The sequence below is a fragment of the Gigantopelta aegis genome, chromosome 8, assembly GCF_016097555.1.
Source record: "Gigantopelta aegis isolate Gae_Host chromosome 8, Gae_host_genome, whole genome shotgun sequence".
Taxonomy (NCBI): domain Eukaryota; kingdom Metazoa; phylum Mollusca; class Gastropoda; order Neomphalida; family Peltospiridae; genus Gigantopelta; species Gigantopelta aegis.
The window spans coordinates 64,156,183-64,300,361 of NC_054706.1; the positions used below are offsets into that span (position 1 = coordinate 64,156,183).

At 36.9% G+C, this 144,179-nt stretch overlaps 3 protein-coding genes across 5 annotated transcripts in view; 2 read left to right on the forward strand and 1 right to left on the reverse strand.

The window, feature by feature from the left end:
- Positions 1–325: 325 nt before the first annotated feature.
- LOC121380144 (TBC1 domain family member 16-like) lies at positions 326–55,012 on the reverse strand. Of its 2 annotated transcripts, none has more exons than XM_041508930.1 (11): positions 54,904–55,012; positions 27,742–28,016; positions 21,957–23,310; positions 19,189–19,361; positions 14,920–15,087; positions 14,386–14,534; positions 13,839–13,973; positions 9,195–9,381; positions 7,205–7,302; positions 5,889–6,117; positions 326–5,071 (listed from the first exon to the last, which is right to left on the reverse strand). In XM_041508930.1, the coding sequence occupies exons 2-11, from the start codon at positions 27,958–27,960 to the stop codon at positions 4,886–4,888; spliced, it is 2,898 nt and encodes a 965-aa protein (XP_041364864.1). In that variant the 5' UTR covers positions 27,961–28,016; positions 54,904–55,012; the 3' UTR covers positions 326–4,885. The 2 variants fall into 2 exon arrangements, with proteins under 2 accessions (XP_041364864.1, XP_041364865.1); XM_041508931.1 differs by lacking the exon at positions 54,904–55,012 and adding an exon at positions 25,690–25,786 and having other exon boundaries at positions 27,742–27,962.
- Positions 55,013–57,838: 2,826 nt separating this feature from the next.
- Positions 57,839–77,975, forward strand: LOC121378838 (coiled-coil domain-containing protein 40-like). Its single transcript, XM_041507176.1, has 17 exons — positions 57,839–57,931; positions 59,174–59,432; positions 60,320–60,519; positions 61,131–61,214; positions 61,815–62,034; positions 62,657–62,814; positions 63,771–63,911; positions 66,409–66,512; positions 67,691–67,934; positions 69,591–69,773; positions 70,450–70,695; positions 71,349–71,562; positions 71,950–72,211; positions 73,094–73,282; positions 74,050–74,170; positions 74,914–75,072; positions 75,867–77,975. Exons 2-17 carry the CDS (start codon positions 59,192–59,194, stop codon positions 76,116–76,118), a joined length of 3,018 nt encoding a protein of 1,005 aa, XP_041363110.1. The 5' UTR covers positions 57,839–57,931; positions 59,174–59,191; the 3' UTR covers positions 76,119–77,975.
- Positions 77,976–83,162: 5,187 nt separating this feature from the next.
- Positions 83,163–144,179, forward strand: part of LOC121378414 (cytochrome c oxidase assembly protein COX11, mitochondrial-like) — a 76,471-nt gene continuing 15,454 nt past the window's right edge. Inside the window, exons 1-5 of one of the 2 annotated variants that reach the window (XM_041506576.1) lie at positions 83,163–83,331; positions 85,104–85,569; positions 88,318–88,473; positions 90,161–90,286; positions 93,287–93,328. In XM_041506576.1, the coding sequence (XP_041362510.1) occupies positions 85,117–85,569; positions 88,318–88,473; positions 90,161–90,286; positions 93,287–93,328 (777 nt within the window). In that variant the 5' untranslated portion in view covers positions 83,163–83,331; positions 85,104–85,116. The remainder of the gene's footprint in view (positions 83,332–85,103; positions 85,570–88,317; positions 88,474–90,160; positions 90,287–93,286; positions 93,329–144,179) is intronic. The other variant, XM_041506577.1, reaches the window with a different exon arrangement.

Here is a 144,179-nt window from a genome sequence, read left to right on the forward strand (position 1 = left end):
CCCCAGCAAACAAATACATACATTGGCTGTTGGGTGTCAAACAAAGGTTAATGGAGATGGAACACCGTAAAGGCGAAGACCCTAGTTTTAACCTGTAAAATATGGACACTAAGTTTAATTAATTTACAAACCTGTAACTCACTTAGATAAAGTTACAATAAAGTGAAAGAAGAGTCTGTGGCGTTAAAACAGGAAATATCCTTAAAAATAGACTACAACTCGAATCAATAAACCGCTATTTTACAGACACACATGCGTTTATAAAATATGAAAAATGACATTTTTGTTATTAAAAACACCAGTATGACCAGAAACACTTCGGTTCTACGGAAATGGATAATATAAACAATAAAATAAAAGTAATGTTTGATTTCAGTGATCATAAATGGCTCTAATAGCGAAAAATATGCCGTAGTGTTTAAAACCTAGGGTCTGTTCCTTTAAGACTTCAATACTTAATGTAACAGATACTTTGAGACTTCATGCAACAGTTAAAAACAATCTTGTCATGCTTGTTAAAATTTATCATGTTCATAGACTTCATAAAGTTCCTCACCCAGCCATCGTTATTCAACCAAGACTTACGAAAATGAAATTACTTTCACGAATAATCCAGGATCATAATTGACAGGCAATAAATGCCACTTAAAATGCACAATACACTTTTTGATAATCAGTTTTTAGAAGCAGATTTTTCTTTCCTTTTTATTGTTGACAGAATTCCAGATATATTGAGAATTTTTTATTTGCTGGAGTGGTAATATAAATCTTGTGATTTTATCGACGTTTGTCTCAAGTCTGTCTCATTGCTGTTAAAAAAGTTACATTACAAGTCTAATTTACAAGTTTAATTTACAAGTGTAATTTACAAGTTTAATTTTGAGACTAATTTCTAGACCTACTTTCACTTTCTAGCATTTGCTTCTCTTGAAATTTGAGAAGCAAAAATTATTTCCCATTTAACAAAATCAATTTCGAGCTTTGAATAATTATAAAAACAAAACTAGAAATGTTTCATATTAGCATTATAGTGTAAATCCAATACAAAACGCAAAATGAATATTTACAGAGAATATCAATTGAATGGTGACTTTCTCTGTTTTAAGAAGTGTTACATCTACATTACACGTACTAGGTTTGTGTGGTTCTTATGTAAATTATTGTCATGGCATGAATTTAAAAAAACTACAAATTAATTGTCTCAAATATATGGCATTCTCTGTAGAAACAAATTATAAAAAACTGAAGGAAAAAAGTATATCAATGTTACCCGCACTTAAATTGGGCAATTGGCAACTTTAACTAATAGTAAAACACCGATGAAAAAACAGACTTCTTAAACAGTTGTAGAAACACTGATGCAAGGGTAAAATGTCTATCAGAATTATGAACACTGAGGTAGGCATAACAAATTACGGTTTTAGAAATTTAAAGCCATGGGAGTTGACTTGCTCAAGGTATACATGCATATATGCATTTCCCAGACAGGACAGCACATACTATGGCCTTTGAAAGACCAGTCATCGTGCATTGGTAAGAATGGGAATAAAACCCCAGTCAGACAATGCAACCCCTGCAACTGCCCACAGCAATCGGCAATGCCGTGAAGTTTTTAATACTCCACGACACCTCTTTGCCTTGGACTGTATTCAGAGATTTTTCAATGGCATGTTTTTTTGCCGTTAACATTTTTTTAATTGCAGGGGTTGCAATAGGTCCTCTGGAGGGTTTTGATCCTACAACCAAAGCACTTGATGAACATTCTACTGACTGAGCTAGATCCTGCCCCTGTTGGGACCTTTAGTAGGTCAACCACTGTGCTATACTGCCTGTAACGTGGAAGCTCCTGTTGAAAATACTAACTTAATTTTTTATTTATTTTTAAACTACTTTAACTCAAAATCATCCAAACTTTAAACCTATTTTTAGATAAAAGATCACAAATAGCTGGCCACAAAACTTATTGATTAGAAAGTTAACAATAATTAATACATTATTCAATGAGAAACATTGTAACATGACCAATGCTATTTTGATTCTGATTCACCTGCAAATCCTGTGGACTTTAGTTAACTGTGCCAACACCGCTATCTTTGAAAAAAAAAAAAAAATTGTATTTGCTGAAAGTAACACAGTGCACCCATTTTAGCAGTGGATCAATCAGTCAGTATTTGATTACATACCCATTAAATCTTATTTTATTTTATTACATACCCATTAAATCTTATTTTATTATATATCCATTAAATCCTACTTAATTAATTTTATTACATACCAATTACATTGTACTTATTTTATTACATACCCATGAAATCCTACTTATTTTATTACATACCCATGAAATCCTACTTATTTTGTTGCATACTTATTAAAAATGACTTATTTTATATATTACACACCCATTAAATCTACTTTTATTTATTACAAACCCATTAAACTATATTGAAATTTATAGCTCAACATCACTGGCAATACCCTAAAATATGTGGAAAGGATAAAAAGAAAAAGAAATTACTACTGAAATAAGAAATTTGATGAATTGGTTGGGTTAAAACACAAAGTGTTGTTAATTTTTATTTTGACCTTGATGACATGATTTTCATACTATTACCGGATACCTATATACAAAATGAAATTCTGATAATTTGTAAATATGTACAGATCTACATGTATGTTTTAAATAATTAAAACATTTAATATTACTATTTTTTTTAAGAATAAGATTTTTCATGGGGCCCTGCACCACACAACATCCAGTGTTATTAAATATAACTCTTATCTATTTGTATCTATTAAATTATATATACCAAAACTTTAAAATACATGATTTTAATATTCAATAAATAAACAGTTACTACTAACATAAACAAGGGCCAGATTTTAACAGTAATGTAATACATATATTTTAAACACAACCATATAATACAATACAACAGCAGCTGTGTAATTGTTAATACCTGATTGTAACTTATTTTATCAATATGTAACAAATCTGCTACTAATACATTATTGTAATATACAACAGATCTGTAATGTAATATAACATTCAACAGATCTGTAATGTAATAAAACATTCAATAGATCTGTAATATAATATAACATTCGACAGATCTGTAATGTAATATACAGATCTGTAATGTAATATCAGAACATAAAACAGATCTACAGTATTACTGACATGAACAGACTGTAACTAACAGATACTATGAAATACGTGATTATAACCTACATTCTAATATGTAACAGTCATGTAATACAATGTTAATATGTTCAGATCAGTAATTAGTACCAACATCTAAACCACTACAGCTGCCATTAACCATGACTAGTCATAGAGGTCATTTAATACTAAGGAAGAACAGTTGCAAATTAATTTCTGTCATGTTATGTCTACCATAAACTTTGACGGTTATGTACATTATAAGACATTCAAATACGACATAATCCACCTCCATGACAAACATACATATGTACACTAATGTAACAATGAAAGAGAACATTCAACATACTTGTTCTGTAAATAAAGCTAAAGAGTGTAGATAATGAAGAAGTGTTTCTAATATACAAATGGACATGACGAATGTTTGTAATATACAAACTGAAACACGTACACATGATGAAATAACTGGTATGAAGTGGCAGCTATTCCTAGAAACTTTAAAACACAACCAGAACTTCCATTGCGTCAGCTCAACAAGTAATTGTTCACAGAAACCAATTGCACAGCTAGGAACGGAATATCCATTGACAAACATTTCATTAATGACTAAGGCCCCATTCCATGAAGCGATCTTAGTCCTAAGATCTCCTTAAGTGTATAGCTACCTTATGCACTTAAACTGATCTTAACGCTAAGATCAACTGGTGGAATGGGGCCCAGGGCCCAGATTTTCGAAGCTATCTTAGCACTATGATATCATAAAACTATTGTAGGCAATGGCATGCTTCACAGTGATGTCATAGCTTAAGATAGTTTAATGATGTCGTAGCGTTAAGATACCTTAGAAAATCTGTAGCCTGTCCTCAAATCGTCCTCATATTAAAGTCCAGAGTTGCATCTTGAACTTGGGATGTTACCAACAATGCTTACTGTCATGCGAGTGCACAGAATCCAGCTGAATTTAATTAACCTCGAAACAACAGGTCACCTGCTGTCTGAAATGATTTTACATCCACAAATCTTAGTTATCTTTTTTTCAACACAACTGAAATGAGATTGTAAAGATATCAAAAATTATTAACAATTTTAACAATTTCAAAAATGTTAACAGAGAAAAACTAATAACTCTGAAATTTAGTGCAAAATGGTGTTTCCAATGAGCGAAGTGACGAATATGACCACACAAAAAATATATTAATTTGGTAATCAGCTAGTCTGCAAAAGACAGACATCTCAGCAACCTATGTCAGCCCACACCCTCACTTGTGATTAATTATTCTGGAATGAATACATCCATATGTATATCCAAATCAACAAGTAAATATACATTCGTAACTAAGAGATTTTGGCAACTAGAAAGTGTCTTGTTGAGAAACCCCAAAGTCCCTGCCATGACTTTACTTCTGTTATTACTCAAAGGAGGAAGTAGTTACCATGTCATCGGAACAACAAGCCCTTGGCTCGTTGGAAGATGTTGGCCATTTGTTTGGCTGTTTAGACCAGTCTTTAGGACTCAAGGGGAAATGTCATAGGTCAGATTGTCAAGTTATGTACCAAAATAATGTACACAAGTTCTATATCTCAAAGGTAAAAACAGCACGGGGGGGTGGGGGTGTTTGGAAATCATTAAACTTTGAAGGGTCTTGAAAATATATGGTATTAGAGTTGGCTTTTAATCAAACAGACAAGGACACAATCATCAGAGTTCTCATCTGTGGTATTAGTTTACTGAGCTGCCGGTGAGCTGGGCTGGCTGTTGTGAGGACAGACCTCGTCGTCGCTGTGGCCGACGCAATACACTGTGGGGACGTGGCCGCTGTCCCACATGCCGGAGCCGCAGTGGATGCAGAGGCCACTCAGACTACACGGAATCTTTCTCTTCTTGCGGAACTGGTGCAGCAAACCTCGCGCCTGCAACACAAACACAAAGTAAATGAAAATGAAGTGAAAGGAATGATCTAAAAATCTCTTTGCTTGCTGTTGTTTAGAGAATAAAGGAAGGAAGGAAGGGAGGGAGGGAGGGAGGGAGGAAGGAAGGATGGAAGGAAGGAATGTTTTATTTAATGATGCCATCAGCACAATTTTATTATGCTTATATGCTGTCAGAGAATGAATGAATGAGGAAATGAATGGTTTAATGACAACCCCAGCACTAAAAAACAACATCAGCTATCTAAAGAGAGACAAGAGTTAAGGTTCAAGTTTATTTATTTTTACGACACCACTAGAGTACAAGTATTACATTTTTCCGTTCGCAGCAAGATATTGTATATGCAAATTCCCACAGACAGGACAACACATATCACAGCCTTTGATATACCAGTTGTGGGAGACTGGTTCGGATGGAGAAAACATCCCAGTCAGACTTTCGTATTGCATGAAAGTGTATGTAATAATCTGTATATTTCACCTTTCTGAGTACAATATCACTGTTCACGTGTATGTAATAATCTGTATATCTCACCTTTCTGAGTATGATATCCCCGTTCAGGTGTGTAATAATCTGTATATCTCACCTTTCTGAGTACGATGTCCCCGTTCATGTGTATGTAATAATCTGTACATTTCACCTTTCTGAGTACGATATCCCCGTTCATGTGTCTGTAATAATCTGTGTATCTCACCTTTCTGAGTACGATATCCCCGTTCATGTGTGTGTAACAATCTGTATATTTCACCTGAGTACGATATCCCCGTTCATGTGCATGTAATAATCTCTACATCTCACCTTTCTGAGTACGATATCCCCGTTCATGTGCAGGGCCAGACTGCTGAAGTGTAGCAGCATCTCGTCGGCAGCCAGCCCCTGCTCCACAATGTCCTCGCCGTAAATAGCGACGATGGCGACACAGATGAACAGGTGGAAGTAGTCCGTCTGGTAGTGCGCCCAGCATGTCTCCCAGATACGCAGGGCTGATGCTTCGGGGAACTCACGCTTGAAACACAGCAAGATCCACCTGAAGGATAAACCAAATAAAGAATTTTATCATATAATATCTTACATTTTCAATGCAATCAAAGTATGTGATATTTTTCAGATCAAATACTTTAAGAATTTGATAACTTTGCAAATTATATGTAAATTAGTTGAGGTCTCGGCACTAGGTTTATTGACATTTAAGCAAACGTATCTGGGTGACACTCCATGATTGACATATGCATTCATAGTCATCCAATAAAAACATTTCAATGGCAATTTGACACTGAAAGCTGTCCATCGTTCAGAAAACAAAAAATGTTAGGCAGAACTTTATTTTGATGTAAGGACATCCAAAATGACGTCATTCGAGTTTGACGTCATTTCCATTCAAAAATACATGGCGCCACATATTCTTACGTCATTTGAATATCTAGTAATGGCAGACTGGAATTAAAGTTGCGTGTACAGTTTACAAAAAAATGTTGTATTAAGCTTGAGCTTATATGATAAAGAGATTATTACCCTCGTGTATTTCGGTATCGTCAATATCATATATTAGGAGTAAAAATAATGTATTCCTAATATATGATATTGACGATACCGAAAAACACTCTGGTAATAACCTCTATATCTATGTATTACATGCATGTGAGAATGAAAAATGAAACAAGGATGGGGAGGGGGTGGAGAGAGACGAGTGGTAGACAGACTGAACAGAACAGCAAGACAAAGAAAGACAGGCAGAATGAGTGACATACAGAGGGACGAATAGAGGAAGGATGTGGTCTTATTAGAGTGCGCCTTACGGCCCAATATCTCGTGACTTCAGCACTCGAGGTTCCTGTTAGGAATAAGATAATCCCAGATAAGAGAGAGAAAAAGACAGAAGGAAGAGAAGAAGTTACTGAGAGAGACAGAGAGGAAGGTTGTATGGATTGATGGATGGATGCACTGTTTCTATGCATATATTACTCTTTGATGTTAGTCACAAAGGGTAGCTATGTTGGGGCAGAAAGTTTCATCTCAAGCACTAAGTTAAACCTGTTAACCTCTGTCCTAATCAAACAGCGCAATCATAACTTTGAAAAACAAAATTTATTTATCTATCAATCCATCTTGTTTACCTGTGACAGAACAGCAGCTCCATGGCATCATCAGTCAGCTTCTCGAGGTGTGCGAAGAACTTGGGCTGCATCAGACGAATCAGCTCTCGCAGGTAACTCTAAACAAGAAAACAAATACAAATAATTGAACAGCAAAGGTGCGACCAAGGATTCACCAAATGCAAGTAATTTCAGAAAACTAAACATTAAAGGTAGATACAAATAATTGCCAATATTTGCCATAGAAAAGTTCATCACATTACACAGAACAAAAAAAGATGTAAAAAAGCAACAAAAAACTAAATTGTTTAGAAATTGTGTCATTAAAGTACTAATCAAAATTATACCCAGGTGATTTTCCAGTCTTATATATTAGTTATAAAAATCCGTGGAATAAAAAACATAAAAATGCATCAGTATTATCATGACCTGTTACTGTATTCAAACAACCGATACAAAAAATGACAATAAATGACCTGTTATAGATAGAAATATGAGATGTATTTACAATTTTACTGCTAAACATATGTAATTTGAAACAGACTATAACATCCAGGTTGATATTGATTATACCTGACAGGTGAAATCACAAGTACTAAGTTTAGCAGAGGGGTGGTATCAGGTGTAGTCAATATCTACTTGGGTGTTATAGTCTGTTTCAAATTACATATGTTTAGCAGTAAAATTGTAAATACATCTCATATTTCTATCTATAACAGGTCATTTATTGTCATTTTTTGTAACGGTTGTTTGAATACCGTAACAGGTCATGATAATACTGACACATTTTTATGGTTTTTATTCCAGGAATTTTCATAACTAATATATAAGGCTGGAAAATCATCTGGGTATAATTTTGATTAGTACTTTAGTAATGTCATTAACTTTGCATTAGCTCAACAAGTTCCCAGATCAATGAATGTTTATCTCAAAGCATTTTCAAAAACCTGTTGAACTAAATAATTGACCGCTTCATGGCCCATTCATTGACATGGTGAGGGGACTTGTATATCTCAATGACCCAGAGGTAGTACCTGCTTCTGTTAAGGACACCCAAGCTAGATTGGTTGATGGGTAGAGACTGACTGGTACAGACCAAGGGTAATGTAACCCTAACAGGAACCTCGAGCACTGAAGTCACGAGATATTGGGCTGCATGGCACACTCTAATAAGACCACAACACCATGCATATGCAGCTATTATGTATACATGAAATAATTTAAACTTTTATATATTAATAATTTTTTTTTTTTTTTAAAACCAACTAATGAAAGAAAGAAAGAAATGTTTTATTTAACGACGCACTCAACACATTTTATTTACGGTTATATGGCGTCAGACATATGGTTAAGGACCACACAGAGTTTGAGAGGAAACCCACTGTCGCCACTACATGGGCTACTCTTTCCGATTAGCAGCAAGGGATCTTTTATTTGCGCTTCCCACAGGCAGGATAGCACAAACCATGGCCTTTGTTGAACCAGTTATTGGTCACTGGTCGGTGCAAGCGGTTTACACCTACCCATTGAGCCTTGCGGAGCACTCACTCAGGATTTGGAGTCGGTATCTGGATTAAAAATCCCATGCCTCGACTGGGATCCAAACCCAGTACCTATCAGCCTGTAGACTGATAGCCTAACCACAACGCCACCGAGGCCGGTACCAACTAATGAAAGACACAAAAGAAATAAAGCCAACTGACTGGTTGATTTACATAAAATGTTAACTTCATTTACATTTACAGTTAAAATTAAAGTTTGTTTTGTTTAACGATACCACTAGAGCACATTTCTTTATTAACCATCTGCATTAATAGCAAGGGATCTTTTATATGCATTATCCCAGACAGGATAACACATACCACAGCCTTTGATATACCAGTCGTGATGCACTGGCTTACAGCAAAAAAAAAGAAAAAAGAAAAGAAAAGACAAACAACAAATAAAGCCAACAGACTGGCTGTTTTACATAAAATGTTAACTTCATTTTGACTGTAACCCGCCTACCCACCAGTTGTTTGTCCATATCACTGTCTCGGGGCGAGCTCACGAAGATGGTCCGCTGCATGAGACCCACGAAACACCAGTACGCGTCAACCTCGTTCTGGACCTCTGCCAGCACCGGCGCCAGCAGGTCAGACATTCCCTGCGTGTAACCCATCCACGGATTCGCAACCGCGTAGTTCAACAGAATCGTCCTGAAGCAGAGACAACATGCACTTTTTAAATGATGTACATAACATTTTTAGAGAGCCATAAAAACACCAAATTATGTTTTCCATGATTTGATCATTCAAAAGTTAAAAGTTTGTTTTGCTTAACGACACCACTAGAGTACCAGTTATAGAATATAATTTTTTCTTTTTAATTTCTGAAATCTAGTCTTAGAAGAAACCCTCTATATATTTTTTATTAGAAGCAAGTGATCTTTTATGTGCACTTTTCCTGAAAGGACAGCACACATCATGACCGTTGATCTACCAATTGAAAGACACTGGATGAGATGGGGGAGGGGGGGGGAACTATAAAAGAATGGGTCCACTGAGGTGATTCGATCCTACAATGCAAGCTAGATTTTACCCTATGTGACTGTTATGCTGGCATTTTATTTTGCTTGACAAAATCCACTTTTGAAATTACTTCAGCCTAGTAACAGCATCATAAACTCACTTCAAGACCTCTACATTTGGGTTATTTTCACCACAGAAGTACGGTGGCTGCGACCTACTGACAGCATCATAAAACCCTAGACTTACTTCAGGACCTCTATGTTTGGCTAGACTTACTTCAGGACCTCTATGTTTGGGATGTTTTCACCACAGAAGTACGGTGGCTGCAACCTACTGACAGCATCATAAAACCCTAGACTTACTTCAGGACCTCTGTTTGGGTTCTTTTCACCACAGAAGTATGGGTGGCTGAGATCTACTGACAGCATCATAACACCCTAGACTTACTTCAGGACCTCTATGTTTGGGTTGTTTTCACCACAGAAGTACGGGTGGCTGCAACCTACTGACAGCATCATAACACCCTAGACTTACTTCAGGACCTCTATGTTTGGGTTGTTTTCACCACAGAAGTACGGGTGGCTGAGACCTACTGACAGCATCATAACACCCTAGACTTACTTCAGGACCTCTATGTTTGGGTTGTTTTCACCACAGAAGTACGGGTGGCTGCATCCTACTGACAGCATCATAAAACCCAAGACTTACTTCAGGACCTCTATGTTTGGGTTGTTTTCACCACAGAAGTACGGGTGGCTGCAACCTACTGACAGCTTCATAAAACCCTAGACTTACTTCAGGACCTCTATGTTTGGGTTGTTTTCACCACAGAAGTACGGGTGGCTGAAACCTACTGACAGCATCATAAAACCCTAGACTTACTTCAGGACCTCTATGTTTGGGTTGTTTTCACCACAGAAGTACGGGTGGCTGCATCCTACTGACAGCATCATAACACCCTAGACTTACTTCAGAACCTCTATGTTTGGGTTATTTTCACCACAGAAGTACGGGTGGCTGTGATCTACTGACAGCATCATAAAACCCAAGACTTACTTCAGGACCTCTATGTTTGGGTTGTTTTCACCACAGAAGTACGGGTGGCTGAAACCTACTGACAGCATCATAAAACCCAAGACTTACTTCAGGACCTCTATGTTTGGGTTGTTTTCACCACAGAAGTACGGGTGGCTGAAACCTACTGACAGCATCATAAAACCCAAGACTTACTTCAGGACCTCTATGTTTGGGTTGTTTTCACCACAGAAGTACGGGTGGCTGCAACCTACTGACAGCATCATAAAACCCCAAGACTTACTTCAGGACCTCTATGTTTGGGTTGTTTTCACCACAGAAGTACGGGTGGCTGCAACCTACTGACAGCATCATAAAACCCCAAGACTTACTTCAGGACCTCTATGTTTGGGTTGTTTTCACCACAGAAGTACGGGTGGCTGCAACCTACTGGCAGCATCATAAAACCCCAAGACTTACTTCAGGACCTCTATGTTTGGGTTGTTTTCACCACAGAAGTACGGGTGGCTGCAACCTACTGACAGCATCATAAAACCCCAAGACTTACTTCAGGACCTCTATGTTTGGGTTGTTTTCACCACAGAAGTACGGGTGGCTGCAACCTACTGACAGCATCATAAAACCCCAAGACTTACTTCAGGACCTCTATGTTTGGGTTGTTTTCACCACAGAAGTACGGGTGGCTGCAACCTACTGACAGCATCATAAAACCCCAAGACTTACTTCAGGACCTCTATGTTTGGGTTGTTTTCACCACAGAAGTACGGGTGGCTGCAACCTACTGACAGCATCATAAAACCCCAAGACTTACTTCAGGACCTCTATGTTTGGGTTGTTTTCACCACAGAAGTACGGGTGGCTGAGACCTACTGACAGCATCATAAAACCCAAGACTTACTTCAGGACCTCTATGTTTGGGTTGTTTTCACCACAGAAGTATGGGTGGCTGAGACCTACTGACAGCATCATAAAACCCAAGACTTACTTCAGGACCTCTATCTTTGGGTTGTTTTCACCACAGAAGTATGGGTGGCTGCATCCTACTGACAGCATCATAAAACCCAAGACTTACTTCAGGACCTCTATCTTTGGGTTGTTTTCACCACAGAAGTACGGGTGGCTGCATCCTACTGACAGCATCATAACACCCTAGACTTACTTCAGGACCTCTATGTTTGGGTTGTTTTCACCACAGAAGTACGGGTGGCTGCATCCTACTGACAGCATCATAACACCCTAGACTTACTTCAGGACCTCTATGTTTGGGTTGTTTTCACCACAGAAGTACGGGTGGCTGAGACCTACTGACAGCATCATAAAACCCAAGACTTACTTCAGGACATCTATGTTTGGGTTGTTTTCACCACAGAAGTACGGGTGGCTGAGACCTACTGACAGCATCATAACACCCTAGACTTACTTCAGGACCTCTATGTTTGGGTTGTTTTCCCCACAGAAGTATGGGTGGCTGAGACCTACTGACAGCATCATAACACCCAAGACTTACTTCAGGACCTCTATGTTTGGGTTGTTTTCACCACAGAAGTATGGGTGGCTGAGACCTACTGACAGCATCATAAAACCCAAGACTTACTTCAGGACCTCTATGTTTGGGTTGTTTTCACCACAGAAGTACGGGTGGCTGAGACCTACCGACAGCATCATAACACCCTAGACTTACTTCAGGACCTCTGTTTGGGTTGTTTTCACCACAGAAGTACGGGTGGCTGCAACCTACTGACAGCATCATAACACCCTAGACTTACTTCAGGACCTCTATGTTTGGGTTGTTTTCACCACAGAAGTACGGGTGGCTGCAACCTACTGACAGCATCATAACACCCTAGACTTACTTCAGGACCTCTATGTTTGGGTTGTTTTCACCACAGAAGTATGGGTGGCTGAGACCTACTGACAGCATCATAAAACCCAAGACTTACTTCAGGACCTCTATGTTTGGGTTGTTTTCACCACAGAAGTACGGGTGGCTGAAACCTACTAACAGCATCATAACACCCTAGACTTACTTCAGGACCTCTATGTTTGGGTTATTTTCACCACAGAAGTACGGTGGCTGCAACCTACTGACAGCATCACAAAACCCTAGACTTACTTCAGGACCTCTATGTTTGGCTAGACTTACTTCAGGACCTCTATGTTTGGGTTGTTTTCACGACAGAAGTACAGTGGCTGCAACCTACTGACAGCATCATAACACCCTAGACTTACTTCAGGACCTCTACGTTTGGGTTGTTTTCACCACATAAGTACGGGTGGCTCCAACCTACTGACAACATCATAACCCCCTAGACTTACTTCAGGACCTCTATGTTTGGCTAGACTTACTTCAGGACCTCTATGTTTGGGTTGTTTTTATTCATTCTACTGACAGCATCATAACACCCTAGACTTACTTCAGGACCTCTATGTTTGGGTTGTTTTCACCACAGAAGTACGTGTGGCTGCATCCTACTGACAGCATCATAACACCCTAGACTTACTTCAGGACCTCTATGTTTGGGTTGTTTTCACCACAGAAGTATGGGTGGCTGAGACCTACTGACACCATGATAAAACCCTAGACTTACTTCAGGACCTCTATGTTTGGGTTGTTTTCACCACAGAAGTACGGGTGGCTGCGATCTACTGACAGCATCATAACACCCTAGACTTACTTCAGGACCTCTATGTTTGGGTTGTTTTCGCCACAGAAGTACGGGTGGCTGCAACCTACTGACAGCATCATAAAACCCTAGACTTACTTCAGGACCTCTATGTTTGGGTTGTTTTCACCACAGAAGTACGAGTGGCTGCAACCTACTGACAGCATCATAAAACCCTAGACTTACTTCAGGACCTCTATGTTTGGGTTGTTTTCACCACAGAAGTACGGGTGGCTGAAACCTACTGACAGCATCATAAAACCCTAGACTTACTTCAGGACCTCTATGTTTGGGTTGTTTTCACCACAGAAGTATGGGTGGCTGAGACCTAGTGACAGCATCATAACACCCTAGACTTATTTCAGGACCTCTGTGTTTGGGTTGTTTTCACCACAGAAGTACGGGTGGCTGAAACCTACTGACAGCATCATAACACCCTAGACTTACTTCAGGACCTCTATGTTTGGGTTGTTTTCACCACAGAAGTACGGGTGGCTGCGATCAGTTCGAACAACATCCTTCTCCACTGTGCACTGGATACTCCGCCAGAACTTATCCTGTTCAGGCCCTGTCATGGATTCCCTGAAATTTTAAAGAAAGAAATGTTTTATTTAATGACGCACTCAGCACATATTATTTACGGTTATATGGTGTCAGACATATGGTTAAGGACCACACAGATATTGAGAGAGGAAACCCACTGTCGCCACTTCATGGGTTACTCTTTTTGATTAGCAGCAAGGCTTCTTTTACATGCACCATCCCAGACGGGGTAGTACATACCACGGCCTTTGATGGTGGGGGGGGGGAATAAAATTGTCAATCAGGTTAGAGAATAACCAAATTGAATGAGGAGTTACAAATTATCTGTCCATGGTGAATTAATGTTCACTTAGGACAGATAATTCCTCGTAGCTTGTTAAGTTATTCTTTAAATAAGCACAGGCACAAACGTTTGAGACAGATTAAAAGATAAAACAAACACACTTCTCACCTCATCTTTCTAATGTTCTGGTATTCGATGTATTTGTCATTTCGGATTTGTTCCTGCTCATCAAACGTTGAAGAGAATGGATAATAATGCAACAGGAAGGGCCAAGCTTCGTGACGCAAACATGGGTCCAGGCCTCCAAAAAATATTGCCTGGGAAAAACAAAGTGTATAGTTCGCTTTTTTATATCATTTATTTTTGACTATGTGGACCCAATTTGGTGCTTTGAAAAAAACAAAAACTCAACATAACAGGAGTTAAAAGTTTATTTGTTTAACACTACTACTAGAGCATGTTGATTAAATTGCCTATTGAAGGTCAAACATTTGGAAACGAATGCATACTGTAGCCATTCATATATCAGTCATGGGATAAGAAAAAACCTAATCAGATGATGAGTCCACCTTTGACCCAAGCACCTACTGAAGGAACTAGATCCCACTTCAACCACAAAAAGCAAATATTTACACATCCACTGCAATATCCTATGAAAATGACAGTCAAGGGTTTTGGGGTGAGTTTTTTTAATGTAGTTACCTTTCTCAACTGGAAGTCATCTTCAATTGATCCATTTGCCATTAAGTGTTGTTTCCAGATTTCCTCCGTGACTAAAGAGAACACACCTTCCTCAGGATGACACTGGTCATCTGTGATCTGAGGCTTGATCACCAGAAACTGGCGATACGGCACGTCACTTTCACGTTGCTGTAATAACAGGGAGGGGAAAATAGTTAATATCTAACATGGCATGTCACTTTCATGTTGCTGTAACAACAGGGAGGGGAAAATAGTTAATATCTAACACGGCATGTCACTTTCATGTTGCTGTAACAACAGGGAGGGGAAAATAGTTAATATCTAACATGGCATGTCACTTTCATGTTACTGTAATAACAGGGAGGGGAAAATAGTTCATATCTAACATGGCATGTCACTTTCATGTTGCTGTAATAACAGGGAGGGGAAAATAGTTCATATTTAACATGGCATGTCACTTTCATGTTACTGTAATAACAGGGAGGGGAAAATAGTTCATATTTAACATGGCATGTCACTTTCATGTTGCTGTAATAACAGGGAGGGGAAAATAGTTAATATCTAACATGGCATGTCACTTTCATGTTGCTGTAACAACAGGGAGGGGAAAATAGTTAATATTTAACATGGCATGTCACTTTCATGTTGCTGTAACAACAGGGAGGGGAAAATAGTTCATATTTAACATGGCACGTCACTTTCATGTTACTGTAACAACAGGGAAGGGAAAATAGTTCATAATTAATAAGGCACGTCACTTTCATGCTGCTGTAACAACAGGGAGGGGGAAATAGTTAATATTTAACATGGTACGCCACTTTCACACTGCTGTCATAACAGAGAGGGGAAAATAGTTAATATTTAACATGGCACGTCACTTTCACACTGCTGTAATAACTAGTGCTCGATACGAACCGTGGTACACTTTTGCATATCGCAATTTTTACACGCTATTTTTTCCTTGTATCATATTTGACTTGAAATAGGCAAACAAACAAACAAAAACCCCATCATTTTATTAATTGGTGATGACAGGAAATGTAACAATCACATCAAGCGTAGTCAGCTTACTTGTTGGCATACGAAGTGATAGGTCAGTTATACTTGGTTCTAACTTCTAAACAAAATGTGTTAAAAGTCTGATATAAATAACCACTTGATGATAATTACAAATAAATGTTTTGTTACTTGCACATTATTATGCATTGTTCATTTACGTTGGAATACAGCTACGGCTATCATCTTCAAAGAAATAAACCAACAAGTGAGAATTGCACTTCGCTGTTTTTCCCTGAACAAAGAATACTTTGGCCGATCGTTAAAAACACCTCGGGCAATAACCTCTGGTTTGGTCGATCTGCCGAAACATTGCGACGTACTTTCCGTGTGAAGCGAGCAGCAATGGAAAAAAGTCCGATAGTGCGAGTGCGAATAATTTTTACATGCTCATATACCACTAGAGTTTCGAGCATGTCCGTCCCGGGGCCTGTCTCTGGATAGCCAGAGGCATGTCCTGGGACAGAAAAAAATTAAGCGGACAATTTTGAAATTTACATCCAAAAATTAAATAGTGCGCCTTTAAAATTTTATGCGCATCTCTAATTAATATAATTAATAAAGAAAATTCTATTGATTAAATTTGGTCGCTAGATTAGATCAGGTGGTCAAAAAGAAATTAAATAAGATCGGTGGCCTGACTCGGGATGGAGGGGGGAAGGGGCAGAGTTGAAAATGGGCAGAATTCTGAAAATAGCAATTAGTAAAAAAGTTAATAGAATTTTTTTTTTTAAAGTTACAAGCTAAAAATAAAAAGAATTGACTGCTCGGTCGAATATTTATATAATTTGGAGCATTTTAAAAGGACAGTCCAAAAATAAATAAGAGAAAGAAGAGAGGATGGGACTATTTAATAATATTAAAAAAAGAAAGTAATTTCAACATAAACTTTTGAACGAAGGTCTAAAAGTTTAGAATCCGATCTATATGTCCATGTGAGTGGCCTCGTTAAGGCCACCCCTGCGCGTGCTGTAACCTCTCCATGGTGCAGGGGTGTAACATTCGCTTTGAGAATGGCCAATACAGCACACATTGAGTAAAAGTCCGTATCTATCTGTGATATTTGTGTTTTTGCACGGTTCTTTACACTGTGGTTTTGTTTAACTGTTGAATTTTTATTATTGATGTTGATCATCACTTTAGATTTGCATTTACCATAGTTTGACACCCAATTGCCGATGTATTTTTCGTGCTGGGGTGTCGTTAAACATCCATTCATTCATTCATTCGTTAAGGCCATTAGGGTGCACAGCTTGTAGGGATGAGATGGGTTGCATCCCGTCAAGAAAACCCCTAGATTGACAGTCAATAGACGTTGAAGGTGTAGTGCTGTGCTGAAATACAGATCTTGAGAAGCCGGATCCGTCTGAACGAGAGAGAGAATCAGACTAGGGTATAGTCTAGTCATCATGGGTTGGTATAGTGGTGTGGACGGCCCCGACTCCGGAGGATACGAGATGGTATCACAATAAAACAAAGTAAAGTCTAGAAAAGAGTAGTAGGGGCCGACCCCGCTTCCTATTTCTTCTTAGAGTGGGGCGGTCAATCTTCCAGTGCTGCTAGGACAGGCTCGGACATGTAGAGATTAAACGCGAACAACCGTAGTGTTCTGCAGAATGGCCGTCATACGAGACACGAAAAAAACAAGTCAACATAGTCAGACGGAGAAATGACGTGGTGGCAAGGAATCTCGCTAAAAAAGAATACAACCTGGTGGTGCAGACTGTCGAAATGAGAAGCGTTCCAGCATTCAATCAGTTCCAATGGCCGTATAAATCCAAGTAGAAAACTTCACTTCGTTGACAAAAACAACAAAGTGAAGGATCCCTAAGTCGAGCCGTGAAAGCATGTGCAGTGCGCACAAGCGAAACAAACACGTCTTACCGCGACGAGCTCCAGACTGGGAATGAGCCCGATAGTAAGGATTTCGAATGTGAATATTTATAAATACAAGTAGTTTGAAATCGTCACACCGGTGTTCTAGTAGACTAGTATTGTGTTAAAAAATAAATATGACAAAGAAGAACATTATGCTACTAATAAATGTTGTTGTTTATATAATCATTTAGGTCTATGAAAGAATCAATATTACAAATATTTCGATTTATGTACTTAGATTATGCCTTCTGCTTTAATTAAAAAACCCACATAAATATTAAATTTAAATAATATCAACTATATTGCAATACATATTGCAATACGGTTTCTAATATCGCAATACGGTTTTTACCGTATCGTTGCACCCCTAGTAATAACAGAGGGGAAAATAGTTAATATTTAACATGGTATGTCACTTTTATGCTGAGCACTGTAATAACATGGAGGGAAAAACAGTTAATATTTTACATGGCACGTCACTTTCATGCTGCTGCAATAACAAGGAGCAGAAAATAGTTAATATTTAACATGGCACGTCACTTTCATGCTGCTGTAACAATAGGGAGGGGAAAACAGTTAATATTTAACATGGCACGTCACTTTCATGCTGCTGCAATAACAAGGAGCGGAAAATAGTTAATATTTAACATGGCACGTCACTTTCATGCTGCTGTAACAATAGGGAGGGGAAAACAGTTAATATTTAACATGTTCAATCTGTTCATCAAGTGTATAAATTTATTATTTGGAAATTACATGTACATATATAAAAGTTAACATTTGTTTTGTTTAAATGACACCATTAGAGCACACTGATTTATTAATCATCAGCTATTGGACGTCAAACATTTGTTAATTTTGACATATAGTTCATATAGCCTTTTTTCACACTATGGAATTTACTACAAGTTATTTATTTCTCAAGTGATTGTATTCTAAATTGCACACATTTTTGTTTTTTGTATTTTTGTTATTTCCCTTGGTAAATATAATGCTAGGTTCTTTATTTTTGTACATTAAAATACATATATAGATATATATTTCTTTTTGAAACTAAATTCAAAGGTTATAACTGAATATATATTTTTACAATAAAGTTACTCAAATGTTTGTGTTTCTAATTGATATGTTCATTGAACTTTATTTTGTTACAATTTGCCTGGTGAATATAATAATATTTTTGAGTATACATTTCTAAACAAATAAAAATTGCTATCAATATTTTTTGGCCAATCTGAACATTACAGAACATAAAACATATAACAGTGAATCAGATCACATTACTAAATTTGAACTAATCAAAGGCTAAAGGCTGAACATTTTTGACAGAGTTACCTTCTCTTTGGATTTGGCAAACAAACTCCAGTCCTCGAAAATCTGTGCGAGTTTATCCAACCCGCCGTTATGGAAGTGTAGAATCTTGTACTGACTCTCTCGACTAGCTATCACAACCTGGCCTTGCGTACACTCCTGGTCACTGTAGAAGAGTCTTAGAGACCGCATCTGACCTGCAAAACACAGCAAAAGAAAGGAATTATTATTTAACAGCCAGCCTTTACTCACTCAAGTGAGTAAAAGAAAATACAATTCTGAATTAAGTTTCATACAGTATACAATTATTTCAATATACAGTGAAACTCCTCTAAACTGGACACCCTCTGTACCAAGTAAAAAGTCTGGTTTTAAAAGGTATCTGGTTTAGAGAGGTTCTCTTATGTACATAAAGGGGCCACGAAAAACATCCAGTTTTGAGGGATATTCCAGTTTACAGATGGTCCGGTTTTGAGAGGTTTCACTGTAGTTTATTATCGTGTATGCAAAAATATAGACAGTTGTTTACTTCAGTGATTAAGACAGCCATGAGACACTTCTAATTACAATGAACCAGTTTCCATTTCACTGAGGATATTACTGTACCATTTAGAGGTATGTGTGAAACATTTATAACATCTACTTCAACCAGATCCACCATTTTAGTAGTGTGATGGTTTGTCAGGGATTTTTCTTCTTGTTTTTTTGGGTTTTTTTTAAAGGAACAAAAAGGGTAATTAATGCATAGGGAGAAAAAAAAAAGAGAAAAAAACTAACCCCCTCCCCTAAAAGAGTCTGAGTAGCAGAGCTTTAGATTGTATCAAAGTTGGGGCAATAAACATTGTTCCCAAAGTACAGATGACCAAAATAATCACGCCTAAAATAGGTACAAACATGCTGACCTCAAAACCTCTGAAATGTGATGTTTAAATATCTAGATTAAAATAACTTGAAATGCATTCATGAATGTTAACAACTCTCCAACTACTGTTAATGACAGTACTAAACTAAAATGACCTTCCTGCACTCAGAAAATACAGAAGTCCCCATTGTGCCTAAATGAGTGAGATCTAAAGCCCTGGAGTAGGTCAGTTTATATAAAACAGATATAAGATTAAATCCTTTTTATGTCAGATTTGACCATTTCGGACACTGACAGTGACATCTGGACTTTTTTTTATATATATACAATGTAAATATGTTTATAAATAAAAAACCCTTCTATACCCTGACAATGTCTCTGATGTCTCTGCATGTTAATTGCCATCAGGGATATATATATATTTATATTAATACGGGATGACACTGTCTCAAGTTTAATTAACTTTTCCGAAGATGTGAACTCCCACATGGTGTGAATTACAATATAGCATTTAAAGGATGACAGGCCATATAAGAAGACTGATCCCAGATCACAGTTTTTCTTAGAACACTGTGGTGTGAAATTTAATAACAGTGTGTGAGTCTGTATCTGTTTATGATAAAACCAAGACAAGTCCAAGTCTTCCAGGACAGATGAACACGTAATTCCAAAGCACAATGGCTGAAACAATTTTTAAAAAATTTAAAAAAACAATCAGAGAATGGTTCCACCGAGGGGCTTTGATTCTATGACTAAAAAAGAAAGGAAGGCTGAGCCCTGAACTCTACCGACAGCTAGATTATCCAATAAGACAATGACTCACGAACATAAAATGAGCAGATAATGTGAAGGGAGGAAGGAAATGTTTTATTTAACAACATACTTAACACATTTTATTTACGGTTATATGGCGTCAGACCACACAGATATTGAGAGAGGAAACCTGCTGTCGCTACTTCATGGGCTACACTTTTTGATTAACAGCAAAGGATCTTTTATATGCACCATCCCAAAGACAGGATAGTACATACTACAGACCCTAGACAGACCGCACATCAAGCAAATGCTTTACCACTGTGCTACATCCCCCCCCCCCCCCCCCGCAATAATTTGATTTCAATCAATATTTCTTAACTAACTATCTAAGGATTAATGCCAACCTACACCATAATCTTGCAAGTTTATTTATCAAATAAAATATATTAAATTGGCTACAATCTTAAAACTCATCCAAATCAATTTAGGATGGTAGGCATCTGGGTCCCGTTCCATGAAGTGAACTTAGCCCTAAGATTACCATAGGCTCATAGCTACCCTATCAGGCATCGAAATAAGCATTGTGTCTGGTAACCCATTTACAGGTTACCACAAAATATAACCTGGTAACCTATAGGTTTCCACAACTATATGAAAGTTAGAATTGAATTCCTGTTACTACTACGCGGTCGTTCTGAAATTGTAACGGTGCGCGCGAACATCGATACGAGAAACGAAATCTGGAAGTAAATTTATCTAGTGGGCGCTGCTTAAACGCGGATTGCCCAAATTTGCTTTGCAATTCCACAAGTGCGCACGAACATCGGTGCAATTTTGTACGAGAAAACAAAACGCGGACGTAAATTCATCTAGTGGACGCTGCTTAAACACAGAATGACTTGCACGCGAACATCGATGCAATTCCTGACAAGATAATGAAACGCAGAAGTCCTGAATGCATTGCCTGGTTTACGTTCGGAAACGAAACTACCGTTCGTTGAAATTTTTGTCACACCGTTCTCGACTTCTCTAATATGTGGTAACCTCCCGGTAACCTGAACGACCGTTCTCGACTTATTTCGATGCCTGCCCTATGCACTAAAGTTGATCTAAGGGCCCTGGTCCGCAGCATTAAAATTAAAAGATTTCAAAACACTGATCAATTGAAACTTACCAAGATCAACAGAAAAGACTCCACACAGCTGTTCCTTGGCACTCTTCTTCTCCTTCTTGCTGCTACCGTGCGACAGCGAGTTATTTGGAAATGTCATGTTGTGGCTGAACCCCGCGGACCCGTTGCTGCTAACTGACGGTGACTCAGGACTCACCGCGTCCTTTGACGGCGAGCTGGGGGCCGACTCCGCGTCAGACGTGTATGGCGATGGCGGCTGCGAGTCAGGGCCCGATGTCGTGGTTGAAGATGAAGACGTGTTTCTGACTCGCGTTACCGAAATGTCCGGCGTCAGGATGGGCGTGTTGGGAGGAGGGACGGTCAGACAGCCGAGATCCAGGTCGCTGGGTACAGTGAGACCGCCGCTGCCGCCACAAGGACTTGGGATAGGGTAGGGTTTGCTGTGAGGTTCGTTCTGGAACAGGAGGTCGTGCTTCCGAAGCAGCTCTTCCCGCAGCTCGCTGATGATCGTCTGACCACTCGACTCAGATGGCGAAGGGTTCGTCGAGTCGGAACTCACACTGCCTGATTCCGGGGAACTGCTCGTGTCGAACTTGCTCTCGTTGGTGTACGTGTTCTTGTCGACAATGTCCAACTGCTGCCTGTCGCTGGGACCACCATCCATCTCCTCGGTAACCACCACAAGTCTCTCTCCTTCCATCTCGATGCTCACAGATTTGTTCGAATCCGTCCGTTCCCTGGCTCTCATGTGCAGTTTGTTTCTGTTCAACATGGCCACCAGCTGCTCCTCGGAAGTCAATCCGTCTGTGTTTGGCACAACCCCGGAGTCCTCCCTCCCAGCATACTGATGATGATGCTCAGTGTTGCTCTTGGAAGTCTTGTCCACAGTGAGGTCGTTCACGTGGATGCCTATCACACTCCTCTTCGCACCGCCATGCATCGTTTTCTCGTTATTCTGAATGTACAAAGAGACTATCTCGTCAGAACCGATTCCTGAATCGGCCGCCGACTTGTTGCTGGAGCTCAGCCTGTGTCCGTCGTGGTGGACCTCCTCACCAGGATTCCAGCTTCCGATGCTCGTGTCTTCTTCCCGAGACCCCGCCGACAACTCAGAGCTCAAGCTTGTGTTGTCCGTGCTGTGTTTCTTCTTGTGGGTTATCATTTTGTCCCCTCCGTTAATAAATCCCAGCTCCCCCATGACACTGGAGTCTCCCGGAGACTCGCTCGGGGAAGGAGTGGGCTCGTTTGATTTGGAGTATTCTTGTTTTGGAGTTCTTTTCGGACTCGGTCGAGGAGTGTTTCCCTTTGAGCAGTTGGGGCTGTTTTCAATGCTGCGAGGGTTCTTCTTCAGCGACAGGTTCGGTATCCAGGTAAGCACGAGAGTAGGTCCAGCAGCCTGAAAGAAAATAAAAAACATAAAGGACATTGCAGGATTCGAACTTAAGAATTTGTTACCTACAGCAATTTTGGGGTATTTCTGAGGAAGATTATTTAAATAAGAATCCATCACATATGACCATGTTTTTATTTAATGACACACTCAACACATTTTATTTACGGTTATATGGTGTCAGACATATGGTTAAGGACCACACAAATATTGAGAGAGGAAACCCACTGTCGCCACTTCATGGACTACTCTTTCCAATTAGCAGCAAGGGATCTTTTATATTCACCATCCCACAGACAGGATAGTACATACCATGGCCTTTGTTACACCAGTTGTGGAGCACTGGCTGGAACGAGTAATAGCCCAATGGGGCTACCGACAGGGATCGATCCTAAACTGACCACGCATCAAGCGAGCGCTTTACCACTGGGCTATGTCCCACCCCCACCATGTGGTAAAGAAATAATACAACCAAGGTGGTAAAAATGTTGACCTGTGGTAAGGTTTGCAGAGTCTAAGGGCTGAAATTTCACCATCAAGGGGTGTATTTGTTTTCTATCCCACATGACTGCATATGACAGATTCTTTTTCTCTCAGTAAATAGTTCAGTCATTCAGTAAATAAACTATTATTTTACATGAAAGACAAAGATGGCTAATAAAGTAACTTTTATTTTCTCAGTCATTCAGTAAATAAACTATTATTTTACTTTTTCTTTTAATCAAAAAGCAATTTAATGCAGGATTTTCAATATTATTTTTATAGAATTAAAACAGCCTTTATTAGGAATGAAATCATACATAAAGTGATGACAACTTTGTAAACATTTATATTTTTTCATCTGATCTGGTGTTAACTTTATTTTATTATAAAGTTAACCTGCAACTTTAAGGATCTTAGAAACATGTATAATAAATGTTAATGAACTTTGGTAGAAATACCACAGGCTTTTTTGTTTTTGTTAAGTTGCACTTAATTCCTAAAAAACATTTTTCTGGAAAAAGCCAGAGTAAAGTTTGGATTGTTTAATGATACCACAGTAACCACTAGATCACACTGATTTTTTAAACATCTGCTACTAGATGTCAAACATTTGGTAATTTTGACAATGACATACCGTATATAGTCTTTGAGAGAAAACCCACTACATTTTTCCATTAGTAGCAAGGGACCTTTTATATGCACATACCACAGCCTTTGATATATTAGTTGTGAGGCATTGGCTGGAATGAGAAATAACCCAATAGTCCTACCGACAAGAATCAATCCTAGACCGACCGCGCATCAGGTTAGTGCTTTACCAATAGGCTATATCTCGCCCCAACATTTCTGAAATGCCAATGCACAAGGTTTTGTTTTTAGTTAAGTTAATTATCAGCAATTGTTGCTTGCCATCAGCAAGGTATTATCTGCCTGATTTTTATTATCCATTTTTTGTCACTTTTAACACCTGCTGTCAGGGCTCAAGATTACACCCGGTGATAAATACTGTGCCAAAAATAAGCAGCAAAAGTAAAGTAAAGTTTGTTTTTATTTAACGACACCACTAGAGCACACTGACTTTTTATCTTATCATCGGCTATCGGACGTCAAACATATGGTCATTCTGACACTGTTTTTTAAGAGGAAACACACTGTCGCCACATAGGCTACTCTTTTACCATCAGCAAGGGATCTTTTATTTGCGCTTCCCACAGACTGGATAGCACAAACCATGGCCTTTGTTGAACCAGTTATGGATCACTGGTCGGTGCAAGTGGTTTACACCTACCCACTGAGCCTTGCGGAGCACTCACTCAGGGTTTGGAGTCAGTATCTCGATTAAAAATTTCATGCCTCGACTGGGATCTGAACCCAGTACCTACCAGCCTGTAGGCCAATGGCCTAACCACGACGCCACTAAGGCTGGTAAAATAAGCAGCATCAAAATAAAAGCATGTCAAAATCATGGAGAAAACATCTTGCCTGTCAAACCAACCGACCTTGAAGCACTGAAACATTATGCCTTAATTAGCTTTCTAAAATAGCACACTTTTAAAATTGACCTTTTCCAATATATACAACCTTTCAGTAGGAGGCTTGGCCATCCAGGCTATACCCACACCGGCTAATCACATCACTGTACTAAAAAAAGACTTTACTTTGCCGCTGAGAACAAACACAAATATATCCCTGGACCTAATCAGTGGAATCTAACACCCTAGTCGTACTTTATTATCACCTGCTATTCCTCTAGATGTTTATCATAAAAAAAGAGCTGCTTTCACACTTTTATCTCCCATATCTATACTGACGTCCAAATGAAACTTTACATTCACACAATTCAAATAATTTGATCAATATTATTGCTAATCGAAAAAAGAACCAATTTAGAAACCACCTTACAAACACTTTGCATGTCTCACGAGGTGCATTGTGACGTTTAGATGTTGAACTTCGTGATACTTTCATATCATATCCCACCGTAACGTTTGCTGGTTTTCTATAATGAAATTTCAAGCCTTGTAAAGTTTCTTTGGGATGTCAGTATATAAATACATAAAACACAAATGTATATATATAAAAAAATTAAAATTCTCTAAAGAACTGCTGAGCTAGTGACAGTCAAGTCAAGAAATATTATCCACCAAGTAGCTGATGATTGTAATGTAATTGTTTTCTGACTGGAACAGAAGCTGAGAGGATGTAAAAAAAAATGACGTCTTACAAAATTTTGCAGATATTTTTAAAATTATATTACATATATAGAGGCTGCCCTACTTTTCTGTGACAGCAAGCAACATGTGAAATATTTTTGTAGATAAAGAAAACAGCATGAAATGGTTCATTATTTATATAAATATTTCTGTAATTATATATGTTGTTTGCCAAGAATGGTAATGAACTGTTTATTTAGCACTTTATGAAATATTAGTGTATTTTAGTTATGAAATGTTGTATGTACATTTGCCTACATATAAACAATAAACCACTGTAGCGTCTAAGTAGTACGGCCGGTACGGCCATGACCATACAACTTTTTGGGCCAGGAAAGTTTTTTCTCTTCCTATAATGCTCGCATAGTTATGATAGTACACTGTACAGATCTAATCATATACATTGCTTTCATGGCCGTACCAACTTTTAAGTGCTTCCGACACTCCTGAACCAGGCAAGTCCAATATATATGTTAAAACTATGACCATTAGGCCAAATACACCAGATGGGTGTAAAAAAAACATGATAAACCTGTAGATCTATATAAAACATACCTTTTTTTTTGCTCCTAGTAAAGACATGCATACATGTATATTTAATTTGTGTTGTTTAACAACACCACTAGAGCACAATGGTTTATTAATCATTGCCTACTGGATGTTAAACATTTGATAATTCTGACAAATAGTCTTAAAGGAAACCCACTACATGTTTTCATTAGCAGCATGTGATCTTTAATATATGTTCTTTTCCCACAAACAGGGCAGTACATACCACAGTCTTTGATATACCAGTCGTACAGGAACAAATCCCAATAAGAGAATGAGTCTGTGGGTGTTTGATCTGGCGAGCTTGCTACCGACTAAGCTAAGTGTAGATTCTGTCCCTTGCATGTATGAGCATTCACACATACAAACATGCACTTCCATGCACAAAGTTAAAATTCTGTTTTGTTAACGACACCACTAGGGCACATTGATTTATTAATTATCAGCTATTGGATGTCAAACATTTGGTCTTTAGAGGAGAAACCCGCTACATTTTTTCATTAAAAGGGATTTTTAATATGCACCATACCACAGACAGGATAGCACATACCACAGACTTTGATATAACAGTCGTGGTTCACTAGCTGGAACTAGAAATAGCCCAATGGGCCCACCAGCAGCGATCAATGCTAGACCGACCACAAATCAAGTGACCGCTTTACCACTGGGCTACGCCTGTCCCTTGCATGTACAAGCATTCACACATAAAAACATGCACTTCCATCCACAAAGTAAAAATTCTGTTTTATTAGACACCATTAGGGAACATTGCTTTATTAAACATCGGCTATTGGATGTCAAACATTTGGTGATGTTGACATACAGTCTTAGAGAGGAAACCCACTACATTTTCCCATTAAAAGCAAAGGATCTTTAATATGCACCATGCCAGACAGGATAGCACATACCACAGACTTTGATATACCAGTCATGGTTCACTAGCTGGAATGAGAAATAGCCCAATAGGTCCACCAACAGAGATCAATCCTAGACAGACCACATATCAAGTGAGTGCTTTACCACTGGGCTACGCCCCACTCACTCCACATACAAATGCACATACAATCATGCACACACACACACACGCGCGTGTGTGCACACAAACAGACACGTGCGCTCACACACACACACAGTGACACACACACACACACTCACCCACCACCCCCACACCCACCCACACACACCCAATTACCTGATCTTCGTGTGCTCGGACAGTGAGGTATCCTGGGTAATGTTCAGTCTCGAAGGACAGAGGGGCCGGGGGATGCACACAGACATTGTTCTTGCAGTAGATGATCTCCCCGTCAAGTGGGGGCGGTCGCAGGGAGTCGGCGCTGTGGATGCCGAGGAAGTTGGTTGCTCGTTTGAAGATACTACTGAACGCCATCATCGGAGCAGCGGCCAGCTCCATCAAGCCAGGACGCTTGTGGTCAGTCTGGCTAATCCATGGGTCCTAGGCGGTGCATTCTGAAACACAGAACAGAGAGAATATTTCAAAGGGTTTTTCTTAGGTCAAATAATTATGATGTATATATCATGAAGTGAAGACTGCAGTCATATTGCAGGAATTGTGGTGGCATGGTGAGTGGTATAAAATTGCAGACGTCATTGTTGATGGCATGATGAGTGGTATGAAATTGCAGACTTCATTGTTGATGTCATAATCAGTGGTATGAAATTGTAGACTTCATTTGTGATGGTATGATGAGTGGTATGAAATTGCAGGCTTCATTTGTGATGGCATGATAAATGGTATGAAATTGCAGACTTCATTGTTGATGTCATAATCAGTGGTATGAAATTGTAGACTTCATTTGTGATGGCATGATGAGTGGTATGAAATTGCAGACTTCATTTGTGATGTCATAATCAGCAGTATGAAATTGTACTCTATTTGTGATGGCATGATGAGTGGTATGAAATTGCAGACTTCATTTGTGATGGCATGATGAGTGGTATGAAGTAGCATACTTCATTTGTGATGACATGATGAGTGGTATGAAATTGCACTCCATTTGTGATGGCTAGATGAGTGGTATGAAATTGCACACTCCATTTGTGATGGCTAGATGAGTGGTATGAAATTGCACACTCCATTTGTGATGGCATGATGAGTGGTATGAAATTGCACACTTCATTTGTAATGGCATGATGAGTAGTATGAAATGCCACAATTAGTATAAATCGTATAACCAGCCAATGTCATCATTTTAATAAGTACAATGTCATGTAGTGTCACTATGTACATGGTAGTGGCAAATATAAAATGAAGTGTGGATTCATGAATTTTCATGAGTCCACATTTGTGGATGCATTTTCCAACTTCATCCATTATTCATAAAAAAAAAAAATTTAATGTGACTTCCAAACTAACTAAAAAAAATTAAATGGCAAGGAATATTTACAAAATGAAAGAAAAAAGAAAGAAATGTTTTATTTAACAACACACTCAACATTTACAAAATGAATAACCCAAAATGACAAGATCCTTTTGGACACAAATTGAACAATTTGGTCAGTGAATCCTCAGTGGCTGGCATTAATTATGACCAGTGCACCACGACTGGTATATCAAAGGCCATGGTATGTGCTATCCTGTCTGTGGGATGGTGCATATAAAAGATCCCTTGCTACTAATGGGAAAATGTAGCAGGTTTCCTCTTTAATTAAGATTGTGTGTCAAAAGTACCAAATGTTTGACATCCAATAGCCATGATTATAATTCAATGTGCTCTAATGGTGTCGTTAAACAAAACAAACTTCTTTTTTCAAGCATGATATACGGGTATGTACCTGTGCTAAACGTGCCATCTGTGATTTCTCAATTAGTATTTGATATTTTTGTTTGTATTCCATCTGAATATATTAACGTCACTAGTATCAGGTATATAAGGCTTAAATTATGTTTATTCAATCATGCAGATATGTCATGTCGTGGGCTAAAGCAGTATACTTGTTTACAAGTTCAGTCAGTTATGGGTTCAATGAATGAATGAATTAATGTTTTTAACGACACACCAGCACACAAAAAATATCGGCTATTGGGTGTCAAAATATAGTAAATGCAAAACATTAAATGATGAACCACATCAATATAAAAATTCAATAGTCAAATAAAAAGAGTGTAAAGAAATGCAAAAATATAAATATCACAGATAGGTCATACATGTATTAAAATTTAGAATAAAAGTCAATATCTCGAAGAAATTGTAATAAAAGTTCTGGATGGAATTGAAATGATTCCATCACATTTCTCTGACCAAATATATCTTTTCTAGTTTCTTTCAGATGCTTACACCCCACCAAAATGTGGCGCACCATCAGAGTACACTGACATTGCACACACTGAGGTTGAGGATCTTTCTTCAGGATAAATCAATGCACAAAAAATTCAAATTACATTACTCTCAGTTGTAGATTCTTATAAAATAATCTAGCTAAAACAAAAGTGGAATGGATTACGGTGGAAATAACACTATTTACAGTGGGAATAACACTTTCAAAAGTGGTGATAACATAACACTTCACTAATGAACTATTACTGCACTAATATTTTATAAGATATTTTACTAAATGTTATGTAATAAAACAAATTATATGTATATTGTTCAAGTCTGACCAAAGTCAATGAATAAATACAGAGCCTCACTCTGTCAATAGCCAAATTAGTCAACTGTAGAGGTGAAAATGACCTTGGGGAAAAGAAAAAACCTCCAGTAAATAGTCTGCAGGGTCTTCAAAGGTGATTGGGTTGTGGGTGACATGTTGCTGGTGGAATTAAGTCTGGAATTCTGGAAAAAAAAGCTGTCAGTATTTCGTTTTTTACCCTAGCAACTGCTGTCATAATTGTTGTATGGACTGGCTAAAATATTTAGTTTTTGGCAAAAATAAATGTGTGTACGTGTGTGTGCATTTTTTTTGTATTTTTTTTTTGGGGGGGGGGGGGGGGTGTGTGTGTTAAAATGCCTAAAAAAACAAAAACAAAAATTCCCTAGTTAAAAAACCCACACAAGCAAACAAAAACATTGGCTCTTAAATGATATACAAAAATAAATTGCTAAGTAAACCATTGTTAAGTAAACTTCCAATCAACAACTACATCGACATGCCTTTACCAACTGCTTATTGTAACAAACCACCTTATTATTAGTAATATTACACTTTATCATCTAAGGTGACACCACCTGCATTAACGAGGAATGGGTCGTTCCTGCAACCCAAATCCTAGTAGTCTTATTACACCTTATCATCTAAGGTGACACCACCTGCATTAACGAGGAATGGGTCGTTCCTGCAACCCAAATCCTAGTAGTCTTATTACACCTTATCATCTAAGGTGACACCACCTGCATTAACGAGGAATGGGTCGTTCCTGCAACCCAAATCCTAGTAGTCTTATTACACCTTATCATCTAAGGTGACACCACCTACATTAACGAGGAATGGGTCGTTCCTGCAACCCGAATCCTAGTAGTCTTATTACACCTTATCATCTAAGGTGACACCACCTACATTAACGAGGAATGGGTCGTTCCTGCAACCCGAATCCTAGTAGTCTTATTACACCTTATCATCTAAGGTGACACCACCTACATTAACGAGGAATGGGTCGTTCCTGCAACCCAAATCCTAGTAGTCTTATTACACCTTATCATCTAAGGTGACACCACCTACATTAACGAGGAATGGGTCGTTCCTGCAACCCGAATCCTAGTAGTCTTATTACACCTTATCATCTAAGGTGACACCACCTACATTAACGAGGAATGGGTCGTTCCTGCAACCCGAATCCTAGTAGTCTTATTACACCTTATCATCTAAGGTGACACCACCTACATTAACGAGGAATGGGTCGTTCCTGCAACCCGAATCCTAGTAGTCTTATTACACCTTATCATCTAAGGTGACACCACCTACATTAACGAGGAATGGGTCGTTCCTGCAACCCAAATCCTAGTAGTCTTATTACACCTTATCATCTAAGGTGACACCACCTACATTAACGAGGAATGGGTCGTTCCTGCAACCCAAATCCTAGTAGTCTTATTACACCTTATCATCTAAGGTGACACCACCTGCATTAACGAGGAATGGGTCGTTCCTGCAACCCAAATCCTAGTAGTCTTATTACACCTTATCATCTAAGGTGACACCACCTGCATTAACGAGGAATGGGTCGTTCCTGCAACCCAAATCCTAGTAGTCTTATTACACCTTATCATCTAAGGTGACACCACCTGCATTAACGAGGAATGGGTCGTTCCTGCAACCCAAATCCTAGTAGTCTTATTACACCTTATCATCTAAGGTGACACCACCTGCATTAACGAGGAATGGGTCGTTCCTGCAACCCGAATCCTAGTAGTCTTATTACACCTTATCATCTAAGGTGACACCACCTACATTAACGAGGAATGGGTCGTTCCTGCAACCCAAATCCTAGTAGTCTTATTACACCTTATCATCTAAGGTGACACCACCTGCATTAACGAGGAATGGGTCGTTCCTGCAACCCGAATCCTAGTAGTCTTATTACACCTTATCATCTAAGGTGACACCACCTGCATTAACGAGGAATGGGTCATTCCTGCAACCCGAATCCTAGTAGTCTTATTACACCTTATCATCTAAGGTGACACCACCTGCATTAACGAGGAATGGGTCGTTCCTGCAACCCAAATCCTAGTAGTCTTATTACACCTTATCATCTAAGGTGACACCACCTGCATTAACGAGGAATGGGTCATTCCTGCAACCCGAATCCTAGTACTCAACACATTTTATTTTATGGTTATATGGTGTCGTACGTATGGTTAACTTACTGTCGTTACTTCATTGGTTACTCTTTTCGATTAGCAGCAAGGGATCTTTTATATGCACCATCCCACAGAAAGGATAACACATATCACGGCCTTTAATATACCAGTCGAGGTTTACTGGCCCACCGATTGGGATCAATCCCAGACCGACTGCGCATCAAGCGAGTGCTGTACCACTGGGTTAAATCCCGCCCTATTTGTATAATTACAAATAGCAGATTGTATAGTTCCATATACCCGGTACAAAAATAAATTACATCATCAAGATCAGTTTTCTATATCGACATCTCATTTTCTGAAAATGTCATTTTGTTGTCATCCAAGGATAATGGGTTTTTCAGTGTTTTGGTGACACAGTTAGAATTGATTAAATTGTAAAATGTTGAAACTGCATGAAAGAATTCCATCACATAAACGTTTAATAAAATACTCATGTGTGATGTAATACAAATCATCCGTTTTGAGTTGGAGAAAGAAAAGAAAAAACTGTAAGCAAATCATGCAGCAGCTTTGGAAATGTTTTCATGGCAAATTGTTAAACAAAATATGCCAAGCAGTGTGTTCAGTACAAATAATCAATTATTACGTGTGGGAGAAAAGCCTGTCTCAGTGTTCAATGGTGATGATGTCTAAACAGGTCCACTGATTATGGCCATCTGTCACGGAGCTGTAGCATGGGCAGGAAATGTGCAAATCTCGGCCAGCACTCACCATATCAAGCAATGGATCATGTAGTCACATGCACATAACAGATGGGCACAAATCAAAGGGTCATTAGTGTCCTGTTTGTTTGCTTTTGTAAGAACAACACAACAAGGGCAGTGAGTAGAACACAATCACTGACTACTATATGTAGATATCAAAGGATCATGTAGTCACATGGAGATAAAAAAATGGGCACAAATCAAAGGGTAATCCGTGTCCTGTTTGTTTGGTTTTGATATAATAACACAACCAAGGCAGTGAATAGAAACACAACCAAAGGATCATTTAGTCACATGCACATAACAGATGGGCACAAATCAAAGGGTAATTAGTGTCCTGTTTGTTTGCTTTTGTAATAACAATACAACTAGGACAGTGAGTAGAACATAAATATTGGAAAAAAGGTCCTTTTGTTTAACGATGCCACTAGAGCACACTGATTAATTAATCATTGGCTATTGGTAATTCTGACACATAGTCATCAGAGGAAACCCTCTACAGTTTGTTTCTAATGCAACAAGGGATTTTTTATATGTACTTTCCACAGACAGGAATTGAGGAAAGCACATACCACAGCCTTAAAATTTGTCCAGTTGTGGTGCACTGGATGACAATCATTGGCTACTACATGTACCTAAATGTAGATATCAAAGGATCATGTAATCACATGGAGATAACAGGTGGGCACAAATCAAAGAGTAATCAGTGTCCTGCTTGAAAGTCAACAAAATATGCTAGAATTCTTTGTAAATTTAGAACTGGTAATGCAGTGTTCGAGATTAAAAATTTTGGGCAGTATCCCAGTTGGATACTAACATTTCAAAATCTGGTATCCCACCTGAAAATTTAGTATCCCACTTAAACGAAATTCATAAATAACATCGTAACAAACTTGGACAACACCGTTCTTATTTGCAGACTATATTGCTATACCACAAACGAAATTGCTGAATTCGTGAAATTCGCAATCAAACGGAATTGGCAAAAAGATTTGCGCCGTCTATTTTTGCGTAATACTGACATAAATTTATATTTAGCAGTAATCTATAAGTGTTTCTGAAATTACTAATGATATATCTTTTTTCTTCAGATGTGGAATCAATATCTCAAATAAAATTTGAAGGGAGGAAACATCCAACAAAAACAATAGCGACTTAGCGGTTCCCAGTCTATTGCTACACCGCTATTGCTCCAGTGTAGCATTAACTGGGTACGAGTTGGGGAGATATTGTTACGGCATAGCATTAGACTGGGTACGAGCTCGAAAATGCTGTTACTTAACTTTACCAGTAAATTACGACTTTCATTGTTTCTGCGGAAAAAAAACCCCGCAGGATTACAAACAAAAAAAGCCCACATTATATGGTATCCCAGTGGGATACTGGGTTATTGATGTCTGGTATCCAAAATTAAATTCTGATATCCCTGGAATATCGGGATACCATTAATCTCGAACACTGGGTAATGTCAGACTTCCTATTGAAACCAGTAGATGGTTTAATATTAAGAGAGAAAACAGAATATGTCACTTGTGCAACACTGATGTTGGTGATGAGTTTTACTATATTTTTAAATGTACGTCTTTATCTCCTGAGCAAAATATGTATATACCTAGTTACTATACCAACACAGCAAGTGCAATTACCTTTTACCAGTTATTTGCTACAACTTAAAAAATCACTTTTATGTAAACTATGTAAATATTTGCAAATTGTCATTGAGAGGGTCAGTCTTCTGGGTTAATATTACTTAAATATTAAATAAAATTCTTGTCTTGTCTTGTTTGTTTTGTAATACATGTAATAACGTAACCAGGGCAGTGAGTAGAACACAACCATTGACACATAGGTATCAAAGGATCATGTAGTCACAGGAAGATAACAGGTGGGCACAAATAAAGAGATAATCGGTGTCCTGTTTGCTTGGTTTTGTAATAATAACACAACCTCGGCAGTGAATAGAACACAATCATTGGCTATTAGTAGTATTACATGTAGATATCAACGGATCATGCTGTTACAAGCTCATAACAAATGGACACAAACCAATGGGTAATCAGTGTCCTGTTTGAAGGCAGTAAGTAGAGCACAATGATTAATTAATCATTAGCTACTGCATGTAGATTAAAAAAACGATCAGGTCAGGTCGTAGGGCTTAACGTGCATGTTCAGAGCAAGCTGTTGTGGCGCACGCCTGTCATGGGTGCAGGTGCCTGCCCATGCCGGCTACTCAGTCCGGGGGGGGGGGGGGGGGGGAGGAGAGAGATCTAATTGAAGACATTTATAAGAAGAATGAATCTCATTGGTTTACAACTAAAATTTCAGCTAATGCACTGTCAATAAAACTCAATCTGCGACAGAAAGAAATTCACCAATATATGTCCTCAAATTGAAAAACATAGCAGGGTTATTCCTTAATTTAACAGAATAAAAACAAATTTCTCCATTTGGAAATAGCAGAAGCAAATTATTGCTTTGCTGATAAAACCAGGTAAGGAATTTCAAATTCAAGAAAAAAACACCCATCTTGAACAATTATGAGACAAACGTGAGCACTTGCTCACTTATTATGGAGACAAGAAAACATTAATAAACCTCCTTAAAAAAAAAAAAAGGAAATAAATAGAAAAAAAACCTAAAAAATGGGCACAATTTTTTTTTACATAACACTTTTTTCACTGTTATATAATAATTTGGCCAATTTTGAATGTGTAGTGAAGTAAAAAATATCAAGCTTACATTATACACGTAAACTTGCATAAATGTGACATTTGTACATTGTGATCCTCACTTAAGATGAAATGAAACATTACTTTCTGATGATCAATACCCATTGCATGAAATATACTATACATGTCACAAAAAAAAAGTTTTAAAAAGACCACAAAAAAAGAGACATAAAACAAAAAGAGAAAAAAGAAGAGGACAGGCACACTCTTTAAAAGCAGTAAGTGACATCTTACATCATAGCCAAGGGGTACACACTTTTCATCAAGCCAAAAAAAGAAACCACTGATCTATATTTGTATACACTGTACCTCAGGCAAACTGTGTCACTTCCCCAGTTAAACTCACATACAGCATATTCCACTTAGTAGTACTAAGTTCACCTGCATTCCACTTAGTAGTACTAAGTTCACCAGCATTCCACTTAGTAGTACTAAGTTCACCAGCTATTCTACTTAGTAGTACTAAGTTCACCAGCTATTCCACTTAGTAGTACTAAGTTCACCAGCTATTCCACTTAGTAGTACTAAGTTCACCAGCTATTCCACTTAGTAGTACTAAGTTCACCAGCTATTCCACTTAGTAGTACTAAGTTCACCAGCATTCCACTTAGTAGTACTAAGTTCACAACCAGTCAAGAAAGGTGTAATAACTATTACATCTGCATGCACATGCACAAAACAAATATAAATGCACGCACATGCACAAAACAAATATAAATGCATGTACATGCACAAAACATATATAAATGCCTGTGTGATGTAAACACTTAGCAGTGGGTAGTGAAAAGTGATGGCCAGCTGCCCTAGCATGCGTACAAGAAGCAATCAAAATCAATATAACAGTTAATACTAAATCAATTAGCTTCAGGACAGTGGGGATTCCGTGTGTTCAGCAATGCCGAGATCACATTGCATTTGGCTTAAGAGATCAAATAAACAATAATAAACATGTCACAGCACGGGATATACCCAATAAAGATGTTGCAGGGCTAGCTCTGGGTAATCGGAAACTGTCGCCAAATTATTCGAAAAATGCTAATTTATAGCCATTTTCCAACAAAATATTAATTATAACACAAATTGTTTTCGTTAAATTAAAATAAAATTTGCCAATTGTTGTTAAAATTTGCAACTGGCGAATTTGATGAGTGGCAAATAAAACAGTTTATTTGTGTTATCACCCGGTATTTTTATTTCAACATTAGATCCATGGATACCCTTTAACTAGAACGTATTGATTAATTAATCGCTGGCTACTGGTAGTCAAACATTTGGTAATTCTGACTGGTAGTCAGTCTTCACTCTTCAGAGCATATTCAAGTAAAAAAAAATGAAGACGTTCGGGCAAAATGAGCTGTCTGAAAACATATCACCATATATTTCAATCTTCTACTCACAATAGCAGTTGTAAAAAGTTTGTTTTGTTTAATGTCACAACATTGATTTATTAATCATTGTCTGTTGGATGTCATACATTTAGTAATTTTAACATTTGGTCTTACAGAGGAAACCCATTACATTGTTCCATTAGTGGCAAGGGATCATTTATATACACCATCTCCGACAGGATAGTACATACCATGGCCTTTGATATACCAGTTGCAGTGCACTGGCTTGAGTGAGAAATAACCAAATGGGCCCACCGACGCTGTGCTTACAAAATAATCCACTGGGCTATTTCTCGTTCCAGCCAATGCACCACGACTGATATATCAAAAGCCATGGTATGTACTATCCTGTCTAGGGATCAATCCTAAACCAAAAGTGCACAAACGATTGTTTTAGCACTGGGCTACATCCAGCTCTATATAAGTTGTACTCCATGTAAAAATGCATAGTCGTTTGTTTGGAACCCTATATATAGCTGTTTGGTAATAATGCAAATATGAATAAATGTTGTTATCCAGATTCTTAATGATTAACCCCCATTCAGTTCTGTGAACGTCCCCTAAAAATATGAGAAAACAAAATAGGTGGTCAGGTTGCATGTAGGCTGAAGTTGTAACTATAGCTATAGTATCTTCTATACTCAATAAAGTGTTTAACTTTATTCACACTGTATATTAAGAAGATATTTACAGACATTTCTAACAATCCAATTTAACACACAACTTACAGGGCTCGAAATAGGAAGTAAACTATGACCTAAGTGTTATGTTTTAAAGAAATATGACCTGCTAAGGAAAAAAAAAAAATCTGTGTCTCCTAAATTCAAGAGCCATAACATTGTGAAACATGGGTAAATCACTATGAAAGTCAAACTGAATCTATAACAGTACATGATAAAGCTATACACAAAATACAAAAAAACATCCAGAAAAATATATATATGTGGGCTGGACAGACAGATAAAACCTATAATCGGACAGTAAGGCCTAACAAAAAAATATGGTGTGTCTGACATGACTTACAAAAATTAGTTTGGGTAGGTCAGCTTTTCTCTACTACATTCACCCCTACAGGTGCAAATAACATGCTATGTATGTACTCTTTTTACCTACATATTAATTTTTAAAAAAATAATAATAAAATAAAACCATTAAATTATTATTTTTTAAATCCCAACAACCTCAAAAATATGGAAAAAAATGAAAAAAGGTCAGGCACTTTTTTCTAGGTAACATGAGATTCCAGAACCACACATTTTAAACAAAAATTGTGTTTGGCCAATGCACACAATTGTAACAGATGGCATCTGTAATAACCACTGTTAATGCCTATTCACAGGCTAAGGAAGGGGGGTGGGGTGGGCACACACACATATATAATAATACACGTATAAATATATAAACCATCGCTGATCCCCACCCCCTTCCTACGCTATGAGTGCTATTAGTATTAATCCGTAATAAAATATGAAATACCAGTTCTACCCATAACCAGACCTGCCCTCACCAGGCCTGGTGCTTATAACACTTTTAATCTAGACTCTAATAGAGTGAGATACTAATGTCATGACAACACCATACAAATCGTATGCATGTGACATCATTAGAGATCGAGTCTGGTCTAAATGTTTTATAAGCATGTGCCTTGATCACATAATGTGGATAAAAATCGGTGTCTGCTAATCAAGACACACCAAAATATATATATTTATCCTGTAACTTACCCATGATATCCATGTCATAAACCCATGTGATAATTTTAGTGTATCAACCTGGTTAATAATGGTTTGCAAATTTGCAAGGTCTCTAGGTAATGTGTTGCTGTGGATGGGTCATTTGCTTACAAGCCAACAAGACCTGTGTACCTGAGTGTAACGTTTTCAAAAGATTTAGTTAAAATGCGTGACGTCAAACTAATTTGTGCTAATCGAAATAACGTCACATTACCGATGGCGGCAACTTTAGTACTGTGGTTTACTAAAAATTTAATTTAAATGTTATTTTTAGAAGTGTTATAGGATAAACAGACTTTGTTAAACATGTTTTTTAATATGTAAAATATCAACCTCGTCTAGTTAATCGGTATTTGTCCCTGCAGACCCTCGACAAATACTGATTAACATAGACTCGGTTGATATTTTCCATATTAAAAAATACTCGTGACAAATATATAATAATATTTTTTTTTTTTTTATTTATTAAATTTTTTAATTTATAAATGTTTTGAACCAGCCAGTTAACGGAGTCATACATGTAATTCTACTCTGTTATAATAGCTGTCTCTGAATTTGTAAAACTTTTAGATCATCAAAGAAGAAATCCCTGTGGTGTGATTTGCAATGCGAATCATCGCCAATTTAACGTGGCTAGCTTCAGTGAAGGAGAGGTCTAGTTTAGAAATCACTGTGTGTTACTGATATTATTTTATCACCAGCACAAAGTGCAAAGGGCCTGTCCTGATTTTGATTCCATTGTAAGATGTTTACGACAAACAGATACCTGTATTATGAATGAAATTAAATATTAAAGCTATTTTCCTGTTTAGCATATCAGTATCTTTAATATAAGGTGTTTGTTGTCACCTTAATGTTTGTAGTATCTCAAACCAGATTTTACATTTTAATAATTTAATTTTATAAGTATAATTTTTTTTTTTTTAATTATGAAGAGCTAGTAAAATGAATAACGACTGCTGCAAACATCAGCATATGATTGCAAATATTCTGGATACACTGGTATTGTAAACAAATTTTTAAATTGAATATGTAATTTTAGTGATAAAAATGCTTTATTAATAAAGAAAGAAAGAAAGAAAGGTTTTATTTAACACACACTCAACACATTTTATTTACAGTTATATGGCGTCAGACATATGGTTACGGACCACACAGATTTTGAGAGGAAACCTGCTGTCGCCACTTCATGGGCTACTCTTTCCAATTAGCAGCAAGGAATCTTTTATTTGCGCTTCCCACAGGCAGGATAGCACAAACCATGGCCTTTGTTGAACCAGTTATGGATCACTGGTCGGTGCAAGTGGTTTACACCTACCCATTGAGCCTTGCGGAGCACTCACTCAGGGTTTGGAGTCGGTATTTGGATTAAAAATCCCATGCCTCGACTGGGATCCGAACCCAGTACCTACCAACTAAGTTACATCCCACCCCACCAGCACAAAGCATTATATACGGTGAACATAGAAGTATTTTTAGAAATTTCTCTAAAATGTTAAGTCTCTGGAAGAAAAAACAACAGCAAAAAAAAAAAAACACCAACAAAAATATAATATATATATAACTACTTATATATAAACAATGAAATATCTGTAACATCTAATCAAACTGAAATAGAACCTCATCTGCTCCCAAAATAACACATCAATGGACCAACAGAATTATATACATGTACAAATCGGTTATTTGTCTGCACGAATATCTCCAAAATCTTCTACTGCTGACTACAGCTGCATGAGATCATAGACTGTAATAGCCAGTCAAATTAAAAGAGAACCACATCAGCTACCAATAAGACATCTCAATACAGGCATCGAAATTAACAATGACTCTTATAACCTATGTACAGAAGGAAGGAAATGTTTTATTAAATGATGCACTCAACACATTTTATTTACGGTTATATGGCATCTGACATATGGTTAAGGACAACACATATATTAAGAGAGGAAACCTGCTGTCGCCACTTCATGGGCTACTCCTTCCAATTAGCAGCAAGGGATCTTCTATATGCACCATCCCACAGACAGGATAGCACATACCACTACCTTTGATATACCAGTCGTGGTGCACTGGCTGGAACGAGAAGTAGTTCAATGGGCCCACCGACGAGGATCGATCCCAGACCGACCGTGCATCAAGCGAAACGCTTTACCACTGGGCTACATCCCGCCCCTTGTAACCTATGTACAGGATACTACAAAATACAGACCTGGAAATCTTTAGGTTACGACACATTTACATTATTATCATCATAAAATCACTTCACAAACAAACTGATACATGTACTTTTTTATTTATTCATATCACTATTTATAACTCAGGGCTTCTAGATTATGGTAGCCCCACTCCCATGGCTAGTGATACTCAATGTTGGGCTAGTAAATAACTACTACTGCAATGCCCGACAGTTACTGATTTTTTACTGAAATATGAATATCCTGTCCCACCCCAAACCCCTCTTTTAGCATTGCACTGTGATATCGCAGTTGCAATAATTTAGTTAATTAGGCCCCTGATTATTACTATTATTTAGTCAAATTTTATTAACTTACAGTAAAGTAGGGCTAGTGAATTTTTTATCGTGGCTAGTATATTCTTAAAATCACTGATCCCATGGCTAGTGGATTTTTTTTTTAATTCTAGAAGCCCTGTCACTGTACTGTGCATACATGCATGTGTATACACATTTTGATCAGTTGTGTGTTATTTAGATATATCTAAATAACACACAACTGATCGAAATTTAGGTGGTGTAGTTTTAGTTTAATAAGATTTTGTGTCTACAGAATGAAGTGCCATTCTACACTTTTTTGACATGTGGTAACCCCACAAAAATGTTTTTAAAAATTAGCTGTTGGGTGTCAAAAGGTCTAAGAGACAAAAAAATTTCACCAAAATAAGCAAGCCCAAATTAAATACTAACATACTGACCTCCAAACATTTCACCTCAAAATCAATGAAAACCTACAACTTAGCACACACAAAAAGTTAGTCTTATTTTTTGGTAATTAACAGGTAATAACCTTAAAAAACTAAATCTCAAGTATTTGGGCTCTATCTTAATTATATCTCGTAAAAATACAGCATTAATGCCGTCACGTTTTCAAAATCTAAATAGACGGCGTCAACGTTATTACCTTATTCTAGGTTACTTCCTGCCCAATTTCAATGAAATCAACTGATTTGGAATCGGTACTTTTTCATTTTATTTTTACCCAGTATTTTAAGTTACATATTCATTTATTTTATTTTTTAAAGCGATATATTCTGATTTTATTTTTTAAAATAACTCTACAAAAAAAAGAGCGGCTAGGCTAATCCTTGATAAACCACTGCTAACTCCTTCAGCAGATCTCTTTAAGGAATTACAGTGGTTGCCTTTTGATAATAGGTGCACATACCATATGGGTACATTAGTATATAAGGCGTTGAACAATCTGACACCTGCATATATAAGTGATTATTTCATACCATCATCAGGCTCAAATAAATATAACCTGAGATCAGCAACTCATAATAATCTTGTATTGCCAAGACCCAATACTGAATTGTATAAACACTCCTTCAGATATTCTGGTGTTGAAACATGGAATACAATCCCAGATTCTATTAAAAAAAAAGTGTATCTTTACCTTCATTTAAAAGACAATATAAAAAATTCATAACAACATCTTTACTCAGGAGTCTGTATGTTTAAATTATATTTGTTTATTATTATATCAAGTTGTGATAACATTTGTTTGTATATGTAAAAAAAAAATTGTATTAATTATGTATGCATCATGGGCATTTACCGTATAGTTTTGATGCATTTAATGAAGAATAATTATGTTGTGTTTTGTTATTACATTGTTTATTTCATTATATGTTGAGTAATAATGTTTAATACTTAATAGACAGAAGGCCACAAGGGAGATTAGTGTACTACTATTTGTGTAACCTTCTTTTAAATAAAGATTATTATTATTATTATTATTATTATTATTCTTACAGATCCCATACTTGAATGTAGACTAATACTAATTAGTGAGAGACAGAAATTTAGCGAACTACAACATTTCGCATCAATGTTTTTCAATTTTCTGTTACATATTGCACCCCACCCCACTTTATTTAGATTCCTGTATCCACTATGGAGTAATTTCATATTTTGTTGGTGTCGTATTATCGAACGATATTGTTTCATTCTTCGTTTGGTAGTGGGCATGTTGTAACCTGATACTTGGGACGGACAAAGGGTCGAATGGTTTTATATTTAGTTTTGTTTCTGTTGTGACAAGTGTTCTCGCTGCTCCATTTAAGCGGGGCGGCAAAATGTAATAGCGGGCCAAATTATATATCCACCACATTTACAAAAATGAAACTACTTTTTATCACCTGGTGATATCGGTGCGATCGATTCATTCGATGAAGAAATAAAAAGAAGACAGACATGTTATCCCAATTTAGGGTATCACCTTTATTTTTTTTTTGATATCTTGAAATCTTTATTAAAATAATATTAAAACAAGGGGTATGTCTTTTCGCACAGTCGACCAATACCCAACGATAGGCCTACACGTAGTCGAAGTACTCGGGCTAGCCTATACGGTAACCATGTTTCCCACCTTTAAAAAAAAAAAAATCTTCTGGTGTCTTTTTTTTTTGGGGGGGGGGGGGGGGGACGGCTTCTGCCCTCCTTTAATTTTTACCCAGCGAGAATATTATGTAGGCCTACATTTCCTTCTGCTCTTTTTCCATTTCCCTCAACTTCAAAATATGGTCATAAATGTGATTTTCAGATTATTTTCTAAAAGACAATCCACTGCATCCTTTTTGTAAGTTGTAACTTGTGCTAATTGGATGAGGTTCAGTGTCATTCTGCTCACTGGTGTTATCATCAAATAAGTGTTTCATTCTACAATGTATGTTCAGTATTATTGTCAACATCTGCTGGACTGTATTTATCATATTCATCCAATACAGTTAAAGTTAGAGAACATTGATTTATTAATCATCGGCTATTGGATGTCAAACATTTGGTAATATTGACCTATAGTCTTACAGAGGAAACCCACTACATTTTTCTATTAGCAGCTGCGGATGTTTTATATGCACCATCCCATAGACAGGATAGCACATACCACGGCCTTTGATATGACAGTCATTGTGCACTGGCTGGGACGAGAAATAGCCCAATGGCTCCACCGACGGGGATCGATCCCAGACCTACCCCACATCAGGCTGGTGCTTTATCACTGGACTACGTCCCGCTCATCATCTAATACACATACTGTTTCTTCCGTTTCCACTGTTCTTAGTCTTGGTCTTCTATTTTGAATTCCAAAAATGTGCCTCAAAGAGTAAGCCTACATGTACTTCAGGCTCTTGTAAAATTAAAATATAAATTTGTAAGGAAAGAAAACCAACTACTTCTATACAAATGATGTGAAGTGAGTAAAGTAAACAGATATTATAATAATTTAATAATTATTACACACACGGATGCACATACACACACAGCAATAATAATAATAATAATAAAATTGGGAGAAACAATCTTTTGAGAATTGATCTACTATACCTACGCATGTTAATCTCTAGACCAGCTTATGCAATGACATCATGGTGTATAATAAAGGTATATAAATGAAACGTTTCTGTTACCATACCGCAATGTGTGTGCAGACGACAGTAAATTTGTTTGCAAACAATGGTAAAATAAATAACTTAAAATGTAGTATTGTTACTCTTTTTTTTTTTTGGTACGAAATGATTTAGTTTTCAGTATTTAGATTATAAATAGAAATAGGAGTAGAAATAGTGGTGTTGATTGTAGTCCACAGAACAGGTAGGCCTAACCGAGTGGTAGACCCATGCAACCCGATATGATCCTAATTTGATGTTTGGTCTAAGTTATGAATATTGTATTTAACTTCTGGAAAAGTTGTTGAACTTTATGTTATGTATAATCATGTACATTATAAAAATGTGTGATACTTGCATACCATATCGATATATAAGACTTCTCCCTTTGCTTGTAAATGTGTAGGATCAAAATACTGATGGTATCACTAATGATCTCGACCAATGTTCTCAGGTACAAATAGTAACCAAACACCATTGTACATACAGATATATGTTTACTTCAAACTGATCTTCATGTAAAGAAGAAGATGCCATCTTCTAAATTCTTGAAAACAAACAACGCAAACAGCATGTCAACTTTTACTTCTGCGTTTACATGTGACGTCAAACTTTGAGCCGCGTTTACTCGGTTTCTGACGTCATGCTAAATTGTAGGTTTTCGCATGTGATGGCTCATATATATATATATATATATATATAATTAAATTTTCTTTGCGTCTGTACACTTTACGGCAATCTGATTGGTCCAGAGGTGCTTTTTTTTCTCATTCATATCTCGATGAACCCCAAAAAATTAAGCCACGCCTACTACTACCCCCCCCCCCCCCCGACTCGCACTACTTTAGTGTAACAAGCCTGATTATTCTGGCAATCATATTTAGATATTTGAAGAAAACACACGTGAAAGCTACAAAAAATGTATACGATAAATTAATGGAAAATGCTATAGCTGAGTTGACATATGGATCTATACGCATGGATTAAAAAAAAACACAACCAAAAAAACCTTTTCCTTAATCATGACATGAGAATGTCATTAGCCAAACAAATCATGTAGGAAACTTCACACCTGTAACTTACTTGTAAGCGATGTTCAACAGCTGTTGGCGAAAATTAAACGGTTGCACAGACAGCATAAATGTTAAGACACGTTCCCCTTCATTCACTTTCATAAAATATAAACTGAACACGAATAGGACAATTCCTTCCGTAAAAATGCACAGCAGCTAGAGGAAATGACGTCATTTACAAAACATCACCTGATTCAAATAATAGTGAATGAACGTTCGCATTCTTATGCGAAATAAGTATCAATGAAGTTTACACAAACAATACTACAGGCATATTTAAAGCCAAACAAAATAAATTCAGTTATGTATTGTTAAAGTATGCATAGCGGATCATAGAAAAGTGTGCACATTGTTTTTTCGGTTCATACTTGCATGAACCAAAAAATAATTGCGGTCAATTCTTAAATATATACAGTGTATATATACATATGTACATGTAGATCTAGAAATCACTTACAGATTACTACTGTAACAACTACATGTATATGAGATCATGGCCAATCGAAACAGAGAGAGAACCACATCAGTACTCGAAGTGGCATGTCAATGGACCCAGCACGAATACGTGGACACTAAATTGCTTATTTGTCCAATATGGTCAGAAAAAGCATCGACCAATTAGGGCCGAGGCACAGTATAGTGTGTGCTAGGATGACAGCCATCACTAGCAAGTCGATCGCAAAGGAAAAAGAAAAAAAATCAATACCTATTCAAGCCACTGTCGTAACTGAAGCTCTCGCTAGAAAAACATCTTACAGACCCACTGTATGGCTCATATTGCGATATGAACACAATTCAATTAATGCATTAATCAAGCACACTAAGCCAGCTGAACAACAATATAAACAGCAGACATACTAAACACTAGCTCCATGTTTTTGTTATATATATATATATATATATATATATATATATATATATATAGTGATCTTCCAATGATATTATATATATATATATAGTGATCTTCCAATGATGTTATATATCTATATAGTGATCTTCCAAAGATGTTATATATATATATAGTGATCTTCCAATGATAGATTGTAATGGAAAATTCATTGGCAGTGTTTCTGCAAGAAAGAAATATTTGGGTATAGCACTATGGAATTGAATGCAACTACAGTTAACTGGGGGTATGGGAGGCCTCCCCCAGAAAAAAAATGGGTTAAGTTTAGGGTTAGGGTTTGGAAAATCATACATTAATGATAAGAGTAATTAACTTTGTCAAAAGGTTAACTTTAAACTAAAAAATCTGCCAAAAACTCTGGGTATGGCGCCATACCAATTTTACCCTCTGGCAGAAAGCCTGATCGGTCTGGCTCTACCGATGTGATGACCAATTACAGGGGAGCAGAAATGGAAATATTTCAGACCAGAACCAATTAAAATTTACTAGCACACCAGAATTTCTACTAGTCCGCCAGCCTATATAACAATATATTAATTATTATATTTTAACAATATCTTTATAATAGCATACCCCCGAACGCCCCCGCTCCCCCAAGCATGTTCACCCACTTCAGGGGCTCAGTTTACATACAACTATTTTACCAACCCTCTGAATAAAAACCACACGTATTAATAACAAAAACATTAGTAAGGACACTTGGTAAGTGATCAATTTAAGATCATGTGGCAAACAAACAAAATGAAACCCAAAAGCTATTAGTCAAGACTAGATTTTTTACATTAACTTCATATAGGTTTACAAAATTCAAGTGACATCCCGGAAGTATTTAACAGAAGAATCTATTCAAAACACATCAGTAATACATGTTCAACGTAAACAAATCATTGACTGGCACCGTTTCCAAGGAATGAGGCTAAATCAAAATGGAACCATTTTCGTGTTTTTTTGTGTTTTTTAGGGGGGACATGGGGGGTGGGGGGGGGGGGGGGTTGTGTTTTTTGGTTCTTGTTTTTAGCTACAACGCCATTTTAATGTATTAATTGGTGAAAACTATGTTGGGGTGTTAGGCTAAAACCTGAAAATGTTTGGTCTGAACATCCATTATTAAATGTTGAATAATGTAAACAGCCACACATTTAATTTTGTGCTTCCTTTTAAGCCATATAGCCATATATTTTAGTGCACTTTCTTAATCCAGGTAGCAAAATAGTTATTAAAAACAAAATAAAAAGGTTTTTAAAGTCTCTGTTATTGAATTTCCATATAGGCCTATTAAATATTCCATACACGTATTGAACATTGGATCTTGACTACAAGCAAGACAATGGAACCATACTAGCTATTACTAAATCCACTAATCCGAATAACATGTTTTTCCATGTGGTTTTCACAATATTGAATTCATATATATACTAGTACTACTTATACTTAATAATCTATCAAAGGGACTGCCAAGGATCATTAGGTAAAGATCAGAGAACAAGACACGTATTCACGGACATCAACCTACATTGTACGTTTGTAGATTGTCAATAACTTAGAGTAAACAGTTACACTAGAAGTGAAACAGATGGTCGACTATAATTTGATACACAATCATGCAAGTCATATTAAACATCAACAAAAATAATGGCTTGAATCAATGGATCCAGTCGATTGAAGAACCTTTACAAAAAATTATTTTAAACTTTGTTTTGTTTAGCGACACCACTAGTGCGAGTTGATTTGTTGACTTAGTGGATGTCAAGCCTTGAAATAAAACATTTTAGTGTACCTGACACAATGTCCTGCACCAATCAATTTGTGCCTGACATGAAAGAAATTGTACCTGCCACAAAACATTGTAAATAAAAATGAAATAAATTATGTTTTGTGTTGTTTAATAATTGATATATTTATTACTAAATAACCAATGCAGCAATTAAGGCAATAGTCACCAAATGATGACATTTATTATTGTTACATACTTTCTAGTCTATGATGCATTAATATATGTCCTCTGGTAAAGCTGTATCCTAGCCAGCCGCAAGCTACATGAGCGATTATTTTAGAAATCATGGATTTCAATTGCCGTATCCTAACCGCACGCGTGCGGCGCGACATATAAATCTGTCGCGTCGCACGCGTACAGTTAGGATGCGGCAATGGAAGTCAATGATTTCTAAAATAATCGCTCGCGGCCGGTTAGGATAGGGCTTAAGAAACCCATGAAATTGTTGTCACTATCACTTTGTGTTGAACTTTCAGATTCATGATGATCTGACTCAGACTCGTCCATTTTTTTCAATGTCATCAGTGTCTTGTTTGTGGTAATATCTATATTTTTGGTTGCCAAGTGATCTTTAGCATTTGACACACGCAGATTTGTGGACTCTTTGATCCATGCGTCCGAAAAATCATGATTACACTACATTACTTTTTGAAATGTTTTGCCGAGCGACCACGTCATAAGTGTAACCTCGCCTTTGATGTTTTCTTCAAACTGTAGCCACAAAGAGGCATTTGTTTTAACTAAATACTCCTTTTACCATTTTAGTTCAGTGCTAGATTTTAAGATACTACTCTGCGGAATATTCGTTTGGGAATTTTTGGGGGACGATTTAATCGGCGGCTGCCAGCCGCGGATACTGGGAACAGGGACAATTGATTTGTCATTATCTACACCTGTCTGTTCTTTTACAGCAAAGATTGAAGTTATTTTGTTCAGCATCATTTAATTGTTAACCACGATGCAATCTGAATTGCAAACTTTAAACGAAAACGCCACAGGAAGTATACGCTAAGTACGAAAGGTCATTTACTAATATGTGTGACATCACTTTTCACCATGTAAGTTCCCGCAAAATCGAGACTATAAAAAATCCTACTAAATAGGAACGCGGACTGTAGATGAACTTCGTGTTGGACTGTCAAGTGCCCCGCGAACCGGTTCGAATCACACTGGTACACATTTGTATTTTTTCATTCCTAATCTTTCTTTTTTTTAATCGGTGCATTAAGTGTATTCGACTCCAAAACAGCCGGCTTTTACTACAACGCGAGCTTCAGACATGGTGACCGGCGCAATCGACATTGTTACTGACAAGTTACAAATTTGTACCGGACAATGACCGTGACCGGCCACTTATTTCAAGGCTTGGGATGTCAAATATTTTATAAAATATTTTGATACATGTATACATGTATGTACATGATCTTCAGAAAAAACACTGTATTTGTTTCATTAGCAGCAAGGTACACAATGAATCTTTTATTTACACTATCCCATAGACAGGACAGCACATACCTGTATAATAACAACAAGCTTTGATATATCAGTCATGTGGCACTGGTTGAGAAGGGGAAACAGACAATGGGTCTGTCTGGTGAGTTTTGATCATATGGCATAAACACTTCAACCAAGAGCTTTAAGGTTAAATTCTGCACCGTAGAAATATATTAAACAACAAATAAAATGTCACGGAATATTTATGTAGGTTTTTTTTAATTTATTTAAAATTATTCAATTCAAATCCAAAATATTATATTGATATCTTAAGCCCATCTCAAGTGATAGTTTAATTATTATATTTAATTTTTAAAAATATACATTATACATATTTATGTATATAAATAAAATAAAAGACATTTTGTTGGCTTTTTTTTTGTTTTTTTTTTTTTTTTGTTTTGGGGGTTTTCAAATTGTTATTCTGGGGCCATGAAAGGAAACAAAAAGAAAAGGAACAGATGTAAATGTTGTTGTTTTTTTTGTTGTTGATTTGGGGGTTTTCAAATTGTTATCTGGGGCCATAAAGGAAACAAAAAGAAAAGGAACAGATGTCACACATGTATGGAGAATTGAATTTAATTATTGAATGGTGTGAGGCCGAATTAACATCAAGAATTTTTTTTTTATATAAAAAAGGTTGTGTGTGAAGGAAGTAATTAAACTGCAAAGAAGGAATATTTTTTTCCCAAAATAAATAAGGCTGCTGCCAGCTATCTCAATATTCGGAAGAAAAAACGCTCGTCCATAGATGCTCAATTGGGTTGGAAATTTTTAATCAGCTTTTTTAATTGCTGCTTGAAATAACGTCTATTACCATTTCTTAAAATCTTCATAAATACCATTTTTGAATAGGTACACACTTGGTTTCAGTTCCCAAGTTTTTTTTAATTATAGTTTTTTTCCAAGGCAGAGGAAGTTAACTTGTGAGACGTTTTGTTGTTGGCAACACTGCGTTGGCGTTGACCATAACTGGAAATGAACACTGTTTGGACGCCCTGGCATACTGGTAACTCATGTATGGCTGCGCAAACAGCATTTTACTCTGCAGCTGTTTATTTTATATACCGGACATTTCTCATGTACTAACACTATTTTGGTTGAAAAACTGGCACCACTACTGTTGGCCCTCGTAAATTTCACGTAGGCGGTTCCGTACTCTGCGTTCACTGAACGAAATTACAGTGGCAAGAACAATTGTCAAAACTGATCACATTCTGGAGATGGTGCTTGGGGACAATAGCTGCAGGGTCGGACCTGAGACGTGCATATATTTATCCGATTTAGACCAGATCTGCTGTAGAATTTAGAAAATTCAGGACTATAAAACTTCACCTATTTTGACAGGTTTCTGCTTTGTTTAGGGTCCGGTTTAGACACTGTATGTTGTTTTGACAATACTGTTTAACTTATTTTGAGGGCAAAGTACCTTTAACAAACCGAAAACTAATAATAAATTTTATAAGCAGTACATGCACTTTCCATACTACATGTACACATCAACACCAGGGGTCTGGACCTGGGCGTCGGATTCAAATATGAACTTACCAAGTTACCACTTACTCTGGCACTCACTAAATTTGCCAACTGCTAATTTTGAAAGCAGATGGCGAATTTTATTTTAATTTGGCAAACAAATTTCAAACAATAATTGACAATTTTTTAAAAATAATTGTTGATTTTTGCAATTTTTCAAGTTTAATAGACAATTTGGCAAAATATTTTGCTCACCCAGCTAGTCCTGCTTAGAGAACTCCTACATACAATTCACTCCAGCCAGTGCACCACAACTGGTACATCAAAGGCCGTGGTATGTGCTATCCTGTCTATGGGATAGTGCATATAAAAGATTGCTGCTAATCGAAAAGAGTAGCCCATGAAGTGGCGACAGCGGGTTTCCTCCCTCAATATCTGTGTGGTCCTTAATCATATGTCCGACGCTATATAACCGTAAATAAAATGTGTTGAGTCTGTTATTACATAAAACATTTCTTTCCTTCCTTCCTACATACAAGTATACTAAAAGGCAAAAGTTATTGTGACACACAAAAGACAAAGCTAACTGATAAGTTTTTACTGCCGTGTATGAAACGTTTATAACATGGAAAGAGAAATGTCCGACAGTATGGAAACAAGCAATAGTCCATGAAAAGGGCACACCTGCCATATATGCAAATGAGCCACATCACTAGAGGGGGTCCAGAGCGAAGTTCACACAGTCAGTAGCGAGTGTCCACCTTGGGCACTGATACAGGCCTGGCACCGTCATCTCATTAAAGCCACTAAATGCTGGAGAAAGTTCCTGGGAATGCCATTCCAGATCTGAGGATGGATCAGCCAGACTTCCTGCAGTGTTGTTGAAAGATTTGGAAGATATCACTCCATTTCATCCCAGACATGTTTGATTGGTCCCTGACCTGGTTTTTTGTTGATATCATTGCCATAAGTGTCATATGGTGTTTCTGTGGACATTGAATTGACGTGCAATGTCACACTGCGAGGTCCCAGATTCAAGCATCCCCATGACTCGACATCTGTCATTTTCACTGAGGTGTGGCATGACGACATTGCATCAAAGAGTTCACTAATGGTGTTTTTCTGACTTCTGGACTTCTAAAAGCTGCACAGAGTGGCAAGATTTGCAGCTGAATGTCTGGCCTTTTATGGTGAACACTGGACAGGATTTCTCCCGAATATTCCATGTTTCTTGCACAAAGCATGCAATCGCTGCAACAACTGCTTGGTTGCATTTCTTTGAGCCGTTTCATGCACATTTTCTCAGGTTTACATCCATAAATCCATTCACAAATTTATTACGAGTATATATACTAAACAGCCTGATATTGCACTGTATACTAACTATATATGGGAATAGCATACAAATTAAACGAGTTTGAGAATTGCTTTATTCTCAGTACAAACATTTTTATGTGACACCCGTTGAAAACCAATTTTAAACAATTATTTATGAGTTTTAGAGTAAATAAATAGGGTATGTTTTGATAGAAATATTGGTACGTTATGGTAGAAGCACCCTATGATTCGAGTGAGGAATAGTCAACTAAAGGTCTGTGGCATGAGCTTTAGAAAAAGTTTTGTATTTTAGATGCAGTAGCTGGTGACGATTTGCTTGTCTCTGATTTCCAAAGTATTACAAAGTTTAAAAAAATAAAAAATTAAAGTTTGTTTTGTTTAACGACACCACTATAGGACATTGATTTATTAATCATCGGCTATTTGGTAATTTTGACATAAAGTCTTAAGAGTGGAAACCTGCTACATTTTTCTATTAATAGCAAGGGATCTTTTATATGCACCATCCCACAGACAGGATAGCACAAACCACACCCTTTGACATACCAGTCGCGGTGCACTGGCTGGAACGAGAAATAGCCCAATGGGCCACCGACAGGGGTCAATCCTAGACCGACCATACATCAAGCAAACGAAGGAAGAAAATGTTTTATTTAAGGACGCACTCAATACATTTCATATACGGTTATATGGCATCGGACATATGGTTAAGAACTGCACAGATATTGAGAGAGGAAACCTGATGTCACCACTTTATGGACTACTCTTTTCGATTAACAGTAAGGGATCTTTTAAATGATCCATCCCACAGACAGGATAACATATACCAGTCATGGTGCACTGGCTGGAGCGAGAAATAGTCTAATGGGACCACTGACTGGGATTGATCCCAGACCGACTGCTCATCAAGTGAACGCTTTACCACTGTTACACACACACACACACCCGCATCAAGCGAACGCTTTACCACTGGACTACATCCCGCAACTCTATATAGTGTTATTATCTCATAATGCCAAAAAAAACCAGAATAATGTAGAGGACACTCAAGCTTGGGGGCAGGTTAAAGCCGCACACCCTAGTTCCATCCAGCAAAAATAAATTATAATTTGGTTAATCTACAAACCTGTAACACACTTAGATCACGTTTTTATCAAATGGAGTGAAAAAGCAGGTTTTATATCGATAAATACCATGGGAATCCCCATGTCCCAATTGCTTGAAATAATTTTGAAAGTTTGTATTCTGATGTCACCGGTAGATGTCGCTCGAAGCACAACAATGCCTACAATGCCTACGTCACGACAAATTTCACAGACTTGGGGTGCGTTCTTTTCACCTCTCCTGGACATGTTCCAACTGTTCTGTCCTGGTTGTATCCCCTCTCCAGATATCGTAGGACTTAGCAACATTATTCGTTTTAAGGGTTTGTAACATTTGTATTGAGATACTTACTTGTCTGAACTTTACTGTTACTGAAAATGTTTACGAACTGTGAAGAAAAATCTCACAAATGAACAACAACAAATCAGATGTTGATTGCGCGAACCGTGCACGAGAAAACAAACCGAACCAAAATGATAACGGTCACGTGGTATATCAACGTCTGTGACATTGAAATGGAAATATCCCGTCTAAAAATAGATTAGACCTTGTCTGCTCAATGGTTTTTTCTCAAACGTGCGTCTGTTTTTCAGATATACGAAAAATGCATTTTGTGGTATTACAAACACCAGGATTACCTTGTCTGCTCAACGGTTTTTTCTCAAACGTGCGTCTGTTTTTCAGATATACGAAAAATGCATTTTGTGGTATTACAAACACCAGGATTACCAAACAACACTTCAGGTGAATGGAAATGTATATTCTAAATAATAAACGGTAAGTAAAGTGCAATTTTATTTGTGAAAAAATGGGTTTAATAGCGAACAACAACGCCGTAATGGTTAACAACTAGCCGTAACTAGGGTGTGTCCCTTTAAGACAAGATAATTACAAAATTTTAGGCAGTAAACATTTCCCTTCCACCGTTTCCTTTGGGTATAGTATTAAATAACAGCTATTCATATGTTATAGACATTTTGATGTATACCAGTGCACATTTCTAAATTTTGTCTAGTGAAATGCCTTCATCTTTTTTCTTTCTTTTTTTACTATCCTGTTTTTCTTTAAGGTCCTTTTCGGTTCTTTTTGTTAATTAATCGACTAGCTGTTGCCATTTGGTGACATATTATGCATAAAACTAGGCCTCGAATAAGCAAATAATTACATGACACAACAGTTATACGTACAGTTATAATATGATCCACAGCATGCCAACAATAATTAGCACATTTCATGCTAACCTGTCACAGAATATTACTCAAACCCAAGACAGCTAAAATCCCAACTGCATCATCAGTAATGATGAAAGATTTTTCATTGGCTGCTTCCCGAAACGTGTGCTAAAGTACTAACACAATTTATGACACGGGCAAAACAATTTATGTTGAAATCCGCATACGGAACATAAGGATTTGTGTAGAATACACTAAGTGGTATAGGAAGGTGCCAAAAAGTGTGTGTGTGGGGGGGGGGGGGGGAGCACACTTTTATATTTTTGCTCTGCCCATATTCGGGTGTTATGCAAATAAATTATTCTTATTCTTTACAGACTTTTACACTATTATAAAGCAAATATAAAGCAAAAAATATAACTGAAAAGTGCCCCCCCCCCCCCCCCCGCTTCCTACGCCGGTGCACTTTATAAAATAACGAGGGGAGGGTGGCACGTGGCTTATGCCCCCATCAAACCTTTTTTCTTTTTTCTTTTTTAGTGTATTAAATTTATATCATAGATATACATACATAGTGTGAGTTAGCCCTACACAATAGTGGGTCCCCCCCCCCATCTAAAATCCTGATGTAGCGAGGCCACAAGAGCCATCCCCCCCCCAACATCTTTTTTTAAAATACTGTATTAAATTTGATAAAAATCATATACACACACATAAATAAATGGTGTGGGTTGCTCCCCCAATAGTGGGTCGCCCCCCCCCCCCCCCCAGAATCTAAAATCCTGGCTACGCTACGTGGCTATATATTCCTGATAAGAAAAAAAAATAAAGAAAAAAAATATATATATATATATATTCCTGTAGAATTAACCATCAAGAACATAATAACTGGTAGCCACTGGCGTAGCTAAGAGTTTATGGGGTGGGGTTGGGCACTATATTCAGGCACTGTCTATGAGTTTTACACGTGTCGTGGGGTGACAGAAGAATATGTTGGAGGCTAAAGGACACCCGAGCTACCCCCATCCCTACATTTGCGACCATTAATTTTTAGCTGTTTCATGCTAGGAACAGTTACGGCCCTGAAGTAATGTTTATTAGATATTATGATCAGAGTGTTCGGACTGTAACTGGATACAAGCACAAAAGTAAATATAAATAATAAAATTAACATCGTTTTAATTAGTAATGCAAAATACAAAATTAACTACTCTTTTAATAAATCTATGTTTTTGTGAACAATGGTTATTGTCAAATCCCTGCGCCTGTCGCTCGGTTGGTCTAGGATCGAACTCCATCGGTAGGCCCATTGGATTATTTTTCGTTCCAACCAGTGTAGTGCACTCCACGATTTGGTAGGCCTATGTCAAAGGCCGTGGTATTATGCTATAATACTTGTCCTTTCTAAGACAATATCAGAAATACCAAATGTTTGACATTCAATAGCCGAAGATTAATAAATCAATGTGTTCTAGTGGTGTCGTTAAACGAAACGTTTAACTTTAACCTCCGTTGAAGGTCCATAGAGTATTAACATGAAACAAATGTCTATTGCAGCCGGTGTGTGTGCGTGTCACGGTTAAATATCTTACAACGAAATGCTACAGAACGTAGCCCAATCTAATGAACGAGAGAAATGTCTCCCCCGTCAAACATAACATGGCTAATAGACAATGAGGTTTCCTACGTGCCACCCCAATGTGTGTGACAACCCCCCCCCCCCCCATCATAACAACCTATAGCGATGCCAGTGGAGTTGTACGGTAAATTGTATCTAACAGTCACGTATGAAGTATTCCATTTCCTAATATAATCCTAAAAAAAATCAGATTTTTTAATACACCTACGCGAGAGATAACCCACTGTAAATAATTTGTCATGTCCAACAAATAATTTTTGAGACTAGTTGCTCTTTGCTGATGTCCCGGTTATCTATGACGTTTAAGTTAACCTGAAACTGATTGCTCCGTGACGCGTAGGTGAACTGTAAGTGCCATAAGCGTACAAAGCAAATCTTCAATTCAAGCAAAGACAATAAAGATATTCGGGAAATATGTGCTATCCTGAGACGTTTTTACCATGTAATTTGGTTTAAACAATATTTATTTGACAAAAACATATTGGCATTGAAATATATTCGGAGGAAATTTGCTATCTTGAGACCTTTTAACCATGCAGTTTAGTTTAAACAATATTTATTTAGCAAAAACATATTGGGTTGGTCAACATGCGGATATATATGTTAAAATACTTACATAGACGAACATTGAGGAAGAAAAAGTGAACGGGTAGAGACAAGGGTGGGGGTGTAGTGAGTAGATAAATGCAGAACTTTATATTAGATTGGTGAATTTCTAGCATAAAATTAAAGTGTTAATGTAATTTAATCATTCTACCCTCAAAATTAGGTGTAATCCATATAAAAATGCATAGTAATTCGTTTACAACCCTACACAGGTCTAGTTGTTTGGCAGTATAAATAAATGTTATTATTTAGATTCGGGCATTTTCGTTTAATTATGACAAAAACCAGCCTGCTCCCGCCCTCCTACAAAAAAACTGAAGCCAGCACGCCTATGGTAAGTGCAAGTGTCGTAAGTTTTAGTTGGATAAACATTTTAATTTATATTAAACCTATTTTTGAGGACATGTAACAGATCATTCTTATTACATACCATTTATCGTAATATTCGTTTAAAAACACACCCAGCTCGCTTTTGCTGGTTAGATACGTTTTCAAAAGACTAGTTTTAAGATAAATGGTGTCCGACGACTACTCATGTAGTATTCTCTATGATCCTGCTCGAGCTGGGAAATCCGGTACAATTTGTAGTTCAGTTTCGCTTATTACATTTTATCAAATAGAGGGCGCTTTAAGAATAACTGGTGCTCTCAACAAAATACGTTATAGATCAATTTAACACCAAGGTAAACAAAGTGTAAGAAACAGTCAATTCCTCGCTGCATAGCAACAAAACTGACTCTACAATTTATTATTAATTGCACTGTTTTAAACAATTATATGGTCAAGAATCGAATAGCGGTGAGCGAAATTTTGGAAAAAACACGTTAAATTAATGAACATTTAAAAATTTAGATGTTAAAATTGATATAAATATCGTTGCGTATGATCCCACCATGTGAAGTTTTCTTTTCAGAGCACTGAAAGTGCCACAGAAACTGATCCTGTAAATATTTCAGTGCGAAATACTTTTTTAAAATGTGTGATTGAAGATTACTGGTATAATATCCGCCCGCACCCCCCCCCCCCCCAACAATATTTGTTAAAATTAGTGTAAGGTTAGGGTTAGGGTTAGTTATATACAATACTTTTAAAAACATTTTGTTCTATAAAAGTAATATAATATTTATATTTCATAATCCAGTATCACTACGTTTTGCCTTTGAAAAATTAGACATTTTGACTATTCTTTGTAAATTTTCCTCCAGTACGGTGCTTTTATTGGTGCTTTTGGTAGAAATATAGCACAGAAGACACAATGAGGCATTATGGGACTAGAGGTTCATTTAATTCCGTAAACACTCGGTTCATTCCGTCAAAATACACGCTGTGAGATTTAAAAGTATTAAAATGCAGTCTCACTTGTTGATCCACTTTGTGGCCGAGTGGATACAGTGCTCGGCTACAGTCCCGATGATCTGGAGTTCGAATCCAGACCCTAGCACTTGATATCGCTAATTCAATACCCCAAATGGAGGGGTGCGGGCGGAAATCTTTCCGCCAAATCATTTAATTTTTATGGTTTTTAAGACCCATTGTTAGAATTTGTTTTCAATTATTATATTGGTATGCAGCTATAATGCTACATATTTGTGCCTCTACTGTAGTGAATGGTATTCACGATCAATTCATATTACTTATAAAACATTTTGAGTGTATAAATTGTGTTAATTAAGAATCAATTCATTAAAAAGGCTATTTTACAAACTATTCACTGGTATGAATGTAATGCCTATCAGTATTGACATCAAGTGTTAGCGATGGGTGTTGGTAAAACACGGACCGGACCAGAACACTTGACAAACTGAATTTGTCCTTTTACAATGTGTTTGTCAACTGTGCATAGTTAAGAAACATATATCTTTTCATGCAGTGACCTTAAAAATTGAAAATGACAAACCATACATGCACAGTATGATAGCTTTTTGAAAACGCATGCACCTGAACGCAGTTAGAAACACTGCACAGGGAAACATATACATATACATAGACACACACACATATATACATATATATATATATATGTTATGCTTATGTCCACAGATTAATTAAAGTTTAACCATGGATACTGGAGCAGATGAGGGAACTGAACAACCTACTTCTGGGGAGCCCACTGAAGAGCCACAATCTGGTCGTGCAGGCTCCAGGCCTACTTCAGGTCAGCAACGATCCAGGCCTCCTTCTGGTCAGCAGAGATCGAGACCTACGTCTGGTCGGCCGGGATCGAGACCTACGTCTGGTCGGCCGGCATCGAGACCTACGTCTGGTCAGCCAGAATCGGGAGCTCTGGTGCCCACCACAGGTAATGGTAGCAAGTAATACAGCTCAGGGCCCTGTTCCACGAAACAATCTTAACATCAAAGCAGAACTTTCCCTTATTCCCTGAATCTGCATTTAATGTGGTCAAGCAGACCTCAACATTCATTATCCACGATGACCCTAATTGGTCTGCTTTTTTTGGTCAGTAATGTTTATTCTGTGTGTGGTTGATGTCAATTTAGCAAAATCCTAATTTCTTTATGAAGGCTAAGTTATCAGTTTGTTTAAAAATATTAATCTCAACTGGAAATATAACCAAATAAGAATTCTTAGTACATCAGTGGTTTAGCTTTGAATATAATGATGCATTTCTTGTTAGCTTTGTTTGCCTTTACCATAGTTTGACACCCAATAGCCGATGTATGTTTCATGCTGGGGTGTTGTTAACCATTCATTCATTCATTCATTCATTCATTCATTCATTCTTGTTAGCTAAAGTCACTGTTCCACGGGTTTATGAGCTGCTACTTTAATGGAAAAGTCTACTGATATACTGTAAATCCTAAAATATTAGTGATTTAAAAATTTAGCGAATCCTAATAAGTGACATATTAGCAAAATGATATTTTAGCAATGTTATCATATCAGACATTAAATTAAGCTTATGTTGTAGGATCAGTTGAAATTAGGTTTTTGTTTTATCAATTCAGACATTATGCAGCTTACAGACAGCTTATATTTAGTAAACAATTTAAGTAATGTGCATGCTAACTAACTATTATTTTGGTTTAACCTTTATTGTGTGTTCAATTAATCACAGAAAAAACAATCACACAAACATGTTTTTTAAGTCGTGAAATACTAGCATCTCTTATGGCTTCGCAAAATGCACTTAAATGTTATGCTAACTAAAAGTTTTATGTATGTCAGAAGAAGAAGTTGACCAAGACTTCCAAGCAACTCATGCCAGGGTGTCGGACATCTTGGGTCGCCCACTGACGGAGCCCACTGATCTACAGGACAGCGATCTGAGCGACGGGGGAGAACTCGTTCCTGATGATGGTGGAGAGGTGGAGTCGGACGAAGGCAGCGATAGCGAGACTGATGTGGTCGTCCTCGATCCAGATCATGTAAGTTTCTAATGTGGTGCATTCACAGAGCTGTACCTAGACCAGAGTATAGGGGGTGAGAAGAGGGGGGCATTAAAACATGAATTCGGGGGGTGTTCTTTCTCAGTCGGTACAGTGATCACCATAGGTGCTTGTGTCGTAGGATTGAGTCACTTCGGTGGACTCATTCTCTGATTGGGTTTCTCCCCATCCCAACCTCTGCCTGTACCATAGTGGTATGTCAAAAGATGTGGCATGTGATGTCCTGTGTTAGAGAATGCATATAAACAATCCAAACTGTTAATGGAAAAAATTTAGCGAGTTTCCCTCAAAGACTTTGTGTCAAAATGACCAAATAGCCAATGATTAATAAATCAATGTGCTCTAGTGGTGATGTTAAACAAAACAAACTTTAAATTTTAAAACATGAATTCCAGCATAGTATTAGTCTTTTCCAACTAGACAGAAAGAGTAATTTTAAACTTAAAAGGAAACTGTTTAGAGTGTTTTATATTTCCAGTTAACACTATATATGCTTGCAATGTGGTCCTGTAACTTGCATATTAATCCCATTAGAAAATGTTAACTTTTGATTATGTTTCATAGTTTTAATATTTGCTATCTTTTTTCAGCCTTTGATGAAAAGATTTCAAGCCGCTTTGAAAAGTCACCTTAACAAGCAGCATGAGAAGATTAGTTTGGAACTGCGTGAACTGGTGAGTTGTTACATAATTTTATTATCAGTTATATTGTTAGGCAGACCAGGAAGAATAAAGTAGTCACTTGTCATTCTTGCATTGATCATGTACTTTTGAATACATTGTTTATGTTAATGTTCATTCAAATACATTTGTTAGACACCTAGAACCAATGTTTTTGTTAATCCATCTGTCTACCTCAACATCCATCCAACCATCCATCCATCCATGTGTACATCAATCAGTTCATCAATCTGTCCATCCATCCATCCATCCATCCACCCATTAAGTAGTCCATCGATAAGTCCATTCATTCATCCAGCCAACCAGCAAGCCATCCAGCCAGTCAGTCAGCCAGCCAGCCAACCAGCCAGCCATTAAGTAGTCCATCAATAAGTCCATCCATCAAACCATCAAGTAGTCCATCCATCTAGCCATCAAGTTATCCATCCATCTAGCCATCAAGTAGTCCATCCATCTAGCCATCAAGTAGTCCATCCATCTAGCCATCAAGTAGGCCATCATTTTATCCATCCATCCTTGAAATGGTTCATCCATCCACCCATCCATCCATCAGTGCCTCAGTCATCCAAACATCTCCTCATTGTGTTTGTTCAGGATGAGTCTCTGAAGACGAGAAAGCGTGAGCGTGAGAACCTCGGTGTTGAGTTGTACGGGGTGCAGCAGGAGCTGGCGCGCTACCAGATGATGCTGGAACAGAACCACGACAGCTACGCCAATGTGCACCAGTCACGCCTTCAGGAGGAGCAGGAGCTGACCGACGTGCGCCACCTCTACAAGGACACACAGCTGACTGCCAACAAGGAGAAGAAGAAAGGCTAGTAGACCTAAAGATTATTATTATTGTGTATGTATGTGTATATATATATACACATACAGCAGGGCCCATATTTTTGTAGCTACCTTAGCACGTCATAGTCTACAGCAGTTTTACGATATCTATTTTGACCAAGTGTCGGACTAACTGTATATTAGACGCCATATAACCATATGTTTAAAATTTGCTGAGGTGTTAAACAAGCATTCCTTTCTTGTAGCGTAATGGCAGCCCTTGAAATTCAGATCGTGTTGCCATAGCAATTTATTACAGATAATAAAGTCAAAATGCTGTTGAAAATCAATTATGCAATAGTTTTTTGTGGTGGAATTGCTAATTATTACCACAAAATTTGAGGGCTGTAATGGCTAGTGTGAAGAATGCGCAAGCCTAGACCTTTGAGTATCTCAGCCAAGATCATTGACCAAGTTTATTTTTTGACACAAAATGGCCATAGTTTATAAATATTATTGATGTGCTTTTAAATAGCTCTTACTTTCCTTTGTAATTCAAATCCAAAGCAATTTAAGAAACTTAATAAATGGTTTATAAGAAAGGGAAGTGAGAAAGATGTATTACTAGACACGGTGAAATTGACTGTTGTTTTCACTGTGTGTAACAGGTGTGGAGCTGCAGGCGGAGGTGGAGAACCTGTCTCTGAGGATCTACTACATGGACAATGCCAAGGAGGACGTGCGCGGGGACATCGCCGTCATGAGGCGCGCCGCCGAGAAAGTCGAGTCTGAGGTCACCAAGGCTGAGGTCGAGAAACAGATGCAGGTTCGTGGTTAGACTATCCATGTAGACGAACTTGCACTAAGTCATCCTTCGCACATCAGGCTGGTAGGTACTGGGTTCTTAGCCCGGTTCCAACTCCCACCCAGAGCGAGTTTTAACAACTCACTGACAATTAACCATTAACCCACTGTCCTGGACAGACAGCCCAGATAGCTAAGGTGTGCCCAGGACAGCGTGGTTGAACCTTAATTGGATATAAGCATGGAAATAACTTGAAATAAAATGAGCAGAAGGCTGAAGTGACCTATTGCCATCCATGTTCGTCATCTATGTTGTTTGTAAACCTATCACATTTTCGATTTCTTTTCCAAAACTACTTTCACAATTTCAACCAGATTTTGCGGGAAACTACATTGGCACATAAAGATTTTTTTTAAATTTAGTCGAAGTCCATATCATTAGTTATTTTGGTGAATATATTGTTTACAAATCTTCATCTTTCATTAAATAATATTATCCAACATGTTTTAAAAGAAATATTTTCAAAATTTCAAGAAAATCGAAACCATGTGCATGGTTCTTATCAATAATATTTACACAAATTGAGACCGTTTTTTTGTATTCTTTTCGATATAACACCAGTAGAAAAAATACACTGAATGTGTTCATTTGTTGTTCTACAATGTTCTAGTATTGACAGAATCAAGATAGATAACTCTTGTGAATATTGACAGCTATGTCTATAAAGACTGGTCACTTCTCGACTATATTTGAGAATGGGAGGGAAAGAATTAATAAATTATGTCTGTACAAAATTTTATTTTATTATAGTAAATTGTTTTAGTCATATCTGTTGACCATTAAAATGGTCCAAGGCTGTTTAAAAGATGCATTGATAGCAAAAAATCAACACTTTTATTCAGTACCCAATATATAGATTGTTTTATAGCAAATGTTTGTGGAGTTTGTTTCATTAAATATTTCTTCCATTTTTGCAGGATCTCTATGTTGATCGTTTAGTGGAGCGGGTGGACCGATTAAAGGAGGAAATCGCAATGTTTGAAGCTCAGATTACAGCTCAGGCAGAGGAAACAAAAGTTGCCCGGGATGCACTCATGGAAGCCAACATGGAAATAGAGGTCAGTTTTTAGGAATATTTCAAATGTCTGTCCATGAATAATCTCATTCCAGCCAGTGCACCATGGCTAGCATATCAAAGGTCATAGTATATGCTATCCTGTCTATGTGATGGTGCATATAAAAGATCCCTTACTACTAATGGAAAAATGTAGTGGGTTTCCTCTCTAATACCATATGTCAGAATTAGCAAATGTTTGACATCCAATAACCGATGATTAATACTGTATTTTCCTGTGTATTATGCGCACTTTTTTTTCCAGAAAATACAGGTTAAAAAATGGGGGTGCGCACTATACATAGCAACAGAAAAAATATTTTTTAAAAATGTCCAGCGATCACCCATGAAAAATCGCCGATCGGTAGTTTACTGTACTTTACAGGTTATTGACAGTGTTCATTACAACAAAACGCCAAAACCCTCTTAAAAATAGCTTTTCACTTGTGATGGTTGTAATAAATGCAAAATAAATCTACAAAAGTATCCATACCTTGCCAAAAAGTGCACAAAAATGACAAAACTGGACCGTAATTTGTTTTAATTTCCATGAGATTTAATTCGGCCATTTCCGGCAAACCAGAAATATACCACACTATTATAAATTTAGAAATCTCGCGCATTCACGTTAGTCACGAGAACGAAATGTAATATGCTATATTTTTGTTTTCATATATTTATTAGTCATTTACAGTGTATGGGGTATATAACTTTGTTTTGATTTATGCACGTGTGAGTCTGTGACATGTAAGTACGCAAGTACTAGCCTTTGTTTAATGTGACATGTAGGTCTATGTACTCAAATACCTAACTTAAGTTTTGTTTCTTGGTTTCTTGAATATACCGCTTCTTTCGCTTTTCGTTAATTTTCGTGACAGGGGAAAGCGGTACATCTTGCATTCACTGTCGATTTTGTGGTTTTAAAAAACGGTGCGCATTATATTGTGGTTCATGTTTTTTTTCTTGGAATAAACGTTCAAAGTGGGGGGTGCGCATTATACACCGGTGCGCATAATACATGGGAAAATACGGTAAATCAATGTGCTCTAGGGGTGGGTTTTTTTAACTTTTTAACTTTTCCATGAATAAATTGATGCAATGGTATATTAGTAATAAATGGTTTGTGGTCTAATGTACCCTGATCAACAATAGAAACAAATATTTAAACAAAATTGGGGGGGGGGGGGTACAATTAATTCTTTAACTAGACATTTATAATTTAATAGATACAAAACTAATGAAATTAAATTGAATTAATTTAAAATAAATTAAAGAAAACTATATTGTTTACATTTCTTTTGTTGTTCAGAATATTTGAGAGCAATGTTATTGCTCTTCATATTCTTTCACATGAACTTTGAAGTTGAGACAAAATCAAGGTTATTAATAACTACATTACCAGGTCGTAACAACATCTTGTTTGGTTTTGTTGTAAGCCCGTAAAAACATTTTAATGGTTTTATTGTAGGTCCATAACAACATTTTGTTGATTTTGTTAAAGTCCCATAACAACATTATAATGGTTTTGTTGTAGACCTCAGCCCCATTTTACGAAGCGATCTTAGTGCCCGTGACAAGATTTTGTTGGTTTTGTTGTAGTTTCGGAACAACATTTTAATGGTTTTATTGTAGACCTGAAACAAGATTTTGTTGTATGTTTGTAACAAGATTTTGTTTTTTTTGTTGTAGTTCCAGAACAACACTTTAATGGTTTTATTGTAGACCTGCAACAAGATTTTGTTGTATAATCTTGTTTGTTTGTTTTGTTGTAGTTCCAGAACAACACTTTAATGGTTTTATTGTAGACCTGCAACAAGATTTTGTTGTATGTTTGTAACAAGATTTTGTTTGTTTTATTGTAGTTCCAGAACAACACTTTAATGGTTTTATTGTAGACCTGCAACAAGATTTTGTTGTATGTTTGTAACAAGATTTTGTTTGTTTTATTGTAGTTCCAGAACAACACTTTAATGGTTTCATTGTAGACCTGCAACAAGATTTTGTTGTATGTTTGTAACAAGATTTTGTTTGTTTTGTTTTAGGCCCGTAACAAGATTTTCTTGGTTTTGTTGTAGACCCGTAACAAGATTTTCTTGGTTTTGTTGTAAGCCCGTAACAAGATTTTCTTGGTTTTGTTGTAGACCCGTAACAAGATTTTCTTGGTTTGGTTTAGGTCTGTAACAAGATTTTCTTGGTTTTGTTGTAGACCCGTAACAAGATTTTCTTGGTTTGGTTTAGGTCCATAACAAGATTTTCTTGGTTTTGTTGTAGGCCCGTAACAAGATTTTCTTGGTTTTGTTGTAGACCCGTAACAAGATTTTCTTGGTTTTGTTGTAGACCCGTAACAAGATTTTCTTGGTTTGGTTTAGGTCTGTAACAAGATTTTCTTGGTTTTGTTGTAGACCCGTAACAAGATTTTCTTGGTTTGGTTTAGGTCTGTAACAAGATTTTCTTGGTTTTGTTGTAGACCCGTAACAAGATTTTTGTTTGTTTTATTGTAGGCGATTGGCCTGGAGAAGAAGCAGCTGTTTCAGCAATGGAGCAGCAGTCTGATCGGGATGCGGAGGCGAGACGAGGCTCACTCGGCCATGCAGGAGGCTCTCAGGTGGGTCATCTCGTCAACAGGTCATCGGGGGTCAGACGTAACTCTTACCTGCTGATACATCTGGGGAATCATTTAACTCTGCCTTACAGGAGATTTTATGAGTTTGATAGGTCACCTACATGTCATCTTTGGTCAAATGTACATAATTGTACATGTATAATTGTACATTCAACAGTTTCTGAGGTTACTAGAATAGTGATAGGTAACTCTACACAATCTTAGCGCAAACTGTAACCAATTCCATAATATATCACCTCCATGTTCATGTTCATATATGTCCATGTATCTATTCATGTCGAAGAGGGTGGGGACGTAGCTCAGTGGTACAGCACTCGCCTGATACGCGATCGATCTATGATCAATTCCCGTCGGTAGACCCATAGGGGCTTTTTCTCGTTCCAGCCAGTGCTCCACATTTGGTTTAACAAAGGCTGTAGTATGTACTATACTGTCTGTGGGATGTTGCATATAAAAGATCCCTTGCTGCTAATCGAAAAAAGTAGCCCATGAAATGGCAACAGTGGGTTTCCTCTCTCAATATCTGTGTGGTCCTTAACCATATGTCTGACGCCATATAACTGTAAATAAAATGTGTTGAGAGCATCATTAAATAAAATAAAATAAAAAATCACGTAGATGTTCATGTTTATGTGCCATCTCCATTTTCAAATCAGTGTCCATGTCCATCTATATGTCTTTATTCATGTCCCAGGTCAATATACTATTACTGTATCAAATTGTATAATGTATCACCTGATGCGTGATCGAAATAAGTAGCCCATGGATTAACAGCAGCAGATTTTCTCACTACCTGGCATCTAGGTGGTCTTTTACCATATGTCTGATGCCAAATAACCGTAAAATAAAAATAACATTTCTTTTCAACATTACCTGTCCTTAACAAGTGCACCTCCCCCGCCACGCAAGTGGTCTAGTCCGAACATCCCAATGTCATATGACCGGAACTACAGGGAGAATACAGTAGAAGAATTTTAGACCATCCTATTGGCTGTTGGGATGTTTGGATAGGACCACTTGCATGGGGGGGGGCAAGTGCATTTGTTAAGGGCAGGTAATGTATCTATAAAAGAGAAAACACTCCCAAGTTATCTCCATATTTCTGCCTTCTTTCTTTTATTCACATTCTTATCGCTTGTTACATTTTTGTCACTTTCTAGTGAGCAGCAGAGACTGATCCTATCCCTGCAGACGGAGATTGAGGGTTACAAGAAGTCCATCAACAAGGAACAGGAGCAGAACGAGCGGCTCTGCCTCATCCTGTCCAAGACGGAGCGTGACATCGAGACCGTCAAGAAACAGCTGACCCAGTGCCAGGCCAAGCACGACGCTCTCAAGTCCGAGTACACCACGTTCTCGAGGATGATGTACGAGACCGAACAGGCTCTCAGTCGGGCCACGGCGGTGAGGAAACTCTTTATTTAAACAATAACAGGCTCTCAGTCGGGCCACGGCGGTGAGGAAACTCTTTGTTTAAACAATAACAGGCTCTCAGTCGGGCCACGGCGGTGAGGAAACTCTTTGTTTAAACAATAACAGGCTCTCAGTCGGGCCACGGCGGTGAGGAAACGTTTTGTTTAAACAATAACAGGCTCTCAGTCGGGCCATGGCGGTGAGGAAACTCTTTGTTTAAACAATAACAGGCTCTCAGTCGGGCCACGGGGGTGAGGAAACTCTTTGTTTAAACAATAACAGGCTCTCAGTCGGGTCACGGCAGTGAGAAAACGCTTTGTTTAAACAATAACAGGCTCTCAGTCGGGCCACGGCAGTGAGGAAACGCTTTGTTTAAACAATAACAGGCTCTCAGTCGGGCCACGGCAGTGAGGAAGCTCTTTGTTTAAACAATAACAGGCTCTCAGTCGGGCTACGGCGGTGAGGAAACTTTGTTTAAACAATATCCATTGCCGTTCAAAGACAGTAGTGGTCTGGGGATTGGCCAACAGGCATTAGCCTATATTTAGACCTCTCCCAACATTTTACAATATGATTATATTACAAGCAATAAAATAAAACATGATTATAACTTTTTCCAAACATAATGAATTGACATTTGAAGAACATTTGTGTTTAAGATTCTAACATTAGTATTTAATATTGGTCTTCATGGGAGTGCAGTGAGAGCTGAAGGCAGAATGCAAATTTTGTGGGGAAGGCTGGAAGGTGGTCTCTAATTGCAGGATTCACCAAAATAGGGGAGTGATCACTCCTGCTCCTCTCAACACTCCTCTAGAAAGTTTTAGGATAGTGGCAATTGATCACTTGCAAATATAATATGTTCACGTTTACTTGCATGCATTTGCAGCCAGATGTCCGGTATTTAAGGCCATCATTCTAAATCAGTGTGGTTTACTGGCCATAATGTTTTTAAAAAAGTTAACTATAATTCATATCCCAATATTTTATGATTTTCATTGTTAGTAAAAGTTTAATTTATTATCAAATTAGCAGTTATAATCACCTATGAATTCGTCAAAATGACTGCGACATTCCACCATTATTGTCAGATAAAAATAATTGTCGAAAAACTGCATTTTCAATTCAAAGTTCCCAGGTGTTTCTCACTGAAAAACAAAAAAGTAATGTGTCCATTTTTTGTCTCGATCAAAGCTGTCTCCTCTTGTTTCATTACTTCCGGTCAGTTGCGTGTGAAACAGCAGGAAGTAGGAATGAGTGAATACACTGCATGTGATAGACAGTGTGTTGGCTTGTGTGATGTTGGGCGAGATATCTCACCTGCAGTATCCAGAAGGTTAATGGATGTGTCTGATCATAGGGTTTTGATCAACTATAGAAACAAGACTTTGGAATATTCTAAACCAAAGTACTTGATGCTACTTAATGTTTTAGTGAGTTCTTGTTTTCATTCTTGTTTTTATTTCAACTCCTCAGTTTTGGATGCATAAATTTTACAAATTTTAACGTATGTATTGCTTATGAACCACAAATGTTTGGCCATCACGACTATTAGACTGTTATATTCTTGTTAATTTGCTGAAAAACATTGAAATATAATCTAGTAAGAACTGAACTAGACTTCTTTTTTTCTTCTTCATATTTTAGGACAAAACAATGCGCTTGGGTGAAGTGGAAAACCTGCGGAAGCAAATAGAGCGTGAGAGCCAGGAGAAAATGAAGCTGGAGGATGAGATCATGGAGTGCATACGCGGTCAACTGACTCTGGAGAAAGCCTCACAGTACACCAAGAAACTCACGTCCAAGCTTCGGGCGCACACACGCAATCTGGTAAGGTTTATCTTAAACGTGTTAGACAAACCGATTGTTAACTTAAAGTGACAGACCCAAATTGTAAACTCTACGATGTATTTTGTATTACTATTAGAGTCGTATTTTGATGAAATGAGACATTATTTACATGTTATGCTATTAGGGCCGTAGATCTAAAGTTCTTCCGGTCATTCTGATATTTGTAATAGCATGAAATAAAAAAATTATAATTCTAAAAATGCACTTACTTGTAAGAAATAACAGTTATGGAGACAAGCTGTAGAGGGTATTTCTCCCGTTCCAACGTCGCAGCTAACTACTTACTGTAACTTTATCCAGATGTATTACTGATTGTCTGTTTTCATAGGTTGAAACTAGGGTCTGCACCTTTAAACCATTCTCAGAACCATGGGGTCCTTTTTTCATGTGAAATAATTCAACTATTGTAATGATTGCAAAAATTTCTCAACAGTATAGTTTATTAAAAAAAACGTGAAATAATTTTACTATAAGATTACAAAGAGTTTCAAACAGTATTTTTCATAAATAGACTGGTTATTTCTCAACAGAAGTTAATATTTAATAAATGTCTACTTCTGTACACATTAACCAAAAAAGAAAGAAAGAAGAGTCATGAGAAACTTATGAATAAATTTATCGAAGTAATAACCATCGAAAATTATTTCTGTTTTAGGAAACTCAAATGGCCGAGGTTGAGAACAAAATAGCATGTGATGCTTTGGAAGGGTCGAACGTGAAGGCAAGAATAGAGCGTCTGAAGAAGATCGCAAGAGATCTGGATAACGAAATCGCCACGAAGAACGACATTGTTAATCGCAGTGAGCAGGAGATCCTCAAACGTAACGTCATCATTGAACGCAAGCAGAATGTCATTGACCAATACAACAAAAAATTAGAACAGATGATCCATGCGGCTGGTGTAAGATTTCTTCTTTTGTTTGATGTCCACATTACTTAATTTCTTAAGTTAACCCAAGTCTTTGAAAAAAAAAATTTGCATATCCATTTATCGGTTAAGTAGAATTAATTCAACTAGCTGATTTCCATTTTTGTTTAATCCATTATGTCCGTGTAAGTGATGTCCTTAATTGAATGTGTAAATGAAAAAATAGGTTACACAAAATTAGATTTCCATGAGTGATGCATGAATGAAACAATAATTCTTGCAATTTTCATAAGCCTGTTATCCCCCCCCCCGATTTCATCTTGATTTGTATATTAATTGCCTCTTTTACGTACAAACATACATTACCTCTGAATGTGATATATCAATATTTTCAACAGGATGTTCATTATTATTGAAAGTAGGAGGCTATTTGAGAAAAAGTAGGCAGCTATATCTACTGAACACAGGTGATCAATTGTAACCATAATGAACAGGCAATGGTAGTGGTAACAGTGGCAGTAGCCACCAAAAATTGCTGCCTGCTACCTATTAATGAACACATTTGTACAATGTTAACTGACATTCAGTAACAGATAATGAATTGTGGAATGTCACGGAAAGGCTTACTTCAGGACGTCATTCCAGCTCAGACATGAAAAAGTTAACTTTGTCTTCTTTTCCTTCAGGGTATTGAACTGGGACCCCTTGAGATCACCATCAACTCCCTGCAGAAGTCGATAGACGTGCGCATCCAGGAGACGGCAGAACTGCAGCAGATGTGGCTACGACAGCAGTCGGAGCTTGTCCGTCTGGTGAGAGACAAAGATGACCAATCGCAGGACGTCGAGAAACTCAAGAAGCAGCTCACCATTCTCGCGCAGAAGAAAATCAGAACGGAGAGTCAGTATACAATAAGTTTACAAAATAAATGTCTTGTCCTGTGTTTAAAAAAATATAAAACTTTAATGTCTCGACTCAAAACTTTAATAAGATCTCTTCCATACATGTTGGAGTTTCGAAGTTTAATATTTTCTTTAGTTAAATTCCTCCCCATTGACCAACAGGGCCATGATATCTTATCATATTGAGAAACATATTGGCAACATACAGTTCAATATATATATTTTTTTTCCCCCAGCTAATAATAACCAACAGAGCCAGGAGATCTATCACATAGAGAAACACATCAGCAACATGCAGACTTGCATGTTGTTTTGTTTTAAAAATTATATTGACCATTAGGGCTGGAAGATCTATTAAACAACATATTGTTTTTTACCCCCTCAGATAACATTGACCAGCAGGGCCAGGAGACGTATCGCATAGAGAAACACATCAGCAACATGCAGACTGACATGGTGAAGCTGAACACACTGCTGCACCGCGAGAAGGGCTACGAGATGTCGCTGGAGCAGAACAACATTCTCATGGAGAACGACTTCATCGCGGGACTCAAGGAGGCCGAGTACGAGTCTATCGACACGCAGGCGCGACTCGACGGCGTCAAGGAGGAGAAGGAGAGACTCCTAAACAGTCTGGTGGAGGCAGAGTGAGTAGATACAATCTTGGCGTGGTTTTCATTTGGTATGGGTGGGAGATATAATGATTAATTGATGGCTCATTTTCAGTATAACCAGATGTTTTTACATCACCCCCTTTCGCACAAAATTTTAGTACTTTTTTGTACAGCTGACCCATACATGTTTCAAGCATAAGACTACTTGACACAGTGGTATTAGATGAAATAAAATTGTATACATTTTTTGCCCAGATGAAACTAATTTTTTTTTTACAACCAACACACATTTATCACCAATCACAGGACTTGTGGTGTTAACTTCTCTATCAAAAGTTTGGTGCACCTCAAACTTTGGCCCAGCCGGACATTATTTGGTTTAGTACTACCTAAAGAAACCTTGGCACATTTTAAAGCTGACTATATGATGTCTAAAAACCTTTATTTATATACAATATTTTGATTAAAACACATCTATTATTTTCATCCCCGCCCCCAGACGGCAGATCATGTTTTAGGAGAAGACCCATGTTGGCCTGAGTGCATTATAATTTTGATTCAAACACATCTATTATTTTCATCCCCCCCCCCACAGACGGCAGATCATGTTGTGGGAGAAGATGACCCATGTTGGCCTGACCTCTGACCAGGTGCATTATAATTTTTATGAAAAGACATCTATTATTTTCATCTCCCCACAGACGGCAGATCATGTTGTGGAAGAAGACGACCCATGTTGCCCTGACCTCTCACCAGGTGCATTATAATTTTGATTAAAAGACATCTATTATTTTCATCCCCCCACAGATGGCAGATCATGTTGTGGGAGAAGATGACCCATGTTGGCCTGACCTCTCACCAGGTGCATTATAATTTTGATTAAAAGACATCTGTTATTTTCATCCCCTCCCCCAGACGACAGATCATGTTGTGGGAGAAGAAGACCCAGCTAGCCCGCGAGACTCGTGCGGCCGTTGATTCGGAGGTGGGGCAGGGCGAGGTGCGGGCCATGAAGTCAGAGATCCACCGCATGCAGGTGCGCTACACCCAGCTGATGAAACAGCAGGAGAAGATGATACAAGAGATGGAGAAGGCCGTGTCGCGGTGAGTGAGTTACCTGCCCCTCTTATCACTATCTGGATAATGGTGTTTTTTCTTTAGATCACCATCCTTCACACCACCTAAAACATTGAGCAAATTACCCTGCATGCATTTTATTGCTTCTATTACAGAATGGTGCATCACAATTTGTTGGGCTTGTCTGTTCATGCCAGAGCTCAAATTTAATGACAGCACTGCCATAATTACAATATGAATTGCTGTATGTCATGGACTTTACTAATGGCAGTTTTTTGCTATTGGATAATAATTATTGCCATTAGTTGAAGAGATAATTTTTGGTTCTTAGTTTTGTTGCAAACGTTAAAGGATTACAATTGCTGTAGGCAGGTTCAAAATTGGTGTTGGTGAGCATTTTGCCTGTGGCAAAGATAATTCAAAATTGTTATAGGAAACAAATTCTTAAGTTTGAGTCCTGCCATTCCATATATCCATCCATTTGACTGCATATAACTGCAGAAAAATAAGAATATCGGTGTCCCACTATCTACCATTAAATTTTATTTCTGCTGTCACATATATGTGTTTGGTGAAATGTTTTTTATCTTAACACTGTAACCTGACCTCATACCATTATTGCATTTATCTGTTTTTCAAATCGATTGGTCTAAACATCCCAACAACCATTGGTCATTGGCTAGAATCTACCACTGTGCCATATGTATTCCATTTCTCGTCCACTGCTTCCTTCTTTCTCTTTTTTTCTTAAGTTGTCTTTTTTTTAAAATTAATATTTATGTCCTATTATTCAGACGAGATTCGATAGTGACCCGAGGTGAAGCCCAGTCGAAGATGAAGGTTAAGGTTCTCACAAAAGGCACGTTTGAAAGACAGATGGCCGAACTGAGGAAAAAGATCAAGCAAACCATTAATGTACGTCACAATCCTTGATATGTTGGTAAACAGAGGGATATAAAAATAATACAGGTTCATCAAGCAATATTTATAGTATGAGACTCGGGGCTAGCTCTGGGTGAGTAGAAACTGTTGCCAAATGATCTGTTAAATCTTCCAAAATTGCACAAATCGTTATTATCTAACAAAATATCAATTATTACATACAATTATTTCGCCAGATTTAAATATAATTCGCTAATTGTTACTAAAATTCCCAATTGGCGAATTTGGAGAGTGCCAGAGCTAGCCCTGAGACTGAGGCATATTTCGTAAGCTGAGCACTCAGGGTTTCTTGCTAGATTGGTTTTTGCACCAAACATTAAAAGAATGTGGTCTAACGGAAACCTGTAAAATTGTTACTAATCACTCTTCAGATCATGTCAAATATCTTGTCTCTAAAAACGTGCATGCAAACGATTCCATGAGTCAGCATACCAGATTTTAGCACTACTGAAAACTGTTCCTGTCCTTGGTTATACAAATTATATCTGCATTGCGAATAAAGTTCTGGTGATCCTGAAGTTTGTAGCTTAATTTTAGAATGTGACAGTTCACCACTTAACTGATTGGTGTAACTGATTGGTAGTTCACCTGAATTTAAAGTTATACAAAACTGACATTCAAATGGGATGACAGATTGTGTGAAATATTCAGTCCTCAATGCTGTCTTCATCTCTGAATGCTTTAGATATTCACTGAATAATTTGACTACCTTGCAGGACGCCAACAGCTGTGACCAGGAGATCAAGGAGTTGCGTGACCACCAGGGGGAGCTGAGCGAGAGTCTGGAGCAGAAGCAGATCAACTGTCAGCACCTGCAGGGTTCAGCAGACACGCTCGACGGAGACATAAACCGACTCGTCGAGCTCAAACAGAAGGTTCGCTCACTTTACACCAATATTAACAAATAGAATTTGATCTTGCGTCACTCACTCATAAAAAGCTCGTTAAAACATGATCAGGTTCTTCTTCTTTTTTTTCTTCCCTTTTTCTTATTAAACTTATTTGCTTTTAAATTAATCCATACAATAGCCGATGATTAATAAATCAATGTGCTTTAGTGGTGTCGTTAAACAAAACAAACTTTAAATTAATTCTTATATAGGTATTTAAGCAATTTCAATCATGATATTGTTTCTTCTTCTCTCCCCCTCCCCCTTCCGTTATTCTTCTTCAGTTTTCTTGACCTTTAGTTTTGTGAATTTCTCTTCTTTTTTACCCTGTATCTTCTTAGAAACTAAACAGATGCTAAACTAAGTAGAAGCTTGTTTGCTTAAAATGTTTAAATGAAACATTGTGCATATGGCTCCCAGACATTTTAATTTCTTTTCACATTACCTGTCCTCAAAAGGGGGTGCACTTGTGAGGACAGGTAATGTATTTATAAAAGAGAAAACACTCCAAGTTTTCTCCAAAGTATTGTCAGACTTCATTGTCAAATTACCGTAACAATTTTAATATGTCCAATTTCGGATTTCAACCATTCTTGCAATTTTTAATGGATATCTTAAAACTTGGCGCTCATGCAGATGTCAGTAACAAAGATTTGAAAAATGTTCTAAGTCGTCTCCCATTATTATTATTATTGTTATACTTACATGCTGTCCACTGACAATTATTTGACATTTATTTTAGTCCCACTTACCTCAAGAGTATATTTTGAATATTTCAGAACCTGTCCGATCTGCTCTCCCGCCAACAGAAGATGAAGTATTACATACAGGTGAAGGATGGAAAATATACAATGTTGTGCAAAACCGACACATCACTGGACACCGAGTATTCAAAACAGATTGACCGCATGCAGACGCTGAGCACCATCGTTGACCGGCTCAACCAGGAGTTCCCGCACGCACAGCCAGCCCTTCGGAGAGTGACCATGGCACTGGCCTCGCACTCTGTGACTGCCGACGATCAGACATAACTGTCGATCAAAGTTATCTGTTGATGAAAGGACACTGTGATAGCTTACTATGTTATATTATGTTAAATTAATAATAAATGATTGTTTTATAAGTGTTAAATTAATAATAAATTAGATTTTGTTTTTTACTATTATTTGCATGGACATCACTATGATTGTTTAAAAGGGGTTCGGTTATATAAGGAACTTATGACTAATATTAAGAGGAAAAAAAACTGCAAATAAGAAATTGCCAAAAGGAAATCAATCTGTAATCTCTGAATCCCCCTGGTGATGCACCTGGTTTAGTTATTTTAATGATATTTTCCAATATTTGGTGTCTGTTTTGCAAGCATTTGTATTTTCAATTGCTGAAGTTGTATTCAAGTCCCTAACATTTTCAGAAACTCTTATTATATAAAAGTAATGTTTGGGGTTGATTTATTTATGTCCTTTAATGTTAGCTGATAAGAACTGTGAAAATACTGTTTTATGTTGTTCATCAGGAACTTTTGTCCATTTAACCGTTTATTTTTAAATGATTATTGCTTTAGACTTGTTCCATACAATGCTCCTGGACTAAGAACCTTACTGACAGTTTACTATTAAGCTATTTACTGCTTGTACATTTAACTGCATTGACATTTAATTCATGTAATATTTCTTTTTGAGAAGTTCAGAAAATCTTTGACTTACTGTCAACGTTTGTTTTGGCATTCTCTTCACTTATTAAGTAGCTAACTCTTCTTTACAAGTTTTTAGTAAATATTTTAAATAAAATAATGTTATGTACAACATTCACAACCATAACTGTTAATTTTATTCTTTGATGTTGGTATTATGTTTGTTATTTACACCTTTGGACAATTTGTTTGACCATTTGGAAATAGGCTTCAATAATACTTACAACTCTGAAACCCAGAATATTACATTTAAGATTATTTTACTCAGTACAAGTTCTGGTAGACTGTAAACAAAATATTGTTGCAACGGTCCTTTATTATAATTTTCCTGTGTTATTTCTCAATAACTGACAGGAAACATTGCAAATATCTTGATATAATTTCTTGTTATAAGTTTGTCAGAAACAAAGGTTTTCCAGATTTATCTGGAATTCCAGATTTTTAATTATCTGTACATCGTTTTCAGATTATCTGCTCTTTGTCCAAAACTTTTCATATTCTCTGTACATAACTTACGATATGGGTTCGACTGATGCTTTGCATAAATTCTGAATTTCTGAATGGGGGCAGCCACTTTGGACCATTGTTGGCTACAACCCTAACCCTAGGGCTAATTTCAGTACCCGATTACCGATTTTAAAATTTCCAGAATGTTTTTCTGGTTAGTTAACAAATATCAAAATACATCTGTATTGCTCTGTGTCTTTATGTAAATAATAATATATATACAATTTATGAAGTAGTAATAGTATTATAAACGCTGCACACTCAAAAGCCATTCTACATCCGTGACTTTGTCTGCATATATTGGTTGATCACCGTTTTGTGTTGTGTTATCATTGTAGCAGGTATAAAGTATATACTGAGAGGCATAAATAATTCCATGGAATATTTTCTTATACAAATGTCATATATATGTATATATACACTGAAGATTTGGACAAATGATGTATTGGTAACAATTGTAATTGAAATAGGATATTGTTCAACTTGGAATAAAATGTGTTTGAAGCACATTATGACATTTCTGTGATAAAATATTCATTGCATTATCTATGCCTTTCAACATATAAATACTGAGCTTTATGTATTGTCTGTCAAAACACTAAGATGGTTTTACAAGCTATAAAATGGTCTTTAATGACAGTGAAATGGTTCAATTGTGTTAGCACTGAAAAATAAATGACATAAGTAATATGTTGTTTGTTTTGTTTATTTATATAGAAAACTATCAAATTAACATAAAAGAGAGTATTAAAGCGTCTTATACAGCTATTAAATATGCAGTGATTGATCGAAAATAACAGCTTTTCATGACCAAATTTCAATACAAAATAAACCACCATTGTCAAAGTGTTAACACAACTGTATTATATTTTGTATATAAATGAACCCACGTACTGAAATAATAGTAGGAGTGTTTTCTTGCTTAATTGGTCTTTTCTTTCCATGGCCTGTACCTGTGGTTCTTGATTGGCAGGTGTATATTTAGACTTTCCCTAGACACTGTGTCTAGACACACTAAAAAGACGTGCCTCTTTTATGAAGATTACAGGGTATTGTGTGATAACCTCAAATCGTAATGGACTTTACCAGCTTTATTACTGTAAGTAATTCTGTAAAACCCTTGATTAAGTAGACTTTCCCATTGAAAATCACAAAACTGACCAATTACGTAGTCCCAGAGAAAAGAAAAGTATCACTTGGGTATCGTGAGTGGTCGTTTTTGCTCGAACGTATCCTACCAATAGGCCAAATAATATGCATTTTTTCATTGGATTTAAAAAAACACCCCAAAACCACCAACTCCATTTCGTTATATTGATGCAAATTGAAATATATTTAAATAGGTTATTATACTATCAAGTCATTTATGTTGTTTTACAAGTCAGGTTGATGAAAGCGAAACGCCTTGTCGTGAATTAGAGCATTTGTTTACACTGTGCATAATAGAGAAGTTGGACCTGAGCTGACGTCACTTCGCCCCATGCTATACCACCGGACGTCACAAAAACGAAACAAAATGGCTGCCCCCAGTTAGCAGGAATAATCACGTTTTTTTTTATTAATTCTAAAATTACGCGTTTTTCATTTGTTAAAGTGTCAATATGTCTCGGTGGTCCGGGTATGCATCTTTCCAACACATAAGTCTACATAAGTCTCTTGTTGGAGTTTAGTCTACCTTTAATGATACTCTACCTAATTTAGCATAATTTACCTGTTTGGGTTCTCATTGATGTACAAGGTGGTGTTTACTTTTGAAATTAGAAGAAATATGTCAATAAACAGGTGATTTGTGCACTTTATTGGAACAGACTATAAAACAAACTGATGGACGTGTTAATTTCATTGCTGTTGCAATATGTGAGGGACTGTCTCTGATGACGATTTACCCCTATCCCTCTCCAAAACAAAATATTTGTAGACATTTCTTAGTAAGTTTTGAGCAAAACTGTCAAGAACCATTCTAAATGTGTGATCTATTATACCGGTATTAAATGTTCTATGTACATGAGTTAAAGGTGCTATCTCCAGGTTGCATAATCACAGGTATTGCAAATAATGTTTTAAAAATTAAATTTTGCTTTAAAATTTAAAAACTACACCTTCAACTATATGCCTATAAATGATTCTAACAATATAATTGTATCTACTAGTAGAAAATAAATTTTTATTTGAGAATCTTTATCAGAAACAGATGACCACATATAACTACGATATAGCACCTTTAAGTGATTACAAGCTTGTGTAAATTTCTAATGTACTTAGATTTAATTTATATTCACTAAATATGCTGATCATAATTAATAACGTATGCTACAATTCAAAATACTCCGTTAACTTGCACTTTTAAAGTAAAAGTGTGTTTAAAGATAAATGAAATTGACACATGTCGATCAAAATGTGTTACAGTATGTTCCAATAAAGTACACAAATGACCTGTTTATTGACATCTTTCTTTTAATTTCAAGAGTAAACACCACCTTGTACATCAATGAGAGCCCAAGCAAATAAATGCTAAATTAGGTAGAGTATCATTAAATAGATATTTACAAAATATTTACTTGTCAGTTTAATATGAAAGACATAATCGACGAAAATTAGTTTTATTCTATTTCCGACACTACTTTAGCGATATCGTTATATTAACAACAGTTCCTACCCTGTTGTTAGAGTGTCGTAAAGTAAAATGTTTGTCGTAGATGAGCATAAAAAAAACACGGACTATTGTTTTAATCATACGATTCGGTGTCAACATTCGACATCCTGCAAAATATCAACTACGATGGTTGTAAGGCCCTTATAGAAGAAGACATTGATGACATTGAATTACAAGACAGATACAGAATGGATAGGAGAGGAATATTGTATCTATGTAGTACATTGCAAGTAGATCTCGAGAGACAGACGCGCAGAAGTGGTACGTTACCAGTATCGATACAAAGTGTAGCAGCCCTACGTTATTATTAGGTTTTCAAGCAGTAACAGATGATGTACATGGTATTAGCCGGTACTCCGTTTCTAAGTGCATACACGCAGTTTCAAAGTCTATTGTCAACAAATTGCAGAACGTACATATAAAATTTCCTTACACGGATGCTGAAATGAGAAACACAAAAGAAAATTTCTTTAAATTGGCAAATGTCCCCAAACGTTCTCGGGGCATTAGATGGAACTCTCATCCCAGTGCAAGGCCCTTCACGCGACGAACATTTTTATTTCCGCCACAAAGGATACCATGCTAGCAACGTTCAGTGCATAGTGTCAGCTAATGGTGGGTTTTTTTTTACATCGTGGCAAAATGGCCTGGTGCGACACATGATGCATTTATATGGAGAAATAGTGGGACTGTGGAATTGTTTGAGAATGGTCAAGTTGATGGCGGTATGTTATTAGAGGATTCAGGATACCCTATTAGATCATGGCTAATGACTCCGTTCTTGCAGCTGGCATCACGACAAGAAAGAGCATACAACAGAGCTCATACTAGAAGCTCCTACGAGAGAGCATTTGGTGTGTGGAAATCAAGATGGCTCTGCCTACATAAGTCTGGAAGATGCATGATGTTTATTCCAGGGCGATGTGTTCTTGTCATCGTTGCAACTGCTTTTCTTCAGAACATTTGCAAAGATATTTTGATCCAAGATCCCCAAATGACATCATCGATGACACAAGTGACGTACAAGGTGAGGTGGTAGATCAGGAAGTCAACGATGCTAGAGACGATCAATTGCGAAGAAATGGACTAGCTACCCGGAGGCAACTGTTATTGACGCACTTCAACAACTAAGGTGGCTTTGTCTGAACATTTTATTAGTTATCATAAATACAAGTAGCATGTACATTGTGATAACGAATCAAGATTACAATAGACAAAGCTGTTTAAGAATCACTCCCAGCGTCTGCCAAGGCTTTGGTCTTCTTTTACGATCACCATCACTTGCCATGCTTAATGTGTCAGCCTTGTACAAATAATGTGAATACACAAATTCGAACAACACCTAGGCCTGTTAGAAAGCATGCCTTGCACAAGAATCACACTTTTGTCGCACATTTCTGTCGTTTGCTAAAAGTGCTAAATATGTAGGCATATGTGTCAGTTAGATTTAATTAGGGACGGTGGTGTACATGCACGTTATGGTACACACTACACTGCGACATACAGTTTATGTGCAGTTTTAACGAAATATCTACTAAGTAAATATATATGTTATGTTCTGTAAACATGTATATTTAAATAATATAGTACTCAATATGACTTTTATCATGCTTAACCTAGCCACTAAAAGCGGCCTAGAAGTACAATAAAAACTGAATATAATATAATAGGTCATATAAAATTTAATTTCTGAAATGCTTTTGGTATCTATTTCACACCTCTGTACCAAACGACACAGGGATTTCCCATGTTACGACATGCTTCCAACGACAGTATAATGATACTGTAACTGCACGTTCGACTAACTGTCGCTCAACGTATCGTTATGGTGTCGTTATTGTACTTTTACGACGTCGCTAAGGAATAACGACCGACAGCTTCGGGAACATGGCCCCTGGTCGGGCTGCTTGCGCTCCCTTTCACATACCAGTGCGGGGACCCTCTCTCTTCACCCACCCCAAACGTTTTCCTGTCCTGGATGAAGGAGCCAACGAAAGTTAACACTTGTGCCCAAGACAGGAATGTGCTACAATAGCTTGTTCTGCGTGTGCACGTTAAAACCTATGACCTGACCTGACCTGATAAAGCCATATTGATTATCAGGTACCATATAAATTAACATTCTAAAGGGAGTTTGAATTATTTTTAGTGGAGTGATGGGGAGCGAGAATGATATCTCCCATTAAATACGAAGGTTTGTTGATTTAGCCATTGCTTTTCTTTGATTTAAAGTTATGTAGCTCAGCAATTCTAAGAGAGCTGTTACATAACTTTCAATACACTTAAATAAAAATTTCAGTTTAATCAGATATGAATAGATATATAATTTTAAATCATATGTGGATGATGCATACTGCTGCAGACATCATTTGATAGAGAGAGAGAGAGAGAGAGAGAGAGAGAGAGAGAGAGAGAGAGAGAGAGAGAGAGAGAGAGAGAGAGAGAGAGAGAGAGAGAGAGAGAGAGAGATTAAAGACAACTTAGACTCTCAGATCATTGTAGGTGATAATTTTTCAATATAGATTCAAATTGGTAAAAGTAAATAATGTATTTTAAGAAGGTTTTTGGTATCCTTGATAATTTCTTACATTTACCAATCTACACAAACACGCTCATGGTTCACAATACACATCGTCAATGTCAATCTATAGTCCGTCCCACAGCGAACGCCTTTTTTCATACCATGAAATTTACTACAAGTTATTTATTTCTGAAGAGGCGTCGGAACTGGGCGACAGGGGCAGAGACCGTCGCCCCAATATTTTTTTTTTTTTTAATTTTTTTTTTTGGGGGGGGGGGTGAAATTCCCCTTTTTACCAGTACTTTTGCTACAATAATGTGTATGGGATACCTACCAAAGTTGTCTCTTAAATGCAGCAGAATGCAGGAAATGTCATATAGAATTGAAAAATATCCCGGGGGTGGGGAGGGGGCATGCCCCCGGACCCACATAGCACTCCTTCGCTTCGCTCCGGTCGACATTCGCCTCCCCAATATTAATTTGCTTCCGACGTCTCTGTGAACTGATTGATTTGTAAATTGCACACCAAAATAGTAAAAACTAAATTACTTCCAAAACACTTTTATTTTTCTTCTTACGTCAAACCAAACTGAAATTATTTACAAATAAAAAAAATAATAATAAAAAAATAAAATTGTAGGAGAATGGGACGGACTATAGTTAAGGAATAGATTGGTGCTCTTTTGTGAGAGGAGGAAAATAAGAGGCACCAATCATGATGGTAGAAGCGAAGGGTAAACTGAAAGTTGAAACGTGACTGTAAACATTTTAAAAGAAACCTGTAAAAACTTCAAGTATTGGTGGTGACAAGACACCGGTGTGACTAGGTGTTGTTTATAGAAGAACTAAATATATATGTGTTTGGCGCTTGTGAGTCAGATTTAATCGGCTTATTGTTTAATTTTAAAACGTGCATTATGATTATGATTTTGTCAATGTTTACAAATTACAGCATCGATATATGTTATAGTTGCCATATCATGGATAACTATTTCTACATGATTTATCTGTAATAAATAACTACGAATTAATCAACCCAAGGCATAATACGGGCATAATTAACTCAAGAATATAGGCGTAAACTGACTTCCTCAAGAATCTTTGGTAAAACGTGAACGTGAAGTCCTGGGCCCATATTTTCTAAGCAATCTTAGTGAATGAAATCATAACAATCACCGGAAGCTATGACGTCACTATGGTGTTTGCTGTAGTGACGTCACACCTTACAATTGTTTTAAGATTTTATAGAGCTAAGAAGGCTTCGAAAATATGGGCCCTGTAAATTAAATTTATACTGTTGTACATATTCATCGAAAGAGAAGCCAGAGGCATGTTTAGAAGAGCAAGCAATCACAGTTGTTTGCTAAACTATTTTTTTGGTGTTGAACATTAAATGAATGTGATGTGGTAGAAGATAATGGTATCACTTATCAGTCGAATTATTTGCGAGTACTTGGGTCTCCTGAACATTTCTTATTTCTTCGCTATAGGAAAAAAAAATGTGATGCAACATGTTAACATGATATCAATCACTTTCTATAGATTTCTTTTTCTACTACTAGTAAATAAAATTGTGTCATAATGTTGTATAGGCACTGACATGCAATTAAAACGATACAGTATATTATCTCGCCTTCATGTAAAATTCTTTAATCTCATTGGTTGTTTGCCGTTGGACAAATCCCTTATACCCCTGTGGGCAGAGCCAAATTCTCTTATACCCCGTCTGTAATTCCAACAGTTTCTAGCCACCTTAGTTAATGTTAAAGCAATAATTAGATTATAAATAACACTGATAATCAATCAAGTATACATAATTAATTTTATTTTTACTATAAAATACACTATTTCAATACTTTTAAAAGCTGCAATGTTGAACTCGGCCACCTAATTACGGTCGTGGTGTTATTGTATTAATGCGCGATTAGCAACAGTTGTTTTTTATTTTTGATATTTTAATTATTTTACTACATACATTTCTGATAAAAAAAAGTTTGTTTTTGGGTTGTTTTTTTTTTTTTTTTATTAATATCTGTTTCAGACAATTTCGTATTACAAACATTTGAAGTTTAAAACTTGTTTATTGATGGAACTATTTTTCGTCACTGGCAAGTGGTTTCGTTCGCGTCCGCGTGGTACGGCTCCGTTAATAAATTGTTAACAATTATTGTCTGGCATTATTTTGATTGTTTGGCTATATGGTTTAACATGTCGGCAAGATAAATTCGTTGTAGCAGCATCTCTCGGGGTATATGGCTTTTTGTGTACCCTCTGTGTGCTCTTTTAAAAGAACACACAGAGGGTACATAAAAAGCCATATACCCCTCGTGATGCTTCTACAACTTATATTGTTTACACGTAAATGTTTTTGTCCAAGGACATCACTAGAGCACATTATGCCACATAATTAATTAATGATTGGTAATTCTGAAACTTAGTTTTCAGAGAACACGACTACATTTTTTGCCATTTCTAACGGACAGGACACCACATAGGCACTGGTTTGGATAAAAAAAAAAAACCCAACCATTGGGTCCATTGAGGAGGTTCGATCCTATAACCGAAACACCCCATTTGTTGCATTTTGAAAATCCCATAGTGTATATCGTTCTGATATTGTACTTATTCTTTTTGTCTTGCAGTACTGAATAAACCATGATGCTGGCTTCTCATCTTGTCAGAAACATTGCCAGCAAGTTTCTGGTCTCTCCAGCCAGTCACAGTGGACTGTCCGTCCTTCAGAAAGCTGGGATATCAGGTGGGAAGCAGATTTTGTACCAGCAGTTTCTCCGACTTACGACCGACTTGACGAGATGTTCTCTACACTGCACCACCACAAGATGTTCCCCTTTGTTGAGCAAGAGAATCTCCCGGTTCACTCAATCTTGTTTGTATTCTTGTATGGTGAGAGATGGACCGAACCGGCTTGTTTTCCTTCAAGCTAAGCTAGCGGTCCCGATGTCGTGGGAGAACGGTATTAGACTGATATCGGCACAGACTAAGAGAAACACTTCACACAACTCGATCATGCTGTACGTTTTCTCCACTGTCATCTTCATGATCGGGATGTCCTATGCCGGGGTGCCGCTGTACAGATTATTCTGTCAGGTAAATGGTAACTAATGTTTAAAAAAAAATGTGTGAGTGTTTTTCTTTTTTTTTGTAGAGTTTACCGGTCTCGGTGGCGTCGTGGCAGGCCATCGGTCTACAGGCTGGTAGGTACTGGGTTCGGATCCCAGTCGAGGCATGGGATTTTTAATCCAGATACCGACTCCAAACCCTGAGTGAGTGCTCCACAAGGCTCAATGGGTAGGTGTAAACCACTTGCACCGACCAGTGATCCATAACTGGTTCAACAAAGGCCATAGTTTGTGTTATCCTGCCTGTGGGAAGCTCAAATAAAAGATCCCTTGCTGCCTGTCGTAAAAAGAGTAGCCTATGTGGCGACAGCGGGTTTCCTCTAAAAACAGTGTCAAAATGACCTTATGTTTGACATCCAATAGCCGATGATAAGATAAAAAAAATCAATGTGCTCTAGTGGCGTCGTTAAATAAAACAAACTTTTTTTTTTTTTTGTAGAGTTTGTTCCTACTTTTCATAGTTCTTTTTATGCACTTGTCTTTTACGGGTTGTATTATGGTATGGCATTGTCTGTTGTCCATCCTTAAACTTTCCAGAGCATATCTTTTTTATCAATTCATATACAGAGCTAGCTTTGGGTTAGCAGAAAATTTCTGCAAATTATCTACCAAACTAACAAATGTCAGAAACCCAGTTATTTCTAACAAAATATCATTTATTTCATGAAATTATTTCGCCAAATTAAAATAAAATTTGCCAATTGTTTTTGAAATTCGCAATTGGTGAATTTAGTGAGTGCCAGAGCTATCTCTGCATATAGGATAATCAAAGCTTGCATGCTAGTACCACTGGAGATGGTGGTGTATCACGTACCACAACCATGTTTCAGCGAACCTATTTCACTGATACTTTACCTTGCATGCTAGTACCACTGGAGATGGTGGTGTGTTCTGTATGTACCATAACTAGGTCACCACAACCTATTTTTTACACATTACTGCACATTGAAGGAAATCCTTGTCTAGGCCATATCTCTACTCAATTCAAATAGGATCATCAAACTTTGCATGCTACTACAACTGGGGATGGTGGTGTATCATGTACCACAACCATGTTTCAGCGAACCTATTTCACTGGTACTTTACCTTGCATGTTATTACAACTGGGGATGGTGGTGTGTCACGTACCACAACCATGTTTCAGCGAACCTATTTATACTGGTACTTTACCTTGCATGTTATTACAACTGGGGATGGTGGTGTGTCACGTACCACAACCATGTTTCAGCGAACCTATTTATACTGGTACTTTACCTTGCATGTTATTACAACTGGGGATGGTGGTGTGTCACGTACCACAACCATGTTTCAGCGAACCTATTTATACTGGTACTTTACCTTGCATGTTATTACAACTGGGGATGGTGGTGTGTCATGTACCACAACCATGTTTCAGCGAACCTATTTCACTGGTACTTTACCTTGCATGTTATTACAACTGGGGATGGTGGTGTGTCACGTACCACAACCATGTTTCAGCGAACCTATTTATACTGGTACTTTACCTTGCATGATATTACAACTGGGGATGGTGGTGTGTCACGTACCACAACTATGTTTCAGCGAACCTATTTATACTGGTACTTTACCTTGCATGTTATTACAACTGGGGATGGTGGTGTGTCACGTACCACAACCATGTTTCAGCGAACCTATTTATACTGGTACTTTACCTTGCATGTTATTACAACTGGGGATGGTGGTGTGTCACGTACCACAACCATGTTTCAGTGAACCTATTTATACTGGTACTTTACCTTGCATGTTATTACAACTGGGGATGGTGGTGTGTCACGTACCACAACCATGTTTCAGCGAACCTATTTATACTGGTACTTTACCTTGCATGTTATTACAACTGGGGATGGTGGTGTGTCACGTACCACAACCATGTTTCAGCGAACCTATTTATACTGGTACTTTACCTTGCATGTTATTACAACTGGGGATGGTGGTGTGTCACGTACCACAACCATGTTTCAGCGAACCTATTTATACTGGTACTTTACCTTGCATGTTATTACAACTGGGGATGGTGGTGTGTCACGTACCACAACCATGTTTCAGCGAACCTATTTATACTGGTACTTTACCTTGCATGTTATTACAACTGGGGATGGTGGTGTGTCACGTACCACAACCATGTTTCAGCGAACCTATTTATACTGGTACTTTACCTTGCATGTTATTACAACTGGGGATGGTGGTGTGTCACGTACCACAACTATGTTTCAGTGAACCTATTTACTCTTGTTATTAATTGAAATTGGACATTACTTACATTTTATTGTTTAGATTATCCATTTCTATACATCCAAAGTGTTTTTGATCACCCTTGTGTTTGTAATATGGCGAAACTCAATTCTGAAATGCTTGTAACTCTGATAAGTAATGGTTATGGAGACCGTAGTCTATTTTCAGAGGATATTTCCAGAGAATATTCCCATGTTTCAATGTCGCAGACTCTTATAATATTTCACTTTATTGTAACTTACTATATACAGATGTGTTACAGGTTTGTAGATTAACCAAACGTAATGTCCATTTTCACGGGCTGAAACTGGGGTCTGCGACTTAAATACTAATAATGAAATCAAGTGACTTGTGGGATATGTTTAATGAAGGTTATCAAGATGTCAGATGTTTCCTATAGTTTTATACTCTTTGTATTATTTATTAATGGTAACATCGGAATGTTTTTTTTATCTTTCTTCAGGCAACAGGTCTTGGTGGCAAAGCAGTCAGAGAGGAAAATGCTGAAAAGATTTCCAACATGTCTATGGTGGATGACCGCATAATTCGCGTTCGATTCAATGCAGATGTCGCTTCTAGCATGAGGTGGAATTTTCGACCACAGCAAACAGAAGTTAAGGTGTTACATGTTTTTTTTACTTACTAGATTTTCATATTAGATATAGTTTGTTAAGTGACAAAGTGTGAAGTCAGAATTTATTCCCAATTTACTTTAAGAATTCAAAACTTTATATTTGTAGTTCAGGGCAAAAAAAACCCCCAGTTAACCTCATTTCATTATTTGGAAGTTAAAATAAAAACTTTTTTATTCAGGGCTTCTGAAATTTTTATAAAATCCACTAGCCATGGGATCAGTGATTTAAAAAATGTACTAGCCACAATTAAAAATTCACTAGCCCTACTTTACTAAATAATAGTAATAATCAGATATGTCATCTAAAGAGGAAGATAAAGCTTAGAAAACACTAACATTGGGGGGTTGGGGTGGGGACAGGATATTCATATTTACAAAATAGACTTAACTGTAACATTTGACCTTTGTTTCACTAGCCGTCGGACATAACAGTAGTAGTTATTTACTAGCCCAAAATTGAATATCACTAGCCATGGGAGTGGGGCTACCATAATCTAGAAGCCCTGCTTATTTAATGTTTATTTAAATGTCAAAGCATTAGTTTTTGTAATCTTTTTTTTAATTATTATTATTATTATACATAGTTTTCAAAGTCTGAGCATCAAATTAATTTTTAGTAGTTGAAAGACTGTTTATTTGTTCTTACCTCCCTTGATATATTGTGTATGTTCTTTCTGTAAAGATTGATGAAATTCTGTGTTATGTTCAGCAAGTGGTTATAAAAACCTAGATGCTTTAATATAAATAAAAAGTAAATATGAAGTATTTTACAAACCATAAATGTTTTGTTTTTTTGCTTTTACTTCAATTACTGGATTTTATTATTTCATGCATGTTTTAAGATTTCATTCATGTTTTTGCATCAGTGAGTGTAAGATTTCATACACAGTGTTCTCGCTGCTCCATTTAAGCGGGTCAGCCCACTATTGCATTTTATCGCCCTCCTTTCACATTCTGCTGCCCTCCTTTATTTTCCCGCATTCACCTATATTGTGCAGCATCTGTCTCCGCTATTTCCAAAATAACACTTTTTTCCACACAAAAATAATCATCAGTCTGCACACTGGACATCAAAGGAAACAAGCTGCATTGTGTGTACGAAAAAGCACAGACGAAAAAACTTCAGTATTCAGTAGGTTACGACAGTTACCGTAATGTAATTTAACAATATTTTTAACAACCTCTGTTTTGTCCCATACTTATATCCATTTGTATGTTTGATACACACAATAAAAGTTATATTTTATTTGAGTAATGAAAACATTTTATTTCTTATCGATTTGGCAATCTCCAACTGAAAAACTACTTATTGGGTGCCAAATGTGTCACATGATCAGAACGGTCATTCTATCTTTTGTTTCCACTAACTATTGTCTGATATTTTGTCCTCAATTGCAGATTTAATTGGTTGTAACTGATGATTTTTACTTTCTGTCATTTCTGTCACCAACCTGCCCTTTTTTCCTCTTTTTTTTGCTTTTCATTTATTTATTTTTAAAGGGGTGGTGCTGCGCAGCCGCCCTCCTTTAATTTTCACCCAGCGAGAACACTGATACATGTTTTTATATCGAATAATTATTGGAAGATTTTATACATGTTTTTGCATCAATTACATCATATCATGCATGTTTTTACATCAATTACTTATCAATTACAATATTTTTTGTTTTAGGTCCATCCAGGAGAAACTGCTCTTGCTTTTTACACTGCTAGGAATCCAACCCCTAACCCTATCATTGGAATATCCACGTACAATGTGATCCCCTTTGAAGCAGGGCAGTACTTCAACAAGATACAGGTAATTAACAGCACATATTACTTAATCAAACTATACGCAGTGCTTCTAGGATTTTTTAAAAATCCACTAACCATGGGATCAGTGATTTTTTAAAGTTACTGGCCACGAGTAAAAAATTAACTAGTCCTACTTTACATTAAATTAATATAATTTTGCTAAATAACAGTTATAATCAGATATGTTACCTAAAGAGGGAGATAGAGATTAAAAACACTAACGTTGGGGGTTGGGTCAGGATATTCGTATTTACAAAATAGACTTAACTGCAACATTTGGTTCTCTTTTGTTTTTCACCAGCAAACGGGCATGGTAATATTAGTTATTTACTAGCCCAGCACTGAATATCACTAGCCATGGGAGTGGGGCTACCATAATTTAGAAGCCTTGTATATGTTTAAGTTACTGCATAAACTGTGTCAGTGTTTTCATTGACAGCACATGGTCTATCTGCTGTCAGTCAAAACATCAACAGTGTGCAGTTACCATGCATACCACAAATAAGTCTGTGCTGTAACTGACTTGTACCATGTCCTTAAATGACATTGGTTGATGCAATAAGGAAGTTTGGATCAGTGAGAGGTGGGAGTTTAAAAAATGAGTGGTTACACAGATTTATATTGTACACGTTTATTAATAGGAAAACAACTTAACCAAGGACAGGACGTAGCCCAGTGGTAAAGTGCTTGCTTAATACACAATCTGTCTAGGATCGAGCCCCATCGATGGGCCCATTGGGCTATTGCTCATTCCAGCCACTGTACCATGACTGGTATATCAAAGGCTGTGGTATGTGCTATTCCGTCTGTGGAATGGTGCATATAAAAGATCCCTAATGGAAAAATGCCAAAATTACCAAATGTTTGGCTTCCAGTAGCGGATGATTAATGTGCTCTAGTCGTGTTGTTAAACAAAACAAACTTTTAGCAACCTAAGCATAGTAAAATAATATTTAATACTGAATGTTACCAACTATAAAACCAAATCTTGCTTTCGCCTGGTTTATTTTCAATGACAAAAATGACATTTATGAAATAATATATAATATATTTGCTATCTAACACTTATTTAGAAATGGTTCTTCTGAGAATGTAACTTATCACCCAAATCCAGTGTTATGACTTATTTTCAACAAAGTTGCTTGTAATTTGGCAGCATAGGCGTCTGTCTGTCAGTAAAATAAAATCTTCTGCTATCCAAATAGGCTGCTCTTACTGTTTAGAAGCAAGATTTCTTTATTGTGTACATTCCCACAGATGGGATAGTACATATCACTGCATTTGATTCACCAGTCTTGGAACACTGGATGTAACTATATATACTCTTCAAAAAAAAGAAACGCAAAAGGGTACAAATGGGTTTATAACTCCGATTTTATGTTTCCTACCGTCATGCTTTGTGAATATAGGTTTGCATGTCCCAAACACATGCGCAGCAGACAATAAAGTTCCAAAATGTGAATATTCGCAAAAACCCATTGATTGTCACCACTGCACGTGCGTTGTATGCACTGCAACATGATTTGTATTTTTGTTCTTATGACAGTGACATGGACATGCCATGTTCGGTAACGCATGCCCGGCCGACTAGACAGGCGAAAAAAGGGCATTCCATGTGCCCCAAGCACCATGACTGTGGGACCGTTACCAGGGATCAACCAAATCTACCAGATAAGGACCGCTGGGTACGCCACCTCATTGCAACAGCCGCAGCAATTTGCGCAACAAGACCGTACGGAATATGAAAATTCGTGCCAGAGTCCAGTTTGTCATCTTAACACCACAACATCGTTCCGTGCAGTTGCCAGATTCATCGACAATGGCCTTGCGATGGAGACAGGTGTGGTTCAGTGACGAGTTTTCCCGACATCATATTGTCGTGTATAGGCGTTGTGAACGTTATGCGGCAAACTGCGTGCAGGAAGTGGACAGATTCGGCGGGGGTAGTGTCATGCCACCATCTCACACACTGGCAGAACTGACCTGGTCCACGTGCAGGGCAACCTCACAGGGCTACATGACCAGATCCTCCGGCCACACATCGTTCCAGATTGTTCCAACATACAACGCCAGGCCTTCTCACAACGGCTTACAGAATTAATGCCTTCCTTCCAGATATTTTGAACCCAATTGAGCATCTATGGGACGAGTTGGACCGACGCCTCCGACAGTACAACCACATCCAGACCCTGCCCGAGCTGGAGCAGCCTCAGGCCGAGTGGGCCACCATCCCCCGGGACGTCATCCGTACTCTGGTTGCTTCAAAAGGCGGTGCCAGGCAGTTGTCAACACACGCGGAGGCCACACCCGGTTGACTCCAGAACCTACCTGGTGGTGTGTCCTATCACTTACTCACAATGCTTGAATTGTGAACAATGCAACTTTTGGTAATTATCGGACTCACCATTCAATAAAAAAAAAAAATCACAATTTGCGTTAAGAGTAATTTTAGAACCCTGAGTTATTATTTTGTCAGCAGACAAGAGTTACCCCCATTGTTTTCTTTGCAGTGCTTTTTTGTTTTATGAATGAATGAATGTTTAACGATGCCCCAGCACAAAAAATGTGCATGGGCTATTGGGTGCCAAACTAAGATAAACGTGTCAGTGCAATGATAATTAACATCAATATGAAAATTCAAGAGTTTTTGTTGTTTATTAACTTGGTTTTGGAAATTCAAATTCCATATTTAGTGGTTGTAGACAGAGATGACAATTGTTGCCACTATGAATGGTTTTACATCAATGATTGGACATCTTGATTGTTACTATGTCTTAATTACATAATTAATGCCTGTTCAAGTTTTTTTTCTTGACATTTCTTAAATTGGTTAAGTATTTTGAAGTACATCATAAACAATTTCAAAATCTAGTTTCAAGTTGAAAATATGAATTTAAGCTTTCATGAGGAATATTCATGTCAATTAAAAAAAAAAATCAAATTTGTTAAACTAATGAACGAAATGTATAACAGGTCTAAATTACCCATATCGTTTTCTTTGCAGTGCTTTTGTTTTGAAGAACAAAGACTGAATCCCAATGAACAGGTAAGAGTTTGTGTGTATTAGCTTAAATAAAACTTGTCGCCTGTTTTACTGCTTGCATGGGTCAAGTTTTAATTTTTAGAGGGCTTGTCAAGTGTTGCCTTCAGTTTAATCATGGAAATTAGGACACCCAGGCCAGGCAAGTTGGAGGAGCAACAAGGCAAACGTTTCCTTCAAAAGGCAACTTGCTTTCTGTCAAGATTTCTCAGCAAAAATATTTTTCGCCTTGGGCTCTAGCCTAGGCAGTTTTGAGGATTACCAGTTGATGATCATTTTACAGTTTCTTACACATGGAATGTGTGGGTAGGGCACCACAACATTTTACAATTTTTTACACATGGAATGTGTGGGTAGGGAACCACAGCATTGTTCTTGCTGTCAACAATGACAAATTAAGGTTTGCGTACTGTACGACATAAAGTATTAGCGATCTTAAAATTTTAGCGATATTCATATATGTGACATAATTATTAGCGACATAAAACTTTAGTGAAGTCGTCATCTCACAAACTAAAAGAAAAGCTTAAGTTGTAGGATGAGCTAAAATAATACAAAATTGCAGTAATGTGCATTGTAATGAACTATTGTTGTTTCTTATCCTTTTGGTTTAATCAATAGCATGTAACCATTGTTAATCACAGACAAAACAGTCACACAAAAGTTTTTCATCATCACTTCTGGAACAGTCTGTTGTATGTATCTTTAAATTTAGTGTTGGTATGGCCTCATCAAATATGCTAAAATTTTATGCTCGCTAACATTTCCGGAATTACAGTATTTTGTTGCAGTGGTAAAATTTGAACCTTATGCTATGACACGCTATCAATGTATGAATTCATTGAAAATACAAATTTGTGTCTTGCCTGCTGTTAAATAAAAGTTGTAGAAGGCAAGATATTGCTATTACTTTTCCAATTCTGGCTGCATCAGCTTATTTTACTGCTCCGACGAACAAGACAGAACTTATCAAAGACATTGATATATACCAGTAACATCCATTGGGTCCTAAGGGAATCAATACTGATTCATTGCAAGTCAGACAAGTGCTGTAACCACTTAACCTAGATCCTACTTTCTGATTAATAGGTTTTTTCATTTTTGACTTTATTTTCTTCATATTAATAACCAGTTATGGTTATTATGTTGTCCCGGGCACATACCTCAGATCAGTACACAACAAAGGCTGGTCTAAAGGTAGTACTAAACCAAATAACTTCCGGTTGGGTCAAAGTTCGAGGTGCACCCAACTTTTGATAGAGAAGTGAACACCACAAGTCCTGTGATTGCTGATAAATATGAGTGTGTTGGTTGTAAAAAAAATGATAGTTTCATCTGGGCAAAAAATGTATGCAATTTTATTTCATCTGGTACCACTGTGTCAAGTAGCCTTGTGCTTGAAACATGTATGGGGTAGCTGTAAAAAAAAAAGTACTAAAATTTTGTGCGGAACTAGGGTAGTTATACACTACCCATTATCTCAGAAATGAGCAGCTTGGCCCTCAATTTTTTCTGATTCACTTTAAGGGTGAGGGTATGTACCACAGACAGAATAGCACATATCATAGTCTCTGATATACCAGTCTGGCTGGAATGAGAAATATCCCAATAGACCTACTGATGGGGATCGATCTCAGACCGACCATGTATCAGGCAAGCTCTTTACCACTCCCTTAATAGACCCATTGTTTTTATGACACTCTGCAGCAAATGCTCCACAATTAAACAGTCTGATAGAATTGATTGAACAATCATTGTGTTCCTATCCACTGTATGTTGAGAAACCTGCACACCTTGTTATTATATAATTGGTGCAGGGAGTATTTTGTTTTTTAAATTTTAATTAGCAAAACAAATCCTATTAACTGATTAATTTTTTTTTAATGTGCTGATACATGTACTTCCACAAATTACTACCGTAATATTATACACATTAAGCATCACTTCCTCTAACATGTGTATGATCATATTATATGTCCCAAGGTGCACTCTTTATTTCGGTCAGTCCATTTTGAATGTCGCACGCCCCCTCCAGTCCTGCCAAATGATACAGAAGACAATCGCTTTTGAGTGTTACTTTTTATGTCCATTCATCTGGCAATCTTGTTGTGCAGGATGTAGCCTAGTGGTAAAGTGCTCGTTTGATGCAGTCGGTCTGGGATCAATCCCCATCGGTGGGCCCATTGGGCTATTTCTCATTCCAGCCATTGCACCTCGACTGGTATATCAAAGGCCGTGGTATGTGCTATCCTGTTTGTGGGATGGTGCATGTGAAAGATCCCTTGCTACTAATGGAAAAATGTAGCAGGTTTTCTCTCGAAGACTGTCGATTACCAAATGTTTGACATCCAATAGCCGATGATTAATAAATCAATGTGCTCTAGTGGTGTTGTTAAACAAAACGAACTGTCCATGTGTCCTTCCATGCATCCATCCTCCCCTCTGGGTTGTGATGCATCTAAATGGTAGAGCATTCGTCTTAGAAGGTGTGATTGATAGCAAGATCGATGAACTTGTTTTTTCTCCATCCCCCACACCACAGTATCCTATGACTGGTACATCAAGACAAAAGCTGTGGTATGTATTGACCTGTCTAAGGCAAAGTGCATATAAAAGATACACGTTGCTTTGTTGGTAGGAGGGACCTATATGAAGGCAGCAGGTTTATTTTCTACAGAGCAAATGTCAAAATGACCTGTTTAAAATGTGCTGAGATGTTGGTAAACAAACATTCCTTTCTTCTCCTTTCCATTTCGTCCGTCCATCCATATGTCTGTATGTATGTCTGTCCATCCATCCATCCATCCAATTTCACAGAGATAGGATCAGTGTCTCATTAACACATTTGTAATTGGTGCACTAATTTGTTTCTGCTTTATTATTGTTGTTTTATATTCATAGCCATAAAATGTTTGAATCATATTTGTATGTCTTAGATGCAAACTTGATATTAAATAATTACATGTTTAGTAACTGCTTTGAAATTGATTTGATTCTCCGCACACTGCCATTGACTTTCTAGTTTCCATTGATTTTCTAATCTTGAAATAAGAGTTATATTGTTAGGTCTTTATGTAGCATCGCAACATGTTTATACCCTGTTGAAGTGAAATGAATTATTTTTAATAAAGGCTGCATGTGACAAAACAAAATCAATAACTTGTAACATTTGAGCAACGTCTTTTAAATAGAACTTTATTTTATGGGGCAAGAAACAGATGTCATCATTGTAAATTCAGTGGTGTGTTATGTATTTGAAGAAGTGAGTCAGTTGGTCAGTGCTAGTTCTTTTGTGTTTGTATAACACATAGTTAACTGTTCACAAACTGAATATGATCCAGAAAACACCCGAACACAAGATACAGTCAGGTTTCCAGTTGCACAGATGTCATTTACTCAAATAAAAATGAAAAGAGTTTTCTTTCAAATGTTGCAATTTTTATTTAGCCACCAACATGTATTATATTCAGACCTGCTTAAGCAATCACCTTTAATAAGCAAGCCCCTGTCTTAAGAGACCAACATAATGATGTTCTAAATTAATAAAAGTTTGTCAGTACTACTATGTGTTTGTATGAGAGGTAGAGATAAATAGGTAGTTAAGGAGATGGGGTGGAGGTAGGTGGGGGAGAGAGAGATGGAGGGAGGTAGAAGAGAGTGAAAAGGAACAAAAGAGAAAGAGAGATGGGGAAGAGAGGGGTGGAGGGAGAGAGGAAAGAGAACAAGAGAGAGAGGGGTGGAGGGAGAAGGAGAGAGAGCAGGGGGGGGGGATGAGAGAGGACAGAGAATGATAGGAGAAGAAGCGAGAGAGAGAAAGAGACAGATGAGATAAAGAGGGAGAAAGAGAAAGGACAGAAAGAATGAGAGGAGAGAGAGAGATGGGGGTGAATATGGAGGGAAATAGGGGAGGTAGTAAAAGAAAGAAAGAGAGTAAAAAGAGAGAGAGAGAGAGACAGATGTCTAAAGCTTAATTTATTGTTGAACTTTGGAATAATGTTTCTGGGGTACATTCATTGTATTGTGTACTAATTTAACATGAGATTGCAAGTCAGACTATATCTTTACATTTTGCTACCATTACTGGAGATGTTCTCTCACTAAATGTCTTGTTCAGCGTGCTGTGCTGGGATATCCCTGCTGATGAGTATCAGAACACATTCACCCAGCTGTAATCCCCAAGGTCTGCCCATGTGAATACCTTGACAAGCTGCATTTGTTATCTACTGTTGTAGGAATACAAGAATCCTCAAATAGCTTGACATCCTCTGTTTGGTGCATTGTCTGATGAGAGCAGGTACCAGTAGAGATAAGACAGGTCTATCTTTCTTTTGGCTCTTCCAGAATCGATCATGTTGGGGGAAAAGTTTTAAATTAAAGCTTGCTTTTGTTTAATGATATGAATACAGAATTTCTACCAGAGGATATGAAGGGTAAAATTATGTACCCTAAAATCTTAGAAATTAATGGATATATTTTTAAAAATTTTAAAATAAATGATAGTAATTAAGAGAACTGTTCTTTAAAATGTGTCAAAGCACATGAAATGTAGTGGTCAATTTGAAAACATTGCAAACCCATAACCACCTATGCTCTGTTTTGTTCTTATTACGGACCCTCAAATTATTTTGTGACAGATAGAGCAATAGAGCACATCAATTTATTAATCAACAGTATTTCTTGCTCCAGCCAGTGCACCACGACTGGTACATCAAAGGCCGTGGTATGTGTTATCCTGTCTAAAAGATCCCTTGCTGCTAATCAAAAAGAGTAGTCCATGAAGTGGCGACAGCGGGTTTCCTCCCTCAATATCTGTGTGGTCCTTAACCTTATGTCTGATGCCATATAATCATAAATAAAATGTGTTGAGTAATCAACGGCTATTGGATGTGAAACCTTTGTTAATTCTGACACATAGGTCCCACATCACACGAGGGAGGAAGTGAGGAAAATTGTTTTATATATGTACCTACCATGTATGCATAGGGGTAAAGATGTGGACCTTGCAAAAGAAAAAAAGAATTACAATGCATCCTGCCTCCACACCCCCCACACACCCCCACCCCCCTCCACCCCCCACCCCCCTGCACTACTGCAATCAAGTCTGAAATAGCCCTTGTGGGTGGGGTTTTTAAACTGTCATGTATCATTATGAAGCATGTCTGCATTTTTTTGGTTTGCTCATCCAATGTTAATAATTTCTTCTATTACATCATATTGAAAAAAGTAAAAATTTGTTTGTATCTACATCGTATCTCTGGAGCACATTGATTTATTAATCAGCTATTGGATGTCAAACATGTTTGACTTGTAGTCTTTTTCTTTTATATACACCTTCCTACAAACAGAACAAAACTACATCATATTGAATGACAACCAGCTTGAATGTTGTTGACCATTGACTTGTGTTGGGGTTTTTTTTTAGCAGATCCTTGGAAAAAAATGTTTAGTGATCTTAAGAAGGACTTTCACAAATATCAGCATTTTCACCATGAGGTGGGGGGTTTGAGGGGGGGGGATGGTGGTAGAGGTAGATGATTAATACCAGAATACATTTTTAAAACACACAAAAAATGTAATGTCATATCCCTTACAAAGTCAGTGTTTTTGAGCATGAGAGGTGGATAGCAAAAATAGAATACTCTTTATACACTTGAGTAAATGTTGACAAGTGTGACATGACCCATGGACAAATATGCTTTCTGTCAGCACGGTGAGGTACATTTTCACTTCATACTGAACTATATTGATGGAAAGAAATAAGGGACACGTGGAATTGTGGACCAAATTTTAATCACTACTAGCATACTAATGTCTGTAGGTCTATTGTTTGTTTAACAACACTACTAGAGCACATTGATTTATTAACCATCGGTTAATGGATGTCAAACATTCAGAAATTCTAAAATATAATCTTAGTGAGGTAACCTGCTAAATTTTTTCATTAGTAGCGAGAGATCCATCCCACAGACATGATAGCACATACCACAGCCTTTGATATACCAGTCGTGTTGCAAGTTGTAATATTGGATTAAATGTCATTAATGTTGAATTAACTGCCAGTAACATGCCAACATCTAACACCATGGATTGTTTTTTTTAGTTGCAGTCAGAATTTGCTGAAATATATTGATGGAAAGAAATAATGGAACATGTGGAATTGTAGACAAAATTTTATTTAGTACTACAACCCCTTCAATGCAGTGGAGGTTTTTTTATTCTCCACAGCACTATCTTTTGCTGTGGACTATATTTAAAAAACAAATTCCATGGCTTGTTTTTTGCTGTGAACATTTTCTTAATTGCAGGGTTTGGTAATAATATAGTAATAACTGTATTTCATACAAAGTTGTTATATTCAATTGAAAGTCAGTAATGTTGAATTAACTGCCGGTAACACAGTCAACATCTGACACCATGGACTGAGTGTTTTGTTTGCAGTCAGAATTTATTGTTATTATATGTGTAATCCCATATTCCTTTCCATTAGTATATTTTTAAAATTCATATGCCCTGACTTTTTTTGTGTCATCTTGAATTACTAATTTATATGTATGATATTCAAAACCATTGTAGAATAAGAATCACTTTATAAAATATCATTTGTAAGCCTATAAGCCTTTTTTTGTATGGATGTTGTATTTACATTGTCAGCAGGATAATCTGAATAGTTGATGCTGCTTGAAGGCAAACACAGTTGTCCACATCATGCATATACAGGATGCATCTGAGGATATTGTATTTGAGATGGGTCTGAGAATTCCAACAGCTTTATGAATATGCTGCTTTTGTTGGTGCGTTGTTATATGATTCTCAAACTGACATGAGATTTTTCTAAATGTCTTAAGATTTCTTTTTTGCAAGCGGTGGGATCTAGCTTAGCTGGTAGAATGCTCGCCTTAGGTGATTACATTATAGGAATGAACCATCTCGGTGGATGTATTCTCTGATTGGGCTTTTTTGCATCCCAACCTGGTATGTCAAAGGCCTTGGTATATGCTGTCCTGTCTGTATGGGAAATGTATATAAAAGATCCCTTGCTGCTAATGGAAAAATGTAGTGAATTGCCTCTTAGACTGTATCAAAGATTACAAAATGTTTGATATATCATAGCCGATGATTAATAGATCAACGTGCTCTGGTGTTGTTGTTATAACTCTTCTTCTTCGAATGCTCAAACAGGGACCCCAGTAGCACTAACAAATGCTGCTATGTGCTGCTGGTTCTCCTTGGAGACAAATAGTTTCTCCTTCATGATTTTATCTGAAAGCCAGACTGCTATCTTCTAATTACAGTGTGTTGTGGAGCAGACAGGCAGAAACTATATAAGCAAAGAAAGAAAGAAATGTTTTATTTAACGACACACTCAACACATTTTATTTACGGTTATATGGCGTCATACATATGGTTAAGGACCACACAGATAATGAGAGAGGAAACCCGCTGTCTCCACTTCATGGGCTACTCTTTTCGATTAGCAGCAAGGGATCTTTTATATGCACCATCCCACAGACAGGTTAGTACATACCACGGCCTTTGATATACCAGTCGTGGTGCACTGGCTGGAATGAGAAATAGCCCAATGGGCCCACCGACGGGGATCGATCCCAGACCAACCGCACAGCAAGTGAGCGCTGTACCACTGGGCTACATCACCCCCCCCCCCCCCCCCCCCCCCCCCCCCCATATAAGCAAAGATCATAGTGATGTTTTTATATGATCAACTGTATATTTGTCCATCAGTCTGTCCATCTGTCCACCACTTGGAATAGATAGTCACTAAACGTGGTTAACCTTTTGTTAAACATATTTTCAAATGAAGGGATTATAAGCAGGGCTGTAATAACTATTGTTATTGTCTAGTTAATAGGGAGGATTTAGTTTAACAGTGTTTAAATAGTGAAATTAAGTGCAAACTGCATAATCCACAAGTGTACTAATCAGATTTTGGTAAAGATGTGATTATTATGTAACAATTTTGCTTCTAAAAATGTCCATAAAATGATTTGATTTTACAAGGGATATTTTTATGAACCGGCCTCGGTGGCGTCATGGTTAGGCCATCGGTCTACAGGCTGGTAGGTACTGGGTTCGGATCCCAGTCGAGGCATGGAATTTTAATCCAGATACTGACTCCAATCCCTGAGTGAGTGCTCCGCAAGGCTCAATGGGTAGGTGTAAACCACTTGCACTGACCAGTGGTCAATAACTGGTTCAACAAAGGCCATGGTTTGTGCAATCCTGCCTGTGGGAAGCGCAAATAAAAGATCCCTTGCTGCTAATCGGAAAGAGTAGCCCATGTAGTGGCGACAGTGGGTTTCCTCTCAAAATCTGTGGTCCTTAACCATATGTCTGACGCCCCCCATTATACTTTTTGTAGATATGTGAAAATGTTGAACATTGCGAAGAATCACCTGTAATAGGAATGATTAATCAGTTTAACATTTAGAAAAGGTGTAAAACCTAAACTGGTACACTTACACAACCCACAGAGTTGCACTTGACTGGCAGTGTCATGCCATTTTGTCACATATGCTACATACAACCCAGTGTCCTTTACCAGTGTTTGACCTGCGGCTGAGGTTCTCATTGTGCGTGGGGGCTTGACATCTCCGTGCAGCTGTGTGAGTGTGCAGGTCTGTGGACATGCAGTGAGAGAAGCATTCAGCTTGCTGCGTTTGCACACTTCCTCAAGTATCAGGCAGCTTGTGTGCAAGGCAAACTAATCCTGTCACAGTGTCTTGTCAGGCTAGCTGGTAAACAGGGCTGTAAATATTGATCTACAGCCAAAACCTCAGTCTACTGCTTGGAGATATAGACCATCTTCAGGCCAGATGATCTTTTAAAGGCACGGACTCTTAGTTATTTGGTATTGTAAAAATACTTTCAAGATAGACCATCTTCAGGCCAGATGAGCCTTTAAAGGCACTGACTATAGTTGTTAAGCATTGTAAAATCTTTAGACCAGATCATTCTTTAAAGGCACTGACTCTAGTTATTATTATACCATCTTCAGGCCAGTTAATTCTTTAGAGGCACTGACTAATTATTAGGCAATATATTTTAATGCTTTCAAGATAGACCATCTTTATGCCAGATCATCCTTTAAAGGCACTGAGTCTGTTTTTTAAGCATTGTAAAATACTTTAAAGATAGATGATCTTCAGGCCAGATGATCTTTTAAAGACACTGATTCTTTATTAAGCATTGTAAAATACTTTTCAAGATCTTTAGACCAGATCATTTTTTAAAGGCATTGACTAGTTATTATTAGGCATTTTAAAATATATCTATGCACTTTCAAGATAGACCATCTTCAGGCCAGATCATCCTTTAAAAGCAATGACTAGTTATTAGGCAATGTAAAATATTTTTTCAAGATAGACCATCTTACGGCCAGATCATTCTAGTTATTAGGCAATGTAAAATGCTTTTATGATAGACCATCTTTAGGCCAGATCATCCTTTAAAGACACTAACTAGTTATTAGGCAACGTAAAAATGCTTTTGGCTATTACCAATTTTTTTACAGTTAAATTGCACATTATTTATATCTTACAGGGCTTGAATTTAATGGCAGCCATGCAGTAAATTGCCTCAATGCCCTCAAAATTAAACATAGTCTCACAGCCAGACTGCCTTTTTTGCATAGTACTAACTGGTTATCATACTCAAACATGACTCCTGAAAGTTGTTTTATTGCGAAAACATTAAATCATTCACACTTATTTAGTCCCCTATCAGTCTAATCACAGGGGACTATAGGTTTCATCTCCGTCCTTCTGTCTGTCTGTCTGTCCATCCCACATATAATTTTCTCTATGTTTTTTTTTAAAGAATGCCTTGAAATATTGAACTGAAATTTTCATGGCGGTTTAGTAGAGTTATGGCCCTTGAACTTAGGATATATGAACATTTTATTTCTAGACTTTTGTTTTCAGAAGGCCTTGAGATATTGCGCTGAAATTTTGTGTATAGCTTTATTATGTACTGTGACAGATCAAGTTTAATTTTTATGGCAATTTACTCATTTGTGACAGAGTCATGGCCCTTAAATTTAGGAGATATGAAAATTTGTTTTCCACACTTTAGTTTTGCAATGTCTGAAAATACTGAGATGAAATTTTGTATATAGCTTTATCATGTACTGTTACTGATCAAGTTTAATTTTCATAGTGATTTACCCACTTTTCACAGAGGTTATGGTCCTTGAATTTAGGATATAAGAAAAATTGTTGGGCCCAGTAAGGTACATGTATTGCTTTAGCAGTACTCTCAGAATGCTTGTTTATTTTGAATGTTGTGTTCTATTGAAACATTTCTTAAAGTTTGCCTTGTTGCCCTGCTTTCTGGCTGTAATGCCCCCCCCCCCCCCCCCCCCCCAAATCTCCACTGGTCTTGGCCAAATGGCATTTCTCTCTAATTTGCCAAATTCGAGGCTTGATCTTATACATGTATATTGACAAATCCTATGTGTGTTTGGTTATTCTGGTATTTATAGTGGCTCAAAAAGCATTTTAAGCAACACAGAAAAGGTACATATCTTGGGAACTAGAATTAGTGACTTTATTCTTTTTTTTCTTTTTTTTTAAAGAAAGAAAAAAAGATCTGTATCCTAGTATCCAATGTATGTATATCCTGTTTTGTTATCTGTAACATGTATAAGTAGGTATTTTGTACCAGGTTGTTTGAATGTTTATATGTACAGTAAATATTGAATTTGGGGCGAAACTCCCCAAATTCGCCACTTCTGGCAAAATTTTTTTTAATTTGGCGAAATAATTTCATGAAATAAATGATATTTTGTTAGAAAATATCTAGGTTTCTACAATTTTTGAAGTTTAATAGATAATTTGGCGAAACTTTCTTCTGCTCCAGAGCTAGCCCTGGGTTGGTTGGTTACATTTACCATTTTTGTTATGTTGGTTGATAGACATGTTTTCTTTTATTTAATTTGAAAACATTGAATGAAAAAGATTGGGGGAAAACTAATAACACTTTTTAATAAGATAAGACATGGCATTTTTATGTCCGGTTATCACAAATAATTGTTTTTCAGGATAGGCCCTAAATAAATGTTTTAATCTCTCTGTAATTATGTTCAAAAAGTCATTCTGGCTGTGACTGAAAATAAATAAATATAGGGGGTATTTTTTTTATTATGATTGAAAACAGTTGACTTAGTTGTAGTAAACTACTTTTTTGTGTGCGAAATAATTTAAGGTTTGTTTTGTTTAATGACATCACTAAAGAACATTGATTAATTAATCATCGGCTATTGGATGTCAAACCTTTAGTCATTCTAACTTGTAATCATTAGCGGGAAACCTGCTACATTTCTCTTAATGCAGTGAGTGATCTTTTATATGCACTTTCCCACAGACAGGAAAGCACATACCACGGCCTTTGACCAATTGTGATGCACTGGTTGAAACAAGAAAAAACCCAATCAGTTGAGGTGTGTGAAGTAAGATACTAATACAAGTATATTGTTATTTTATTTCTGTATGCTGTAGATACAAAGTGTCATATATTGTGATTTTATTGCACATTATAGTAGAGTATGTAACACCGGGACTTACCACTGATCTTTTAAATAATAGATGTCAAAATTGTAATAAATTGTCTTTTATACTTTATGTGCAATAAAAAGTCAGTATGCAAGAAATATAAAAATTGGCACAGGTATGCAAATGACAAAACCTGATAATTTATAACACCTTCAAAACAATTACTTGTCTTTTTTCGTTACTACCGGTAGGCATAATCCTAGAAAAAAATAGCATTAAATTCCAGTAAATATTTTATTTTATTTCTGCCAGCCTTGTAGAGATTTGTTTAATCTGTAAAGATAATGAAATGAATATAGTCGAAGAGATTCATTTATATATTTACCTTTGACACCCAACAGCCAATGTGTTAATTGTGCTAGGGTGATGTGAAACATTCTGTTATTCATTTGTTCATTCATTCATTCATTCATTCATTCATTCATTCATTCATTCATTCATTCATTCATTCATTCATTCATTCATTCATTCATTCATTCATTCATCCATCCATTCATTCATTCATTCGACCAATTTTCAGATATATGTAGAGTATTTCTTTGAAAATCCTTAAAATGTGCTTAATTTAAGGAATATCTTATTAGCTAAACACTAAATGTTCTAGCCACTTTGTATAGAATTTTTTTAATCTATTTGTTAAGTTGGCAATGTACAAGGTGATCCACTGCAAACACTCCTTTGTAATAAGTGCGGCTGGACTTGTTTTTAAAACCTTTTTCATCGGCATCAGAGAAGCAAAACATCACAAGTTTAAATAGTGAAATGGCACCCTCCAGTGAGTTCCTTACTTCCTGGGCATCTTTCCACCTCGGTCTCTGTAATGAAAGTTTCTTTCATTTTTTGTGTTTTTTTTGTCTTGTTTTTGTCAATGCCATGTAAATCCTTTGATTTGTGTTGTTTTTAAAGCTCTGGACTTGTTCATCAAATTAATCCTGTTGGATGCTAAACACCTGTGTCTGACTCAATCTGTCTGTCTAAACTTCTGATGATTTTTTATTTATTTGTTGAACTTAAGTCTCTCCACTGCACACTGATTGCATAATACTTGTTCTCCGTGCACTTTATGACATTCAGCGTGTTTCTCTGATTGTCTCTTGAACAAGGAGGCATTCAATTCAGAGAATGATTGTGTGAAGCCGTCTTGCTGGTAACAGAGAGGGGAAAAGGAGAGATCTTTGGCTCACTCCCTCTTCCAATATTTGAACATTCCGGCGATCTTATCGGTGGATTATTATTTTTGTTTATCTCCGAGATTAAGTTAACAACACGGCAACAAGATGTTTGATGTGTTAAGTTAGTATGTAATTCATCTTGGATTCATCATGTAGATTACCGCGCTTCGTCAGGCTGATGATTGCACTTACTGTTTGGGTTATGCACGTATTTTAATATTGACAAATATTTGTGCTGGTCACTTTGATGCATGTTTTTTTTGGTAATCGTATTTTGCAAATTGTCATGTTTGAATCACAAACGGCTGAAATCCAAGTATGCATGGTTGAATTTTGATAGCTTTTCACTGGGTTAAATCCACCAAACATATTTTTATGTGTCACCGGTGTATTTAATATTTGCCTCTGAAGACCGAAATGGAATATTAGGCAGTGGCATGCATGCATACATGTATTTTATCCTTATTAATTAGATAGTGACCAACAATTTTATCTGAATTTGTGCTAGCTTTTGGCCATGATATATCTAGCTAAAAAAAAAAATATCTATCTATCTGTGTGTGCATGCATGCTTGTGCCTGTTTGTTGTAGGTTTTTGCATGCATGTGTATATTTATGTGTTGTTTTAAATGTGTGTGTATGTGTGTGTGTGTGTACATGCATGCATGCTGCTGTGTGTATTATGTATATGTGTGTAAGCATATTAGTCATGAGACAATGTTTGGAATGGGGTGGGGAGGAAAATATATCCTACAACCCATAGCACTTCAGAACCCCCTGGCCTCCTACTCACCCCCATACCCAGACAAGTACACACATAAGTCTTCATAAAGAAACCTTACATTTTTAACGAAGCTGCAAAGATATTAAATTAATCAACTGTATAACATGTCTGTTTTGTTTATTGCACTTTTAATTAATTTGCGATAATTAATTTTTAATATTATTTGTTTGGCAGCTTATTTTAGTTACATCTTAGGAAGATGATCACAACCTACTTAATGTTGATTGTTACAGATTGCTCCACTTAACATGATGTTTATAAGATTTACCTGATTCTGCTTCGAGTCTTTGATGTTTTTTTAACAAAGCCCAAAAGATTCCAAGGAGATTAAACATATGTCTTGTCATGTGCCTAGACAATTTGGACTGAAATCCTAAAGTTCTAAATAAACATTAAGTTGAGATGAAGTTCACTAACAATATTCTCCTATATCTTTATTTTGCCAGTTTTGAGAACAGATTTAAAGTTTGTTTTGTTTAACATCACCACTAGAGCACATTGATTTATTAATCATCAGCTATTGGATGTCACATTTTGGATAATTTTCATATAATAGTCTTTGAGAAGAAATCCACTACTTTTTCCCATTTGTAGCAAGGGATCTTTTATATGCACCATCCCACAGACATGATAGCATATACCACAGTCTTTGATATACCAGTGCATTGGCTGGAAGTAGAAATAGACCAATAGGTTCACCAACAGGGATTGATCCTAGACCAACCGTGCATCAGGTGAGTGTTTTACCACTATGTCCTGCCCTAAGAGAACATATTTAAGACATCAATTTAATTACATTTTGTATCAGTATGATGGAAATGTTCTGTTCCAGCTGTAAAGAATTTAGTTGTGTTCAGATGCATCCAAACTGCCTGCCAGTAAAAATAACAGGTTGCATTACAAGATAATCCTGCAATCTGTATATACATTGGTGAAAGTTAAGATAGCTAGATGAATTTACAACATAATTTATTTATTATCTTTTTGCTTTGGGTCTTGCATGGAATTTTTGTTTATCAAGGAACACGTGTTACAGTCAAACTGATCCTGGCTTAAAGGAAATGAAAATTAGTGACACCCCAAGGAAGGTTTTGTTCGGTATTGCATTGCGATTTGTTTGCACAAGTTTCAAAAATCACTACACAATTTTAAAACATTAAACAGTAATTGCTAATCAATTTGTAATTGACTGAAAATATTGCAAATCAAGATTTTGAAAACAAAATGTTCCCTGCACACTAGCAAACTAATTAATCTGTGACTTCTGAGTGTGTGTCATATAATAATTGTGACACTTTCACCAACTTTAATCTTATGTTTGGAGTTTGCAGAAGCACAGAATTGTACTTAATTCACAGCCAGGATAGTTAGCGATGTTCCAGTGATCGATTATAATCTAAACTTGATCAGTTTACCTCCAGCAATGTGATAATTGATTATAATCTAAACTTGATCAGTTTACCTCCAGCAATGTGATAATCGATTATAATTATTCCTCCAGTTTAGATGATGGAATTGCTGTAATTGTATTGGTGTTGATGTTTGTTTTCATGTGTACATAATAAAAAAAATGCAAAAGTTATTAAAGGTAAATGTTAAACTACTAAAATTAACCATTTGTAAGGTCTACATCCTGGTGAACACAGCGATAGGTGTATGGTCCTTATAATTCAAATCCTTATGTTCATATAATTCTAACCGATTGTGTAACTGAAAGTTGATCAGTTGGTGCCAACCGATTTTAGCTGATAATTGATAAAGAAATTCCAGTCAATTCCTAACAGTACTCTCATCCCCAACTGTTACTGATACGGTGCACATTAGTAGGAACATGCATAATATTTGCTCCTGAAAAAAAAGAAGCTCAAAATCTTGTTGAATAGCAATTTTGAGCAGTAAATTAGTTGTATATGAACAGTGCTTGCCAAGAGCAGGGAACAAATTAGCACAGGCTTGGAAGATATCCCCCGGGGATTTAAAAAGCTTGTTGACTTGGAACATTGTTGTGTCCAAGAGCTAATACACTGATTGTGCCCCGGATTTGTCGGTGGGTCAGGAAAGACTTTATCCCTTTCCCAAGTTTATACACAGCTAAAGTTTATTACTTGGATTAGGGAAATGGCTTTCACAATTGAGAGAATCAATTTATATACATGTGTGGCACCTTTCAGATACATGTACTTCCGTTCATGAATTTGAGATGTTATGTTGGATGACAAAAGTGAATGGTGAATGGGGGGGGATAATGTGATTGTGAGAGAGAGAGAGAGAGAGAGAGAGAGAGAGAGAGAGAGAGAGAGAGAGAGAGAGAGAGAGAGAGAGAGAGAGAGAGAGAGAGGGAGACAGAGGGAGAGGAAGAGAGGGAGAGGGAGGGAGGGAGGGAGGGAGGGAGAGAGAGAGAGAGAGAGAGAGAGATTTGTTTGTTTGTTTGTTTGTTTGTTTGTAGGAATTATAAGAATTGCTTTTCATTTTAGGAAAATTTATCAATACATAGCAAACACAAATTTACTCTAATATCACTTTGCTACACTACACAATTTTTGTACAATTTCTGAGTTTTATATATGATAAATTCCCCGAAAATTGAAAAATAACATTTCTTATATATATACTCCAGCTGTGAAAGGTATTGGATCTTCCTTACATGTTTTAATAGACCTTCTGCTGTAACGAGAATCATTTCAATCTCAGTGGGACTTTGGACAGCTTTATGGCGTCACGATAATATGCATAATTGTGTATTAATATATATATATATATATCAAACAAAGAAAAACCTATTTTGTCATATAACACCATTTTTATGTTCTTTATGTTCATCAATATTTAACTTCAAATTTTATGATAAATCCATCTATTTATTATACCACAGTGACATAGGATTAATCTCATCTTGGCATTTACTTCTCTCATAAATTTAATTTATGCTTTGTAATTAATACACAATTATGCATATTATCGTGACGCCATAAAGCTGTCCAAAGTCCCACTGAGATTGAAATGATTCTTGTTACAGCCGAAGGTCTATTAAAACATGTAAGGAAGATCCAATACCTTTCACAGCTGGAGTGTTTGACTTGGAGGGCCATGTTTATTGTTACTGTCCTTATCTTGACAAAGAAAAAATATTTTATATTTATTAGGAACACATGGCTTCTCTTGTTTTTGTTAGCTTGTCAATGCTTTTCTTTCTTTGTGTGTCTCTGTGAGTGTGTAATGTGTGTGTGAGAGTGTGTGGGGGTGGGCGAGTGTGTGATAGCCTGTGAGAGTGGATGGGTGAATGGGTGTTTGATTGTGTGTGTATGAGAGATTGTGTGTGTGTGAGAGAGAGAGAGAGAGAGAGAGAGAGAGGAGAGAGAGAGAGAGAGAGAGAGAGAGAGAGAGAGAGAGAGAGAGAGAGAGAGAGAGAGAGAGAGAGAGAGAGTGAGCGTATTTGCATGTTACTTTCTATAATGAGAAAATATAATTTTGTTGGTTTTGTATATATATTTTTTTATAAGTTATGTTTGAATTCTTCAAGGTACCGCCCTTGTTGGTGTCGTGGTTAAGCCATCTGACATAAGGCTGATAGGTACTGGGTTCGCAACCCGGTACCGGCTCCCACGCAGAGTGAGTTTTAATAACTCGGTGGAGTAGGTGTGAGACCACTACACCAACCTCTCTTTCACTACTAAAAACTAACCCACTGTCATTAGACAAACAGCCCAGATAGCTGAGGTGTGTACCAAGGACAACATGCTTGAACCTTAACTGGGTATAAGCATGAAAGTATGTATAAATGAATTCAATGAGGCAGTATTTATCTTAATCAGTGGAGCGCTCATCTAAGATGCTTGGATAGTAAGATCGAATCTCCTCCGTGAACCCATTGGGTTTATTTTTCCCCATCCCATTAAGTGCCCCATTACTGGTATATCAAAGGATGTGGTATTTGCTGTTCTGCATATATATTGTCTTTCAAAAAAATTTACCTGTGTGTGTATGTATATATATATATATATATATATATATATATATATATGTCTAAAAAAAAATGTCTATAAAAGATTCCTAGCTACTAATGGAAGACTGTAGTAAGTTTTCTTTGAAGATTGCATGTCAAAATACCAAATGTTTGACATCCAATAGATGATGATTAATTCAGTCTGCTCTAGTGGTGTAATTAAACAAAACAAACCAGTGAATTCATGATTATATATAGAATTTTGGTAATCTCCCCAAGTTAATTTGCAATGTCATGGTTGGGGTATGTGTAAGTTACATGTAGCTCATAAAATATATATTGTATGTTTATTTTATTCGATTAAGCTTGTTTGTTTCAACTGTAAACAGTTCCAGCCAGTGCACCACAACTGGTATGTGCTATCCTGTCTGTGGGATGGTGCATAAAAAAAAGATCCCTTTCTACTAATGGATAAAAATGTAGCGGGTTTCCTCTCTAAGACTATATATCAAAATTACCAAATGTTTGACATCCAATAGCCGATGATTAATAAATCAATGTATTCTAGTGGTATCGTTAAACAAATGTTAACCAGTAAACAGTGTTACAAAGAGAATTCAGTTTAATTATAATATGGAATAGAGTGATAGATGGAATGATTGTTACCGACACCCCAGCAAAAAGCATTTATAGCTGGGGGTGGTGGTAAAAGGTATTTTTATAATAATTTTTCTCTTTTATATTCTGTACTAAGTAAAATGTTTTTGTGTAAAGCTGCACTTATATTCAGTAGTGGATCTAGGGGGTCCAGGGGTCTGGACTCCCCCCTCCCCCTCCTTTTTGAAAACCGACCATAACTTTTAAAGGGAAACATAATTATATTAACTGTTCTGTGTAAAAGAAGAGATCAGTCATTACATTTGGACTCCTCTTTTCAGAAATCCTGCATCTGCACCTGATATTCTCATAAATCGATACAGTTGTAAGCATTTGGTTGTATCCATTTTGTAGAGTGACCACAACTTGTGATATCATGCAGTTTGTATTAGTCTAGGATTTAAACGAAGATAGATGCACATACAAGGATCAATACAGGGAGACCAGTGACATGAATGAATAATGAACATTAAAGGGACGTTGATACTCATTACCAGTATCAATATGTCTGAAGAGATTTAATGGTAAACATAAAAGGAATTATAAACTTAATACATCTGTCATACATGTATCTAATAGGTTTCCAGCATTAGCAGATGCATGGGTTTTTTAATGAGGGTCTGCAACATCCTAAAAAGACACCTACAGTATTTCATATTATACTGCTGTGTCTAACATGCAGTGTTCGAAATAAGCACCTGTCTGTTTGATCTGACAAGTGAAAATCATGTTCAATGCAATTTCATTTAAAGCAACCAAAAACGTCTTTGAATTTGAATAAAACAAACCACTTATTTTGACAATTGATGGACAACTAGATTTCTAAATGTATTTGTCTGATGGACTAATGAAACATTCTGCTTATTTCTATCATTGACATGTACAGTGAAACCTCTCAAAACTGGACCCTTTGTAAACCGGGATTTCCTCAAAACCAGATGTTTTTTGTGGCCCCAAGTATATATACTGAAGAGAAAAAATCTAAAATTGATACCTCTTAAAACCAGACTTTTTACTTGGTCCATAGGGTGTCCGGTTTAGATGAGTTCCACTGTGTTATATAGAAGATTTCCATGGTACTTTGAAGTCTGAGGGAAAAGTGCTCATCCCCAGCACTCCCCCCCCCCCCCCCCCCCCCCCCCCCCCCCCCCGATTTGTGCCCGATACCAGGTCCATATTTTATGGTAACCTGTACATGGGATTCGAGCCTGATATCAGGTCCATATTTTATGGTAACCTGTACATGGGATTCATACCTGATACCAGGTCCATATTTTATGGTAACCTGTACATGGGTTACCAGATACTGTGCCAGGGATTTATCAAAAATATTTTGGTTGGGTCCCATGTGTAATGAAATTGGAAAAATTAGCTTATTTCAGTCAATATTGAGATGCTTTATGGCCATTGAATGGAGCAATGCATAATTGTTTAATTAATTTAACAAAACAGACGTAATTACAAAAATATAAAGTTTGTTTTGTTTAATGACACCATTAGAGCACATTGATTCATTAATAATTGGTGGTTGGATGTCAAACATTTGGTAATTTTGATGTATAGGAAACCCGCTATATTTTTTCATTAGTAGGAAGGGATCTTTCATACAGATAGGATAGCACATACTACAGCCTTTGAGTCATGGTGCACCAGGTAGAATGACAAATAGCATCAAGCGAGTGCTTTACCACTGGACTACGTCCTGCCCCAACAAAAATATTTACACATCAGATTAAGAATTTTTTGTGCCACTTGCTTTTGGGAAAAGGCCTCTGTTCGGTACTGCAGAATATCTGCCTAAATCCCGGTGTACGGACAATTGCTCACCGGACAATTGCTCACCAATAAAGTGAGAAATAGGACAATTGCTCACCGGACAATTGCTCACCGGACAATTGCTCACTAGACAATACCTTACCGGACAATTGCTCACCGGACAATTGCTCACTGGACAATTGCTCACTGGACAATACCTTACCGGACAATTGCTCACTGGACAATTGCTCACCAATAAAGTGAGAAATAGGACAATTGCTCACCACAATTGCTGATTTTTTTATCAATAAAATTTAATTTTAGGTTATGGTATATGTGTGTAAATGGTTGGGTGGGAGTGGGAATCTCTGATAAATAAATAAATAAAATAAAAAAATTAATTCTAAATGAGCTATATTTTGATGGTCAAAGTGTTAAGTCTTGCAGAGTAGTAATAAAAAGCTAAAAAGTAACTAATTACTAAAAACAACACATAATTCTAAAAGTTTGATCTACCTAAACCAACAATACTGTTTGAGTAGTTATCCTAAAAATATAATGTAATTAGTAATTAACATCTACACCTGAAACACGTTATATGCCTTTGATGTTCATAATTACAGTCAGAAGTAACTGCCTCCTTAAACAAACAATTATAGGAACCTCAAAAACTTTAATTAAGTGAATTGTGTAATTAACACAACTTTGAAGTTGTGCCTTTAGAAATTCTATGTTTTATGTTCTTTTTTATTAACAAAAGAAAAAATATCAAAGGTGACCACGATTACCTAACTCCAGTGCCTTCTAAAAATTCTGTTATTTTTTAGTAATAAAATAATAAATAAAATTTTATTAATAAAAAAAACCTAAAGGTGAGCAATTGTCCTATTTTTCACTTTATTGGTGAACAATTTTCCAGTGAGCAATTGTCCGGTGAGGTACTGTCCAGTGAGGTATTGTCTGTGAGCAATTGCCCTACATTCCTAAATCCGTGTATGTTATGAATTTTGATTCCTGCTATGACATATTGCAACTCAGGCAAAAGCTGCATCCTGTATTTGTTGTCCTGTTCACTCATTTTATTAAGAGAGCACTCTGATTGTTTGATACTATCATGACACTATACACGGAGTATAATATTCAACACACTTCAATCACAGCTCTCCAATAGCTTCCTGTTTCTTTCTCTATCTGTCACAGTGGTGCGTGCTACCTTTACCATACTTCCTGGAAAAATCTTTCATTGACTGTGTATTTGCATAGGTTTTAAAGGCTAATTGACACGTGCTTCAAGGCAAACATATTATCGTAATTAGTGAATCGAAGTAAAACATTAATATTGTTATTGATAAATTTTGTTTTAAATAATATTTATTCCGTTGTTTTTTTTTATGGCGGTAGGGATTGGTCAACAGGCTTAATTAAGCCTATATTAGAACCTTTCCCCACAAATTTAAGTTCGATTCATTCATATAAACAACATATTTTTCACAGGTAGTTTATGGGCTGTACTTAAGACATGTCAATATCAGAAACAAAATTTTTTAAATCACAAATCAGAAAAACATTTGGGATTGGTAAATTATGTAAATCATATAAGTGAAATCTTTTCAAATTAGGGGCTGTTCACAATTTTTTACATTTTTTTTGAAATTTACAAAGAGGGCTAGTTTTTGCTACCTTCCTCCTAAAAACTAATGTACCTAAAAAAGAAATATTGATATCATTGACATTGTTTTTTGTTAAAAACATATGCTGGAATTGATCCCTTTTCTCTATGCGGATTTGATCCAATTTTCCCATGGAATTGATCCCTTTTCTCTGTGTGGATTTGATCCAATTTTCCCATGGAATTGATCCCTTTTCTCTGTGTGGAATTGATCCAATTTTCCCATGGAATTGATCCCTTTTCTCTGTGTGGATTTGATCCAATTTTCCCATGGAATTGATCCCTTTTCTCTGTGCGGATTTGATCCAATTTTCCCATGGAATTGATCCCTTTTCTCTGTGTGGAATTGATCCAATTTTCCCATGGAATTGATCCCTTTTCTCTGTGTGGAATTGATCCAGTCTTCCTCAGAGTGTATTACAAATGGCAGGATGTAGCTGAGTGGTAAAGTATTTTCTTTATGTGCAGTGGATCTTGGATCAATTCCCATTGGTGGGCTCAGTGGGCTATTTCTATTTTTGGTCAGTGTCCCACAACTACCCATAACTAGTATAACAAAGGCTGTGGTATGTACTGTCCTTTGTATATGGGGGTGCACATAAAATATCTCTTGCTGCCAATTTAAAAGAGCCCATGGAATGGTGGCAGGCAGGTTTGCTCTCTCCATTATCTGTGTGGTCCTTACCCATATGTTCAGTGTCATATATATAACCATAATTGCAAATGTGTTGAGTGTGTCATTAAATAAAACATTCCTTTCTTTCTTTCTTTCTGGAGCGGGACATAGCCCAGTGGTAAAATGTTCGCTTAATGCGCAGTCAGTCTAAGATCAATCCCTGTTGGTAGACCCATTGGGCTATTTCTCGTTCCAGCCAGTGCTCCACAACTGGTGTAACAAAGGCTGTGGTATGTACTATCCTGTCTGTGGGATGGTGCATATAAAAGATCCCTTGCTGCTAATCGAAATGAGTAGCCCATGTAGTGGCGAAAGTGGTTTTTCTTTCTCAATATCTGTGTGGTCCTTAACCATATGTCTGACACCACATAACCGTAAATAAAATGTGTTGAGTGTGTCGTTAAATAAAACATTTCCTTCCTTCCTTCCTTTCTTTCTTTGTCTCTTTCTTTCTTTCATTCTTTCTTTTATTCTTTCTTTGATTAGCAACTACTATTTAAGATTTTGTGCTGTGATCTCTGACACATGCATAGCAGATCTACACTTGTTGTTCCCAGGCATTGAACCACCCATCTGACCATTGTTCCTTCACGGACCATTTGTATAGTGTCCAGAATGTACATTCATTTGGACGCCCTGCTGGTTGTAAGATCCTTGGTCATAGCTCATGAGTCATCCTCCCAGCTTGACCATTTGTCCCAAATGTCTGACCCTCCTTCCTGCGTGACTGATTTATTGGGCGTGGGATGACCACCTGTTTGTGGAGGCTGGGATTGTGCAGTCCAATGAGTGACAGTGGCTATCACACATTATTTATATGCTTATAGTTGTATATCATCAAGGTTCAAGCATCCAATTAGCTGAAGATTGTTCTCAAAATAAGAAAGGTTTGAGGATGGACAAATTGAAATAAAATCAGGAAATTCTGTCTAAAATTAAATATTTTTTATGTTAATTGAAGTTGCCTTTTTTTAAATTCAAGTGATTATTTAATGTACATATCGTAGAGTAATCAAGAGTCGTGCACATCAATAGTCGCACACGTCACATTTTTCCTAAAGCTTGCGAGCACGAATGAACCAGTGACATCACATTTATCAACAAATGATAAAATAAAACTTCCTGGTCTGTTAACAGAATATTTCTAAAATGAAAAATATTTTGACAAGTGATTTACATCATTTATTTTTATTTATCAGTGAAAAGTCAGTTCACTGTAATACCAAATGTAAGGGTCCAGAGACGGAAATTGCCGAACATGTCAATAGAATGGAGTGTGTGACTATTTGTTACGTTTTACATAGTATGGCAAAAGTGGGTTCTGTTTAAAAACTTGCTTTGGCAAATGAATTCTGTAGTAAATATTAATAACAAATAGTATGTTATATGCAGCAAAGGACCAACTATTTAAGTAAATAATATTTGTTTTATTTCTTTTCCGTTATACCAGAGCACCACATCATGTTGCTGTTAAAGAATTGACAGTATACTACATGTACATGCACAGTTCTTAGTTAGTACTAAATATAAGTAACTTCAAACCAATGGGTTAGTGAAATACTACAGAGGTCAACCTACTTGTAATCATCAAAGAAAGATTTCAAAAGGCATTTCATAATTGTTTTTTTTTTTAATGAGGATCTATTTCCTAAACCAGGCTACATTAAGCTGCTACAACAAGTAATGACAAAATAAATAGTGGTGTGGTACCCACAGGACTTGGCAGTAACACGGGGAGGGGAGGGGGCAGTTTGGAGATAGTGAAATTTTTGTATTGTCCAGATAATAGTGGTGGGGGAAACAGTAGTAGAGGAGGGTGATTATGTATTGGCCAGATAACAGTGTTACGTTTATGACTTGTCATATGACATATGTCACTGTGTACAGACCACTTTATTTTATTTCAGAAGACAAGCTGTGCATTACAGTAAACACATAGTCCATTGTTTCAGACAGACAAAGATGGTACACTTGTTTGGGAAAATTCATGCTAGTTTCTGCCATGCTATATATATATATATATATATACATGTATGTGTATATATATATTTTTTAATGCATAATATTTTGTTTGTGTGTTAAAAATATTTATGCAGTCTGATTTCATTATTAAACATTACATATATAATACAATGTCAAAAAACATGGCTAGTTATTCACAGTGTGTAGTAAGATGCATGTTACATATTAAAATTGAAAATTGAAAATGAAAATGAAAATGTAAAAATCAAAATTTTAAATCAAAATTAAAATTAAAATAAAGATGGTGATATTCATAACCTTAAAAAAACCCAGGAATTCAGAATAATAATATGTAGCACCACATACACATGCATGTATACACTAAACTTTGTACCAAAACAAATCACTAGCCATCGGGCATGGCAATGATAGTTATTTACTAGTCCAACATTGAATATCACTGGCCATGGGAGTGGGACTACTATAATCTAGAAGCCTACTTGATGTGTACATTTATTTTCCCCAGGTCATTTTTCCCCTTTCCCCGAGGGGGTTGCAAAATATATATCCTGGAAAGGGATCCCCACGGATCCTTAAACCGGCTCTGCTACTACTACTACAGTGGCAGTTAAGTTATAGCAGACCAACATTATTTTTTAAATTGCAAGCCTACGAAATGGAAAATGTATGTTACCCATTCATAGGTTATGCAGAAATAAATTCAGGTAACTCGCCTTTTCTTGTATAATAACCTGTTACATTCATGTAAATGATGTCCTAAATTTAGTCCACAAACGAAAAATGATCGTTCTTGTAATTTTCAGACACCTGAATTGGCCTTCATGAATTGCTGAAATTTAGTAACTTAGATTTTCATGATTTAATCCTGAAAGTTAATGCCTGTTGGGACATATGTACAAAGTGGGCTATATTTATAGACCTAGCTCCTGTCTGGGACGGAGGAGCTGGCGTAGGTCAACACCTGCGCCCATGACAGGCGTGCACTACAACAGCTTGCTCTGAATGTGCACACAAACTCTTATGACTGGACCTCTGACCTAGCTCTGTCCAGTTATTACATAACAAACAACTGGTAACTGAATATTTATGCTTTTAATTTCATTTCTAGGCAACGTGGCGTAATATTACCGAATGTGATAACAGTTGCTATTGGGTTATTGCGGCATTTGTTAATAATTTGGGTAATGCACAGTGTGTAATAGAATATAATAAAAGTTATTGCATTTCCTGACTCATAATTATGAATAATGGCACTCTTTGTTGAGATTACATTTTTAGCATCTCCAGGGATTTCTGTAGACAAAGAGAGACTGTGTTATGATAAAAGTCCAGAATTAGACAGGCAGCAGTGTTCCACCACTGACCAGTGGGAGATTAGTTATCACAGTTAGTATTGACAGTCCAGCTTAACAAGAAAGGAGGAAAGGAATGTTTGTGTAATGACACCTCAGCACATTTTTTCCAACTATGGCCAATTGGTGTAGATATAGAGTGAGTGAGTGAGTGAGAGAGAGAGAGAGAGAGAGAGAGAGAGAGAGAGAGAGAGAGAGAGAGAGAGAGAGAGAGAGAGAGAGAGAGAGAGAGAGAGAGAGAGAGAGAGAGAGAGAGAGAGAGAGAGAGAGAGAGAGAGCGCGAGGGAGGGAGGGAGGGAGGGAGGGAGGGAAAGAAAGGGGATAGAAAGGGAGTAGAGAGAAAGAGAGGGGGAGAGAGAAAGAGGGAAGGAGAAAGGAACAGAGACAGACAGACAAACCAAAAATGTTGCAGAAATATGCAAGTGGTATAGTGGTGCACATGCATTCTGCATTTATCTGTGGGATTAAATACGCAAGTGGCAGTCACTGGAACAAATGTCTAATGCATGTTTGCAAAAGGTGATGATAGCTGTAATCAGTCTGTTTTAAAATGAGGATAAATTAAGATTATAAACCACCTTGCCCTTTAAATATAAATGTCTAAACTTCAGTTTTATAAAACAGCTTTTCGCACAGTGTTAAATTACACCATGTGCATTAAGTATTTTATCTAATAACCATCAAAAACAAACTGGGGACCCCAAATATTTAATATTTAAACAGCCTAGGAAAACTATACACAAAATAAATACACATACATATTATTTCTTGACATGTTTCATCATTCATGGATTGTATTTTATTATGCAAGAAAGGCAATATGTTTTGTTAGCCTTTTGTTGGCGATTTTATCTGGAAGTCGCACTATTGTGTATAGAGAGTTTTTCTTTATTGTTGTGTGCCAATTTGATGAAAATGGAAAAATAATTTATTTTTTTATTATTTTATGTAGAAGTACATGCAGGTACTGGTTTATTCTCTGACCTAGATGAAAAAGGACTGGAATAATTGAAAAAAATGTAGCCGGTTTCCTCTGAAGACTATACGTCAAAATTATAAAATATTTGACATCAATAGCTGATGATTAATAAATCAATGTGCTCTAGTGCAAGGAACACTTTGTTTTCAAAACTTGATTAGCAATATTTCTGGTAAGTTGAAAATTGTTTAACAATTACTGTTTAATGTTTTAAAATTGTGCAGCGATCTCTGAAACTTGCGAATTGTTCCCTCTAGTGGTGTCGTTAAACAAAACAAACGTAACTCTGTCTAGTAAAAATATTTTGACATGCAATAGCCGATGATTTATTAATCAGTGTGCTCTAGTGGTGTCGTTAAAGAAAACAGTAAAATGATGTCTCACTGAGTGATGTGCATTCTGTACTCCTGACCCCCGGAACATGCAATGTAAATATTTCCATGGGGCAGCACAGTGTTTTCCTCCTGGACTATAAATATTTTGATTTGCCTGATTTTACACCGTCTCTTTGTCTTGAAGACACACAAGCATGCCTGCAGAATTAATTCCAGATGCCACACATGCAGTAGCTTCTCAAGAACTGATATTATAATCATACAGGTATACCAGGCACGTATCCAGATGGGGGTTGAGGGGGTCCAGACTCCCTAGATCGAGAGGGGGGTCTATGGTTTCCAGACCCCCTGGATCCAGAGGGGGGTCTTGGGGGCCCAGACCCCCCTACTCAGTACAATTTTTTTTCACTTATTTTAATGAATAAGTGAGTGAATGACTGAATGAATGTTTAATGGCACCCCAGTACGAATCCCCCTGCAAAAATTCTGGCATGAGCCCCCCACCTTGCAAAAAAAATCTGAATCTGTGCCTGTTTACATATTACTGAATCTTAATACTAAGGGCATCCTTTATAGCAACCCCTGTCTACGAAGGGTACTGTACTTTCATAAAGCATGCACTGCCCTCAGTGATGTAATTGTCTAGCCATCAACATTATGGCTGGTACATTATAGGCACTGGGGGGGGGGGGGGGGTCATCACTGCTGGCTCCCACCCACAGTGAGTTTTGAATGGCTCATTGGAGAGATTAAGGCCATTACAGCCAGACCGACAAATAGCCCTGATAGCTGAGGTATGTGCCCATAACAATGTGCTTGAAGCTTAGTTGAATACAAGCATGGGATGAAATGTATTTTAACCTGTGCTTGCATAAGCTAGGGTTGGCTTATCGTAATTATAGCATATTAAATGAGTTTGCATTTTGTATCATGTTTATGTCCCAAGTGAAATAATGCTTAATTGTTACAAGCTTTAGTATTACCCACAATTGATCTTAATTTATATAACTCAAATTGTTTGGTTGACATTCCTGTAAGGTAGTGCACCAGTTGATGATACAATCGTGTGACGTTGAAATGTTACGTCCCACTTGACGTTCTAGTGGGGCGTATCACTTTGATATGTACCAAGATTATTTTTAACCATATGAGTATTAAAGGTCTTTTTTTTTTTAAATTTCCATTAATAGCTTTGACTGTGGTGTTCATTGTCATTAGATATCATTTAAATAACCAAATGCTGATAATGACATAAATGTCTAAAATAAGATGCTATATAGACAAACTGCACGATTTTTTGTATGTGGGACACCTCTCTAAGTTGTTAACTGATCATAAAAATTTAAATATGCTTTTTGAAAATACTGCAAATGTTCATCCACCTATATATACATTTATATAAATGATATTTAACTTGTTTATTTGTAATATAACTCTGTCTCCATGTCTGATTCCCTGTGTATGTTGACAGGTTTGACGTAGCTATGGTAGCATACATTCCGAAATCACTGTCAAAACAATGAGCAGACTACATGTTTGTAAAAGGTATAAAAAATATCTCATGGGGGCTTTTGGTTTTATTTTTTTAATATTGTACATACAAACTGTAGAACCACTGATTTGCATGGATATAAAAGAATAAATTGGAATATATCGGTGGTGTGTGTTTTTTTTAATAAAGTAAATAGAAAAAGTAGAATCAATGATTTGCATGGATGTAAAAGAATAAATTTACATTAAAAATGGTAAACCTTTTTAGCAAGTGCCATGTCTGTGAGATATTTATATATAAAAGACCTAAGTTATTTATCAGTAAGAGTAGCTTATGTAGTGTGCGAGTAGGTTTCTTTTTATAACATTACACCAAGTATCACAATTACATATCTCATATCTGATGACTTGATTAACACGTATGCTAAAATGTTAATAACATTCATTTGTGGCGGAATCTAGCTAAGTCAGTTGAGAACTTGCCTGAGGTACTACTACTTTCGTCGTAGGATCGAAACACCTCTGTGGACCCCATTCTTTGATTGGGGTTTTCCTGTCCCAACCAGTGTATCATGACTTTTATATCAAAGACTGTGGTATGTGCTGTCTGTGAGAAAGTGCATGTAAAACATCTCTTGCTGCTAATGGACAAATATAGCAGGTTTCCTCTAAGACTACTGTCGATGATTAATAAATCTATAGGGACAGGGGATGTAGTGCAGTAGCAAAACACTCGCTTAATGTGTGGTCGGTCTAGGATTGATTCCCGTTGGTGGGCCCATTAGGCTATTTTTCATTCCAGCCAGTGCACCACGACTGGTATATCAAAGGCCGTGGTATGTGCTGTCCTTTCTGTGTGATGGTGCATGTTAAAGTTCCCTTGTTACCAATGGAAAAATGTAGCAGGTTTCTTTTCTGAGAGTCTATGAGAGACTATGTGAAAATTACCAAATGTTTGACATCCAATATACCCAAAACAAACTTTAATAAATCAGTGTGCTTTAGTGATGTTGTTAAACAAAACAAACTTTAACAAAAGAGTTTTAAACCAACGTTCTTTTCCTTTAAAATGTTTGAGTAAAGTGCTCTGCTGTGAAGAGTGTGAAACACTGTCGCTCTATTCCCAAGAGCATCAACTGCAAATGACAGCTTTATATGATGGTTTGTTTGATAGTGTTTAAGTGGGTTATAATTATAGAGAACACCAGGAGCATGTAAGTGACCACTGGACCTGTCCCTGGCATCACCGCTCTAAGTGTGTCCTTGAAGGTTGTTCACACTCGGCGCTTAATTAAAGTAGAGGTCTTGCTTTAAATATCAACAGTTCCCTGCACTTTTGTCTGCTTTATTAGTTAGTGTTAATTAGTAATCCAATAGCCATTGTGATAATTGGTTTGTGTTGCACTGTATCATATCTCCCTCAGATCAAACTACTGGCCATGCCAGGGGTGGAACCCGAGGGAGACATGCCTGTACCTTCAATGGATATAGGCATGTAAAACAAGTTTGAGACTTGACACTGTGTTAAGTGTACAGCTATATTACATTCATACCATGCAGTCAGTTGTCTGTCTGTCTGTCCACCCATCCATCCAACTATCTGTCTGTCTGTATTACAGTCTGACGCACATTTAGTTTTCCAGACGTTTTTCCCACTATACCTTTAGATATTGAACTGAAATTTTGTCTACAGTTTTATCATACAGAGTTACAGATCAAGTTTGACTTTCATGTGGATTGGTCATATTTTTGATAGAGTTATGGCCCTTGAACATAGGTGATATGAAAATTTGTTGGGCCTGGTTGCGGACATGTATTGATTTAGCAGTACACACAGAATGCTTGTTCATTCATACTAAATGTGTTTGGATGACACCCATTTAAGGTTGAAGCATGAAGTCTTGGGCAATAGAAGCTATTTTGGTGGTCTTTGTATGACAGTCTTACTACCAACTCTCACTAATTGTTTAATTTCCAGGATACATTTTAGAACTGCAGTTTGTGACATTGCTTCCAAATTCAAATTTGAAAAGCTAAGATTGCTTTCCACTCCACAAAATGAATGTCATGCCTTGCTAGTCTTAATTGAGTTACTTAAAACAAAGCACACCTTCACACTGTCACATGATAGCAATCATTTATGTGCATGATGCAAGCACGCACATATGCACATTTTTACTTTTTTTTTATGCAGTGCACCACAACTGGACAAAGGTCATGGTATGTGTTTTCCTGTCTGTGGGAAAGTGCATTTAAAAGATACCTTGCTACATTATTTAAAAAAAATGTAGTGGGTTTCCTGTGATGACTGTGAGTCAGAATTACCAAATGTTTGACATTCAGTAGCTGATGATTAATTAATTAATGTATTCCAGTGGTGTTGTTTAACAAAACAAACTTCTTCTTTTTTCATGCACTGCCCTGTGAAATCTTTTTTCATGCACTGCCCTGTGAAATCTTTTTTCATGCACTGCCCTGTGAAATCTTTTTTCATGCACTGCCCTGTGAAATCTTTTTTCATGCACTGCCCTGTGAAATCTTTTTTTTTTTAACTACAACTAAGTCTACAGAATCTGGTGCCACACTAAACTTGTTTTGAGCTGCTAAATTCCAGACATCTGTTTGTATTCATCTCATTTTGATCTGTTAATTGAACTGAAATACATTTCTTGACAGCTGTGGTGAATTTAGGAACCAGCAGGCATGGAGTGATGATCACTGAATTTGTGGTCATCTGTCAGAAATTAATACCTACATGTATGTTTGTGTACATTTACTAGAGGTGTCAATATTTGTTTCCAGTACAACTTCTGATGATAGTGAAAGATGCTTATCAGATGTACATTTAGTTAGTTACCTATAATCCATCCCACAGGGAACGCCTTTTTTCATACTATGAAATTTACTACAAGTTATTTATTTCTGAGCCGATTGATTTGTAAATTGTACACAAAAATAGTATTTTTGTGTTGTTTCCAAAACACTTTAACTTTTCTTCTTACGTCAAACCAAACTGAAATTATTTACAAGAAACATTTTTATAGAATGATGGGACGGATTATAGCTGTTAATGTCGTTTTAGGCTAAAGCTATGGTCATACATATATGAAATACTGGGACCAATTGTTCAGATCTTAGTTAGCTTAACCAGTGGTTAACAGAAATATCAAAATCAAGGACAGAATCAGCATAAATAATAATTGAAAAAATAATGTTGAAATTTTGATTCAGAACAAACAAAAAAAGATATTCAAGCATAATAAAATCTAAAGTTTATTTTGTATTTGTGAACAAATAATTAAAAGGAAAATATTAGACTAACCCAGGGTTGAATTTAACTGTGCTTTGAACAACCGTGCCCATGTTTGCATTGACGCTGCAGTTAATTCAGCAACATGGGCTTTGTTGGTACGTGAATGAGTCACAGTCTGTCTGTTGACCTTCGAGTGTTGCAGACATACCCTGTTTCATGACTAGTCTCTTAAATGTACTGTCCTGTTTGTAGGAAAGTGTATCTAAGAATAAAATTCTTGCTGCTAATTGAGAGTTAAAACATATTTTTTAAATCATGGTGGCCCTGTTTAAGATATCATTCGCCAAATATATTTTATTGTTAATTTGCCAAAATACTATTTTAAAATAGCATACCCTTCAGGATCCACCTTCATTTTGGCTATTTCGCTAATTGAAGCTTGAATTAGGCTGCAGATTTTTTTTACCAAATTCAGCAAATTTTGAATATTTTGAATCCAGTTTAAACTCTGTATGATATATTACTGATTTGTACTAATATCAGTACTTATACTTCAGGGTTAACTTTAAAACCTGGAAATTACTGTAGATCTCATTTTGGAAATTAACTCTTCAATTGTTCTGTAACTAACTTTAGACTATTTTTTATAATTGATCACCAAGCTTACTGCATGGATGATGAATAATACACCAAACTTGAAAAGCAAGATGAAGCTGACGTCAGGATATTTATGTTATTATTAAATTATGGCCCTTTTATGTTCCTTATTGATCTCTGTTGATCAATGTACTCCTCTGGTATTTGCCAGTGAAAACATCATTCTGTCTCTTTATCTCTTCATCTCTCTATAGGTTTGAATAAGTTACCCAGACGGCAGTTACTACACTCAAAAGTTCCCTCGGTTGATTGAAAGTTGTTTTCCATCTTGGAATTCATCGATCTATGTATGAGTAATACAAACATAATCTATCAAAAGTGTGGTGATTTAGGACATTTATTCGTACCACTGATGGCCGTTTTTGTGTATGTGTGTGCTGTATGTGGAATGCACCGGTTTCTGGGAAGTGAGGCCCATCACTGGCAAGTGTTCAGCTTTAATTCCGCGGCAGGCTGTAGCTGCTGTGATAAAAAATATTGATTTCTTTACATGATGTAACAGTTTAATCAAATTACTTTAGCAACTTTTGATCTCTTGTCTAATAGCAGTTATGTATGAAACGGGGAAACTTGTAGATCGAAGTTGTATGTATCTTAGTATATATAACCACAGTGAAACCTGGCTAATTTGACACCTCTGTGAAACAGCTATTGTTCTTAAAGGCACTGACACTAGTTCATTAGGTACTGCAAAATATTTTCAAGTATTGCAGCTTTTTTTACTGTTAAATTATAAATTACTTTACATCTTCTTGCTTAAAGTGACAGACCCTAATTTTGAAACATTATGACATGTTTTTCATAAAGTATATAATTGAAATTAAACATTAGTTGCATTTTATTATTTACATTATCCATTTCCGTACATCCAGTGTTTCTGGTCATACTGATGTCTGTAAAACTGAAATGCATTTTTAATAATTCTAAAACACATGTACCTCTGAGAAATAACTGTTATGAAGATGAACTCTAGTTTATTTTTAAAGGATATTTTCCTATTTCAATCTTGCCTATAAACTCTCATTTCATTCTTTTGTAACGTTATCCAGATGTGTTGTACGTTTGTAAATTAACCAAATGTATTTTCCATGTTCATGGGTTGAAACTAGAGTCTGCAACTTTAAATTATCAATTTGGGTAACTCCAGTGTGGTTTGGTTGTTATCATCTCTGTAGTACATGCAGTTTCAAATTCATTTTATGCAAAACTGAAAAAGAAACGTGTACCTTGGAAATTAGATTCAGTTATTTTAAGAGGCTACTTAAATAAATATTCTTGAAAATTGGTCTTCACTAGAAAAGGTGAGTGATCACTCCTGTCTAGCGAGTGCACCACAACTGGTATATCAAAGGTCGTGGTATGTGCTGTCCTGTCTGTGGGAAAGTACATATAAACGATTTGTTGCTGCATTAGAAAAAATGTAGTGTGTTTCCTCTGAAGACTATATGTAAAAATTACCAAATGTTTGACATCCAATAGCCGATGATTAATAAATCAATGTGCTCTAGTGGTGTTGTTAAACAAAACAAACTTTATTTTGATCACTCCTGATCCCCTCCTCACTTACCTTGAAAGTTTTATGAGTGTGGCAAATTGATAGCCAGACAATAAAAAAAATTCATAAATTTTATTTAAAACTTCATACATGTGATTGTTCGCCCGACACTATTTCAAGAAAGTGATTTTCACCGCTCCTTGATTTTGCTTCTGATGAAGAATGAAAATCATCTAATATTTTACAACTTAACACGTACTAGTAATAAGCAGCCAATTTGTCCCAATAATCTTTATATTTCCTTTGGCGTCTGTTTAGCACAGGTTTAACTGTCTTATTGACAGTAATATTCTATGTAGCAGAATGATGACATAAGCCAGTTATTTGTAAGGAATGCTCATATCAATCATCTGGCTGATAAAATTATTGGCTGTCCTACATTTAACTACTTTTTCCAGTTCCTTCTTGCCATAATATTCTGTTTGTTTGAATACATTTTCCCACACAGTATGTTTTTTGTCTAAAGCAAACTACTTCCTGCTTATTACAGTAGATCTTTGATTGTTATATTTTGATTTGATGATTCATAGGCTGAATAGATTTGTCAAACTAAATGACATAATGTCTTTTTAACTTGATTTCTGTGCCTCTGTCCAATCAAACCCTGAGTGAGTGCTCCGCAAGGCTCAATGGGTAGGTGTAAACCACTTGCACCGACCAGTGATCCATAACTGGTTCAACAAAGGCCATGCTTTGTGCTATCCTGCCTGTGGGAAGCGCAAATAAAAGATCCCTTGCTGCCTGTCGTAAAAAGAGTAGCCTATGTGGCGACAGCGGGTTTCCTCTAAAAACAGTGTCAGAATGACCATATGTTTGACGTCCAATAGCCGATGATAAGATAAAAAATCAATGTGCTCTAGCGGCGTCGTTAAATAAAACAAACTTTACTGTCCAATTACATCTCAAGCGGGGTGTCCTGGATACACATCTCAGTTTTCTGGGCTGTCTGTCAAGGACAGTTGGTTAGTGGTTAGTGTGAGAAAAGTTGGTGTAGTGAGCCATTAAAACTCACATTGAGTGGGCGTCGAATGAGTCATTAAAACTCGCATTGAATGGGAGCCAGATATGAGCCATTAAAATTCCCCAATGAGCGATTAAAATTCACTGGAAGCCTAAATCTGGGATCGAACCCAGTACCTACCAGCATTAAGATTCAACCACTAGACCATGAGGTTGATATTAGCAAATAAAATGATTTGTCCATCCATCCATGCATGTTGAAGACATGGTGATTTTGTAAAGCCCAAATGCATAATGATGCCAAGATCAATTCAGCGAAAAGACTCACTCTCTCCATTCATTCAGCAGGTTCGATACAGACAGTATAGGAAGCAAGTGGAATAAAGTTAATTACGTGGCCCAGGTCACAAGGAAATGGAGACCGGTTTGTGTAGATAGTCTGTCATCTCTGGGCGTTTTATTGCAGCTGGAGCTGGCGGTAATTGCTGTTAAACACTGCACAATGTGCGTTGTTGCACTAACATCAAACTCAACCATAGCACAAATGCAAAGGTGTATTTAATAAAAAAAAATTAAGGGCCAAATTCATTTACGATGTCTGTTTTTCTTAAATGAACGTATTTAAGCATTGTAAATATATGTAGTTACAACTGTTAAATGTATGTAAGACTAAAACAGGCTTTGTAAATTTGGCCTTAAGTGTTCGTAAAGAAAGAGTTACAAGAGAGATTTAATGAATATTGGTATTTACATTGTATGTCATACATACATCCAGTTGAATAAGACTCTGTTGGTATATTAATATATTGCTGTATAATATTACTGTAAATTTTGATGCAGGAATTAAGACTTGATCCAGAAATGATTTCACTGAAGAGTGATGGGATAGAGACAGCTTTTAAAACCCCCCACAAAAAAACCCCATTATCTTGACATAAAATTTTACATTTTGAATTTCTTTCATAAAATTAATGAAAAATATTATTAAATTAATGTTTAAATATGCATCGAGATAAAACATCTATTATTATTTATATGCCACTACTGTATATCAGAGATACCAAATTTGTTTATTTTAGGTGATATATTTAATTCAATAAAATTCTTTCTGCAAAATTTTAAAGGCTCAGACCCTAGTTTCAGCCCGTGAATATAGACACTAAATTTAGTTAATCTACAAACCTGTAACACATCATGCTTGAAACCTTCGTGGTACATGAGCATGTAAAAAAAGTTTGGATAGGATGTAACACATCTGGATAAGGTTATAACAGAGAGAAGCTAAAATCAGGGAAATAATGTCTAAAATAACTAGAGCTCGTCTCAATAACCAATACTTCTCAAACGAATGTACCTTTTTAGAAAGAATAATGAAAAATATATTTTGGGATATTATAAAAACCTGGATGACCAGGAGTACTTCAAGTGTATGAAAATTATTATTCTAAATAACAAAATGTAGGTATATCTAATTTAAATTATGAAAAACAGCTATAATAGTGAATAATACACCATGATGTTTAAAAACAAGGACCTGTCATTTTAACAGGTCTAGCTTCCTGATCTTCGGCTGCTATTATAAAACACTTTAGTGAAAACATATCTTGATTCTCTCATGTTCCACACCATGTGCATCAATTACCAGATGGTCCACACCTATTGCCAGTGATTAACAATATGCCTTGGTGTTTGTTAAACAATCAGTCCTCTCATGATAGAAACCAGGAATCTGTTTTGGTTCCGATAAGCCAGCCGTGAGCAGACAGACAGTTGTGGCAACAGGACAACATGTGTTTCTTTTATAGTCAACAATCCAGTCCATGAAACTAGTTCTTTTTTTCATAACTGTCAACTTAATTTTGTGTGACTGACTGCAGTCCACGTTTTGTTGTGGGATCCACTGAAGCCTCCCATTCTGGAGAATATCTGGGTGTCGGGGAACTAATCCATGTGTGGGGCGGGACGTAGCCCAGTGGTAAAGCACTCGCATGATGCACAGTTGGTTTGGGATTGATCCATGTCGGTAGACCCATTGGGCTATTTCTTGTTCCAGCCAGTGCACCACAACTGGTATATCAAAAGGCTGTGGCATGGTTCATATAAAAGATCCCTTGCTACTAATGGAAAACTGTAGCGGGTTTCCTCTCTAAGACTATATGTCAAAATTACCAAATGTTTAACATCCATATATCAATGTGCTCTAGTGGTGTCGTTAAAACAAAACAAACTTTTAATCCATGTATCTGCAGATAGAATGTGGTGAAAGCTTAATATAAAAAATGAACACAACAGTATGTTGCTAGTCTTTGTGGTCTGGCCTCGGTGGTGTTGTGGTTAAGCCATTGGACATAAGGCTGGTAGGTACTGGGTTCGCAGCCCTGTACCGGCTCCCACCCAGAGCTGGTTTTATTTAAGGACTTGATGGGTAAGTGTAAGACCACTACACCAACTTTTCTCTCACTAACTACTAACTAACCACTAACCCACTCTCCAGGACAGACAACCCAGATAGCTGAGGTGTATATGCCCAATCTTAATTGGATATAAGCACAAGAATACATTAAAATGAATGAATGTGGTCTGGAGGTGGAGCCATGGGAATTAAGGCTGGTCAGTGGTATCAGCTAGCTGCCACCCAGGGTGATTGTTAATGGCTTCTCTCTCACTAACTACTGACAAATAACAATTAACCCACAGTCCTGGAGTGACAGCCCAGACAGTTTAGGTGTCTGAATATAGTGGACAGGATTTAGTTCAGTTGGTAAAGCACTTAGCCTGAAGTGCTTGGATTGAAGGATCGATTCTCCTCAGTGGACCCATTCTTTGATTGCGGCTTTTCCATCCCAGCCTGTGTCTCCCACAACTGGTATATCAAAAAATGTTGTATGTGTTGTCCAGTGCCTATAAAATATAATTTGCTACAATTAGAAAAACATAGTGGGTTTCCTCTGATGTGTCACAACAAACAAATATTTGACATTCAATAACTGATGATTAATAAATTGATGTGCTCTAGTTGTGTCATTAACCAAAACAGGGATAATTAAATCAACAAGAACATTAATACCACTATAATCCTTACTGTATTACAGTGTCAGTTTATATAAATAAAAAAAATAAAAAAAATATATATATATATACAGACTGAGCTGGATCCTGCTCTGCTAGTCATGATAGGAGAAATTATTACTCTTTGATTGGAGCCAATTACATGCATTTTTAACATCTGCTACTCACAAAATATAATTAAATAATTTATATTGGTAAAGTGTGTTTCAGGTTTCATTTTTGAAAAAATAGGATAGATACAAACTTCTTTCTTTTTTCTTTTTTTAAATCAAATCAAACCGAGAAATCGTAATAGGCTGAGGTGTTGCGAATCTAGCTTGCTGATTCCCAAAAAAACTTCCCAGAGATCATTATTATTATTATTTATTTTTTTAAAGCCTAAGCAAAATTGTGGCAGTCATTTAAAAATAAATTTTAAAATGGATACCCCACTACATTCCCATGCTATGTCATTGTTTATCTGAAGTAAATGGCAATTGAATTTTGGCACCATTACATCCTGCCTGTCTTCTATGATATCTTCATCTCCTTTGTGAATTAGCCACTTTCTCTCCAGAATGGACTTCTTTTTTAACTGGAAGGGAAGTTTTCTCTGCAAGCAGAAATTAGCAGCTAGGAGTCTGTGATCAAATGTCAGGTCTATTTTAGGACCTCTAGATTCTTTATCAGGAGTGCTGGGGAATTGAAAAATGTTTTTTTTTATATACCGGTACATGCATTTTTTTTACTATCGCTTGAAGTATTACAGTGTTAGTCATCACAGATGAAGTGGGTTTTTTTTTTTTTACATGTATACATTCTTTTTATTTGTGCCAAGGATCAAGAAGTACAGTAAAAAATCCAATGTTGTATTGCTTATTTATAGTTTAAAATAAAAATCAACAGTCACATTTTAATTTGGTATATTGAGAATGGTTAATATGGATAAATTATACTGTAATCACGTAAATCAAGATTTTGAATATATACAGTAAAGTACTTTTAGAACGAACATTCTTACAACAAACTACCGGTTAGAACAAAGTGATTGTAATAAATTTTAATGTATAAAACGAACTATGTATAGCGAATTAACTGTTAAAACGAACCAATTTTTTAGTACCATTCTGCTGACATCGTTACAGCCCTGCAAGCTACGAGAGAGACCAATGCTCACTAAGCAGACAAAAATAGGCAACTTTGTTTCAAAACATAACTGATTGAACACTCATTTGATTCAACATGCTGTTTTTATTTGCATATTTGCTTCTATTGGTGATAATAAATGAAATATGTATATAAAAAACCCCACCGCACTAATTCTTGTGTTTATGGTGTTTAAATTTAAAAAATCCAAAATGGCCGACTTCCTGAATGAAAACGGCTAACTTCTGTAAATTTGTATAACGAACCACTGCTAAAATGAACCTGTGTTCCTGGTCCTTTGCAGTTCGTTATAAGAGTACTTTACTGTTCATGTAAATGTTCTTTTAGTAACTGTTTCTTTATAGGGAAGAAAAAACATATTGACTGACCATATTGTGTTGGATGAGGAATCAGGACCCCAGTACTAATTATAGTTAATAGAGATAATTAGTCCCCTACTGGTTCATTAGAAGGGGACTATTATAGCACAGTATAGGTTTTGTGTCTGTCTGTAACACTAATTCACCATATTGTGTGTTGGATGAGGAATCAGGACCCCAGTACTAATTATAGTTAATAGAGATAATTAGTCCCCTACTGGTTCATTAGAAGGGGACTATTATAGCACAGTATAGGTTTTGTGTCTGTCTGTAACACTAATTCACCATATTGTGTGTTGGATGAGGAATCAGGACCCCAGTACTAATTATAGTTAATAGAGATAATTAGTCCCCTACTGGTTCATTAGAAGGGGACTATTATAGCACAGTATAGGTTTTGTGTCTGTCTGTAACACTAATTCACCATATTGTGTGTTGGATGAGGAATCAGGACCCCAGTACTAATTATAGTTAATAGAGATAATTAGTCCCCTACTGGTTCATTAGAAGGGGACTATTATAGCACAGTATAGGTTTTGTGTCTGTCTGTAACACTAATTCACCATATTGTGTGTTGGATGAGGAATCAGGACCCCAGTACTAATTATAGTTAATAGAGATAATTAGTCCCCTACTGGTTCATTAGAAGGGGACTATTATAGCACAGTATAGGTTTTGTGTCTGTCTGTAACACTAATTCACCATATTGTGTGTTGGATGAGGAATCAGGACCCCAGTACTAATTATAGTTAATAGAGATAATTAGTCCCCTACTGGTTCATTAGAAGGGGACTATTATAGCACAGTATAGGTTTTGTGTCTGTCTGTAACACTAATTCACCATATTGTGTGTTGGATGAGGAATCAGGACCCCAGTACTAATTATAGTTAATAGAGATAATTAGTCCCCTACTGGTTCATTAGAAGGGGACTATTATAGCACAGTATAGGTTTTGTGTCTGTCTGTAACACTAATTCACCATATTGTGTGTTGGATGAGGAATCAGGACCCCAGTACTAATTATAGTTAATAGAGATAATTAGTCCCCTACTGGTTCATTAGAAGGGGACTATTATAGCACAGTATAGGTTTTGTGTCTGTCTGTAACACTAATTCACCATATTGTGTGTTGGATGAGGAATCAGGACCCCAGTACTAATTATAGTTAATAGAGATAATTAGTCCCCTATTGGTTCATTAGAAGGGGACTATTATAGCACAGTATAGGTTTTGTGTCTGTCTGTAACACTAATTCACCATATTGTGTGTTGGATGAGGAATCAGGACCCCAGTACTAATTATAGTTAATAGAGATAATTAGTCCCCTACTGGTTCATTAGAAGGGGACTATTATAGCACAGTATAGGTTTTGTGTCTGTCTGTAACACTAATTCACCATATTGTGTGTTGGATGAGGAATCAGGACCCCAGTACTAATTATAGTTAATAGAGATAATTAGTCCCCTACTGGTTCATTAGAAGGGGACTATTATAGCACAGTATAGGTTTTGTGTCTGTCTGTAACACTAATTCACCATATTGTGTGTTGGATGAGGAATCAGGACCCCAGTACTAATTATAGTTAATAGAGATAATTAGTCCCCTACTGGTTCATTAGAAGGGGACTATTATAGCACAGTATAGGTTTTGTGTCTGTCTGTAACACTAATTCACCATATTGTGTGTTGGATGAGGAATCAGGACCCCAGTACTAATTATAGTTAATAGAGATAATTAGTCCCCTACTGGTTCATTAGAAGGGGACTATTATAGCACAGTATAGGTTTTGTGTCTGTCTGTAACACTAATTCACCATATTGTGTGTTGGATGAGGAATCAGGACCCCAGTACTAATTATAGTTAATAGAGATAATTAGTCCCCTACTGGTTCATTAGAAGGGGACTATTATAGCACAGTATAGGTTTTGTGTCTGTCTGTAACACTAATTCACCATATTGTGTGTTGGATGAGGAATCAGGACCCCAGTACTAATTATAGTTAATAGAGATAATTAGTCCCCTACTGGTTCATTAGAAGGGGACTATTATAGCACGGTATAGGTTTTGTGTCTGTCTGTAACACTAATTCACCATATTGTGTGTTGGATGAGGAATCAGGACCCCAGTACTAATTATAGTTAATAGAGATAATTAGTCCCCTACTGGTTCATTAGAAGGGGACTATTATAGCACAGTATAGGTTTTGTGTCTGTCTGTAACACTAATTCACCATATTGTGTGTTGGATGAGGAATCAGGACCCCAGTACTAATTATAGTTAATAGAGATAATTAGTCCCCTACTGGTTCATTAGAAGGGGACTATTATAGCACAGTATAGGTTTTGTGTCTGTCTGTAACACTAATTCACCATATTGTGTGTTGGATGAGGAATCAGGACCCCAGTACTAATTATAGTTAATAGAGATAATTAGTCCCCTACTGGTTCATTAGAAGGGGACTATTATAGCACAGTATAGGTTTTGTGTCTGTCTGTAACACTAATTCACCATATTGTGTGTTGGATGAGGAATCAGGACCCCAGTACTAATTATAGTTAATAGAGATAATTAGTCCCCTACTGGTTCATTAGAAGGGGACTATTATAGCACAGTATAGGTTTTGTGTCTGTCTGTAACACTAATTCACCATATTGTGTGTTGGATGAGGAATCAGGACCCCAGTACTAATTATAGTTAATAGAGATAATTAGTCCCCTACTGGTTCATTAGAAGGGGACTATTATAGCACGGTATAGGTTTTGTGTCTGTCTGTAACACTAATTCACCATATTGTGTGTTGGATGAGGAATCAGGACCCCAGTACTAATTATAGTTAATAGAGATAATTAGTCCCCTACTGGTTCATTAGAAGGGGACTATTATAGCACAGTATAGGTTTTGTGTCTGTCTGTAACACTAATTCACCATATTGTGTGTTGGATGAGGAATCAGGACCCCAGTACTAATTATAGTTAATAGAGATAATTAGTCCCCTACTGGTTCATTAGAAGGGGACTATTATAGCACAGTATAGGTTTTGTGTCTGTCTGTAACACTAATTCACCATATTGTGTGTTGGATGAGGAATCAGGACCCCAGTACTAATTATAGTTAATAGAGATAATTAGTCCCCTACTGGTTCATTAGAAGGGGACTATTATAGCACAGTATAGGTTTTGTGTCTGTCTGTAACACTAATTCACCATATTGTGTGTTGGATGAGGAATCAGGACCCCAGTACTAATTATAGTTAATAGAGATAATTAGTCCCCTACTGGTTCATTAGAAGGGGACTATTATAGCACAGTATAGGTTTTGTGTCTGTCTGTAACACTAATTCACCATATTGTGTGTTGGATGAGGAATCAGGACCCCAGTACTAATTATAGTTAATAGAGATAATTAGTCCCCTACTGGTTCATTAGAAGGGGACTATTATAGCACAGTATAGGTTTTGTGTCTGTCTGTAACACTAATTCACCATATTGTGTGTTGGATGAGGAATCAGGACCCCAGTACTAATTATAGTTAATAGAGATAATTAGTCCCCTACTGGTTCATTAGAAGGGGACTATTATAGCACAGTATAGGTTTTGTGTCTGTCTGTAACACTAATTCACCATATTGTGTGTTGGATGAGGAATCAGGACCCCAGTACTAATTATAGTTAATAGAGATAATTAGTCCCCTACTGGTTCATTAGAAGGGGACTATTATAGCACAGTATAGGTTTTGTGTCTGTCTGTAACACTAATTCACCATATTGTGTGTTGGATGAGGAATCAGGACCCCAGTACTAATTATAGTTAATAGAGATAATTAGTCCCCTACTGGTTCATTAGAAGGGGACTATTATAGCACAGTATAGGTTTTGTGTCTGTCTGTAACACTAATTCACCATATTGTGTGTTGGATGAGGAATCAGGACCCCAGTACTAATTATAGTTAATAGAGATAATTAGTCCCCTACTGGTTCATTAGAAGGGGACTATTATAGCACAGTATAGGTTTTGTGTCTGTCTGTAACACTAATTCACCATATTGTGTGTTGGATGAGGAATCAGGACCCCAGTACTAATTATAGTTAATAGAGATAATTAGTCCCCTACTGGTTCATTAGAAGGGGACTATTATAGCACAGTATAGGTTTTGTGTCTGTCTGTAACACTAATTCACCATATTGTGTGTTGGATGAGGAATCAGGACCCCAGTACTAATTATAGTTAATAGAGATAATTAGTCCCCTACTGGTTCATTAGAAGGGGACTATTATAGCACAGTATAGGTTTTGTGTCTGTCTGTAACACTAATTCACCATATTGTGTGTTGGATGAGGAATCAGGACCCCAGTACTAATTATAGTTAATAGAGATAATTAGTCCCCTACTGGTTCATTAGAAGGGGACTATTATAGCACGGTATAGGTTTTGTGTCTGTCTGTAACACTAATTCACCATATTGTGTGTTGGATGAGGAATCAGGACCCCAGTACTAATTATAGTTAATAGAGATAATTAGTCCCCTACTGGTTCATTAGAAGGGGACTATTATAGCACAGTATAGGTTTTGTGTCTGTCTGTAACACTAATTCACCATATTGTGTGTTGGATGAGGAATCAGGACCCCAGTACTAATTATAGTTAATAGAGATAATTAGTCCCCTACTGGTTCATTAGAAGGGGACTATTATAGCACAGTATAGGTTTTGTGTCTGTCTGTAACACTAATTCACCATATTGTGTGTTGGATGAGGAATCAGGACCCCAGTACTAATTATAGTTAATAGAGATAATTAGTCCCCTACTGGTTCATTAGAAGGGGACTATTATAGCACAGTATAGGTTTTGTGTCTGTCTGTAACACTAATTCACCATATTGTGTGTTGGATGAGGAATCAGGACCCCAGTACTAATTATAGTTAATAGAGATAATTAGTCCCCTACTGGTTCATTAGAAGGGGACTATTATAGCACAGTATAGGTTTTGTGTCTGTCTGTAACACTAATTCACCATATTGTGTGTTGGATGAGGAATCAGGACCCCAGTACTAATTATAGTTAATAGAGATAATTAGTCCCCTACTGGTTCATTAGAAGGGGACTATTATAGCACAGTATAGGTTTTGTGTCTGTCTGTAACACTAATTCACCATATTGTGTGTTGGATGAGGAATCTAATTCACCATATTGTGTGTTGGATGAGGAATCAGGACCCCAGTACTAATTATAGTTAATAGAGATAATTAGTCCCCTACTGGTTCATTAGAAGGGGACTATTATAGCACAGTATAGGTTTTGTGTCTGTCTGTAACACTAATTCACCATATTGTGTGTTGGATGAGGAATCAGGACCCCAGTACTAATTATAGTTAATAGAGATAATTAGTCCCCTACTGGTTCATTAGAAGGGGACTATTATAGCACAGTATAGGTTTTGTGTCTGTCTGTAACACTAATTCACCATATTGTGTGTTGGATGAGGAATCAGGACCCCAGTACTAATTATAGTTAATAGAGATAATTAGTCCCCTACTGGTTCATTAGAAGGGGACTATTATAGCACAGTATAGGTTTTGTGTCTGTCTGTAACACGAATTCACCATATTGAACACTAATTCACCATATTGTGTGTTGGATGAGGAATCAGGACCCCAGTACTAATTATAGTTAATAGAGATAATTAGTCCCCTACTGGTTCATTAGAAGGGGACTATTATAGCACAGTATAGGTTTTGTGTCTGTCTGTAACACTAATTCACCATATTGTGTGTTGGATGAGGAATCAGGACCCCAGTACTAATTATAGTTAATAGAGATAATTAGTCCCCTACTGGTTCATTAGAAGGGGACTATTATAGCACAGTATAGGTTTTGTGTCTGTCTGTAACACTAATTCACCATATTGTGTGTTGGATGAGGAATCAGGACCCCAGTACTAATTATAGTTAATAGAGATAATTAGTCCCCTACTGGTTCATTAGAAGGGGACTATTATAGCACAGTATAGGTTTTGTGTCTGTCTGTAACACGAATTCACCATATTGTGTGTTGGATGAGGAATCAGAACACTAATTCACCATATTGTGTGTTGGATGAGGAATCAGGACCCCAGTACTAATTATAGTTAATAGAGATAATTAGTCCCCTACTGGTTCATTAGAAGGGGACTATTATAGCACAGTATAGGTTTTGTGTCTGTCTGTAACACTAATTCACCATATTGTGTGTTGGATGAGGAATCAGGACCCCAGTACTAATTATAGTTAATAGAGATAATTAGTCCCCTACTGGTTCATTAGAAGGGGACTATTATAGCACAGTATAGGTTTTGTGTCTGTCTGTAACACTAATTCACCATATTGTGTGTTGGATGAGGAATCAGGACCCCAGTACTAATTATAGTTAATAGAGATAATTAGTCCCCTACTGGTTCATTAGAAGGGGACTATTATAGCACAGTATAGGTTTTGTGTCTGTCTGTAACACTAATTCACCATATTGAACACTAATTCACCATATTGTGTGTTGGATGAGGAATCAGGACCCCAGTACTAATTATAGTTAATAGAGATAATTAGTCCCCTACTGGTTCATTAGAAGGGGACTATTATAGCACAGTATAGGTTTTGTGTCTGTCTGTAACACTAATTCACCATATTGTGTGTTGGATGAGGAATCAGGACCCCAGTACTAATTATAGTTAATAGAGATAATTAGTCCCCTACTGGTTCATTAGAAGGGGACTATTATAGCACAGTATAGGTTTTGTGTCTGTCTGTAACACTAATTCACCATATTGTGTGTTGGATGAGGAATCAGGACCCCAGTACTAATTATAGTTAATAGAGATAATTAGTCCCCTACTGGTTCATTAGAAGGGGACTATTATAGCACAGTATAGGTTTTGTGTCTGTCTGTAACACTAATTCACCATATTGTGTGTTGGATGAGGAATCAGGACCCCAGTACTAATTATAGTTAATAGAGATAATTAGTCCCCTACTGGTTCATTAGAAGGGGACTATTATAGCACAGTATAGGTTTTGTGTCTGTCTGTAACACTAATTCACCATATTGTGTGTTGGATGAGGAATCAGGACCCCAGTACTAATTATAGTTAATAGAGATAATTAGTCCCCTACTGGTTCATTAGAAGGGGACTATTATAGCACAGTATAGGTTTTGTGTCTGTCTGTAACACTAATTCACCATATTGTGTGTTGGATGAGGAATCAGGACCCCAGTACTAATTATAGTTAATAGAGTAATTAGTCCCCTACTGGTTCATTAGAAGGGGTAAGTTGTCAAAAAACGGCTCTAATAGTAAAAACTATGCCTTAGTGTTTAAAAATGAGGGTATGTCCTTTTAATAATTAAGGGATATGTGTTGCTTTAGCAGTACACTTAGAATGCTTGTTTATAGAGGGAAAAACCCACCTACTATATTACTGCACTATAAATGTGTACAGGATAAAGAATCGTTCATTCATTCATTCATTCATTCATCAACACTTATTTTCATGCTTTTATCCAATTAAGATTCAAGCATGGTGTCCTGGGCACACACCTCCACTATCTGGGCTGTCTGTCCAGGACAGTGGGTTAGTGGTTAGTGAAGTTGGCGTAGTCGTCTTACACCTCCCCATTAATTTGTTGAAACTCACTCTGGGTGGGAGCTAGTACCAAGTTGCGAGCCCAGTACCTACCAGCGTTATGTCCAGTGGCTTAACCACGACACCACCGAGGCCAGTATAAAGAATCCGAGCCCGAGTACTAATTATAGTTAATACCGCTAGTTTAATTATGGTGTAGATATTTAAAAAAAAATTAATTATCCATTTTATATCACAACCATATCTTGTTGAGGGTGGGATGTAGCCCAGTGGTAAAGAGCTCACTAGATGTGCAGTTGGTGTGAGATCGATTCCCGTCGGTGGGCCCATTGGGCTATTTCTCGTTCCAGCCAGTGCATCACAACTGGTACATCAAAGGCTGTGGTATGTACTACCCTGTCTGTGGGATGGTGCATATAAAAGATCCCTTGCTGCTAATCAGAAAGAGTAGCCCATGAAGTGGCGACAGCGGGTTTCCTCTCTCAATATCTGTGTGGTCCTTAACCATATGTCTGATGCCATATAACCATAAACAAAATGTGTTGAGTATGTCGGTAAATAAAACATGTCTTATATCTTGTTGAAGAAGTGGCTGAAGATTCAAAAACCAATTATAGTCGACTAATTTGATATTAATGTTTTATTGATCTAACCAGCATTTCTGGGATTTTTGCTCTGGACAATGCTAAATTAAATCATGTAGCCATGGAATAAGGATGACCTGTTGTTGACTGACGGGTCGACCATGGTTGACCATGTTTCTGTGTTTTAGTATAAAAACCCAGCCAACATTTTGTCAGCACTCAGGCACCAGACATTGTGAAGCTGTCATCAAAATGTTTGTTAACCTGTCAGGGTTCACACCTGTGGAATGCACAGTGTGATGAATTACCTACATTCACATGCCGATCTGCGTTGATGACCGTATTAAAAAAAAAAAAATTTAAAACCCACATATTTTCATTGTTAGCTCTGGTTCAATGCTCTGTAAGTAATAAATATTAACAGTCTCAAATGTTTTGTCGAAATTTAAGTTTTCTAGTAAACATCACAGGAAAGAGTGCCACCAAGTTTCCTCACTTCCATATTAATTTTTAAATGTTAATGATGGAATTAGCCTTTTCATTTATAACAAATGTTTTATTTATTTAACGACACACTCATGACATTTTATTTACGGTTATATGGCGTCAAACATATGGTTAAGGACCACACAGATATTGAAAGGGGAAACCTGCTGTTGCCACTTCATGGGCTACTCTTTTCGATTAGCAGCAAGGGATCTTTTATATGCACCATCCCATATACAGGATAGCACATACCACAACCTTTGATGTACCAGTCGTGGTGCACTGGCTGGAGTGAGAAATAGCGCAATAGGCTCACTGACGGGGATCGATCCCAAACCGACTGCGCATCAACCGAGCGCTGTACCACTGGGCTACGCCTCGCCCCTTTCATTTATAGGTGTCAATGTGTATTTTTGTGCTGGGGTGTCAAACATTCATTCATTCATTCATTCCATTGGAAATGTAGACAAAAGGGTTCGCCAGGTTATTATTCCACACACACACACACACACACACACACACACACACACACACACACACACACACACACACACACACACTTTATGCAAATTTGTTCATGATTATACATGTATTGCCCATAATTAGTCCTTATTTAGTCATTAGAATAGTATGATGTTTGTATGTGTCTTGTTTGTGCATATGTTTTGCATCCAGTTCCGTATGTGGAATGTCTATATGCAATAAAGTTTTATCTTTTTATCTTTTATCAACAAACTGCACCAAATGTGGACAAAATTTAAAGATCCAAGCATATTGCATGTAGACGGGGTTGGGGAATGCATGAAATAATAATTATTATATAAAAATTTAATATGAACATTCTTAGATTATTTATGATGATTCATAGGACACACATCATTCATTGAATTACCAAATATTTCACATCCATTAGCCGATGATTAATTAATCAACGTGCTCCAGTGGTGTCGTTAAACAAAACAAACAGACAAACTTCATTTATTGAACTCTGTGGGTTATTTCTCCCTGCAGCATGTAATCGGTGAAACCTCTCAAAACCAGACCCTCTGTAAACCAGAATTTCTTCAAAACCCTTCATGGTCCCTTTTAAATATTAGCACACAACATAAACTGGATACTTGTTAAACACTAGACTTTTTATTCATCATGTGGATATTCGGTTTTTGAAAATTAATGCTAAATTTTCATCCAGAATTATTTCAGAATGAGGGTGAGTGAAATTTTATTTTTTATTTTATATTTCCAGGACATTTATTGGGAGATACCACACACTGAGCATCATATATGTTTACAGAATGACCCCCTACCCCCACCAAAAATTAAAAAGCCCCCCAAAAACCCCAAGTGCCAGTTAAAAAATTTGGGCCGACTTTTATCTACAGGGCGAGAGCAGATGAAAATTCAAGATTTATTTTACTATGGAAAAATAGTTGCTGATTAAATACCTGGTGGTGTTAAAACATTATTTTCCTTTTAGCATTGGTACAGAATATACATATCAGTATTTTGAGTGGCCTCATTAAACTGACTAAACCACTAATAACCTATGCTCATTATTATTACTTGGTTTACAGCAATCTATCCACAGAGGTGTGAAACTCAATAAAGTGTTTGACTGATGTATATACACCTCCAGTAAACGAACGTGTCAAAATAAACAGTTTAAAGCCCCGTGCTACAGAATCAGCTCACTGTGTGTCTGGCTGCCGCATGCCGCATGCCGTCAGACAGATGTATTCCTTCCCTTTGATCCGCACTGGCTATAAACCTGACTACAGACAGCTGGGCCATTGGCAAGATGCACCAGTTATCTTATCTCTCGGAGACTGACAAATGGCGAGCCATGCGAGCTACATACAATTGTTAGTCTTGTCAGTGTCACTGGCTAGCACTGTCTGTATGAAAAAAGGCTGATACATACATGTGTGTTTGTTGGCTGTCTGATGTAATATATATAATATATATACACGCATAATAATACAAATGGGCAGGACATAGCCCAATGGTAAAATGCTCGCTTGATGTGCAGTTGGTCTGGGATCGATTCCTGTCGGTGGGCCCATTGTGCTGCTTCTGGTTCCAGCCAGTGCACCATGACAGGTATACTAACGGTCATGGTATGTGCTGTTCTGTGTTTGGGATGGTGCATATAAGAAATCCCATGCTTCTGATGGGAAAAATGTAGCAGGTTTCCTCTGAAACTAGTAAAAAATTACCAAATGTTTGACATCCAATAGCCGATGATTAATCAATGTACTCTAGTGGTGTCATTAAACTTTAACTTTGTTTAAAAAACACTCAGACATACGTGTGTTGGTTGGAAGTCTGATATAATATATATATATATACACACAAGCATAATAATAAAAATATAAATATAAATTAATACAAAAATGGTGGAATTTCTGAAATTTAATTTGAAGTGCTATCACTTTACCAGATCCTATTGTGCTTCAAACATGTGCAAGATCCTAATAAAAATATGATAATAATTTATGTGCAGAACTAAGGTAGTCAAAGACTAGCAGCTTAAACCCCACCCCACGCCATTTTTTATGAGTTACTTTAAGGGTGAGCGTTGATAGTATTTACATTCTTATATACTGTTGATTAAAATGCTGCATTCATAGTAGTTTCAGCAACATGTTACTATTGTCATCTATGAGGTTTGATTTGGTGGTATTCACCCTATCTATAAAATATGACACTTTCAACATCATTATGATAATCAAAGCTATCTTGCTATGTATGATTTGTCACAGTCAAAATTTTTAAAATGTTAATAATTCAATATCCTTTGATTAAGACTGTG

What these genes read in the sequence shown, in the direction of transcription:
- LOC121380144 (XM_041508930.1), bottom strand. Translation starts at nt 27,960, where the DNA reads ATGGAGCTGGCCGCTGCTCCGATGATGGCGTTCAGTAGTATCTTCAAA. An exon ending in AGTCTTTTCTGTTGATCTTG is followed by an intron (nt 19,362 to 21,956) that starts GTAAGTTTCAAT and finishes TGTGTTTTGCAG; the next exon opens with GTCAGATGCGGTCTCTAAGA. An exon ending in ATGACTTCCAGTTGAGAAAG is followed by an intron (nt 14,535 to 14,919) that starts GTAACTACATTA and finishes TGTTTTTCCCAG; the next exon opens with GCAATATTTTTTGGAGGCCT.
- LOC121378838 (XM_041507176.1), top strand. Translation starts at nt 59,192, where the DNA reads ATGGATACTGGAGCAGATGAGGGAACTGAACAACCTACTTCTGGGGAG. An exon ending in AGCTCTGGTGCCCACCACAG is followed by an intron (nt 59,433 to 60,319) that starts GTAATGGTAGCA and finishes TATGTATGTCAG; the next exon opens with AAGAAGAAGTTGACCAAGAC. An exon ending in GGGCGCACACACGCAATCTG is followed by an intron (nt 69,774 to 70,449) that starts GTAAGGTTTATC and finishes TTTCTGTTTTAG; the next exon opens with GAAACTCAAATGGCCGAGGT.